The sequence below is a fragment of the Xenopus laevis genome, chromosome 1S (assembly GCF_017654675.1).
Source record: "Xenopus laevis strain J_2021 chromosome 1S, Xenopus_laevis_v10.1, whole genome shotgun sequence".
NCBI lineage: Eukaryota > Metazoa > Chordata > Amphibia > Anura > Pipidae > Xenopus > Xenopus laevis.
In genome coordinates, this window is record NC_054372.1 from 89,702,586 (window position 1) to 89,835,068 (window position 132,483).

General features: G+C 38.7%; 4 protein-coding genes across 10 annotated transcripts; 2 read left to right on the forward strand and 2 right to left on the reverse strand.

Annotated features, from left to right (window-relative positions):
- The first annotated feature begins 878 nt into the window (after positions 1–878).
- On the forward strand, positions 879–43,165 carry gak.S (cyclin G associated kinase S homeolog). Of its 2 annotated transcripts, XM_018243595.2 has the most exons (29): positions 880–1,008; positions 1,139–1,684; positions 3,703–3,764; positions 5,439–5,498; positions 5,788–5,902; positions 7,917–8,059; positions 9,280–9,405; positions 10,856–10,945; positions 12,768–12,903; positions 13,879–13,991; positions 16,026–16,110; positions 16,996–17,119; positions 17,600–17,649; positions 17,732–17,880; positions 19,338–19,460; positions 23,423–23,556; positions 24,303–24,497; positions 25,451–25,568; positions 26,266–26,345; positions 28,204–28,397; positions 28,618–28,755; positions 29,261–29,773; positions 30,440–30,601; positions 31,031–31,168; positions 34,801–34,920; positions 36,172–36,384; positions 38,683–38,831; positions 39,980–40,156; positions 40,832–43,165. In XM_018243595.2, exons 2-29 carry the CDS (start codon positions 1,543–1,545, stop codon positions 40,931–40,933), a joined length of 3,951 nt encoding a protein of 1,316 aa, XP_018099084.1. In that variant the 5' UTR covers positions 880–1,008; positions 1,139–1,542; the 3' UTR covers positions 40,934–43,165. The 2 variants fall into 2 exon arrangements, with proteins under 2 accessions (XP_018099085.1, XP_018099084.1); XM_018243596.2 differs by lacking the exon at positions 30,440–30,601 and having other exon boundaries at positions 879–1,008.
- Positions 43,166–51,376: 8,211 nt separating this feature from the next.
- Positions 51,377–54,063, forward strand: gadd45b.S (growth arrest and DNA damage inducible beta S homeolog). The gene is given in 4 exon segments (NM_001280627.1): positions 51,377–51,420; positions 51,764–51,865; positions 52,052–52,268; positions 53,941–54,063. Coding segments are annotated over 4 exon segments (486 nt in total).
- A 7,487-nt stretch (positions 54,064–61,550) lies between these two features.
- gng7.S (guanine nucleotide binding protein (G protein), gamma 7 S homeolog) lies at positions 61,551–119,514 on the reverse strand. Of its 6 annotated transcripts, none has more exons than XM_041572664.1 (5): positions 91,947–91,972; positions 69,532–69,599; positions 68,354–68,483; positions 64,849–64,969; positions 61,551–64,419 (listed from the first exon to the last, which is right to left on the reverse strand). In XM_041572664.1, the coding sequence occupies exons 4-5, from the start codon at positions 64,927–64,929 to the stop codon at positions 64,294–64,296; spliced, it is 207 nt and encodes a 68-aa protein (XP_041428598.1). In that variant the 5' UTR covers positions 64,930–64,969; positions 68,354–68,483; positions 69,532–69,599; positions 91,947–91,972; the 3' UTR covers positions 61,551–64,293.
- On the reverse strand, positions 109,774–119,526 carry diras1.S (DIRAS family GTP binding RAS like 1 S homeolog). Its single transcript, XM_018243597.2, has 2 exons — positions 119,445–119,526; positions 109,774–110,897 (listed from the first exon to the last, which is right to left on the reverse strand). Exon 2 carries the CDS (start codon positions 110,876–110,878, stop codon positions 110,282–110,284), a length of 597 nt encoding a protein of 198 aa, XP_018099086.1. The 5' UTR covers positions 110,879–110,897; positions 119,445–119,526; the 3' UTR covers positions 109,774–110,281.
- Between the last annotated feature and the right edge of the window lie 12,957 nt (positions 119,527–132,483).

Sequence of the window (132,483 nt, forward strand, 5' to 3'; positions counted from 1 at the left end):
ATTAGATACTATGACAAATTAAAATGCTTGTCATTACATACTTCCTCTTCCTGTCTAACTCTTAAATAAACCTTTACTTAAAAGAATAACATTGCATACAAAAAGAAAAACGGATACACAACACAATGCAGTACTTTTCAGGGGGCCAGAAAAAAATTATGCAAAATCAGGGAAAATGTAAAATCAGGGAAATGTGTTAAAGTAACTTTTTCTTCAAGTACTGAAAGGATATAAGCACAGGAATCCGTTTTGCTTTGAGATACACTATTTACTGTGTTAATAACAATAGCATTGCAGCATTAATGTTACACTAGGGGGACATATGCAAGGCCTCTCTGTCAGTCACATACACAACCTAAAGCAATAAGTGATTGGTGCAGGACTGTATAAGGGGCAGACTAATTGGAATTGACCATTTAAAGGCAGAACCATGGCAAAATATACACCCGGTTGGCATTTTAAAACTCTTTATTTCATAAATAATAACATTGATAGAGGAAAAAAAGCAGTTTTTGGGAACATCAGGACAAAATTTTGATGTAAAATCTGGAAAAACACTTAAAATCAGGTAAATGCACCCACTGAAATGTATTATAAATTGGTGGGACCACAGATAAATAATGTAAAATGCGGGAAAACTTAAAATCAGGATACTTAAAATCGAAGTTTCACTGTATTTACTCTTAGATGTGGGAAAACCCTAGTGGGCAAAAGTATTGCAATTAAGAAAGTCCCACCACAACAGGAAAATGATACATTAGATAAGGAATGCCATGTTTTTGACAGTGCCTTAAAGGAGAAACAACCCCTTAATAAAAAAAATCCTACATAGACCCCCTCCCTCCTCCCCCCCAGCCTTACTGCCCCCCCCCACCAATGCCCATAACTCTGTGCAGTTGTCGCAAAACAGAAAATTGCGACAACTGCACATGCTCTGCTCCACCGCTCTCATTCTGAAGAGAAGATGGCACCCCAGTGAACTCCTCTGGACAGAATCTGCACTGCGGGGTAAGTAAAGAGTTAGGGGCATTTGCCCATGGGGGCAACTAGGCTGAGGGGGAGGAGGGAAGGGGTCTATGTAGGGTTTGTTTGTTTTTTTTTTATTAAGGGTTTGTTTCTCCTTTAACATCTCCCCTAGAGACTGAGCTAAAAATGTTTCCCAGCAGAATAGGAGCACGTGACGCATCTCAGCTCAGGTAACTTTTGGTCCGGCATCCACCACCAGTAGTAGGACGGTGCATATGGTAAGATAGGCACCCAATCAATCTCCGCCTGGTTTAGGAACTATTCATACATTCAGTGGCAGTACACTAGTTCGCCTGCAGGTGTGCTGTAAAGACACCGGAGATTGGTGGGGACGTGAAATCCGAGAGGAATGCAATGGTACGTCACCGGCATATTGACGTCACGTACGCGGAAGACGGAGCAAGGCCGGAAGCCGCGGCAGGGAACGTAGGAGCAAGAGCCGGGTCCTGTCAGCAGCTGTGACAACCAGTTTGCAAACACACCGGAAGGGTACAGGCCCTCCTCTCTCTCCGTGACATGTCACTGCTGCAGTCCGCATTGGATTTTCTAGCAGGTCCGGGGTCTCTCGGTGGTGCAGGACGGGACCAACATGATTTCGTGGGACAGACGGTTGAGATGGGAGATATGAAGATGCGGGTCAAGCGAGTTATCGCTGAGGGTGAGTAAAAAAAGAGAAAATAATAAAGGAATCCGCTCGGCCTAGTTATACACCTGTCTGGGAGCGGTCAGGGGGTCTTCACCGATTCACCCTGGATAAGTGACGCAACCTCCGCCCTTACAGGTGTTTTTGGGAGTTAAAGAACAATAGAGGAAGATGACTGTGGCGCCTTTGCCACCATCTTTTGCGCTCTTGTTTACTCTCTCAGAGGATTTGGAAATAATTATCCTAACGCCTCACAATCTTCTTGTCTCATTTTGGGGCAGAACTAACTATTTACTTTTTATTCAGTCCTGTGGGATTGTAGAATCGTATTTATCAATGACTGAAAAGTCAGAATTCACCATTTGCTAAATACAATCCTAAAAATCCCATAGGACTGAATAGAAACTGAGTGAATTTCTTTTGTGGTGAACTTTTATCTCACATTTTGATCAATCTGCCCCTTCCTGTTGCGTTTTGCAGTTTTAGGGTAAGTCCACACAGGTCATTTTAGGGAGATTTGGTCGCCTGGCGACTAATCGCATCGTTTTTGCGGCGGCCAATCTTCCCAAACGCCTTCCCTGAATCTGCGCCGGCTAAAATGAAAAACCGCCGGCGCTAATCACACGCGGCGAGCGACACGAGGAAACTTCGAGCAACTTCTCAAAATGAACTTGCGCGTGTGATTAGCGCCGTCGGTTTTTTTTGTTTTTTTTTTCATTTTAGCCGGCGCAGATTCAAGGAATGCGTTTGGAGAGATTGGTCGCCGCAAAAACGAGGCGATTAGTCGCCAGGCTACCAAATCTCCCCAAAACACCCTGTGTGGCCTGACCCTTAGTTGTAAGTTTAAACAATAAGATTTATTTATTTTAAGATGTATCCAAAGACAGCCCAACCTCAGTCTTATTATTTCTGCAAGAAAACTCCACGTGTGTAAGTAAATGATCCAAGGAGGAAAAGTTATCTATCTATTAGAGTCTATGGGTGTCATTTTTCACTTGGTAAAAATTTCACTGATCACTAATGAAGACCATTTGAAAATGCTTAGAATTAGCCATTCTATAACATATTAAACTTAATAACTTAAAGGTGAACCACTCCTTTAACAAGGGTCTGATATCAATTTCATATGAAGTTATATTTTAAAAAAAGTTATTTCTTGTTTTTTTCCAGCTGGGTACCTGTAATATAGAATTCAAGTAACTTCTTAGCAAGTGTCTGATATTTTGTCTACCAATTTCATATGAAGTTATAAGTATAAAAAAGTTATTTATTCCTTTAGTGGTTTCCTGCTAACTATACAAATATTAACCTGGCAATGATCTGACCCAGGCTCTAATGTGGGTAGTAATCTTTAAATTAACACTTAGGGGGCCGATTCACTAACTTCAAGTGAAGGATTCGAAGTTAAAACAACTTCGAATTTCGAAGTTTTTGTTGGGCTACTTCGACCATCGAATGGGCTACTTCGACCTTCGACTACGACTATCGAAGGATTCGAAGTAAAAATCATTCGACCATTAGATAGTTGAAGTACTGTCTCTTTAAAAAAAACTTCGACCCCCTAGTTCGCCATCTAAAAGCTACCTAAGTCAATGTTAGCCTATGGGGAAGGTCCCCATAGGCTTGGCTAACTTTTTTTGATCGAAGGATATTCCTTCGATCGTTGGATTTAAATCCTTCGAATCATTCGATTCAAAGGATTTAATCGTTCGATCAAAGGAATTATCCTTCGATCGAACTATCTGCGCTAAATCCTTCGACTTCGATATTCCAAGTCGAAGGATTTTAGTTCCTAGTCGAATATCGAGGGTTAATTAACCCTAGATATTCGACCCTTAGTGAATCGGCCCCCTAGTGTGATATAGCCACTGATATTCTGAAAAAAATTTAAATGGTCTTCAGCCCACAAGGTATACTGTGCAGATATTTTATAAATTTTATCGTAGAAACAGAGTGAGATTCTCATTTACAAATGTTGAAATGGGGGAATCTGCACAGTATTGGTTGTTTAATAATATTCACATTCTTTCTAGGTGGTTTTGCATTTGTGTATGAAGCCCAAGATTTAGGAAGTGGGAAAGACTATGCACTCAAGGTAAATGAATCTGATGTACTCAGCTTCTCGAATCAATGTATGTTGTGTTCTATTTTTTATAAATACGAACTAGCAAAATGGCCTATTTGGACTGCAGTGATGCTGCCACTTTTAGTATTCTAAGTACTTGAATACATTTCAGCAATTTTTATTTAAAAGGCCTAAAATAATGGCATTAGTTATTATAGTTGTAAAGCCTGAATTGTAGTAAAGGGATGGTATCCGTTATCCAGAAACCTGTTTTCCAGAAAGTTCCAAATTAGGAAAAAGGCCATCTCCCATAGACTCCATTCTATATCAATGATCCAATTTTTTTTAAAATGATTTCCTTATTCTCTGTAATAATAAAACAGTAATTTCTACTTGATCCAAGCTAAGATAGTTAATCCTTATTGGAAACAGAGCCAGCCAATTGAGTTTATTTAATGTTTACAATCTGGTAGACTTAAGGTATGAAGATCCAAATTATGGAAAGATGCGTTCTCCAGAAAGCCCCAGGTCCCAAGAGATTTGGAGCAAGGGATTTTCATTAAATGATTTATTTTTATATGAGTGTAACATATTACGTACCATGTGCAGTGCATGTGCTTTTCTTGCTCAAGTACCAGACAGAATCCCAGATACCTAAAGAAGGGCTTTTCAATCATTAATTAATACAGTGTAAATACACTGTATTAATTAATGTCTTTAAGGCCTCAACTGTAGTCGCAGCACTAAAGACATCTCTGCATACTGGAGGGAATCTGCATTTATTTAAAAACAAAAAAACATTTTTATTTAAATTTTATGAATTGGTAGAAAGAGAAGAAGCTACAAGTGGAAATGGCTGTTTGATTTTTATAGCTCCATTGGAGAACTGCTGTGTTTGAAATTGCAATTATGCCTTAATGTGAAAGTTCAGCAGATCAATGCTTCTGAATGTTGTCTCCATAGTTTCTCATCTTTCTTTTGTGTCCAGCAACCCTGTTCAATATCCATTGGCTATAGTTAATTGTAGGAACTTACAGAATGAGGTAAAATAGGAGGTTGTTTAAAAACAGGGTCTGTCAGATCTTAATTTATATATAATACATAAAAGCCATGAATATCTTGTAAATTATAATCTTATAAATGGTGAGTTCTGATGTCATTTCTGTCACATGACTCACTGACGTGGGTATTATAACAAAGTACCCCCAGTTGTAAAATATGAGGATATTAGAAGTTACCTCGGAATTCCATGACCTGTATAAAAACAGTCAGCCTTGTGTTTTTATATGTTCATGAATCTCTTCAGTAACTTATAATATCCTTATATTTTACAAGAGGGGGTACTTTATTCACTATATATACACAACCTACTCTTATTAAAACTGTTATATCTTTCTTATAACCAACTACTTACTTATTGTAGTTATAAAGCCCCATTTTATCATTGTTTGTTTTTGCCCTTAATAGTAGAATGGCTCTTTTCAGCTGACTGAACACATTCAAAACATACTGTAAATTTAGGTAGTATATTTTGAGGTTTTTTTTTTTTACGCTCAACTGATCTGTAACACAAGTAAAAACTTTACAATCGTTTATTTGTTTATCCTGTGTGGTTTTCATGTGTTTTTTTTATTAACAGTTTGTCATTTCACATTTGCTAATTTCATTTACTGCAAGATCTACTATTTAATGTTTTTATTATAGAGATTGCTGTCCAATGAAGAAGAGAAAAACAAGTCCATTATTCAAGAGATCTGTTTCATGGTATCCTTTAAAAACAAAATTTGTACTTTAAAAGCTTTAATTATTTAGTACTTTATTGCAAAAGTGTAAAATAAATGTTTTTTTCTGGTTTGATCATGGTTGCTTTATCCAATGATTGTCATGCAAGTTTCAAGAGGCTGATGATAGATTGGCTTGTACTGTCAGATTACTCTAGGCTACTGTGAGGATATCCTGCAAATGTGCATTGTTTGTGTATTCTGAGGGTGGACTTGAATAAAAATGTAAGCTTAAATGTGTGCACAGTGTTTCCTTGATAAGATATGTGTAGAAAAAACTATCTGGCCATCCCAACATAGTTCAGTTCTGTTCTGCGGCATCAATTGGAAAAGAAGAATCGGACACAGGCCAAGGGGAATTTCTCCTCCTTACAGAACTGTGTAGTGGTAAGAACCACTATTTCTCTTTGTTCCACAGCTCTTACAACGTATATATTTTGACAGCAAATGCAAAGTAGATATTGATCTAAAATGTCTCCCTTTGTTACTAATGTACACTGCATATTAAAGTAGTATAGTTAATTGGATCTTCTGATCCAATGGCAGAAACTGAAAACGCTAAAACATACTTGCACTGTTATAATAGAAAATAATATTATTTCTGGCCAGTCCTACAACAACCTCTGATGGTTATACCCTGAGAAGAAAGCAAGCAGGAATTCAGTATTCAGAATGGTATGGGTCTCACCATTGTTAATTTAGTGGAAAAGATATTTGAAGATTTGTTATGAGAATACATTAGGTGCACAAGATATCCAACACATTCCTAGTAGAGTAATTTAAAAGCAGGAACTGAAAGTAATGCATTTGGGCATATAAGTTGTTAGTGCAATGAAAGATCTTAAAGGATCTGTTGTCTTTGCTGTAGGATCTGGACAAACAGGACATAGCTAAATATGTATCAATGTAATGAAATCTGTAACTTGGATGCTCAGTGCATTCATCCCAGTTGTGCAGTGGACTCTATGCATAATGACTGCAGGCAGACCATAATGACTGCAGGCAGACCTGCAAAGCACTGAAGTGGACCACTGTCCAACAGACACGCAATAAATGCATGCCACAGTCATGTGTTGCCATGCCATTTTGTGTGAATCAAACCAAACTTTTGCCTTTATTTAATCTCTGGATGCTGCCATTAAATGCATCAGTGTCACGTTAAAACACTTGTTGGCATTAAAGGGGTTTTTAACCTTAGAGTTAACATTTAGTATGAAATTGGTTTCCATTGTTTATTATTTGTGTTTTTTGAGTTATTTAGCTTGTTATTCAGCAGCTCTCTAGTTTGCAGTATCAGCAATTTGGTTGCTAAGGTCTGAATTAACCTAGCAACCACTTCTGGATTTGAATAAGAGACTGGAATATGAATAGGAGAGGGCCTGAATAGAACAATGAATAATAAAACAATAACAATACATTTGTAGTCTTATGGAGCATTTGCCTGTAGCTGGGGTCCCCTCTTTTGAAAGCTGGAAAGAGTCAGGAAAAGAAAGCAAATAATTTAAAAATGATAAAATAGAAATAATGAAGACCCATTGAAAAGTTTCTTAGAATTAGCCATTCTATAACATATTAAAAGTTAACTTGAAGGTAAACCACCCCTTTAAGGAAAACTATACCCCGAACAATGTAGGTCTCTATAAAAACATATTGTATATAACCGCTCATTTGTAAAACCCTGCTTTATGTAAATAAACCATTTTCATAATTTTAATAGTATGGGCCATTGGGTAATCCTAAATAGAAAATTGCCATTTTCAGAAATAAAGGCTGCCCCCTGGGATCCAAAGTTTCACAGTGCCACAAACAAAGTAAACATGCTAGGTTACATGAGCCAATTAACAGTTCTGTCTTTTCCTTCCACACTTCTTCCTGTTACAGTTAGAGCTATGGTATTTCTGGAGAGCGTAGAGACCATCACAAAAAGGGTACTCAAGGGACCCTTTCTTGATGTCAGAGATGACCAGGTCGGATACAAGCCTATAAATAGAAGTGCTGGGTGGGTTAGGGTTGGGTGCGGGTCTGGAGCGGACAGGTTGAAATTTTTTTTCGACTTGCACATCAGTAGTGGACAGAAAAATGTTTTAAAAGTGATACTGACACTGTCCTGTTAAAATCTGAAGCATGTTCACCATTGCTTAAAACTGTTCTGGTTGATCTGCACTTGCAAAATAAAATCTAAAATTACTTATACACTGCCTCCCCTTAATAGATATCTTTTACAAACAGAATAACTAACAAATACTCGTCCCCATAAACTGTAACTCTACAAGATGGTTACTAGCTACATTGTAGAGTACCAAGTATACAGAAATGTTAAAAATAGACTTAGTTTTACTAATTTTTTTGTCTGCAAAATACTTTGGTGGTTCTTATTACATTTTAATTTGTTTTGTTTCAGGTCAGCTTGTGGAATTCCTAAATAAGGCTGAATGTAAAGGTCCACTGTCCTGCGACACAGTTCTGAAAATTTTTTACCAAACATGCCGGGCAGTTCAGCATATGCATAACCAAAAACCACCAATAATCCATAGAGACCTCAAGGTAAAAGAATAATTACATTTGTATTTTCTTTTTTGCTGAAATTGTTTACTACAGAGTTATGTGCCCAAGTGCAACCATGTGATCAACCAACAGGCCAGATTGTTTTTAGCACAAAGCTAACCAAAGTATTCAAATTGCTGCCTGAGATGAAATAATGGTTGAATATTAAAGTGATATGGACACCTCCTTTTTCCAGTGCAACCAGCTATCCCCAACCTGCAGGCAGCATTAACTTTGCCACTTCATCCTTTGCATACCGAGTTGTTTAACTGATTACTTTTTAGCTTTGTGCCACTGGAAATCATATACAAAGCTTTATGGGCACAGAATGTGTGTTGTAAAGATGCACTCATATCATTTCCGCCCTGCCGTATATGGGTGCTTTTAATAGAAACATCAGTTTTTCCCTCTCATTCCTGTAACACCTTTCTGAGCTGCATGTCTAATTCATAATTCGCAGGTATTACCAGCATGTGGTTATTTAAATTTCTCCACTTTAGCTACTGTTTACTTTGCAAAAGAAAAGTGCATGCTGCTCCTGTTTGAATGTCTACTTTGTTTAATTCATTCATAACCTTTTACACACTTTCACATAATTTTTTGCAGTTTCAACTTGTTGGTTGAATCAGACATTTTCTTTACAACATTAAAATTTTTGGGGGTTATTCGTCAAAATCTGAATGCTAAAAAGAATCTGGCTTTCTGGAAGAAAGCCCGAAAAAATCAAGCGAGTCAGGGAAAACAATTTAAAAAAAAAATTGTATGATTTGGGTTTTCGCTCGATTTTATCCAATGAAATTTAACTTTTTATTTTAATAATAGATGAAGTCAAATTGTGGATTCTAGTTTGGTCGGACTATTTTTTTATTATATAATCAGAAAAATTCAGATTTTGATAAATAACCCCCGAGGTGGCCATGCTTCTACCCTCCCGTGGAAATTTACACATAGCATAGTAAAGATTTTGTGGAACACCGCACATTAAATATTGCAGCATGTCTATGCAAATAAATATGAATATAATAATGAAAGTACAATTTTAAAATGTGTGGTCTATTACAAAAAGTTATATCTATACATTCTTCCTTTCAAAGAATAATTTCATTGTCGGTATAAAGTTTCCTGTGTATAAACTACTGCTTAATGCACGCATGACAGCTAGTGCTTGAACTGTTTGCTTAACTGTTGCATTGATGATTCTGATTGTATTTTTTCCTTAGGTAGAAAACTTACTTGTTAGTAATCAAGGCACTGTTAAATTATGCGATTTTGGCAGTTCAACTACTATTGCCCATTATCCCGATTATAATTGGACGGCCCAACAGAGAGCAATAGTTGAAGATGAAGTAAGTTTAATTTATTTATTTTGTCGGTTTGTCATGGAGATGTAAATTTTGATTTTGCCACTTAAAGGAAAACTATACCCCCAAATAATTACTTAAGCAGAAATACTTAAAGGGATACTGTCATGGGAAAAATTTTTTTTTTCAAAATGAATCTGTTAATAGTGCTGCTCCAGCAGTATTCTGCACTGAAATCCATTTCTCAAAAGAGCAAACAGATTTTTTTATATTCAATTTTGAAATCTGACATGGGGCTAGACATATTGTCAATTTCCCAGCTGCCCCAAGTCATGTGACTTGTGCTCTGATAAACTTCAATCACTCTTTACTGCTGTACTGCAAGTTGGAGTGATATCACCCCCCTACCTTTTTCCCCCCAGTAGCCAAACAAAAGAACAATGGGAAGGTAACCAGATAACAGCTCCCTAACAAAAGATAACAGCTGCCTGGTAGATCTAAGAACAACACTCAATAGTAAAAACCCATGTCCCACTGAGACACATTCAGTTACATTGAGAAGGAAAAACAGCAGCCTGCCAGAAAGCATTTCTCTCCTGAAGTGCAGGTACACGTCACATGACTTGGGGCAGCTGGGAAATTGACAATGTCTAGCCCCATGTCAGATTTCAAAATTAAATATAAACAAATCTGTTTGCTCTTTTGAGAAATGGATTTCAGTGCAGAATTCTGCTTTAACAGCACTATTAACTGATTCATTTTGAAAAAATTTTTTTCCCATGACAGTATCCCTTTAACTAAAGAAAGAAGTGTGGAAGTCAAGATCCCAGGAGGCGCCCCTTATTTTTTAAAACGGCAATTTTCTATTTAGGATTACCTAATGGCACATACTACTAAAAAAAAAGTATTATTATGAAAATGGGTTATTTACATGAAGCAGGGTTTTACATATGAGCTGTTTTATGCAATATATTTTGAGACCTACACTGTTTGGGGGTATAGTTTTCCTTTAATTTTTTTTTTCTTTCTCCTGTTTATACAAACAGTAACACCAAAAAATATGTTTTAAAGGAATGACAATATACTATACTTTTGCCCAGCATTGGTAAAACGTGTGTGTCTGCTTGAGAAGAATCTCCTTGTATACTACAGAGTTTAACTGTTATCTGCTGTGTATCCTGTGCCTTTTCTCCTTTTTCAGCTTTGAATGGCTGCCCCTGTAGCTACAGAGCAGCTTGTTTATATGACTATAGCTATGTTTCTGAAGCAAATACACCAGTTTTACCAGTGCAGCACAACAATTTTTTGGTGTTCCTTAAATGAGAGGCCTTTGTTGCTGGGGGACATAATTTAATATCCTGAAGACAATGAAATGTTATACTGTTGATTGGACAAGAAAATTATACTGCTATTCAAGTTTGGCTTAGTCTTTAATATGTTTTGTATATTTTTTCATAATGTTTTATCTAAATTTTTGTCTTTTGTTCTTATATAGGTTACAAGAAATACAACTCCAATGTATAGAACCCCAGAAATAATAGACCTATATTCTAACTTTCCCATTGGAGAGAAGCAAGATATATGGGTGAGTAGTGGGTCATTTATTTCTTGTTTTATGATTTCAGAATAGTAGTCTATAAGTTGTAACACTGTACTAGACTGTACTGGCTTTTGCATACTGTCAGATGACCAACATTACAAATTAGGGACAAACTTTATTACACAGCATGTTTCAGATTATCAGATCACTAAAGTTCCTTGTACCTGTAGAGAAAACTAAAGTGTATTAACATTTTTTTACCTCCATATGGGCAGGAGTTTAACCTCCACTGGCTTCATCCCCTTGAACATGTAGTGTTATGTCTGTACTGAAAACATTCTTCCTGAGTTGTTTATGCTTGTCATGGACATTTAAGGGACAAGGAAAGGGTTAATTACATGGAAAGGGTGCTAGTATGTTAGGCACCCACCCAGTGATAATAATGAGAACTAAACCCTAAAAATAAATGGCTAGACATGCTTTATTTTATATACTGCACCAGCCTAAAGGTTCAGAATCTCTGTCTCTATAGTAGTAATGATCCAGGACTTCAAACTTTTCACACGAGTTTCCCATCTTGGATGTAGTTAGGAGTTTCGATGAAATGCACATGCTCAGTGTGCTCTGAGCAGCTGTTGAGAAGTTAAAGCTTAGGGGTGTCACAAATCATTAATTTCTGATGCCAGTTGTGCTAGTTTCTGAGATCCATGTTTCATGTATTATTTACTAATCAAACTCAGCATCATATTGTGACATTCATATATTATATATATATATATATATTTATATATATATATATATATATATATATATATATATATATATATATATATATATATATATATATATATATATATATATAAAAATATGGGGCAACAGGGTCATCTCTGGAGGTACAGAGCTACCCCGCTAAAGAGCTGTGGTTCCCCATGGCTGATAAGAAGCCCAAAACATAATGTTTAATATTTTTCTACCCTACTTCTTTAGTTAAGTTTTATTTTTTCTTTAACTTGAACCCTAGGCCAGTCCTCCTCTTTGCTAAAAATCACTCCATTCCTGGGTACTATTTTGTTAAGTGTTCAGCTGCCATGTTGTCTCTTCTCCCAGAGATCCCCTGCTGCTGCCATGGGCATTGCCACTTATTTCAAGATATTATTGAAGTAAAAGCCATTGTATGACACTGCATTTGTATGCTATGTTATAACTGCCACATATGTAAGTAATCTGAAGTAGTTACTGTGCATGTTAGAAATAAGCAAGAAATACAAAGACATTTCACAAGATGCAGTTTCACTTTCAGAGCACTCTGATTTATACTCTACGATGGCAGTATATATGGCCAGTATTTCACAGGCTTTAAGAGATGCTCTGTAGCTGGGGTCCCCAACCTTTTTAACCTGTGCGCCACATTCAAATGTAAAAAGAGTTGTGAAGCAACACAAGCATGAGCACTCCCTGGGAGTATCACACAAGGGATGTGGGTGGGTATTTGGTAGTCACTATGTGGACTAGCAGCTTTCAGGAGGCTCTGTTTGCCAGTACACCTGTTTTTGCATGCAGCCAAAAGTTGCCTCCAAGTCTGGAATTCAAAAATAAGCAACTGCTTTAAGGCCACTGAGAGCAACATCCAAGGGGTTTGTGAGCAACATGTTGCTTGCAAGCCACTGGTTGGGGGATCACTGCTCAGGAGCATAGTATTTGGAATTGTAATTAAACTTTGTAGTGAATTGTCTCCAGTTATTCTTAAAGCCAACTTCAATTACAGTAAAAAACGAATTCTTAAGTTCCATTCCATTAAATGCATTATTTCAAAAGAAGTTAAGCAAGTACTCTAAAAAAAGGTAAATGTTTTATTTTCTATTTGCAGGCACTTGGCTGTATATTGTACTTACTGTGCTTTAAACAGCATCCCTTTGAAGATGGAGCTAAACTTCGCATAGTGAATGGAAAATTTTCAATTCCACAAAATGATACCAAATACCCTGTGTTTCATGGCCTTATTAGTAAGTTAATGTGTTAATTCTAGTCTGCACTTAACAAGGAACATTTAATTAGTCAAACTGGTTACACGAAGGCCTAAAAGTCTTAAAGGGGAACTCCAGCTTCCAAACCAAAATTTCGTATAGAGGCCCACATAGCACAGAAGCCTCTGATATACCCATCACAGTTACCTGTTTCTTCAAAAAGTATGAATGAATGCCATTTTCTATGCTGAAATCCAGCTGTTTAACAGTTCTTCTCTTTCTGCATCATTTGAAATCCTAGCATGGGAGAAGGGACTAAACACTGATGTTATAAACTGTACAAAAACATCTCCACAGCTTGCAGACGGCATGCAGGAACTACATAACCCATTGCACTGTGATGTTCCTTTCCCTATTGAAATCACGTGTGCAGGGAATTGTGGGGTTTGCAGGATGCAGTCTATAGACAGATGGCTGCTGATACAAAGTAACGGTAGTCAGCCAGCTCAGCAAAGTAGTCAGAAGTAGGGGCTAGGCTTAGGGAACTGTCAGAAACCATTAAAATCATGAAAAGTCTGCATATTTTTTTAAATGATGTATATTGCAAAGTCAGTTAAATTCATGTTTACTTTTTGCAAAAAGCTTGTTATATTTTTGTGGAGTTCCCCTTAAGTAATTATTTCTTCCGATGTTTTAAATAGATATGATTGTAAATATGCGAGTTCTAAATGTTTTCTCCAGTGGTGTAACTATAGGTAAAGCAGATCCTTAGCCTCATGGGTGGCCTACCACACACACAGTTGCTTTAGAATTGCATTTTATTGGGAAATAAACCTTAGAGAAACATATTCTGAGGGTGAAACCTTATTTCATTCAGTCTCAATGGGCAAATTGCTTATGTAGCCCCAAATTAAATTCTGTAAATAAAGGGGCCAAAATGGCAGTCTGTACTTTACAAAAAAAAGTATCTATTAAAGTTTAAATCTTTTTTTCTTTACTATTGTTTGCCCTTAGATTCCATGATAAAGGTCAATCCAGAGGAAAGGCTATCTATTGCAGAAGTTGTTGGTCAGCTGCAAGAAATTGCTGCAGCTAGGAATGTCAACCCTAAATCTCCTATTACTGAGGTAAAACTTTTTATTTGTTTTAAATTCATCCACCCTCTCCGGATGTCGTACCTCAACAACACCTTGAAGGTTATAATATCAATATTTTTCTTTCTCATGCTATTTTTTAATTTTGTTTCATGTGTTTGATTTTGAAATTATTGCTTTATTTGATGTTATTAATTTATCCAAACGTTTGTCCATATTTTTTGATTCTCAAAAATCAATTAGCATTTGTCTTTCCCATCATGGAGTATAAAACCTGTTTGTAGATAGTTGAATCAACTTCAAAAAGACCAATCTAACCTAGGATATCACTTGTAATATATCTTATTGTATAAAAATGATTATGAAATAGCAAGGTGCCCAATATGGATGAACTCCACTTGTTTACCATTAAAGTAAAAATATACCCTTTTTTAACATGAGCTCCTTCAGCTGGGTTTGTAATAAAAAAAATTAAAATTCAGACTTAACTTAATTTCACAGATTGAAAGGAAGCCATTATAGTCTGTCCTTGTGCTCACTGGGACCGCTCCCCCACTCCTTAGGGTCAAAGTGTAATGAAACCCCTCATCTTGTTCCATTGGGAACTTTTGAATTCTGAGACTTGATATTTTTCTGCTTTCCAAAGTTGTGTGAACAATCTTTTGTGAGAAGCAGAGGGATTTCAAGTCCCATTGTTCAAATAAATTATCTAATAGCAACTGTATGTATAACTCTTTAATAAAAATCAAACCGACCCAAAATTTGTAACCTCCACTTGCAAAATGACTGAAGATTTTCATTCATCCAGGTCATGGTATATCTAGTATAGGTAAATCTAACAACAACTGGACTTGCTGAGTAATCAATGAAGACTTTCACTACTCATCCGAGCAGCTTCTTCACATTGGATAATCCTATCACAGTAACTACGTAGAATCAAAACCTCTGTGAATTTCTTCAGATGTCACCTTTTTGAAGAGTTACAATGTGCCATTGTGATTGAATTACTGGAAGAGTTTATATGCCAAAAACTTCCCACACCAGTCATTTGAAATGAAGAAGCTGCTCGGATGAGTAGTGAAACGTCTTCATTGATTACTCAGCAAGTCCAGTTGTTGTTAGATTTACCTATACTAGATACTCCACTTGCGAAAACATGGCGCTTTTCTGTGGAATCATGTTTGTCTGTGTAAAATTTTTTTTTAAAAAAATTAGGTACTTTTTCTGTACTTTGTCTACAACTGAATGAGCTCAAAAAAAATATGAGGTGGTATATTTTAGTTATGTGCTGGTTGACCTGAAACCCATGGTGAACTGATGTTTGGGCTCTGGTTGGAATTAGGGTGACCATTGTGGGTTGGGTGCAGGTCAGACTGGAGAAGTACGCTCTTCTTTTGTTCCCGACCATTCCCTGTATTTTAACCAGAGGTGAGTGAACAGATGCGGGTACAGGTTGGGTGTAGGTCCTACAATGGCAATATTTTGCAGGGTTAGGGCCAGGTGCGGGTTAAAGTTTTTGCGGTTTATGGTCTGTGTGGGTTGACATTTTCCTGACCTGCACATCACTGTTCTATTTCTCCATTTAACTATAAAACTGTGGGATCATGAATTCACTTAGGGCAAATATGTGTTATTAGTAAACCGTTAAAAGTTAAATTACCCACCTTAGCTTGTTTTAGCTAATGTTTGTGCATTTCAAGACATTCAAGGTAATGGTAATTACATGCTGCCTTTGAGTCTTCTAAATGCCACTTTAGTGTAAATATTCCTTCATCTATCATGTGCTGTGATGGAAAAATGTACACTGATTTACTAAAAAGTTGCTGAATATTTATTTACCAATACAAAAAGTAACAAAAAATTACAAATACTTGTCTAAAACAACTGGACATTTCTGACTCATCTTGAAAAGTTTTCAAAAGAACCGAAGAAGCTGCTTGGATGAGTGGTGAAACGGTCTCAAGAAAACTGAAATGTCCAATTACTTGAGATGTAATTCTACTAGATACTTTATATCATGGACACATGCAAATAGTCATAGTTATCATTACAATGTTTTTGTCTTAGCTGTTGGAGCAAAATGGTGGTTATGGGAATACCGTGATACAAAGGTCATCTGCTCCACAAAACTCCAAGCCTCTAGCACCTTCTGGTATGTATTTGATTTTCTAGCAAATGCCTTTTAAACTAACACTGTAACACTAGCAGCAACTACTACTATCATAATAAAATAACATTCAGACACATGAGCCTTTCTTTGCAGGATTAAAACAATTAAAAATAATTTTAAAAAGTGTTTTTCCAACTGTGCCGTTATAAGGAATCACTTTTGCAAATCTGGTGTGACCAAAGTTAACTTGCTCTTTACACATGGAGGTTACAAGAAAAAAAGCACTTCTGACATACTGGACTGCAACACTGAATTTGTTTGATTGGTCAGTAAGAAAAATAGGTGGTACAAAATGTGGGTGTTTTATCCATTTACTGAAAGCAGAAGCTCAATGCTTAATTGGAAGAACATGTCTAACTTCCTGAGTTTCAGCCTTTCATAAATGCACTGATATCCCCATTTTTGTACCTGCTATCTCGTATGCTGGTACACCAGATTTCTCTGGTGTTCCAGTGGGTGCATGTGGCATACTTTATGTGCTCTGTGTAAACAAATCCTTCTCTGTTTCCCATTTAAAGGAACAGTAACACCTACAACTGAAAGTGTATCAAAGTAATTAAAATATAATATAATCTTGCACTGCAAGTTGTGTGTTTGCTTCAGAAAGACTACAATAGTTTGTATAAACAAGCAGCTGCGTAGCGATGGGGGCAGCCATTCAAGCTGGAAAAAGGACACGGGTTACAGATAAAACACCATTGTAAACTGTAAATAATTAAAATATTTTCTTTAATTAAAACAGTGGGCAAAAAGTATGTGTAGCGCAAGTCTTGTTTGTTGAGCTCAAGGTATGATAGATTGTTCTTTCAGTATATAGGGATGTTAGCTTCTTATTTTTATGATGATTTTTTTCTTTTGTTCACTTAGGCCTGACACTTACTGATGACGATCAGACATCTGGGGGTTTCTTTGACATCCTAAAAGGAGGAACTGAACGGTTCTTAAGTAACATTAAGGATACATCTTCAAAAGTTATCCAGTCTGTGACCAAGTAAGAGACATTGTACCATTGTGAATAAAATTGTAATTTTATTTTCTTTCTATTTGATAATTCTTGAAAAGAAAGTTTAGGTTGCAACTATATATATCATATAAACACAGTTGCTCAACTTATTATGGTGCTTAACAGCAAATGGAGAAAAACATAATCTATGTAACATGATATTGCAAGCGGCAAAACAAGATCTTAATCTGTTATCCTCAAGTATTTATCAAAATCAAATAAAAATCAATATCATTTTGCATAATACTTGTCAAAATAAGTATGTCTTATCTACAGCCTATAGTTGTTGATAACCTGCAACTCTCGGTTACAGCGTTGTTAAATCAAAGGGAACTGCTTTATAAATATAAAAATATTAACATTTGCAATCTCCCATAAGGTTTGGGAGTAGAAATTGAAAACGCATACACCTGAAACTGAAATCCGTTGCTTCCTGTTAATATTTACTTATCCTTCCTTAATTTTTAGTTATGCAAAAGGAGATTTGGATTTATCATACATAACATCAAGGATTGCTGGTATGTGTAGTTTTAATTAATCCTTTCAGTTTAAAAATAAGGGTTCATTTTCCTGATCATGTGTTTTATTTTTTTTTACTAGTTATGTCATTTCCAGCAGAAGGAGTGGAATCTGCCATAAAAAATAATATTGAGGATGTGCGACTATTTTTGGACTCAAAACATCCAGGACATTATGCAGTATATAACCTGTGTTTGAGGAAATATAGGCCTTCAAAATTTCATAACAGGGTTAGTGTACTTGCACTGAAAGCCATACTCTTTTGTGTGTCTTTGATAACATGTGTAGGTATATGTGCCATATAGATAAGGTTTGGATTCAGTACCACCACCATTTGTTTATTATTATTTATTTTTTTTATTCAAGTTTTATCTATTAATTTGAAATTCAGCAGACTCTGTGTTCAAGTTGTTTCTTTCACGTTTTTATACAATCACTTCCGAGTTGAAATTTAAAAGAAAATTTGAGTCATTAATATAAAGGATACGTTCATGATTTTTGAATTATTTTTGAATTCGACAAAAATGCGAAAGTTAGGTTTTTGATTAATTGCCCATTATTTACTATCGGCTTCATTTCTCCCTTCATTGATTTGCTTTAACAGATAGCAATTTGGCATAGTATAGCACTTGTGGTCATTAATCTTAGACAAATGTCTGTTCGTTTAAATATAATATCTATGTTTCTATATGTGAAGTGCAGAATTTCAAATTTCTGGATTGTTTACTGTTGATTCTAGGAGGCAGAAGTGTCTTAAAGGAACAGTAACACCAAGATATAAAAGCATTTAAAGTAATTGAACTATAATGCACTTTTGCCCTGCATTGGTATAGTATAAATGTACCCATGGGGGCAGCCATTTAGACTGAAGAAGGAGAAAAGGCACAGATAACAGACATGCTCTGTGATGGAATGCAATGATATTCTGCAGAATGCTCTGTTATCTGCTGCATAACCCGATCTTTGAATGGCTGCCCCCATGGCTACACAGCAGCTTGTTTATATAAACCAGTTTTACCGATGCAGGGCAACAGTACATGATATTACTTTAAAACACTTTCATTTTTTATGTTACCGTTCCATTAAAGTTTCATCCTAGCTATGAGTGTAGTGTCATACTAAAGATTGTTTTCAATCAATGATGATCTTTCACCAATTTGGATTCTTTCATTGTATGTTCAGTGTATAGTCTGAATAATGATAATTGCCAGCCTCATCTAATGGTTTTGAAAATTTAAAACCAGAGTGTTTTTCCATTTTCTGTCTCCACTGTCTCTTTGTATTCGATCCTCAGATGAACAAGATGGCCATGTACACATTTACATGGGACATTCCATGAATCTATATTCAATACATCTGCAAGCTTTCCTGTATTCAATGAAGTACAGATTGGATTCTTTTTTGTGTGCAATACTGTCTTGCTGTCTGCCCTTTTTCTGCACTTTCTGTATCCATCTTGTATATTTGTCTGTTCTTATTCAGAGTAGGGCTATGTTTTGTGTTTAACGATCCTTTGAAAATGGTACATTATTACTGTCTAATTTAAGAATAATGATGAATTAATATTGGTTGTATAGTTATATATGAATAATCAAAAACTAGTTTTATGTCATGCACAGTGAAATGCATTCCTTTTTTTTAATCTGAGAAAGGATGATGTCTATATATTAATAATGTAAATACCTAGGTTTCGGAATGTGGCTGGGCTGGAAGACGTGCTCCAAATCTTATAAATCTTTACAGCATGTGCAAAAATATGCATTTGTGGTTGAAACAAGATCCGAAGAATGTCTGCATTGTCCACTGCATAGTAAGTTAACTTGAAAACCTATTTTATTACACTGTCAATGACTTTGGGCTACAAATAGGCAAATCACTACTGTTATTTATAAATCCACAATAACCCGACTTGCTTAATTTTTCTGGGACTTCTTTAACTTCTCAGATGGTAAATATGCCTCTCTTACTATGTTATATTTTCCTCCTTTTCCTTATATAGACCATAATCTAAGTTTTGTAACTATGTATATATGTTATATATATATCTTAAATTCTCTAATTAATTTACCTAGTTTAGTGGTATGATACACAAGGTATTGTCCGCTATCCAAATTAGAGGTGATCTTATAATGGCTCCTACTGTTTGGTATCCAAGCAATAAACATGCAGGATATACAGACATATACTTTTACTGGCCTTAGGCATCTTTCAGGCCGATACTCTAAGCAATCAAACTGCAGGAAGTGAAGAAAAGCTCTAGCTGTTTTTTACTTCTTCATATGCCACATCTGAAAGATACGGTGATTAAGCAAATAACATTTTCCCACATGTCCAAGCAACAGACTTATATCCGTGGTTTAAAGATGTTGGACGGGATCCGGTCCAGAAGTAGGACTAGGGCTAAGCAGAAAAAGAGAGATTTCTCTTGCCTAGATTGGGGGACACAGGCACCATGGGGATGAAGATCCTGTTGCTTGGAGGATGGACACTAAACGGTTAACAAGCTCCTCCTCCTGCACTGGTTCTCATACCCTGCCTACTTCCTTTACCCTCCGTTTTACTTTAGTGTCCTCAGAAGGAGGACGGATGCTACTGGCTGGGAGCAGTGGTGCCGATTTATTCATGTGCCATGCCAGCAGTGGGGGCCTGAGTTCACTTTCCTGAGCCCCCCACCAGCCGAATAATGTTGTGCCCTGATTGCCTTCCCGCTCCACAGAGGTCTGCAGGCAGAGGCTCCCTCAACACCCTGGGGCTGCTGGTTCCCGCTCTACGGAGGCTGCACCAGCAGCCCAGAACGGGGTACGCACCAAAAATAGGGCAGGAAGGCTGGCACCGAAAGGGGTAAGTGCTTACCATCCCCTTTTCACCTCCTTATACCTTCCCACTTCCACAGACAGTGTAGGCCCCTACCTGCAGGTTACGCGCATTCCCCAGTAGGAGCAGAGTCGGGTAGGATAGCGCTCTTACCTGCTCTGGCTCTAAGCAGCATTAGACACACAGAGCGGACCGTCCTCGTGTCGGCCCTCTTCTTCCCGCGCCTGTTGTTCCGGCCGCCATCTTGGAAGAGGGCGTCGTCTGATGCACTCTCTGCGGCGGCCATTTTCCTTGGGGGCATACTGCGCGATTGCGTTCCCTGCCCTTACCGACACACGCGTCACTTCCGGCCGCCATCTTGGGACACGAGCTGGAACGGCGCACTCGCTCCCTCTACCTTACTGCGGCGGTACTGCAGAGCAACCAGAGTAAGTACTCTCTGTTGTACTTCCCTCGGCAGTCTTAGTTATTACTGACACTAAGCATGTCACTTTCACCCATGCAGTGTAGCTTGTAGTACTGGTAATATACCTGCTCCTAGCTTACCCAGTGCAACCCTACAGCCCGGCTCAGCGATAGCTTCGGCTTCTCAGGCGAGCTTGGATTCTGAATTGGTGCGTGTACTCTCCCTCTCACTGGCTGGACTACAGAACCTAGCCAGGATTCCAGAGACTTTGGACAAGGTTTTGGAACACCTCTCTAATCAGCCACAAAGGATGAGCGCACAGGCAACTGCTTCTAAGCGGTTTCATTCCCCGACACCTGAGTCACCTGAAGAGGAAGAGTCAGGGGAAGAGGGGCAAGTGTTGTCCGGGGAGGAGTCGGGGCGATTTCATTCGCCTGCGTCCAGGGTTTCCCTGCTTAAGTAGTTTGCCATCCAGTTGTCTACTCCAGGTATGTAGACTGCCGATATTGCTGAAAAGAAGTCTTCTGCCCAGTGTAGAATTCTATTCCCACTGCCAGGGCTGCCTGACTGTGTGCCCCCACGGTGATCTATGCAGGCCACCGCTGTGACATTGTCGGACTGTATCCTTACTGTCTTGCCATTTAGGAGTGCCGTCTAATGTCTTGGCGAGTACAGAATCGCTCTTAGCTCTAGGATGTTGATTGGGAGGCTCTTTTCCTCTTGATTCTATCGTCCCTGAATCGAAAGTTGGTCTAGTACTCTGCCCCAACCTCTCTTGCTGGCATCTGTTGTTATTACTGTCCATGAATGGTTTGGTAATGGTCTCCCTGACCTCAACCTGGGTGACTGGAGGCACCAGTCCAGAGAATTCTTGACCTGGGTTGGAATTATGACAAGTCTGTCAAGGTTTTTGCAATCCCTCTTGTCGCAGTATAAGGTGTTGTAGGGATCTGGTGTTTAGCTGACGTATGGAATAGCTGGAAACGCCGGCATCAACGTTCCTGGGGTCTGCATGCCCGTTCGGAGAGGCGCCGAGGAGGCTTCCTTGATGGTTGAAATCCTATTCTGCAAGGTGTCAATCTTGCCCTCTGGAAGAAAGGTTCTTTCCCTTTGAGAGTACAGCCTCAGCCCTAAGTATTCCGTGGTCTGTGATGGGATCAAGCTGGACTTCTTGAAGTTGATCAGCCACCCCAATCCTTTCAGTGTCTGGAATACCTGATCAGTGTGGTCGGTAGCTGACTGAAGGGACTGTGCTTTTACTAGCAGATCGTCTAAATATGGGATGACCTTTAGTCTGAGTAACGATAATGCTGCTGCCATTACCTTGAAGACGTGTGGCGCTGAAGAGAGGCCGAATGGGAGTGCCATAAATTGCCAATGTCTATTGGCTACGCAGATTCTCAGGAATCTGGTGATTTGGATGGATAGGGATGTGAAGATAAACGTCCAATATGGCTATTGCTGTCATGTACTCTTCCTTTTCTAGACGTGAGAACTGACTTTACTATCTTGAAGTGGGATTTTTTGGCTCAATGATTGCGAGCTTTTAGAGCCAATACTGGCCTGTAGGAGCTGTAATTTTTGGGAACAATGAATGAGTTTGAATAGAAACCTCTTCTTTCCTCCTGTTGTGGAACAGGCTGTATGACGCAAGGAATGCAGATTGTTTTGGATTGCACTGTGGAGTCTGAATATGAAAAATCTGTGGGGAGGATCCCTGTGACACTATTTGGAGGACCCACTGGTCCGTTGTCTATTAGTACCACACCTTCTGAAAGGCTCTTAGGCGGCCGCCCACAGACAGCCCTCCAGGGGTGGGCATGCCTTCATGCTGAAGCGTGCTTTTCCTGGGATGGCTTGGTTGATCCCCTTACGGAGGAGCAAGTGGCTCCCTGTTTGTGATGGCACCGTGTTCAAGAGTTCATGGATGACTTGATTCTGTGGCCTCGTCCTCTGTCCCTGACAAAAGTGACGAAAAAAGTGTCTCTGCTTGAGGATAGGTCTCTTGGGTTTGTTCTGCGGGAGCTATGTGCTCTTACCATTCGTGGCCTGGGAGATTACTTTGTCGAGTTCCGTCCCTAAGAGCTGCTTGCCCTGGAAAGGTATGCTTACTAGTGATCTCTAGGAGATGAGGTCCGCCGACCATGTTTTTAGCCATAGAAACCTGCGGGTTGCTATGGATTGTGCTAATGACCTGGCGACCAATTTTGCCACATTCAATGCCGCATCGCAGATAAAGGCCCGTGGCATTGGCAATCTGCGAAAGTAGTCGATCAGTCTAGTGGTCTTCCAAGTTGAGGAAGTCCATTGCTTTGGACACCCATGCAAAAGCGAATATTGGTCTGAAGGCTGTTCTGGAGGCTGTAAAAATTGCCTTGCAGTTGGGGCTGCATGAGTTGCAAAGCGATCAGTGCTTGGGGTAGGGCCATTGCCTTGGGTGGTGACTATTGTGTTTGACTCAGCACTGGTTGGGATGGTCACCTGACATACAATTAAAAAAGCGAATATTGGTTTTGTATCAAAGCATGTTATTTTTTTTATTTTTTTTAAAGGATGGAAGAGCCGCATCAGCAGTTGTGTTGTGTTCCTTTCTTTGTTTCTGCCGTCTGTTTACCACTGCTGAAGCTGCAGTTTATATGTTCAGCATGAAACGCTGCCCTCCTGGTATATGGCCTTCTCACAAAAGGTATCTAAATTTACATTTATTTCACATACAGAGAATATCAAAATGTTATCCTCATTACTTTTTACTAAGTATAAAATATAGTGGAAACTTGCTTTAAACCACTTGTGTTTACACAGTGTTATTGCTCATAATTCACATATCAGTTGTTTGTGAGTTGCTCAACCTTAATTTTTATTCCCTGGCTGCAACCTGTACACCCATACTGTAAGCCATGGAGTTAATTTATTTGTCAGCACAACAAAAGAGAACGATGGACAAGTGTGTGCACCTGTCTCTGCACACTTGATGCTTATATCTGTGTGCAGTGACATTTAATTTCATACATGACACTGCATACTGAAAAGGATAGTTCTTTGCTGTTATGAATGTCTTAGACAGGGGTTCCACACAGAAATGGAGTGCTCAAACCTTGTGCACAATCCTTTTGGATCAGGTGCTCAGCAGTGATTATCCCAACCTGCCTCGGGTCAAGGGAATACTAGGCATTATCCTGTAACTGCAGCACTCTGATGATTATTCCATATTGTAATTTTATTGGCTCATTAGCTTATGTAGACATGGCAACGTTTCGGGCCTCACAGGGCTCATTTTTGTCTACATGAGCTAATGAGTCAAAATTACAATATGGAGTAATCATCAGAGTGCTGCAGTTACTGGATAATGCTTAGACAGTTAGGGGTGCATTAATTTGTGTTGGAAATTACATTGTTATTTAGTCTGTTGTACATGCTTGTTTCTTGCTCCAGGTACATAGAGTACATGTGTGACATGATGGCAGAAGAGCCAATCATTCCTCATAGTAAGCCTATCACTATTAGGGCTATAACCATGACACCAGTACCTCTATTTAGCAAACAACGCAATGGTTGCAAACCCTTTTGTGAAGTTTATGTGGGGGATGAAAGAGTAGCAACAACATCTCAAGAATATGATAAAATGAGGTGAGTACAAAATACAACTTTTTTCTTTACATAACTTCCATGTTGAGTGTTGAAGTTTTATGTAGTTTTTCTGTTTTACATCTGGCTGCTTTAGAATATTTTCCAATGCTACACACATGTTGTGCACTGATTTTTAAACTGCACACAAGAGAACATATTTTCACAAATGAAATTCATAAATTCTCATTCTCCCTGTCAAGGGTAACAGTCATTCTTAAGCCCCATTTTTCTGCAATATATTAAGAAGTGTAAGTGTATTAAGTTGATTAGGACACTGCCTCTATGGATTTATATGCTTCCCTATGTGTTTCTGGGTTTCTTCTGGTTACCCCAGTCTCCCCCACACAACCCAAAATTATACTGATTAGTAAATTAGTTATTTTGTTGTGTGTGGTTTATACATAAAGGTTAATATTAATTAATACTAATACTAGGTTAATACAGGAAAAGCAGTGCTCTTTAAATGAATAAGTATATTGGCAAGGTCTCTCTAAATATATATCGGTTGAAACAGGACATATGTAAAACACTGTTTCATGCAATTTAAGCCTTTTCATGAAAAGTTTATTTTATAGGAGGTGCCAATGGATAATGCAATATTATCTTTTTAGGCATTACTTCAATCCCTAAGGCACTGTGGTCCCACACAACCTGCATGCATGGTTTATCAACTGATGATTGTTCAGAGCTCTGGTTTTTAACTCTGACACTTCTTCCTGTTGAACCAGAGTTATTTCCTGTCCATGATTGAGCATGCAGAGCATTGTAAAATGGTGGCTCAAGATAGATGTAAAAGGGCAATATTTACTGATATGTATATGCCATTTTAAAAAGATTCTAAGATAGTCTCACTTAGTAGGATATAAATTATCTGTTAAGCACAGAACATAAACGTCTCTAAGTTCTAAAGGATTGGTATAAATTAATGTGTTCTTTCTTTATGTTGTTTTCAGAGAATTTAAAAATGAAGATTGCAAAGCTGAAATTCCATTAAACATCACTGTGCAAGGAGATGTCCTGATTATTATCTATCATGCCAGGTCTACACTTGGTGGCAGATTGCAAGCAAAGGTATTTTTGTTTTGATGGTTTCTTTGTTTATTTTATTGTTTCTTCGACTGTTGTTTTTTTCAATGTGTATACTGACATAGATACACTTTACCATAACATTTTAGGCTATGGGCACACAGGCTGAAGGCTCAGCTACATTCAGCCTGCGTTTTTTTGCAGGCTGAGAGAAGCGTAGCTGCTCTCTGCCCCTGCTCCGTTGATTTGAATCCGATGAATCTGCGTGTGTACACACCCAGCAGAGCTGAAGCTGTGGTCAGCCAAAATACGTAAGAGGATGGATCTCTGGGCTGTCCTCAAAATCACTCTGTTGTGTGTGTGCGCAAACAGGCTGATCAGACTCAAATAAATAGAGCAAGAATAGGGAGCAGATCTGCTTCTCTTTTAAAAATGCACAAAAACGCCATTGAAAAAATTGTCTGAATAGCATTGACCTCACCCTTGCTGAGTATATAAACCAGTGGCCTCCATCCAGGGGCTTGCAGGCAACATGTTGCTAACCCAACCCCATGTTATATATATTCCTCTTCTTTTATTCTGTATATTAGGATTTGTTATTGAATGTAATAAAACTTGAACATGCTATTTTTACAGAGGGCACTGACCTCTAAGCTAATTTGGCTTTCGGTTGCTGTGGGTTATGTTTATGCACCCAAAAGCCACACAGACATTTATTTTATATTTTGTTTCATACTTTTAGATGACCTCAATGAAGATGTTCCAGATTCAGTTCCATACAGGGTTTGTGCCACGAAATGCTACAACAGTAAAATTTGCAAAGTATGTGTTCTGTACCTATGTAGATTGACCGCCTGAATACTATATAAAGTGTTTATTTTTCCCTTAACAGGTGTAGGATCCATTATGCAGAATGCTAAGGAACCTGATAAAGGGTTTTTCTGTCATTTGGATCCCCATACTTTAGGTCTACTAAAAACATGTAAACATTAAATAAACCAATAGGATTGTTGTGCCACAGATATGGTTTTATGCATGTTAGTTGCCATCAAGTACATAGCACTGTTTTATTATTACAGAGTGAAAGGAAAAATTAGAATGTTTATTTGCTTAAATTGGATCCAAAGGGAGATGGCCTCTCCATATTTTAAAGCTTTTTTAGTGGGTTTTCAGATAAGAGATCCCAAGCTGGCCATTCCCATACCAGTCATCATACAATATAATTAGTGCTTTTATAAGAGACCTTGATCTTAACTCATATGTATGTACTGTGGATATTGGTCAGATCAGGGTCAGCTGCAACTCCACTTCACTTGTTTATTATTTTAGGATTTGAGTTATATAACTACATTTTGCAGTTTGGAATTAGTGAATTGAATGACCAACAGTAACAGAAAATTAAGTAAATTTGAAATTGTCTTACACTACCACTGTATTAGAAATTACATTTAAGTGGTATTAAAGTTAATTGTATATGTACTTGCTCTTAAAAGATGTTCTTGACTAATTCAATCCACTCGTGACTTTGACTCTAGAAACAATGTTGCAAGCAAGCTGCAAAAAGAGAGACTTAACGCCCGTTACGTTGTACAAACTTAAATAGTTTGGGGAAGAGGATAACTTTAAAATATTATTGTATCATTATTATGAGAGTTAAAGTGGAACTCCGGCTTCCAAACCAAAATTTGATGGAGGCCCACATAACACAGAAACCCCTAATATACCCAGTGTTACCTGTTTTTTTCAAAAAGTATGAATAAATGCCATTTTCTATGCTGAAATTCGGCTGTTTAACAGTTCTTCTCTTTCTGCATCATTTGAAATCCTGGCAGGGAAGGAGGGACTAAACACTGATGTTACAAATTGTAACAACTTCTCCACAGCTTACAGAGAGCATGCAGGAACTACATAACCGACAATGCATTGTACCGTGATGTTCCATTCCTTATTGAAATCATGTGCAGGGAATTGTGGGGTTTGGAGGATGCAGGCTCAGGGCAGATGGCTGCTGATACAAAGTAACAGTAGTCATCCAGCTCAGCAAAGTAGTCCGACAGATCAGCAGGAGAGCAAGGGGCTAGGCTTAGGGAACTGTTCTAAACCATTAAAAAATCATGAAAAGTCTGCATATTTTAATTGACATATATTGCAAAGTTGATTGAATTTATGTTTACTTTTTAAAAAGCTTAGGTTTTATGTTTTTGATGCAGTTCCCGTTTAATTTTATTTATATCCACTTTTGGAGTCCGCTAGTGGTTCTGCGAACCTTGCCTAATACTGTTGGGCTTCTTATAGACTAGATGGTTTGATGTTGACCCTCTTATCGGTTAAATTAATTATGTCAATTTAACTCTACAGTGAAACTTTTTCTTCTTTATTATGTAATGCTCCTTTCTTAGACCTGCATTACTTTTAGACTTGTGCTTGGCAGTAAACTGTACACCAGCCTGTGTGAAGAGTTATCTATTTCCAGCCCACAATGTGCCTGACAGAATCTGAAACCACACAGTTTAATGTGTGACGGTGTTGGACCAAGATGTAAAGCAGGACAGTGGTGCCACAATTTCTCATTGATAGGAATATGCCAGTTTTTTTGAATAACTTAGTTAATCCACCAAGGTTTATTTTTAATTTCCCACTTCTGTAGTTAATAAAATTGCATACTAAAATCTCATTATAGGTATGATCTAGATGCCTGTGACATCCAAGAAAAATATCCTGATCTTTTCCAAGTAAACCTTGAGGTTGAGGTTTCTCCTCGTGATAAACCAGCAGCCAGCAGCCCTCCATGGGAGAACCTGAACACAAAGCGATTAAACCCCAAGATCCTTTTTTCCAGCAGAGAGGAACAACAGGAAATGCTAACCAAATTCGGTAGGAACTTGATTCTGGTAATATTTAGTCTTAGTAAGGCCCTGATATTATATATCTCAGAATAACTATCCAGCTTTCATTTGTTCCTTCTGTTCAAATCTATATTCTTAATTGAAGAGATTCTACATTTACAATTTCCTACCATGGCCATAAGATGTAAATATGTAGATGTTTTACTCTATATTATCATAAAAAAGAATGTTCTATTTGTTTAATATAGGCAAACCTGAACTACCCAGGCAACCAGGATCAACAGCACAATATGAAGGAGACATAAGCATTGGGAAGCCTTCCCCAGACCTGTCAGACTCTGACACGCCCCAGAAAAATAACTTTTTCCAAACACTTGACTGGCAAGGTGCTTTTTATTTTCTTGCTTGCTTTTATTTTATAGCCCACACACACCACAGTGAACACAATTTTGCTTAAATGGAATTGAAAACCATATAATATACAAACATTAGAGGTAGACATCCAACGAGTACAATACAACTGAAGGTAGAGTAAGAAGGCAAAGATAAAGAAAGCTAAATAATGAAATTAAACATAATGACATTAAACATGAGAGGCTTGTAAGTGTTGAAATGGTTTAAGCTATATAGAAGAAATGCTTATATGTGAGGCATCCACAGAAGCTTCTAAAATATATTTAAAAACCTCAGCAACTGTCCAAAAGAGGTTTGCCTTGGAGTTCTCTGAGAAAGGAGAAGTAGATCCTCCACTTTTAGTCTAGAGCAGCGATTCCCAGACAGTGTGGCTATGTGCTTGCAACGCCAGTAGTGACTTGAGAACATGAAAATACATTTACCATGTTTTATTTAAGCAATTCTGGAATTGGCAAATGGTTCTAATTGTCTTTTCAGATCAAACGGGTGTAAGAAATGCTCAAATCGGTAGCCAAGAATATGTGGCTAAAGAAGACAATGAAAATGAATACTTAAGTGACTCAAAAAGTGAGCCATCTGATGAAGAATTTTACACATTTTCTCAAGAAAACCGGGGAGTAAGATGTGAAGAAAATGAGCCTGATGTCAGAACAGATGATTATGTAAACAGAGAGGTTTTGTTTGAGGCCAATAAGGACACTCAATCTACAGAACAGGTACCTCCTGTTGAAGGGGAAGTTGATTTACTTGGACTTAATCCAGCACCAAATCAAGTAGGAACTAATACTGTGGCCTCCGAAATGAAGAATTCCTCTAGTAATGTGGCACTATTAGATGATCTTTTTTCAGATAGCTTGCCAGGCACTGTAAAAACAGACTTTATAGGACAAGACTTGCTAGGAAACAGAGAGGACTTCTTCTTCAGTGGACCTCCTCAAACCTCCGTAGAATCATCAAGCAACTCCTTTGACATTCCACTTTCTTCTTCTGGTATGTATGCTTTTTTTTTTTTATGTATACAAGCAGTTTATTACTTGATACCCTTAACCCCGCAATATTACATGGGCTTGTTTACTCACACCCCGAAGCCGGTTATCTACTATAAGATTTATTTATTATTTTTTACTTCAAGCAGTTAGTAAATAAATCTAATAATAAAAAATTCCCCAGTGCAGGATGGCTAGGGTGACCAAAATGCTTATAGTATCTTTCTGTACCAGTTATCAGAAGACCAAGATAGCGTTCTAGTCATAGCTCGGTTTGGCAGGCCACACCTCCATTTATGAGATATCATAACCCCCTTGGCTTATGTAGCAGTAGCTTTGACATAATCAAAACTACTGATTATGTAAGTATCATTATTGTAAAAAATCAAGTGATATATTTCCATTAGGCAAAATACAAATGGGAAAACAAACATAGGTATAGCCTTGTAAGAGACGGGGTTACTGTTTCTTGATTTCATATGGTCAAATACAAAATGATGTTCTCTGCCATTCTTTCATTTATATTATGTTTCCTTTAGGTAAATATTATAATAATTTGATGACTGAGCTCAAACGTTACGATATTAGGGAGTATATATTTTAGCTGTTCAGTGTTGGCCTCCGTTGAAAAAATTAGAAAGTTGCCACTATTATTTTTTTTTTTAATCAGATCCTTTTGACCCATTTGCAATGTCTATGTCAGAAAATAAATCAAGTGGCCCTGATCTCTTTGAAGGACTCGTTGGGCCAAACTCTGCATCAACTCCAAATGTATATCCTTTAGCACAAAATGCTGCACCTCCTACCTCAAATATTGATTTCCTAAACCTGGGTAAGATTTTTTTACATGTTCTTTGCTCTGTCAGAAAAACTTTTACTGCAAATGCATGAGCAGGTCTTACTGAACATTAGCATGAGTTTGCTAGCTGGAGTCCATCATGCAGGGGAATCATTTGTGGACTGGTAATCCAATAATCTACCTTGCAATGACCAAACATGGAGTAGCTTCAATTTCTCGGTTTGCCCTGTTAAGATCAAAATTTTTTTAAAGAAAAGAGATTTTTTTTGTGGTTAAAAGAATAATGTAGTGCATTGGATTTCTTTAGCAGAAGGAACTTGTTTACCATGCAGTAACTTTTTAATTTGACATGTGAAATGATTGGCTACTACACATGTAATCAAAGTTTCTTAATGTTAACAGTGTTTTTCTTTGCGTGTGCTATTCAGAATATTGCTAAATCTTTAACCATCCTTGTTTTAGATAATCTACCAACACGTCAATCAAAAATTGTTTCCTCTGCAAGCAATCCAGATCTTTTAGGTGGTTGGTCTTCATGGGAAGAAACAACTACGAGTAACAATGTTTTTCTTCCAAAACCTAATAAACCAGCTTTTGAAGGTATGCTTTTGTTTATCTTTCTTTCTTACCCCAGCTATTTATTGTGTATGGTTGATTTCATGTTCAAACTTTTCTTATGTCTGTGGGTGTGCAATAATAAGCCTTTTCTTGTGAAAATTTTTTTAAATATTTTAATTGTTCAGAAACATTTAAATTTTACAAAAGCCAGAAAATGCATACAGGCACCTTTTAATATGTGAGTAGTGTGAAAAAATAGATTTTTGTGCTTACCGTTTAATCCTTTTCTCTTGTCCTACATTGGGGGAAACAGGCACCCATGGGGATGAAGATCCTGTTGCTTGGAGAAAGGACACTAGAAGGTTAAAGTGGCTCCTCCTCTTGCTCTGGGCTTCATCCCCTGTCTACTTCCTCAATCCTCGGTTTTCTGGCTGAAGAAGGATGATTAGCCGTACCTTGTAGCCCAAAGTAATTGGAGAAGGATCTCCTCCCCACAGCAAGCTAAACATGCATGCTTTACACCATTTATGTTAAAACTGCCCTTCTGGTAACGTTGGCTAAGACGTAACTTGTAACTGTACCTAACAGAATTGAACTATAATAGAATTTGTATAGTCTTAGATATAATATAAGGAGGGAAGGCCTGTGTCCCCAAATGTAGGACAAGAGAAAAGGAATTAACGGTAACTACAAAAATCTATTTTTCTCCTGCCTAGATTGGGGGACACAGGCACCATGGGGATGTCCCAAAGCTACCCATGAGGGCGGGACTTAACCTCTAGTGTTCAGTTAACAACCGCCTATAACACCTTCCTCCTGAAGTTCGCTTCGGCTGAGGCATTTGTATGCACCTTATAAAATTTGGAGAAGGTGTGAATGGAGGACCATACTGCAGCCCTACAAACCTGCTCCGCTGAAGCCTTTTGGTAAATCGTCCAAGAAGTGCTGAGTGAGCGAGTGGAATGAGCTCAGACTCCGAATGGTCCTACCTCACACCGCATAGGCCTTCAGGATGGCAGCCTTAATCCATCTTGCAATAGTGGCTTTGGAAGCCCAAAGCCCCTTCCTTGGTCCTTCTGGAATGACAAATAGACTGTCTACTTTCCTAACGCCCTTAGTCGCCTTAGTGTAAGTGTGAAGGGCTCAGACTAAATCTAGGGTGTGTGGTTTCTGTTCCGGTAACGTCTTCGGCTCAGGACAGAATGATGGTACTGTACTATCGTGCCCTGTTTAAGGTGGAATGCCGATATCACCTTTGGAAGAAATTCCAGGGTCGGTCTCAATACTACTTTGTCCCTGTGGAATATCGTGTATGGACGTCAACAGGACAGAGCTGCCAGCTCAGATACTCGTCTAGCTGAAGTGATCACTAGTAGGAATACTGTCTTGATTGTGAGTGTATGCAGTGGAAGTGACTCAAGAGTCTCAAATGGATGTTCCTGCATTACTGAGAGTACTACATTTAGATCCCAAGGAGAGGTAGGATGACTGTACGGGGATGCTAATCGTAATACGCCCTGCAGGAAGGTCTTAACGTTCGGCAGTAAGGCCAGCTGCTTTTGGAAAAGAATGGACAATGCCGATGCCTGGACCTTCAGTGAACTGAGTGCCAGCCCTTTTTTAGGCCCTCCTGAAGAAACTGTAGAAGGTGACTCTATTCCAGACCTGTGGGTCTTGGGTATTGGCCTAGCACCAGGAATGCTCGGTTCCACCATAGCCAGCGCGTCCTCTAAGTTTAGAACCTGTAGGACCACCTGCATGAGGCTTTCCACCTCTCCTCCGGAGAGGATCTGCCCTTCTTCCTCAAAGTCTTCCTCCTGCTGGGCAGGGGACCCTGGTGGGGAGATAGGTGGGCGCTTTGGGGCAGCCTGTTGGGTGCCCATTCTGTGGGGATGTGAGGACAGGTATTCCAGCACTTTGTCAATTGTCTCCGTTATTTTGACTAGGTTTGAAAGACCTGCTAGTGACAAAGAGAGTGCACGCAAAAACTCTGAATCTGAGCCATAGCTGTCACAGAGTTGGCTGGTAGGGCTGAATTAGTTTGGTAAAATGCAGGGGTTGGCGTTGGGGCAGGATTGCAGGAAGCACACAGTTGCTCAGTCGAAGCGCTAGGTAATTTTGCTTAGCAAGAGGCAAAATAGGTTACTCATGGAGTAGCACTTGCTGTTGCCTGCGCCTTGAGAAGGGACTATTCCCTGCCCTGTATCTCATGGTAAGCCTTATTAGCCTTATATGCCCCGGAAGCAGGAAGGTGGAGGCCCAGTAGGTGAGGAACCACTGCCCCCCTTAATGTATCAGCGCTTGTACAGAGTACCTGTGGAAGATATAATATAAGGCAATGAGCTGGAGGAGCTCTGGAACAGTATACACTGGCCCCTATTGTGGTATGGCCCTGATCTATCCCACTGCTCACAGCCACGTAGTGTCCGTCCTCCTCCTGAGGACGCTAAAAGAAAACTGAGGATTGAGGAAGTTAAGGGATCCTGTCATCGGAAAACAAGTTTTTTTCAAAACGCATCAGCTAATAGTGCTACTCCAGCAGAATTCTGCACTGAAATCCATTTCTCAAAAGAGCAAACAGGTTTTTTTATATTCAATTTTGAAATCTGACATGGGGCAAGACATTTTGTCAATTTCCCAGCTGCCCCCAGTCATGTGACTTGTGCCTGCACTTTAGGAGAGAAATGCTTTCTGGCAGGCTGCTGTTTTTCCTTCTCAATGTAACTGAATGTGTCTCAGTGGGACATGGGTTTTTACTATTGAGTGCTGTTCTTAGATCTACCAGGCAGCTGTTATCTTGTGTTAGGGAGCTGCTGTCTGGTTACCTTCCCATTGTTCTTTTGTTTGGCTGCTGGGGGGAAAAAGGGAGGAAGGTGTTATCACTCCAACTTGCAGTATAGCACCAAAGAGTGATTGAAGTTTATCAGAGCACAAGTCACATGACTAGGGGCAGCTGGGAAATTGATAATATGTCTAGCCCCATGTCAGATTTTAAAATTGAATATAAAAAAATCTGTTTGCTCTTTTGAGAAATAGATTTCAGTGCAGAATTCTGCTGGAGCAGCACTATTAACTGATTAATTTTGAAAAAAATAATTTTTCCCATGACAGTATCCCTTTAGCAGGGGATGAAGCCCAGAGCAGGAGGAGGAGCCACTTTATCCTTTAATGTCCTTTCTCCAAGCAACAGGATCTTCATCCCCATGGTGCCCGTGTCCCCCAATCTAAGCAAGAGAAAGCTTCACTGCTAGTTAAGTTCCTACTACTGGCAACAGAGTCATTTTAAACATTGTAACAGCATGTGTTTATACTGTGGGCAGACAATCTAAAGGGTTCAGCTGCTGTCAGCCTGCATATTTTTGCAGGCTGAGAGAAGCAGACTTGCACCATGGTCCTGCAAAAAAAAAATGCAGGCTGCCAGCAGCTGAACCTTTGAGTCTGTGTGCCCACAGCCTTAGGCCAGTTACAACCCTTCTGTTACTTATTCCCACTAAAAAGAGCAGGAAAAACTAGTAATAAGAGGCACACAAATTAGACTGCTGAACTATAGCCCTTGTCATACTTCATCAATCATAGATCAAATTTTGCTTGAGATTTGCTTGGTTTCAGGCATGGTTGTAGTGCATCAAATTCTTAATTTCCCAATTACTAATTCTTCTGTTATGTTTTGTTAGGGCCAGCATTTTCTACTACCAGTCACTTAAGCACATCTTCAAGTTCATCTTCCAGCCAGACAAAGTCTTCAAGTTTTGACCCTTTTGCTGATCTTGATAATCTCAGTTCATCCCTGCAAGGTAAATATGACAAAAAAATTATTCATTTTCGCAAGAAAGGAAAATGCAATTCTAAACAAAGCAACAGTCCAATATACATTTATACATTTAAATGTTTATTTAATTGCAGTTCAATGCAAGGTTTGTTTATCCATTTCTGTTCTCTGGCTCTGACTCTTGAAACAATGTAGCAAGTTGAGGTCTCCTTTAGCGTTTTTAAAGGGGTGTGTCACAATTTAGTAAGTTTTAAAATGGCTAATTATAAGCAAATTTTCAAATGGCCTTCAATTTTTTTTCCGTTTTTGCATTATTTGCCTTCTTCTGGTGCTTTCAAATGGGAGTCACTGACCCCATCCAAAAACAAATGCTCTGTAAGGCTACCAATTTATTGATATTGCTACTTTTTATTTCTCTTTCTAGTCAGACCCTCCCCTATTTATATTCCAGTTAATGTGTGGTTGCTAGTGTAATTTAGGCCCTAGCAACCAGAAATTGCAAATTGGAGAGCTGCTGAATAAAAATAATTAAAAAAAACTACTAATAATAAATAAAAACATATTGCACATTGTCTCAGAATATCTCTCTACAACATACTAAGGGTCAGATTTATCAAAGGTCGAATTTATGTGAATTTTTTTTTCACTAATAAATTTTAATATACTCACAACTCAAATGGGAGGTTAATTAAGAATAAATTTCAATGTCTAATATTCAATCGAATAGGAAGGACCCGATAATTTGATTCGAGTTTTCCCTCCAATAAAAATAGAATGTTTATTAAAATCTTCAAATGGCTCAACGGACCTCTGCCATCGACTTGTACATTAACTTGGCAGGTTTTAGGTGGCAAATATTCAAATTAGGACTGTTTCCATGGTCAAGGTATGATGAAGCTCACATTTGAATTTACACTGAATAGTGTGAATTTTGACACCAAAAGAAATTCAAAATTCTAATTTAAATTTACTATTCGACCCTTAATAAATCCACCCCTAAAAGTTAATTTAAATAATTTAAGGTGAACAACCCCTATTATCCCCTATTAACCCCTATTATTGTGGCTTGCAACATTGTTTCAGGAGTCTGAGCTAGGTGTCCAGGGAGTATAAAGTCAAATAATACTTTTTGAAATCACATTTATCAATTAGTGTAAAACAATTAAAAAATAGTATTTTCTTTCACTATGCCACTTTCTTTCACTAGTACGTTTTCAGTCTATTTTATATGCTTCTCGGCAAAATTCTAATATCATTTTTTTTAATTACTTTTTAGGCATATCGCAATTCCCTTCTCAATCCACTGAAAAATCTGCACAGAAAGTCAATAATTCGTGGCACCCAGTAAAACAACCTGCTAAACCACAGACTAGTGGTAACCCATGGCAGTCACAAGCTAAGCCTGCTACACAGTCAAAGCCTAACTACAATACAAACTTTAGTGTAATTGGAGGAAGAGAAGAAAGAGGTATCAGAGCTCCAGGTTTTGGTAAATATCATTAGCTACAATCTTTTACAAAAGAAAACAACATTGCAGTTTGAGCAGATAAGTGAAAATCTCCCCGATCTTGTAGGCTATAATGAAAAATATAACCTGTTTTTTATAACCGGTTTTATTTTGGGCAACATATAAATATTATACATATATAACATGTATAATAAATAAAATAAGACATGCTTGTTTTACTTTTTACATATTATTATTATTTTTAAATGACAAATGACTCCTTTATTGAAGCTTCTTATAGACTAGATATTGTCCCTGTTTCCCAGTGGGGGTGTTCTTTTAGTCCCTGGCAGACGCACAGTAGGAAGGGAAAAGCCAATCACAGCACTGAAGTCATAAAAGAAAAGAGGCTTCAGTTCCCTATCAGGTCTACCTAGCTGCTGATTGGTTCCTATTCTACAGTGCAATCTGCTAAGTACCACAGGCTCCACTGCACACCCTGGGAATGGAAGCAGCAGGAATTGGAACAGATGGGCGGGATTAGGAAGGTTTCTGCAGAAACACACAATCCTTCAATGTTTAAGAGTATAATACACTGGCACATTCTTGTTTTTCTCACAATATGTCTCCTTTAAACTTCCCACATTTGATTATAATACTATTTGATTATTTAAATAAACATTGTCATGGGATTTTTTCACATTAGTGAAATATTTCATAACTGTATATATTTTAAAAGTTCATTGCATCAGTTGTGTCCGTTAAAGAATACGTAAACCTTTATTTTTTTTCTCTCTCTAAAATTACCCTAATCAGCCCCAAGAATAACACGTTTCTCATTTCTCTGATGAGGCAGCTGAACTGCAGCTCTTTTATCTACTTCCTTGTCCAACATGAAACTCCACCCCTTAGCTTTCTTTCTCTCTCAAAGAGGCCTATTATGCTTGCCTGATTGATTTCCATTGGAGCAGAATCAGGTGTGCCAGGTAGGCACCTCTTTGAGTCGGAGAGAAAAATAGAGGTAAGAGGGTGGAGTTTCATGCTAGACAAAGATGTAGCTAAAAGAGTTGCTTGTAATGAAATAAGACTCAGTAGAGGGAGAAACGTATGTTATTCTGGGGGTGTTTAGAGTAATTTTAAGAGATTTTAAGATAAAAGGCTTACTTATCCTTTGAGCCTCCCATTTCACTCTCGTCATTAAATTTAATCTTCAAGTTAACTTTTAATATGTTATAGAATGGCCAATTCTAATCAATTTTTGGCCTTCATTATTTTTTATGGCTTTTGAATTATTTGTCTTCCTTTTCTGATTCTTTCCAGCTTTTAAATGAACCCCATCTAAAAAAACTAATGCTCTGTACAGCTACAAATGTATTGTTATTGCAACTTTTTATTTTTCATCTTTCTATTCAGGCCCTCTCCTATTCATATTCCAGTCTCTTATTCAAATCAATGTATGGCTGAAAATGCAAACTGCAGACACAAAATAACACAAAAACCACAAATAAAAATGAAAAATAATTGCAAATTCTCTCAAAATATCACTGTCAACATCATACTAAAAGTTAACTTAAAGGTGAACAACACCTTCCAAACAGCCACCCACAAGCATTTCAAGAAGCAATAGTCAATCTTTATTTGTCTTGTGGAAATACGGCTACTAATAGTATTTCTAGAATGGTTTTAAGCCACCATCAGAAATCATGGCGCCTCATACTACTTGGCATGAGATGGGTTATTTTCAGAGTTCCCATTTCTGGACAGTTAATGGATGGACCCTTGCTGCTAATTAGACCTCAGCCTGATCATTCCCATGCATTTCATGGTTCATGAAACTCCCTAGTAAGCACTTGGGCATTTTAATTATAATGTCAGAGACTATAGTATAGGCTTCATAGAATATCTTTGTTTGTGAGGATTTCCAGTTAGAAAGAACTTTTCTTCCTGTAGTCCCAATATACAGAAGGCCATATTGGTAAAGCATTCATTGTTTTTTTTTTTTAAAATGTTATTTAGTTCTTTTCAGCCAGGTACCCTTAGATTATGCCCACTCTTTGGGTAAAAGGGGGGTGCAACCTTTAGGTCACTAAACAGAAACTAATTTAATTTACCTAAAAAATTATACTGTTAAAATTATTGGCATTGGATGCAGGTTAGTGTGCAGAGGAACAGTATATTTGACCTCCCATAGTTACAATGTGTAGATTTAGTTGATCTTTAATGATAAAGTTCTGTGCATATCAGAATCTGTGCCTCCATACACAGCTTTTAGTATTCAGGCATGTCACATGCATCTTGAGCTTGTTTTTCATAATTCTTTTTTCTATCTTATAAATTAAGGACTGAAGCCAAAGGTTTCTAAAAGTGATTTTGGGGATTTGTTATCTAATCATGGATTTTCAGCAAAAACTGATAAGAAAGGGCCAAGAACCATTGCAGAAATGAGAAGACAAGAGCTGACAAAAGACATAGATCCTCTGAAATTAAAGGTAAGGTTGTCATTTTCTACCAAAACTTTTGTTTTTTAATACTGTCTTTGTATATTGTATGATCACTCTAGTATATCTACATGTGTATTTAGTTACATTTGAAAAACATTGTTACCTAAGTAAATCTGCACTGTGAAGAAGGCAAAGAAGAAGGATAAAAGTTTGATATCAACTTGGCACAGGTCTGTATCATTACTGTTGTTATTAACATTTATGCCAACATATTGCACAGCTCTGTAAAATAAATGTGCTCATACAAAGAACATACATAATTACATATAGTATTCACCATACTGGCCCACCTGGAACCTACTTCTGCTTGTTATCAATTTGCAAACAGCGAGTCTTATCATCTTTTCCTTCCTGATTATGATTTAAAAGTACTAAATGATACTTTGCATATCGTTGAGTTATGAATGGCATTTCAGACCTCATGAACAAATTCAGGGTGTTAGCATAAAAGGCACTATGTTTTCCCAAAGCTAGTAACCCATACTACCTGATGATTGGTTGCTAAAGGTTACTAGACCAGTAGCAGAATTTGCACTTTTGATTACAATATCACCAATCCAAAAAGTTGTTCAGCACTTTTAAATAACCGTCAAGAAGACAAAGTGCTGGGAAAATATAATGCATCCTTGCATGCTGTCTTGCAACACATAAAATGATAACGCAGGTATGGGATTTGGAGTTTTCTGGATAAGGGGGTCCCTTCATAATTTGTAACTTTATGTGTAAAAATCATTTCTAATCACTTCATATTCTAAAAGTAATTTAAACTTAATAGGATTGTTTTGCCGCCAATAAGGTTTATCCATATCTTAGTTGGATGAAGTATGAGGTACTGTGTGTTATTACAGAGAAAAAGTAATCTTGTTTTCAAATTTTTAATTATTTAATTAAAATGAGAGATGACCTTCCCTTATTTTGGAGAATTCTGGATAACGGATCGTATACCTATACAATACAAATGGTGTTGAGTTTGTTGTCTAGCTGCTGATACAGAGAAGTAGATTTGTTTTCTCCTGTGATTTAGCTTTTATGTACAATACACCAAAAACATAATGGTTTTCTCTTGCATCATTGGAGTATATTTGACTTTACCTGTTATGTTACAACTTGCAGGATTTTTTTTTGTTGTTATTTAGATTTTAGATTGGATTGAAGGCAAAGAAAGAAATATAAGGGCACTGATATCCACACTTCACACTGTTTTATGGGAAGGAGAAACAAAATGGAAGCCTGTCAACATGGCTGAATTGGTCACTCCTGATCAAGTAAAAAAATATTACCGGAAAGCAGTGCTTGTGGTGCATCCAGACAAGGTAAGAGTTGTGTTTATAGGAGCTGCAAAGATTTTGGCTTTGTTTTTTCTAATGATGTGTGCCAACAAGCCAGTGGTTCTGGATGCATAGTTAGCCACACTTTTGTAACCTTATATATTGTGGTTTGTGTTAAAAGGAGGCAACCAAACCCTGCATTGCATCTACAAATATAAATTCTTCAGGCAGTTAATTCTACAACTATGCTCCAACTGGGGGGGGGGGGGGATCTCTTATTATATCTGTAGCAGAAAGTTCTGCCCATCCAGTGGCACTCAAATGGTGAATCATAATCCACTACAATTTCTTAAGATAGTGAGCAGGTGGTTTTGTACCTGCATGTTGCAGCATATCTTTAAAGTTCCTAAACGGCATAGTACTCAAGACAGCATTCATTATACAATAGTATAGTTCATTTAAGTAGTATACATTATTTATCACATACAGTCTTGGTGCAAAAGTTTTAATCTTGCGCATACTACAACAATCTTTATAGTTTTGGGGGGGGGTCCATTTTTTGTCACATATTTATATTGTTTTCATATGTTTCCCATGGGGAAGTATTAACACAGTAATAATGGAATATTATTTAGTCCAACATATTACAACCTGAATAATCAAATGCTAACGCAGCAGATTTTCAAACTAGTTCCTTTATTTCTTTTTTTTTCTTTTTAGGCTACTGGGCAGCCTTATGAACAATATGCCAAAACGATCTTCATGGAGCTAAATGATGCCTGGTCAGAATTTGAAAATCAAGGATCAAGATCCCTTTATTAGAAGCATAAGATCTACATCTTCTTTGGTGTAACTGGCTGTTAGCCTGTCATCATATGAGCCCACCTCCAATGTTCAATCTGCAAGAAAACAGACCAATTTTGAGAATTCTTTTACTTTAATAGCAACTGACATACATTTACTTTTGTTACTTTTTTTTGATTAGTGCATTCCAGACTTGATGGCATTCTCTACCATGCTAAACTCCCTTTCAGCAAACTACTTAGTGCATGCTACACTCCAGGAGCACTGCTTACAAGCACAAAATAGTTGCAGATTTAGTCTGATAGAGAACAAACTATTGAAATACATAGGTGCAAACTAAAATATTTTGTCCAGACAGAATCTGATCTTCCTTGAAAAGGAATAGATGCTTTGAGGGACATAAACACAAATATGCCAATATAAGACCAGTTATTTTGAAAATAAAAAGCACCCTGTCTACAGTTATATATTCTAACATAAATACAATCTACTGGGCATGTATTCAAAAGCTCCCAAAAGTCACTCTTTTTTTTCTTTACTTTTGTATACAATTTCTCAGTTTGAGAGGAACTTTGAGATGAATACTCACCCTTGATTTGAGCAAATCATTTTCCCCACACCTCCCTAGCAGGCTGGAACCTTTTTTGTGTTCCAAGACCTTATTCAGTTGGTTGTAATGGGATTCTGGGATTTGCAGCCCCAGCCTTCCTTCCTTCCCAGATCTCTCACTGATCTTAACTTGGCAGCTTCATCCAGAGCTGGTTCAAACAATGCTTGTGCAAACCTTTTAATTGTTTTGTACATTTGGTTGATTTATTTCCTTTGGCAAAGCCTTCTACACAGAAATAAAACTGCCGGCTACGGAAGGGTTTAGGAAGCAAGTAGAATAGGATGAGCCTCTGTATAAAGCCATGGCACAGATTTCAAGCTGTTCGTAAGAAATTTAGGAGGGGAGGCAGGTGGAATGGGACAAACACTGCTCTGTCACTGGCTGATGCTGAGGAATGCAAGTCCCATAATTCATTGGGGTCTAGTGGTTTCCTCAGGTAAGAAGACTGAAGAGTCATGCATGCTATGCACAAAAAACTTTTTTTTCAGTCATGGAGGAAGCTTCTACACCAGCTTAACATTAGCTCAGTTGATTGAACTAATATAGTAGTCCTCTTTTAACCTCACATCACAGATAGATTGGAAAATCTCCCCTGCAGCGGGCGAATCTCCCCAAATAGGCAAGTCTTTGGAAAGACAATGCACACCTGTTCAGTGTTCTTCTTTGCACCTAGCAGCTGCCCTCAGTACATGTACCAAAATAGCCATTAATGTACCATTAATGTCTCCTTGCAACATTTTATAAGGCTATGGTTTTCGAGTCGGTTTGCTCTTATTTGAGAAGGTTTTTTAAGAATAAATCTGTTTACAAATTTAACTGTAGAAGATTCCTTATATTATTATGTTGTAATCTATTTTAAACAAATGTGATGTTTTCTGCCTAAAGGCATAGGGACAATTTTTGCTTGCACTCCTGACTTTCAAAAACTACTGCTGTATATTTCTGTATTGTACAAGACACCCCTGAAAGTATGGAAATCAGATTCTTTCTTCCAGTAGCCTACAGTAAGTACATCATTACACGCAATATCATGTTTTAAGTGATGTATGGAAACCCACTTTGGGCATTGTTAGCTGTGAATGGGGCATATATAGATTCTGTTGTTAACCAGCAGCTGCATTTGAAGAGGAGTTTCACCTAAAAATCCACTATTAGTATGTTGCACTATATTAGCAGTTAGTCATTATGTTTGTGTGTGTATATTTAGCTAATAAGTCTCTTTCTAACTTGGAATTTACAGTGCTATAGGGGTTTTTTTTTAGTTACTGACCCAGGGAAAAAGCAATAGTTCTAATACCAGAGTTTTGTTTCCGTGTGTTTCATTCTAGTTGCTTACTCTCAAAGGTTATTGAATATTAGATAAAGAATAGCTAACCATGTACTTACATTCCCACCCCCCAACATATACAAAATGGTACTTTTCAGGTGAACTTTCTCTGTGTTTTAGCAAACTGTATATAACATCTTGTTGCGCTGGCTCAATGCAAAAGCCCCTTGCTTTGTAACTGGTAAAATATCATAATAAGTACTGATTTACTTGATACTTTATTTTCTATAATTGATTGTAGATGTACATTTTTTCAGTTATGTATACAATCATTTTCATTGCATTATGTACATAATTAAACTCTTTTCTTCTATGTCTTGGTTGTGTATTTTTAATTAGGAAAAAGCTTAATATTGTAATGTAAAGATACCTCTCTGTATGTCATTTCAGGATTTTTTTTGGGGGGGGGCATCTTATTCGATGGGGGAGTTCACCTTTAAATAAGCCTTTAGTATGTAGTTCTTAAAGCAGAGGGGATCACTCCAAGATCAGATTGAACTTTAAGTGCCCAAGTGTGAAATGCATTTCAGCCAGTAAATGAACTCAAGTGCCTAGAATGACATTGGCCTAATAACTGGGTTAAAAATCAGAAGTTGGCATTGCCTAGTTATTAATTAAATAAAAATATAGTGTTTGGTGAACAGGCATCCATATATGGATCAAGCTGTGTAATATTTTTATGCAGGATTCACGTAGAAGGGTAAATGATTAGAATGGTACCAAATCAATAAGCTTCATACTAACAAGTCTACTGCTTATTTAATATTTAGAATGAAAACATATTTTTGAATAGAGTTACAGTAGGTACATAAGATTTGCTGTTTGCCTATTTGGACTACACAAAAGCTGTGATGCCATACAAAGCATTTTAAATAGCTAATGAGAGTACTGGTTTCTGTTTAACTGAGTACATTACGAAGAAAGGAATGTAATAAAACAAAGGAAATCTCAACTTATTCATGAATCATAGGTAAAGTTTTCTTTTATATCCAGTGCTATTAACGTCTATTATAAGCATTAGCATCACTGGAATATTATATAGTGGGTACTGAACTTAAAGTGGGAAAATGTAATTTTAGTATATATGGGCAAGTAATGGTTGCTTATCATTGGGCAGGCACACTTATTTCTAGCTATACAGTATATATGCATAGTAGCCTCTGATGGTGATGTCCTTGAAGTGTGTTATTCAAATGCTAGTGCTTGTTTTGAATCTCAGTCTAGACATGGGTGTGAGCAGAAGCTGTTGCTGGGGTGTAAGTAGTAGTATTTCCTGGAGTAGTATTTCTCAGGAGTACTTACATAGTTATTTTGATTCTTCACTTAACTGCCTTTACCCATGTTTAAGACCATAGCTTAAAATGCTTGTTTGGTGTAATGACCGCTTACAGAAAATGTAGAAAAATTGTGTCTTGCTGCACTAAACTCCCTGTAATTGTAAAACACTAAATTGAGAGTGACATTTACATCATTTAGCTCCTTTACAACTACTAGCAAGCATCAATGGGTCAGGATCATTTGTCCTTCTGACACACAGATTAAAATCATGGGCTTATCTACCAATGGCACGTGCTCCTGTACCATTCACTTGGTGCAAACAGTGCTGTACTTAAAGTGGACTTGCCACCCTAATAGATTATAAATCCTTTGCTATCATGTTAATCGAGTAAAACAAACTATTTAAACTATATAAAGTATTTAAATCTTGATTTCTTTTGTCTGGTAACTCATAATCACAGCAGGCAGGCACCATTTTGCGGACACTGATTAAGGCAAGTTTTGGATCACCCAAAATCTTTCATATGTCAAAATGGGTGATTTAGTACCCAAGCCCATGCTACACAATTCTAGACCATGAGGAAAGAGGGTGAATATAAGGAGTGCAGTAATACGTAGGAAGCGCTGAATGAAAAGTGACTGTCCCACCTCTGTGCCTCCCCAGCCCCTTCTGTATTTGGTGTTGCCGAATGCAATCGTTATTACATGTAATGTGAGGCATAACACTTTGTGCTCCATTAGATGTGCAACGAGTTTGAAAGGGAAATTCCAACTTTACTTAACATTTACATTCCTTTGAACCAAGATTCATTTGCTGCATGTTGTTGACAGTAGAGTTAGTATTTTTATTCTAATGCACGTGTACCTGGGTTGCACAAGGCTTCAATTGAAAATATCTTTCCTGATAAAATAAAGATACTGTATTGTGAACTATATATCAACTTTCTTTAGGCATCTGTCCTTTTAGGTAGTTACAGTTGTGTTTAGAATAATAGCAGTGTGTTTAAAATAAATCCTTATAATAGCTTTTATTTTCATCTACACAAATGCATTGGGAACACTGCACATTCTATTCCAAATCAAAACATGAAGAAAAATCAAATTTGTGTTATTCCTTTACAGAAAGTGAAGAAAACAGAGTATTAGGCTGTTCCAAAAAAAAAAGTTGTCTCCATTCTTCTTTATAGACTCATTCACTGTATAAACTGAAAAATGTTTCAAGATTTTGCTTTCCTTTAAATTACTGAACTAATATTTAGTTGTATAACCAGTGTTTCTGAGAACTGCTGCACATCTGTGTTGCATGGAGTCCACCAACTTCTGGCACCTGTTACATTCCATAATTCTTCTGCATTTCTTGGTTTTGCCTCAGAAACAGCATTTTTGATGTCACCCCAAGTTTTCTATTGGATTAAACTCTGTTTACAGGTGCGTTTGGGGTTGTTGTCTTGTTGAAACTCCCTTTTCAAGGGCATTTTGTCTTCAGCATAAGGCAACATGACCTCTTCAAGTATTTTGATGTATTGAAACTAATCCATAATCCCTGGCATGAGATAAATAGGCCCAACACCATAGTATGAGAAACATCCACATATCATGATGCTTGTGCCACAATGTTTCACTGTCTTCACAAGTACTGTGGCTTGAATTCAGTGTTTTGGGGTCTGACAAACTGTCTGTGGCCCCTAGACCCAGAAAAAATATTTGTAGTGTCAGCCCCTAGCATTTCATAATACAGTGATGCCCCATAATTATATGACCTAGTTCCCCAACATTTTAAGTTTCCCCAGTTCTCAGAATCTGTTTTTTTTTTTTATTAGAATGTGGCTCTTCCTCCTTTGGATTTCCAGACGCACCTTTGTTTTGGAATTTAATTAAAGAGTAGTTTGTGTATCCAGGCTCTGCAGATGTTTCTTAAACTGTGAGGTCTGGTATGGTTCAGAGAGACTGGCGAATTGCTAATGCGGTGACACTATTCAAAAAGGGATCCCGTTCTCTGCCTCAAAACTACAGGCTTGTTAGTTTGACATCAGTAGTAGGAAAGCTTTTCGAAGGGGTATTAAGGAAATACTTGGTTGAACACCCTTTGCTGGCAATGACAGCCTGAAGTCATGAACTCATGGACATCACCAGATTCTGGGTTTCCTGCTTTTTAATGCTCTGCAGCGGCTTTCAGTTGCTGTTTGTTTGTGGGCCTTTCTGTCTGAAGTTATGTCTTCAGCAAGTGAAATGCATGCTCAATTGTGTTCAGATTAGGTGACTGACTTGGCTATTCAAGAATATTCCACTTCTTTGCTTTAATAAACTCTAGGGTTGCTTTGGCTTTATGTTTTGGGTCATTGTCCATCTAAATTATGAAATGCCTCCCAATCAATTTGACTGCATTTAGCTGGATTTGAGCAGACAGTGTCTCTGAACACCTCAGAATTCATTTGGCTGCTTTTGTCCTGTGTCACATCATGGATAAACACTAGTGTCCCATTGCCACTCGCAGCCATGCAAGCGCAAGCCATCACACTGCCTCCGCCATGTTTTATAGATGATGTGGTATGCTTTGGATCATGAGCTGTTACACGCCTTCTCCATACTTTTTTCTTGCCATCATTCTGGTAAAGGTTGATCTTGTTTTCATCAGTCCAAAGAATGTTTTTCCAGAACTGTGCTGGCTTTTTTAGATTTTTTTTTTTTTAGCAAAGTCCAATCTAGCCTTTCTATTGTTGATGCTTACGAGTGGCTTGCACCTTGCAGTGCACCCTCTGTATTTACTTTCATGCAGTCTTCCCTTTATGGTAGACTTGGATATCGAAATGCCTACCTCCTGGAGAGTGTTGTTCACTTGTTTGGCTGTTGTGAAGGAGTTTCTCTTCACCATGGAAATGATTTTGTGATCATCTACCACTGTTGTCTTCCATGGACGTCCAGGTCTTTTTGCGTTGCTGAGTTCACCAGTGGAAAAATTTTTAGCACTAATTAAGAAATATTTTAAAGGAAAGGAACGGGGTGAGGGGGCAGATAAGAAAGCAAAGAAAAAGTAAGCAGGCAATACATACACTACGTGTGTGCTCTCACAGAGACATCTGGCCATTTGCCTAGGAAATTGAGGAAAGTGATTGGATAACTTAATTGATATTTATGAGTTAACTAGGGAAGCAGTGCAGGCAAAAGAAGATGGTGTAAAACAGGAGGATAAAGGCAAAAAGGGCAAATCAATCTTCAATTGGTTAAAGGGGTTTTTGTTCTTTTCAAGTGTGTATCTAGAAATGAAACCTGAGCAATGTTTAAATATAATAAAGTACATTGACACCATAATTGACACATATCTATTTTATGTGAATCGCTGGTGAGATGGCACGCGGATCGCTTCGCTTTCCAAAGTCGCCCGATTATGGGTATCTGAAAATAAAGCTTAACCAGGAATTGGAGCCGCTTACAGATGCATCCGGCAGTATTGAGTTTGGAGCTTATTTTGCTGGGATGTGGTGTGCTGGTAGGTGTCTGCAGAACTGGCATGTGCTAGGGTGAACAAAAAAATGTGACATTTCTAGAATTATTCCCTATATTGGTAGCACTTGAGCTATCGGCAGAAGAGTTAGAAAATAAGGCAATAAAGTTCCTATCAGAAAATATGGGAGTAGTTCATGCAGTTAATAACCTGTCATCAGATTCAACCCCTAGTAATTGGCCAGCTAAGGCATCTAATGTTAATTTGCATGAGGTTGAATATCTTGTTTAAAGCTCAACTTGTCTCAGGTGTGGAAAACACCATGGCAGATGCTTTATCTTGGGAAAAGTGAGAGCTTTTCTTTAAAGGAGAAGGAAACCCTGTCGAAAAAAAAAAAAAAAAAAGTACCCCCCACCCCACGTAGACCCCCCCCCCAGGCTAACTGCCCCCCCCCCCCCGAAATGTTTATTTCTTTGGTGGCATAATAAAAGGTGTCCATCTTTGGGGCCTCGGTAAGCTGACTGGGAGATCAGTATATCGGCGCATGTGCAGTTGGAGCAATTTGCCGGTTTGCGACAACTTCGCATGCGCCGAAATAGACGGAGATTACCGATCTCCCAGTCAGCTTAACGAGGACCCGGAAGATGGATGCCGTGAAGTCCACTGCCAGAATCTGCAACGTGGGGTACGGATAAAGTATGGGGCATTTCCCTGGGGGGAAGGAGGGGCGATCCCCTACGTGGGGTGGGGAGTTAGGGTTTTTTTTTCTACAGGGTTTCCTTCTCATTTAAGTTGGCACCCATTGCATCAAAAACAGCTCATGCATGCCCTAACAATTTGTGGCAGTTGGTGACCCTCTCTTAGAAGAACTGTACGGAAAGTCAGAAAAAACTGTTGCCACCTAAAAAAGGTACTTTATAAATAAGGAAAATCATAAGAGGTGGCTAGTACCACATTAGCAGCGATTTCACGTTTTTCCGTAGTAGAGGATAACCCGAATATAACACACAACCACTAATTAGTAAAATAATAAAGGGATGGGCAAGAGTTGAGGGTTCAAATGTGGATAAAAGAGAGCCAATAGTTAAATAGAGAACTAAACCCTAAAAATAAATATGGGTAAAAAAAATTGCCACTAAACTTATTGCACCAGCCTAAAGTTTCAGCTTCTCAATAGCAGCAGTGATCCAGGACTTCAAACTTGTCACAGGGGGTCGCCATCTTGGAAAGTGTCTGCAACACTCACATGCTCAGTGGGCTCTTAGCAGTTGTGGAGAAGCTAAGCTTTGGGGTCATCGCAAATTATCAAGCAGAAAATGAGTCTGGTCTGTTATATAAGTTGATGTTACAAGGCTGATTATTAAAGGACCAGTAACGTCAAAATTTTTTTTTACAAAATTTGTTAGTATACATCGAAATATAAACACCAACACACTTTAAAATTCTAAATTGCAAAGCCTTTATTAAAAAATAACTTACTGAAACTCCACTTCCTGTCCTCTTCAGAAACGGCGACACGGCGACCATCCATCCTGCAGCAGTTGATTTCTTCTCCCTGGCTATCTCTCCTGGCCACCCTATGTCTGCCGTGCTCTGCTCTGCCAGCAAGATTGACAGCCAGCTTCTTCTTCTCCTCCAGTCACTTCTTGATGCAGCCGTACTGGTCCTGGTGGTGATCATCTATGGGGCAGTTGTGGTTGGCACGAAACCCGCGTGCGCTGGCCTTCTCTCTGCACACTCGGTGTGCTGCTGCTGCTGACTGAGCCCTGCTGCCCCTTGTCTCCGCTGAACCCTGTGTGATGGAGGTCCCTGCTGGTGGTCTGCGACGGAGAGCGCTTGTTGTTGCTCCCACTGCCGGGCCTGTCACTCCTCATCGCTGCTCCCATTAATAGTAGCGCCGTGGAGAGCCTGTCCCACAGTGCTGCTGCAGATTCCATTGTCGTACTTCTCCACCGATAACAGCTTCAGTTCAAGCGGCAGCGCCTGGGACAGCGCCACGCTGACAGGCTCTCCTGTCAGATCCATGGCTCTCTCCGCCGCCCCCCACGCGCTGCAGACCCCCTGTCAGCAAGAACTAATGAAAAAATATAATCTGAGCACGTTAATAAATAAAAGCGATGAAGAGTTCTGTATTGTCCTAATGAGAGCCTGTCAGCGTGGCGCTGTCCCAGGCGCTGCCGCTTGAACTGAAGCTGTTATCGGTGGAGAAGTACGGCAATGGAATCTGCAGCAGCACTGCGGGACAGGCTCTCCATGGCGCTACTATCAATGGGAGCAGCGATGAGGAGTGACAGGCCCGGCAGTGGGAGCAACAACAAGCGCTCTCCGTCGCAGACCTCGCAGGGACCTCCATCACACAGGGTTCAGCGGAGACAAGGGGCAGCAGGGCTCAGTCAGCAGCAGCACACCGAGTGTGCAGGGAGAAGGCCAGCGCACGCGGGTTTCGTGACAACCACAACTGCCCCATAGATGATCACCACCAGGACCAGTACTGCTGCATCAAGAAGTGACAGGAGGAGAAGAAGAAGCTGGCTGTCAATCTTGCTGGCAGAGCGCGACAGACATAGGGTGGCCAGGAGAGATAGCCAGGGAGAAGAAATCAACTGCTGCAGGATGGATGGTCGCCGTGTCGCCGTTTCTGAAACGGACAGGAAGTGGAGTTTCAGTAAGTTATTTTTTAATAAAGGCTTTGCAATTTAAAATTTTAAAGTGTGTTGGTGTTTATATTTCGATGTATACTAATGAATTTTGTAAAAAAAAAAATTTGACGTTACTGGTCCTTTAAATTCTGATGCTAGTTGCACTGGTTTCTGTGCTGCCATGTAGTAATTATCTGTATTTATTACTAATCGGCCTTATAATTTGACATTAATATTATATATATATTCAGTATATTGTGCATCGATCCCTAAACTCAGTAAGTGACAGCAGCACAGAGCATGTGCAGTGAATTAGCAGAAAATAAGATGGGGAGCTACTGGGGCATCTTTGGAGGCACAGATCTTTACTGCTAAAGGGCTGTGATTGCATTGGGCTGTTAAAGATGCACAACATTTATAGCCTACTTCTTTTGTTAAGCTTTAGTTCTCCTTTAAATGTAGGTTACAGCTGATATCAGAGTCATTAGAAAAGGTTTGTTTGGACCAATTCGAATATCTACTGTTTAAATCAGCCTTCAGCATTTGGAGGAGCCTTTCGGATAAGTGAGCTGGTGCCCCATCTTAAGGTGGCCATACACGGGCCGATAAAAGCTGCCGACAGACCAAGTCGGCAGCTTATTGGCCCGTGTATGGGGGCCCCCGACGGGCTTCCCCGATCGAGATCTGGCCGAAAGTCGGCCAGATCTCGATCGGATGGGGTTAAAAATCCCGTCGGATCGCTGCCGCATCTGTTCGTTGATGCGGTCCCGCGATCCGACCGCCCGTTTGGCGAACGCTAGGATCCGATCGTTGGGCCCTAGGGCCCACGATCGGATCAGCCCGATATTGCCCACCTCAAGGTGGGCATATCGGAGGGAGATCCGCTCGTTTGGCGACATCGCCAAACGAGCGGATCTATCCGTGTATGGCCACCTTTAGAGAGCAGTAGGAAAGGGTTTAATGTAAAGCCACGCCCCTCAGCCAACAGAAGGAGCTTGACAGGTTTCTAACCCCGCCTCCCTGACAAATATGAGCACAGAGAGGCATGTGAGAGGCAGTGAGAATCCGACAGGCTGTGGGAGCAGCAGAATCTCTGGGAATGCGGATTTACGCTGATTCTGGAAGATTATTTTACTCAGTACACTACAAGAGTTGCTGCAACAGTATGACTTTTGAGGACACCACCGCCTGTGACAATCAAAAGAGAAGGTAAGTGTTGTCATAGTAATATTATACAGAGATATATTCATTGGTGTCCTGCACACTAACAACTTTCTATCACCCATTCCACTCCTCTGATACATGTAGACAGATAGATACAGACAGACTTGCAGTATGACTATAACCTTTATTTACAGCATCTGTTTATACATAACATTGGTCGTTGTCTGTTTGTATAGTTCAGCCTCTATCATAATAGGTCTAACTGAGTGTATTTCTGTTACACACACATAGTCAATTCATCCAGCATTTCATTATGTATATATGCAGTATATATATATTAATGTGGATAGTGAGATCTCACATGTGTCTGTGTTCCCTTTCTATACAGGATGCAGCCAGCGAGCCAGGCTCTGGAGGAGGTATTGGTGGCTGCCCAGAAGCGTGATTCACTGACAGTTGGGGTTTATGAATCTGCAAAGCTGATGAATGTGTAAGTTTTATTGTATTCATTTGCTGATATTCCAGCAGGGTTGGAGGGCCAATGAGTGGGAAGCTAAAATTCAATCATGTGTAATAAACCTAGTGGGGTGATAACATTTTGATCTAAGGGTTTAATAAATGAATCAAAAACCCTAATACTTTTGTTATTCATTTTTCTCATGCATTTTTTAAACAGAGATCCAGACAGGGTGGTTATGTGCCTGCTTGCTGCCGACCCTGAACACGAAGACAACATTGCTTTAAAAATCCACTTCACTTTAATAAAAGCCTTCTGCTGTGACAACGACATTAATATTGTGCAAGTGTCTGGTCTGCAGCGTCTGTCGGAAATTATTGATGGCCGTTCACAAGGAAATCCTGAGCCTAGTGACCTCCACTGCATTCTGGTTTTGGTAAGATTCTTGATATAAACATAAACTTAGGCTGTGACAGATATTTGATAAGTTCATTGGTAATTGCTCCATGAAGTTATCCATATACTGTTAATTATTTAAAGGCAATGTTAACCCAAAAATAAGTGATAATTTTAAGCAAGACTTTTCCTAGAACAAATATAATTCAGTAGTTTTGAATTATTTCTAAATGTATTTTAAAAATGTTAAAAAAAATACCGTCCATCTCTTGCTATTGACTGTAATGATGGTAAAAACACTATGGGGCAAATTCACTAAAGGACGAAGCGCCTAACGCTAGCGTTAATTCGCTAGCGTAGAGCATTTTCGTTAATTTGTTGATTCACTAACGGACACTGGCGTAAATTCGCTAGTGTTACTTCGCCCCCTTACGCCTGGCGAATTTGCGCAACAGACGTAACTACACAAATTCACTGACGCGCGCATTTTTCTGAACGCCTCCTTTTACGCCAGACTGGCGAAATAGAGTAGATAGGGATTGCTTCAAAAAAAGTTACAAAATTTTCTAAGTCCCAAAAAACGCTGGCGTTTTTTCTTTTTTTTATGGGTGATAGGCTGAAAAAGATCGAAATTTTTTTTCTTCCCCCCTACATTTCCTAACTCATGGCACCTTAACTATACAGTGGGCACATGTGTAGGGCAAAATAAAAATTTTATTTGCTGTTTTGACGGTTTCCCAGGCTTGTGTAGTGCTGCTACATATACCTCCATTGTAACTTCAATTTGGCGCCGTATGCAAATTAAGCATCGCTAGCGTAACTTCGCTTTGCTTGGCGAATTAATGCTAGTGCAACTTCGCAACCTTACACTTCCCCTGAGCGCAACTTCGGATTTTAGTGAATTTGCTTAGCGCTGGCGAAAATACGCCTGCCGAAGTGCGGCAAAGCGGACGCTGGCGCAACTACGAATCTTAGTGAATTTGCCCCTATGTGAGGTCATATCTCTACCAAAAAAGTTGCATATGATGATGACAGCATAGCTGTCCGCTTCCTTTGCCTTCAGTAGAGCATACACCATTCCCCCCTTAGCAAAGGCTTGTGCACCCACATCCCGTCTAGGTGGCTTTCCCTTCAACAATAAAGCACAGGTCACTTTAATGGCCTGCATATCAGAGTTTAAACGTGGATAGCCCACCTGTTTTGCCACTACTCCAATTGAAATACAAACTAGTGATGGGCAAATCTCTACTTAAATTCACAAAACATCGAAAAAATGTGCCATATGCAATGAAGTCAATGGGTGACAACTTTTTTTGACACGCAGCATTTTTTTCACCCACTAGAGTCTATGGCAAAAAATGTTGCTCATCACTATTACAAACATCTCTGCTTCTCCTTTGGGTTCCTTGTCAACTTTGTATACATTATAATGTATACATTATAATATACAGTATAATGTATACACTTTGTATACATTAACAGCTGCTAGGGCCCATATCCACGGTATAGTGTTTACAAGTACACTTATATGTAAGAGGGGCTCAGTAATGTGCATGTGAATTATTAAATGGAAGTTAGGTGTTGCAGAATCAAGATAACAGCTACAACCACTGTAGCTGGTGGACTGGAGTCATGAATATGGTGGTAGGGGGGGACATACTGCTGACAAAAGAAATTTTTTTAACATCCATAATCTTGTCTTTTTTTGTTAGGATTCGATCACAGATTCATGGAAGTGCTCAAGCTGGCATCAAATCTCCAATTACTGTTCAGAATACAGGAGCAGGAGTCAGTGGGTGCCCTTAATTTCTTTGACAGAACGGCGATTGGGATAAAAGGTGGACTGGAAAGTTGAATCCATGTTGTCACATCAAACTGTCCAGTTTTAAGGAAATTGGTTGGCTGCTGCATGGATGACTATCACGTTTTACCTATAATGGACTCAATTAGAAAAACGTGGCATTTTTTTATTTGTATGTTCTGGTTAACACAAGTAAAGTTTCTTTGTTTTTGTAAGCCATAATGGAAGAGCAGCTGGTTCTGCAACGTATCTCTATATTAATGGAAATGTTTTCTGGACTACATTTCTTCTGCTGTGCAATTAATAATAAAATGTATTTTATATGGACTGGAGATTAACCGGCTGCTTTGGAAAGGGGACACTCCATGCCTCATTCTAGGACTTCACTTTTCTTCATTGTATTAAAGGTATTTATACAAGTTGTGATTGTAAAGTTGCCTTGAGAAAGATCCCAAAAGGGACCGAAACATCAGGTCAGTTGTACATACACCTTTAATACACAGATTAATGAATATATATTATTTCTATATCCATTGCAAATATATAATATACCTCCTGAATTGAGTTGGCCGTACATGTAAAAATCCAATCCTTGGGGAAGTCATGAAGCAAGCAGATTTTTTACACAGCTACTACCCACATACAGTATGTACTGGGGAAAGTCAGGCTGATCCAATGATTGAGTGATAAAAGAGGCCTATACAGACCCACTGAGAGATGACAATATATTGGCTATTTACAATAAAGCAAAAAAAAAAATAAAATACTCTGTATATACGAGTTTACAAACCTCTATACGAGTTGTGCCTGTATATACAGTATATATATATATATATATATATATATATATATATATATATATATATAGTATAATATGTTTTATAGTGAGGTACAATTCACATACAGTATAATTGACTGGTATTGCAAAACAAAGCCATATTCTTAGTGGATCTGATTCCCCAACCAATACTGACACAGTTACACTAATCGACACAAACCTCCCACTACTCTGTAACACTGAAACTCACTCACACGCATGTATATGAATACTCTTGCATAAACAGGGGCAATATAATGCATGCATTTTGACTTGTTTTATAACAGTGAGTAGATGGGGGGGAGCAGCAGATACGTCAGTGTGGCAGAAGCTGAGTGGGTGGAACAAGCACATCATTGTATGACAGAGGCTTTTAAAGGGAACAAATATAAAACTGCTACTGTTTCACTAAACACCTGATAAATATCCTATGGGCTTTCTCTTTCCTTCCCCTATTATACTAAGGGGTTTACTTAGTAAAATCTGAATGTATCTCATATTTTATTAAAAACAACCACAACCCATGCCCAGTGTTAGCTTATTTATTAATAAAATCACTCAATATAACTCTAATAACTCACGGAAAAACTTGAGCAAAATGTTTTGGCCTTTTTCCCAAATTGCTCAAATTTTTCTGGCTTTTTTCCCAAATCGCCCTGAAGACCACAATAACTTCAATTTGAGATGGGTGCCTCTGCCATTAACTTATACAGGACCTCGACAGGTCTGAGATGGCGGATTTTCGAATTCTTGCTATTTGCAGCATCAGGGTATAATAAATTTTAAAAAAAAATGTGAGTTTGTCTAGTAAAAAAACTCACATTCAAGTTTTTACCATTCAGACTTTAATAAATAACCCCCTAAATAGTAGTATTGACTACGGACATCCCTCCTGCTCTTTATTCAGTCAATAAGCCTCTTTCTAATTATGGATCATTTGATCAAATCAGCCATTCTCAAAAGGCTAGCAACAGACACATTTTAGGTATACTGTTGTATCATCTTAGAACTAAAGCTATAGTTAGCTAAAGTGTATTATTCTACAATCAGTATGGACAATAGATGCACACAACAATTAAGTACTTGGCAGACAAACTGCATATCCAGCTTTACATTCCTGGCATTTCTTATTTTGATGAGCAGATGTATGAAGGAATCTTTTTAATAACATGATAATAATCACAAAGGAATGAAATTGCAGACAGTATAAACCACTCCCAATCAGACTCGAGAAACGTGCAGATACTTGAAAGCTGCACTACCTGTAATTGTGTAGCAAGCACTTGCTTCATTCACCTGTTGTCTTGGCAAAGACATTTATAAATGGAACTTGCCTAGATTTTTATTCTAACAGGTTGCAGATTTATTGAGGGCTGACGTGCCTATTAAATTCAACCTTGATCTCGAGTAGATAAAATGAATTGGCCTTGACTTGTTGAAGAGCCACAAAGACCTGACTTAGAGCAGCAAATCTGTCTGGAGGAATTGGCAAAATCACTCCAGTCCTGTGTGCAAAGCAGGTACAACAAACTGCAGACTTTTTAAGAGTTTTTCAATGCCACATTAAAGAAATTAAATTTTCAGTCTAAGTTGTTATTCAGTAAAATGTGTGAATCAGTCAAAGCATAAATAGATTGTCCACCTTTAAATTAACTTTAGAATGATGTAGAGAGGGAAATTCTTAGACAATTTGCAAATGGTTTTTATTATTTGTTGTTTTTGAGTTATTTGACTTTTTATTCAATGGCTCACCAGTTTGCAATTTCTGCAATCTGGTTGCTAAGATCCAAATTACCCTAGCAACCATGCATTGATTTTAAAAACAGAATGGAATATGGATAAAAAGCAATACTAATACATTTGCAGCCTTACAGAGCATTTGTTTTTTCTTACATGAGGTCAGCGACTCTCATTTGAAAGATGGAAAGAGTCAGAACAAGAAGGCAAATAATTCCAAAACTATGAAAAAAAGAAAACATGAATGCCAATTGAAAAGTTGCTTAGAATGAGCCATTCAATACTAAAACTTACCTTAAAGGTGAACTTCCCCTTTAACATTTGCAAGATACTGTATATGTATTAGGAAATACTACCTGCAGCCCTAGATATTTTGCTTTTCCAAAAAGACACCCAAGTCGCTTATACGGGTATAGTGGGCAATATGCATCCTGTGAAGTATGAAGAGAAGCAGATCCTCTCCTATATGCTTCTGTGTAGCTGCACTGACAGACACAGCATTGGCCTGGAGTGCAGCTACACGGAGTGGGGTTCAGCTAGAAAATGCATTCACGCCTTCCTGTTTTTCGTGCTGATCTCTGCACCTTGTAGCTGCACTCAGGCTGACCTTGTGCCTGTCAGTAGAGCTACACATTTTGTAAAATGTAACTAATGTAAAATAGGCAGAAACACCCCTTAATAGCTATTGTAGTGCTTGGCTTGGTAACTATGTTATTGGAGCACATTTTACTGGACCGCTGGCTGGAGGCTTGTAGCACCCAAATGACAAGTTGTCAGTCGATGTATTGAGCGCAGAAAATGTCTACTTTGAAACACATAGTTAGCCAACTGAACATTAGAACAGCATTATTATATTATACAGTAGAATAATACAAACAATGAAAGCAATAAATTGTACTTCCAGAGACCATAGAGAACAAGTGGCCTTGCTTCTGGGTATATTGGAGTAGTGTATGTAAGTATATTTTATTATATATGCACTAGCATGCTCCATAATTGACTTCTACATTAACAACTTCCTCTTCTGCAAAATAGGAAGTAAAAACGACATATTAAATCTACTGCTTACTTGTGTAATAGTGGAAATTTCAAATATTTTAAAATGAAAAGTTATTATTTTAAGTACGGAGCAGGATACAACAGTTATCAATTACATTAAAGTGCATCATGTATTTGAAAGCGTCAATTTCCAAACTTCAACGATTTGCTTTTTCCCAGAAAACAATGTTTAATATTTTGAACAGGAGAGAAGTTTTGAAAGGAAGTGCCTTCTGGGTTACATTATGGTGCACCAGTATAGCTTTATGGACATAGTATAGGAAATAATTTTGTACAGGTGAATTGTTCCAGGGAAACGAGTACTTACTTGAGATGAAAGCTAACTCAGCAATGGCGTAACTATAGAGTGCCAGCAGGCATGCAAATTTTAAGTAGGTAGAGTGGCTATATTGAAAGCAGACCCCACAATGCAAGGGGGCCAGGCTGCAGGGCCAACTTCCTAAAGGAACTCTATCTATAATAGCAGTCTGACTTCACTAACCTAATCAATCACTGTTTTTGGTAGAAATTATTTTTCTACATGGCAATTAATTTACTAGGAGGTGTATTAGAGTAATAGAAAACCAACAGTCATGACATGCATGCTGCTGATTCTGTGTAATTGAATCATTAATTGAGGCTTTTCCAAATAATAATAGCTTGTTTCAAATAATAGCAGTGTGGAATTCAATTAGTGAGGTCATTCATTCTGTAAAAAAAAACAGGTAACAATAACGGCCCTTATATAACGAGGGAAGGCAGCAAATGTTGTGCACGTGGTTATAGTGCATTTCTCTCTGAAAACATGAGTACAAAAGGGTTGTTCCAGCCATTGTTAAGAAGATAAGCGTACTTTGATTAAAAAGTTGATTGGAGAGCGGAAAACAGAGGGGCAAATTCACTATGCGCCTAACGCTAGCGTCAATTCGCTAGCGTTGGCCATTTCTGTTACTTTGCAAATTCACTAACGGACGCTGGCGTAACTTCGCTAGCGTAACTTGGCACCCTTACGCCTGACGAATTTGCGCAACGGACGAAACTACGCAAATTCTTGAACTCTACCTTTTACGCTAGACTTCCTTCGCCACCTCAGACCAGGCGAAGCGCAATAGAGTAGATAGGGATTTCTTCAAAAAAAGTTAAAATTTTTTCTAAGTCCCAAAAAACACTGGCGTTTTTTCTATATTATGGGTGATAGGCTGAAAAAGATCGAAAATCTTTTTGGGGCTCCCCTCCTTCCCCCCTACATTTCCTAACTCTTGGCAACTTAACTATACAGTGGGCACATGTGCAGGGCAAAATAAAAATTTTATTTGATGTTTTGAAGGTTTCCCAGGCATTTGTAGTGCTGCTACATATTCCTCCATTGAAATCTGAATTTCGCGCCGTATGCAAATTAACCATCGCTAGCGTAACTTCGCTTCGCTTAGCGAATCAAGGCTAGCGCAACTTCGCAACCTTACGCTACCCCGAGCGCAACTTTGGATTTTAGTGAATTTGTGGAGTGCTGGCGAAACTACGCCTGGCGAAGTGCGGCGAAGTTACGCCTGGCGCAACTACGAATCTTAGTGAATTTGCCCCATAGAGCATTAAAGGATAGGCTGCTCAGCTAAAATGTTCGCAAATGCTTTAAAATGGCAACCAAAACCTGAAAGACGTGGAAGAAAACTAGCATTAGAATGCATAGAAGAATCGCCAAAATGCCAAAGACTCAGTCAACGATCAGCTCCAGGAAGATCAAAGAAAATCTAAAAGCTGGCCATAGACGCAAAAATCTGATTGTACGAATCGAGTCTGTGGCCAGCTTAAAGTTACCTGTGAGTACTGTTACAATTAGAAGACGTCTATGTGAAGTCAAGTTATCAGCAAGAAGTCCCCTCAAAGTTCCATTGTTGAAAGTTACAGTTTGCCAAAGAACACATTGACTGGCTTAAAGAGAAATGGCACAACATTTTGTGGACTGATAAAAGTAAGATTGTTCTTTTTGGGTCGAGGGGCTGCAGACAGTTTGTCAGAGGACCCCCAAACACTGAATTCAAGCCACAGTACAGTGTGAAGACAGTGAAGACATGGTGGCACAAGCATCATGATATGGGGATGTTTCTCATACTATGGTGTTGGGCCTATTTATCACATACCAGGGATCATGGATCAGTTTCAATACATCAAATACTTGAAGAGGTCATTTTGCCTTATGCAGAAGAGGAAATGCCCTTGAAATGTTTCAACAGCACAATGTCCGAACACACCAGTTGACAAGCAACATCTTGGTTTCAGACCAACAAGATTGATGCTATGGAGTGACCAGTCCAATCCCTGGACCTTAATCCAATAGAAAAATTGTGGGTGACATAAAAAAATACTATTTCTGAGTCAAAACCAAGAAATTCAGAAGAATTGTGGAATGTAACAGGTGCCAGAAGTTGGTTGACTCCATGGAACACAGATGTGCAGCAGTTCTCAGAAACACTGGTATAACTAAATATTAGTTCAGTGATGCCAAGGGAATCAAAACCTTGAAACATTTTTTAGTTTATACAGTTAGGGGGTTATTTACTAAAGTCAGAATTTTTCTCGTCAGACTTTTAAAGGAAAACCCCCCCCAACCTCAAATTTAGATTAGTAAGCGCAGAGGCTGCTAAAAGTCCGAATCAAAAAGTACTCCATCTCAAATCTGCCAATTTCACGTAAAAGTCAATGACAGTTGTCCCTTTCACAACCGGAAGATATCATAATCTGCACTGGGTTATGTGGTTGTCGGGCAATAATCTGAAAGGAGTTTGGTCGAAATTGTTTTAATAAATAACCCCATGAATGTTTAAATTTGTAAAGAAGAATGCAGATACGACTATTTTTTAGAACAGCCTTATATTTCCCTTTCTTCACTTTCTGCAAAGGATTAACATTTTTCTTCATGTCTTGATTTGGAATAGAATGTGCAGTGTTCCCAATGCATTTGCGTATATGAAAATAAAAGCTATTATAAGGATCTTGAGCTTTATTCAGTTTTTTGAACACACTGCTATTATTCTGCACAACTGTACATACAATGTGTATGACTGCTGGGGCAGAAGCACACACAAGTGAGCAGAGGGATTAAAGGAGAAGGAAAGGTTAAAACTAAGTAAGCCTTATCAGAAAGGTCCATCTAAATATACCAGTAAACCCCCAAAGTAGTGCTACTCTGAGTCCCCTGTCAAAAGAAACACTGCATTTCTTTCCTTCTATTGTGTACACATGGACTTCTGTATCAGACTTCCTGCCTTCAGCTTAAACCTCACTGCCCTGGGCAAGAGCATGCTCAGTTTGCTCCTCTTCCCCACCCCCTCCCTTTTCTACTGTAATCTGAGCCCAGAGCAGGGAGAGACTCAGGCAGGAAGTGATGTCACACCATGTTAATACTGCAGCTCCTATCCTAAACAAACAGAGAGTTTCTAGAGCTTTTTACTCAGGTATGGTAAAACATTCTACAGAATAAATATAGCATTCTAGCTTGCACTATTGCAGCTAATCTATTGGCAATAAAATGCCTCCGTAGCTTTCCTTCTCCTTTAAGGTCAATTCCTGAGCATCAGGCACCTCTGAAGAATTTTTGCAGGGGGGCCCAGGGTGAAGTAGATAAAAAAAAAACACCTTACTAAACCCTTACACAAAACTATTTTAATGTATAAACAAGCTAATATATTAAAAGGGATCTCCACCCTAAAATAAAGAATGAAAGTATGAGCAACTTACCAATATACATTAAAGGGGTTGTTAACCTTTAAACCCTATTTCCAGTTCAGTTGGTTTCAGATTGTTCACCAGAACAAAATTTTACACAATTTATTTGTAAACATTTATTAGAATATATCTTGTAACTTGTTTTTCCTATGATTAAACAAAGTAAACAGATGAGAGCTATATGTAAATGGAGACGACAACCTGGGTAAGTAAAATGGTGAATAGGTTTATTATATTCTTAAGTCAACATTGTAACAGCAATACCACAAAATATTTTATCACTGTGCAAAAAAGTGTTTGGCACACTGAGAAATGCAAAGAATAATAACAATAAAATCCCACAGATAACTCTGTAAGGAACAATATACAAATATCTGACTTAGTGTATTGTACAGAAATTCAGCATGACATGGAGAATACATCAGGAAAATATCACTTATTCTGGGGAAAGCAGCTTGAATGATTTTTTCCTTAAAAACAAAACGAAAAAAAAAAAAATACACAAGTTTGTATAACAAAGACATAATAGAATGCATTGATGGATTTATTATTCAGCAAGCCTATTTGCAGATAAAATCTAGTGATTACCTGGAATACAGCTCATTTTGGAATATATCCCTGTTTTCTGTATAAGGGAACCATTTATTCAAAAACACTTGTGAACTGTAAAGAACATTGTTAAAAAAAATGTGCTGGGTAAGTATGTGCAATGGAGCTCACTTACTGATTTCATGAACTTGCCAGTTTTTGATGAGCTACTAAACCGTAGGCCATTGTGGGATACTGGGGGCAACCTCTGAGAGCTCAATAAAAATCCCTTCATGTTCACACACTAATGGATTAAAGCAAGACACTGGATGTGCCAAGGCTTCCACACAGAACCGCAACATTACAAAGTTACCACCACCAAACAATTTCAATCCAACATATCAAGGGGAACCACTATTGCTGCTAAATGTGCCTAGTCTCTATTTTTAATGTAATATTCCAGTGCTACTGATATCTTACAAGAGGCTGGAAGATATTAAACGGCAAAAGTAAGATAATCAAAGTTTATTGCTTTACACGGGGAGTTAATATTTTAAAATATTTGTTGCAAAGCAATCAAATCTTTCAGATGACTTCCAATGATCATTAAAACACGGTGGGGCAAGAAAACATTTCTTTTTGAAAGCTTTTGCAAAAACAAACATTTTATTCAACTGGGGCTCCATTGCCATTACCATATCATTGGTTTGCAATATACAGACATCTCCATCCCACACAAAGCATAGTAGCTGCTAATTGTAGCAGGTTTGATAAAGAAAATAAAAAGGATCCCCATTCAAAAACTGTTTTTGCATAACAAAGTAAAACTTAATTCTGGATAACTTTTCAAAATACACTAATTAAAAAAAGTGATTGTAATTCCCTATCTGTTCTTTGGTTCAGACTCTTTAAACAATATAGTCAGTCCACACCATCGGTTATTGCTATACTGTTTCAAAAATCAGAGCCACAAGACAAGAGAAAACAGCCAGTCAGATGCTGCTTTCAGTAGCAATTACATACTGTACAACTGCAAAAACACAATGCACAATTGCTTAGAAATACATTTTCTTTTCATTATTTAATTACAGAATTTGGGTGGAGATTTCAGGGGAGTGCCTCATAAGCAAACTAAGCAGCAATGCTACTATATATACTGTGCAAAGTGTCACGTGACACATAATGGCATTATAAACTCAAGATGGAATACCGATTGAGTAAAAGCTCCATGGAACAGGGATTTTGTCCATTATATATAGTTAGCTGCATCTTGGACTAGAAACTATAATCCAAAACAGAAAATAATAAAATAGGTCAACTGACTGGCATTCATCTTCCTTTCTCATTGCTCCAGCCAGATCCCTAGAAATGAACACTCATAACACCAAATGGCAGCAATAGTTTTTTAGTGGAATCCTAACCCCCCCCCCAACCTTTAAATAAAAGAACTACAAACAAAAGTATAATTGCTATTCAGAACAAATTCTGCCTTTCCCACAGACCTCTGCACAATTAAAACACTAGCACCTACAGTGGAATTATCATGTACCATTTAGCGCATTTGTGTATCTAAACATCTAATTAAAGGAACAGGAAATATTCCCATGCATTTCTCACGTTAGGGCCTGGCAAGCCTAGAGTAAAGTACCATATTTATATACAATATGGAGATTTCCCAATACACTCAATATGTCCGATACTGTTAGAAGCGGTACAAGGAAGACTATGTTCCAGACCGTAACACAATTATAAACATCCTGCTGTATGTAGCTACAGCAAATTCTTGGCACACTATGAAAGAAAAGTGTTACAACTACAAAAAGGCTATAATCAGTGATGCTTTAAATGTAAATACATAACGTGATTTCATTAAGAATATAAATCACACTGTCATATAGCAATATACATTGAATTTAAGGTTGCCCCCTTTTTTACATTTCTTCTCTTTTTTTATGCTCCAAGACTTATAGATGAAATGATTACGACAATGTCTGCACATGATTTGGGAGTGTTGAGATTCATGAAAGAACCTTAATTTTGTTGTTGTAATTAAATTAGTACAAAAGACAATTGACCTATATACGGACTGTAAACCCTTGCAGAACATGTTGCTGCCAGCTTTCCTTTGTCACACATACAAGAGATCTTAAAAAAAAAAAAACCATAACAGAAAAGAAACTAACACGATAACACACCAGGTATTTCATTTGCCATCTTAATGACAACACAATGGAACCCTTTCAAAATATTTTAAAAGGTCTGGTCCTTTTATATGCAATTCTTCTTTCTGTTTTGCACTTTGCAAAAACTTTAAGCAATCTGAGTTATCTCCAGGTTACTAATAAACTGGATTTAATCCAAATATATGATCACACATCTATAGCTGGTCTGAGAACCGCAGAGGTGTCCAGAAACTGATATTTATAAAATGGAACATGGCTTTTTATCTTTAAATGGATTCTCTGAAGTTGGCATTCCAACCAGCAGAGGGTCATTTTTGGCATGTTGCTCACAGTAGTTCATAAGGTCTGCGGCAGCTTTGGAGACCTAAAATTAAGCAGAAGAGTACATCAACAATATATATGTGGAAATGACTGTTCCTGAAATCAACTGCAATAATGGAAATCGTTAATTAGGTTTTAACTACTCATATTTATAGAAATGAATTGGCAAAATTCGTAGTTTGTAGTAATCAATCACTGACTGTACTTAAAGACACCTTTAGTGATCAAAACAGAAGGATGAGCTACTGGTACTCGTGTCTACAAAAAATGCTCAGCAGAGTCCAAGTATTACATTATTTAGAGCTCATGCACATTTAACAAAGTGGTTATAAAACAAAACAGTCAAAGACTATTTTTCAATAAAGTGCAGTTAGAACAATATCGATAAACTTCTGCTAAACTGTTGCTTGTCCAGGTACCCATGCCAACCCAATGTAACTACATTTCCCCAAAATTTACTACAATATAGTACCTTAACTCTCTCTATTCCAGCCTCAAGTCTCAGCTGCTGCACCAGCTTCCGAGCCTGTGCTATGTTATTAGAGGTTGACATTATTTGCCATCAGTTCTTAAGCCAAAAATGTGAGAAAATCCTGTAAAAGAAACGATAAATGTAGAACAAAAAGTTTATTTAACAGTTAAAATTTATAGGTCTTTAATACAGGCTTATAAGCAAAGGTTATTGCACGGTTTACTAGAGTAAATTGCCAGTTTCTGCTAATGCAATACTTTTTTTGTCCCTGTATGAAGGGTGCAATATAAAAAGTGGTGAAGTCCAGCCTTTACAAAGCCCTCTCAGTTAAATGGACAAGAAAAGGCAGATTCACTGGGGGGGTTGCCAACATGTTAGGCACCTGTACAGTGGATCCAATCACTACGTTTTTACCCTGGGTCAGTGCTTCTTTTAGGCGCAAACTGCATCAGCCCAGATTGAAAACAAAGAGTGGAATGGAAAGAGTAGAATGGAATTACACTCACGGAGGCGCATTACAGTAAAATCAGGGGGAAAAAGCCAAGGACATATGGGAATACTGTAAAATGGCTGACAGTGCTGAATTGGCCCTAATTGGATTTACTGGACAGCCCCCAACAATTTGGCACACCTCAATGTATCACGATTTTCTTGTAATTTAACACTGACGGGTCATGCTAATTAATGTTTTTCTGCAGGATCTTGGAGAAATTACTTAAGATGACCATACAAGGCAAGATTTGTGCCTTTTGAGAGAGGTCAGCATCAATGTGCCAATGCAGTATTTGTCTGATGGAATTTGCCTGATATCTGGCCAATTTTCGGCCAGTTACACAGGGCCCATACATTGGCTCCTATATAGCCACCTTAAAGGGGAAGGAAAGCTACAGAGGCATTTTATTGCCAATAGATTAGCTGCAATAGTGCAAGATAGAATGTTATATTTATTCTGTAGAATGTTTTTACCATACCGGAGTAAAAAGCTCTAGAAGTTCTCTGTTTGTTTAGGATAGCAGGCGAAGGGAAGGGGAGCAATGAGCATGCAAGGAGGTTTAAGCTGAAGACAGGAAGTCTGATACAGAAGCCCATGTGTACACAATAGAAGGAAAGCAAAGCTGTGTTTCTTTTAAAAGAGGATTCAGAGCAGCACTACTTTGAGGGTTTACTGGTATATTTAGGTGGACCTTTCTGATAAGGCTTACTTAGGTTTAACCTTTCCTTCTCCTTTAATATTATAAATAACCTGAAATATGTAGTCAGTGAAACATTTTAGCTTGTTCACCACACAAACACACTATGGCCCTTAGATGCAGGTCTGGACTGAGATTCAAAATAGGCCCTAGCATTTCAGGTACACAGAGGCCCAAACAGGCCACACAGCAGCTCAAACAGCCCAAGAAATAAGGACTGTCTATGGCAACTTACAGCAGCCCTTCTGCCATTTGCCAGAACCCACAGATTGCCATTCCAGGGCTGCTTAGATGGCATCAGGCCCAGACTGGCAATCTGTGGGTTCTGGCAAATGCCAGAGGGGCTGCTATAAGGTGCCATAGAAAGTCAGTATTTAGTGGGCTGGTGGGGGCTCTTTGGGCCTCTGTGTACCTGAAATGCCAGGGCCTATTTTGATTCTCAGTCCGGACCTGGATGGCATGTACATAATAAACATTTTTAGCATCACATCAATGAAATTAATGTTGGCATAGGTGAATAACAATCCATAAGGCTTCAAAGATACTGTTAACATTACAAACAAAATTGCCTACAGCGACGCGTGGGAAAGGTGTTTATTGTTTTGCCAAACACCGGAGCTGGGAATGGGATGCTGATATTTCCTATGGAATCTAAACCAGATGTGCCACTTCTCCACCTTCCCACAAAGGTCATGTAAATATAGTGTTATAAAATACAGTGACTAGTCAAGACCTGTTCAGGGTGCAGATATATTAATGCCAATGAGTAAACCACCAGGTAGGAAGGCAACTGTTGTCTCTGCTGCCAGTCTCTGCCCTTTCTCTTTCCCATTTTATGACATATAATGTCAGGAAGTAACAAGCTAAATATGCACCGGCATCACATTCCTCACATATCTGGGTGGAACTCGGTTACCAAATAAACAGCCTAATGCCCTGTATTTGCACGTGAAGCTTATAATATAAAGCACGGGATATAATTAGAGCTGAGAAGCTGCCGTCACTGCGCTTAGACACCCACTTAAATACAAATGGGCCACACGTTCACTGATCACACACACCGACTATAAACGCACAACAGACATAGTACCGAAGTGTCACTGTGAATTAAGTGTGGAATCTGCTGCTGTGGGAGGCCGAGGGCAGCAGAGATCCCTTTCTATAATGGTGGAACACCAAGGACGGGTGTCAACGCAATGTTTTAACAAAGCAAATGATACAATTCGAGGAGCTGCTTCTATAAATCGCTGTATGGCCGTATATGAAAGAACATTTGCCAATACACACTAATGCTGCGCTGCCTGGGCCAAAACCTGCGGGACCCAGCTTTACCTGCAGGCCGGGCGAGTTCCGGGTGGAAAAAACCGAGCCACACGTCTGCGTTCGGGTGGGTGGTTGGGCAGAAATCAGGCAAGGCCCCTACCCTTTGGTAACGTCATGTTGCCGCTCCGCCCCTTATGTCAACGTCATTAGGTCAGCTCCTGCCTATAAAGATGGTGGACAATTGCGGAATCACAGGGTGTGGGTTGGGAGGTGGGCGGGTAAAGGTTGTTGATCCGTGTAAATATCCCCGTTTCAAAAGAATTAGGTTCGTTCGGTAACTTGCTTCCTATTTTCTTCAACTAGACCAGTGTTGTCCGGCCAGAATAGTCACTATTCCACGTGAATTTAATAAAATCATGTTACATGAAAAAGTCATGGCACCACTACGGGGTTGGACAGGGAAACATTTGATACAAAGTCTCTTGCAGGGCCACAGATGTTCCTGAGTTACTACAGAACAATTCTGCTTTCGAATATGAATTTACAGTTTTGTGTAAAAAGAACCAAAATAAGTTCTGAATAGTGTGCCTAACCAAGGACAGGAATGACTATGCTAGGAATTCTATACATAGTAATGGAGCTTCAACCCCCTCCCTTTTTTTCTGGAGTGACCAGATTTTCAGCTTTGTTTCCCAGGTCAGGTCTCCTGCCTCAGGCAGCAGTGAGCAGACAATTACCAGGGACAACAAAAAGCCGCCCCCTGTAACTTTAAGAGGCAAATTTTCATTTTTGTTAAACTGGAAATGTGGTTCTGCTAGTGTCAATAGAGCTACAGCCTTCATTGCACTAGTGATGCAGTCCCCCTTTGACCCACTCTGACGCACAGGAGGGGGGCTGCATTGGGGGCAGCAGTCCCAGGATCACCCGTCACTCTTCTACATTCTGACGACTTTTGATTGATTTCCAATATTTTTGAATTAGACTGAAGTTGACAGCTCTGTAGTAACATAGTAAGTTTGAAAAAAAGACAGGTTCATCAAGCTTAAACTTACCTAACTGTTAATTGATCCAGAGGAATGCAAAAAACTCCATCTAAAGCCTTTTTAATTTGCCTCATTGGGTGAAATCATTTGTTCCTGACTCCAAGATGGCAATTGGACCACAATCCCTGGATCAACTTGTCTTTAACGGCATATAAAGTCAAAAAAATAAAATCAAATTTTTACTTTCTTTAAAGGGGTGGTTCACCTTTATGTTAACTTTTAGTATGTTATAGAATGGTCACTGACCCCCATCTAAAACAAATACTCTGTAAGGCTAGAAATGTATTACTATTGCTACTTTTTATTACTCCTATTTTTATTCAGACCACCCCTATTTATATTCAGTCAAAGTTATTCAAATCGATACATGGCTGCTCGGGTAATTTGAACCCTATCTGAAACTGAGGCTGATTTTGCAGAAAGTGTTCTGCAGCAGGTTGGAGGCTTTAAAAATTTGGAGGGGGGGAATTTTTTATACCTTTTTTAAGCCCATCCATGGGCCATACCCTTGAAGCTGCAGCTCTAGTTAAGGGTCCTTGCATGCAACCTGATCTACATACCGATACTAATTTCTGTAATTTCTGCATTGTTGTCACTGTGATGTTTTGTTAACAAAACGACTGCAGTCATATAAACTATGCGTGTCAAGGTGTTTCCTAAGCTTGCTCAATTTTATTTACATTCCTGAATGAATCTGTAATCTTGATTTTCTACACGTTGTACAAAGTTTAAAAATATGTTTGGGGCTCAATAAAAATATGGATATACATTATAAACATGCTAAAGATGTTAACCTAAATATTCTAGGCCTGCCACCACAGGGGTTACATTTGTATCACAGTTGCCTAGTTAAAATGTGCACAGCATTCTATATTAACTTGTATTTGAATCTGGATTTGTACATTCCTTTACAGTACACTCAACTGCATTATCAAGATGTACTCAAATAAAATTCAGTTAAACAACTAGAATCTTCATAAATATATCACTGCAGCATAGAGAAAATATGCTTATGTCATGGATGTTAACTAATATCTATGAATCAGTTATTCAAATAGCCAAGACCAAATGATCCTTTTAATTATAATTGCTTAAAACTAGCGCCCACAAGATATCTAAAAATAGATTCTATCAGGCCCAGTAAAGTATATAGGTCATCTGGAAATAAACTGAGACAAAAGACTGACCTTTTGAGATCAAGGCATTACAGTTTGTTTGTCTGCTGATAGTTCTTTCGCACTTGCTCACGTTAAAGCTATAAAACAGAAAATAGATTCAAAAGTCTGTGATTTCCCGTACTGAAAAGGCTGTTTTTATGACATCACTGTCACATGAGTTTGTGCACAAGAAGAGAATCCCCCCACTGTGTCAGAGAAAAGGAGAAAATAGAGAAAGCATTGTGAAGTTGTTCCCTACTGGGCAAGTGTGACGATGACTAGAGACTTGGAACTAAAATTTGCAAAGCACTATTAAAAGTGCCAATCAAAAAAACCCTTTTGCTTTAAATTAAAATGCCATTGAGGTGATAGTTTCTATGATTACATTTAGGGGGTTATTTATTAGTGTTTGAAATAGAATTTTTGCCACAATTTGAAATGTCTTGCACAAAAACCTCACAAATTTGAATTATAAGTTAAAAATGTGAATGTTATTTGTTTTTATTAAGCACAGAAAACTAAACTCAAAAACACAAATGTAAAAATTTGGCATCTTAAAGCTTGTAAATTCATGTAGAAGTCAATGGGAGTTGTCCTAGGCAAAATTCAAGATTTTCGAGTTTTTCAAGGTTTTTTGCGCTTCTAAACTCACAAACTGTAATTTTTCAAGTGAATATATTCAATAAAGTTTTTATATTCTGATTTTCTAATATGTTAGCAGAGCCCAAAACTTTGTTATTAAAATAGTTATGGTGCAATAACTACTGAGAAACAATTAAATCATTGTCAAGTAGTACATAATATAATTCTATGGCAAATTCAGAATGAAATATATAATACCTGTGGCAAACTGTTACAGTGAAATATCTGTATTTTTAAGGTAAGTATAATGATAACAGATGTTTCAAGAAAGACCAAATGATTAAGTGGAAAGAATGAATGAGCACTGTGCCAGTGCACAATAAAACCAGCCACTCTGGAAAGCACAAATTATGTGACTTTTCAAGCAATGTCACAAGAGAGACAACAGAAAGAAAACCTACAACGCATAGCTTATATGAATGATAAAAGAATAAGGTACATTCTCCACACCCAGATACTTAAAGGAGAACGAAAGCTTAACAGAAAAAATGTAGGACAGAAATATTATACATTATACAACCACAGCCCTTTAGCAGTAAAGATCTGGGCCTCCAAAGATGCCCCAGTAGCTCCCCATTTTCTTTTCTGCTGATTCACTGCAAATGCTCTGTGCTGCTGTCAGTTGTTAAACTTGGGGACTGATGCACAAGATACTGAGCCCAGCTCAATTTGGATCAGAATTTAATAAGCAGCCTTGTAGCATTGGTTTATATGACAGGCAAATCTCATTTTATGCTTGATGGTTTGAGACAAAACCCTAAGCGTAATTTCTCAACGGCTGCTCAGAGCATGTGCATGTCACAGACACTCCTTACAAAATCCAAGATGGGAAACTCCTGGGACAACTTAGAGGTAAGCCAATTGGTAATCGTATCTCACTGCTCAATAGTAGTGGTAGTAGGAGTTGCACGATGGTTTCTGCTAGGTAGTTCAGTATTCAAAATATGACACTTATAGAGATACTCATTTTCAGGGTATAGTTCTCATTTAAAAGTAATTATAAATGAATATCTTCAATCACTACAGCTGGTTCTATTTTGGCCCATCAACTTCAGTCAAAATGGAAATGAATGCTAGTTAACCAATAACCCAATATTATCGATTTATAAAGATAAAGGCCAAATGATCCAGCATGGCCAAACTGCCCAAGAGTATAACTTAACAATCATTGATATCTTGGAACCAGGCCCCGATATAGGCAGTAATGCTTAGAAGACTGTACTTTTATTTAAGAGAACAAATCAAAATTTAAAAACAACAACAATTTTTAGAGAAAAAATATATGTACAGAATATAAGTAAATGCTTTTGATTGATAATTGATGGTGAGTAAAATATTTGATCCTGTAATCATGAAAAAAAAAGGGAAAGCAATTCTCTTCTAATATGTATGCAGGGTGCCATCAAGAGAGAACAATGCTTTAAAGGAATTGTTCAGTGTAAAAATAAAAACTGGGTAAATAGATAGGCTGTGCAAAATAAATAATGTTTCTAATATAGTTAGTTAGCCAAAAATGTAATGTCTAAAGGCTGGAGTGATTTGATGTATAACATGTCAGTCAGAACTCTACTTCCTGCTTTTCAACTCTTGGTTTACACTGACTGGTTATCCTGGCTACCAGGCAGTAACCAATCAGAGACTTGAGGGGGGGCCACGTGGGTCATATCTGTTGCTTTTGAATCTGAGCTGAATGCTGAGGATCAAATACAAACTCACAGAACAGAAATGTACCATGTGGCCCCCCTTCAAGTCGCTGACTAACTCAGAGTTATAGAGCTGAAAAGCAGGAAGTTGGATTCTGGCTGTTTTATTAGACATCTGTCTGAACTATTCCTTTAATAATAAAGGACAGGGATACTGCCCATGACATACCCTGAGATGGAAAAGCTTGATAACTGGAGCATGGTTGAGGAGGATTGGGTAGTTGCAGTGTTCACAAAGTGCATATTTTCATGTAAGGCCTATTTTGCTTGTATGTAAGTCTCAAAATTATGCAATATTACTGGAAAAAGCTAATTTCCAATGTTTTATTTAAAGTGATTCCAATTTGTCTCAATGAAAGTTTATTTTTAGAGCATTTGTCTCAAATCACCCAATGTGCCATTGCTCTAATGGGAAAACCAGGTTAGTAGGTTAGATAAATGAACACTGGTAAAACTGCACTGGTAAAAACTGATGTGTTTGCTTTAGAAATCCCACTATAGTTCATATTAACAAACTGCTGTGTAGCAATGACAGAAATTGAAAAAAGGTTATATGGTACATGTGTGGATGAGTGCATAACCGATAACACCATTATGTTCTACAGAGCTTATCTGCTATCTGCTGTATAACCTGAGCCTTTGAATGGCTGCCCCCATGGCTACACAGCAGCATATTTATATAAATATTAATGTTTCTGAAGCAAACATAGCAAGTTTACCAGTGCAGGGTAATACTGCATTATATTTTTATTACTTTAAAACAATTTCTTTTTTTGATGTTACTGTTGTATAGCTCTCCAATCACAAAAAGATAATGGAGTTAAAAGTTGTCACCTGCATTGTTTGCTTGCAAATGCAAGCAATAATGGAGGAAGTTTATTGCATATAGTAGGATTTATAATGTATTTGTTATTACAGAGACCTGGTAAGAAATCAGATTTGGAAAAGATAGATATCACTGGAATATGCTACAAATTCCTGGTAAAACATCAAAAAATACATTTTTACAACTAGGTCTGGTTGTACCCACTAAAATAAATGAAGCAGGAGGGTATGGGACCCTTGATATTGGTGTCAGTAACCTGGTTGATAGGAACAGGCAAATGGCTTCTTTCCTTTTGTTTACACAAATGAGGAACCATTAAATGAATTATAGAAAATAAATAGACCCAATTTAATAAGTTATAAGAATAGGGTATCACTGACCAAAGAAGAAGTTGAGAGAAACAAATGAACATGGTCTGGAAACATACAACCCATTTTGACTTCATCTTCCATGATTCTTGATTATCTGGTATGGTTCCAAGAAAATTGCTAATGTGGTGCCATTATTTAAAAAAAAATCTGTTCTCAGCCAGCCTGATAACTATGGGTATATTAATTTGCAAGCCACTACATTTTAAAAGCAAACTGTTGCCAAGTGGATATATAGTAGCAGCAGTAAAATCCACAGGGTGTTCTCACTGCCTAGATAAGCCTCCATATTTCTACCTAGTCATTGTATAACTAAATAGCTTACTACCTAACTAAGGAATTGTTCAGTATTAATTAAAAACTGAGTAAATAGATAGGCTGTGCAAAATAAAAAAATGTATTTCTAATTTTTTTCTAATATAGTCAGTTAGGCAAAAATGTAATGTATAAAGGCTGAAGTGACTGGATGTGTAACATAATAGCCAGAACACTACTTCCTGCTTTTCAGCTCTCTTGGTTTCCACTGACTGTTTACCCTGGTGACCAAGCAGTAACCAATCAGTGACTTGAGGGCAGGCCCGGACTGGCAATCTGTGGGTTCTGGCAAATGCCAGAGGGGCTGCTATAAGATGCATAGAAAGTCACTATTGTGGGCTGCTGGGGGCTGTTTGGGCCTCTGTGTACTTGGAATGCCAGGGCCTATTTTGAATCCCAGTCCTGCTTGAGTGGGGGGGGGCCACATGGGTCATTACTGTTACTTTTGAATCTGAGCTGAATGCTGAGGATCAATTGCAAACTCACTGAACAGTTATGTACCATGTGGCCCCCCCTTCAAGTCGCTGACTAACTCAGAGTTAGAGAGCTGAAAAGTTGGGTTCTGGCTAATATATTAGACATCCAGTCACTCCAGCCTTTATACATTACATTTTTGGCTAACTAACTATATTAGAATTTTTTTATTTTGCACAGCCTACTGTATCTGAACGCTGAACTGTTACTTTAATATACTGCTAAGTACCATACAGTAAACAATGCTGTAAGACCACCCACATATAAAATTGTTAGTGCTGCAGAAGTGCCATCTCCAGGAGCTGATGTCCAGGGAATGATACTTTATTTTGCAGAAAATTGCTGTATTTTTGGAGATAAAGCAGACTTTACTGAGCACTGGAAGTTATTATTCTCTATGCGAGTAACCTGACTTCCATTGCTCAGTCAGGGCTCAGTTTTTGTCCTGCTCTAGTTCTGAAAATACAGTGATTTTGAATGCAAAGAACATTTTGTTCTGGCTACATAACAGAGCTGCTTTTATTATGTTGTAAAGAGAAAACACGGGCCAGATACGAGCCAGATACTTTTCCCCTTGGAATGGTACAAAGAACCTTAAATAAAGAACATGGTGTATACTCTTACTTGAATCACATGGACCTTATGATAATATATTCAGATTAGGAATGTGTTTTATTATAGTATTACTTATTTGCCTCTGAATCTAGAGTACATGAACAAGGAGTCACCCTGTCTGAAAGTAATTTTAACACGTGCCAATAGACAGAGCTTTGCAGGTCACATAACTTAGGAATGCTAAATATCCTTACTGAAATATGTCACCAGATGTTTATTAATAGGAACAAAGCTGAATGTTGTGTGACACTCATTCATAGCAACAAGTGTAGGAAATTGCATATTAAAATATTATTATTGCTCTGTATTTTTAAGGGCCATTTCAAAAGAGGATAGTTTATAAAAAAATTGCTTTCTGCTTGTTGCTGACATGTAATTCTCAAGCCCAACATGTCATTACCCAGAACAGCAAATGGTGTGCTGCCAAAGAACAATCTGGAAATGTGCTTGAAATCTGCAGGTAGAAATGTAATTAACAGCACTTCTAAAAATAGCCAGCCAATGCAGCATACAAAATGCACAGTTTTTCCAGTCTTGTGTCACAGTTTTCACAGCACATTCATCCAGACACATTAGTAAAAAGTTATGCTATTAAAAAAAACGTCAAATAAGTATACAGTATTTAGGGATATGGGTTACAAAAAATCTAGGTCTAGGTGTACAAATAAGCTTACAGTACACAATACAATGTGCAAAAGAATTAAGCAGCACAGCATGCCAATCTTAATGCTTCAAACACAGTTGTTCTAACGTGCCTGTCCAAAATGCGGCCCGGTGGCCAATTGCAACCCGTTTTTAAAATTAATAATAATGAGGCCCCCCAGCACAGTGCGATCAGGAATCCCATAGCAGTAATATTAAGGCACATTAGTGAAATGATCTGTCACTTGGTCTATACTGCTACCTGTGTACTGAAGGTGTTAGCAATTGACACTTACTGGCACGTAGAGACGCGATGTTTTCGCATACTTCTTTAGGGCTGAAGGTGTCAATAGACGTACTGACGTGCAAGTAAACTGAAGTGTGTCGTCACTACGTGCCAGTACGTGTCTATTGCTAACACCTTCAGCACACAGGCAGTAGTATAGACCAAGTGGCAGATCATTTCACTAATGTGCCCAAATATTACTGCTACGATTACTCGATTCCTGTAATTTAATGTTAATGGTTCAAAGAATGTCAGGCTGAATGGTCGGCCCCCACACATTTTCACCTCACCAAATCTGGCCCTCGTTGCAAAAAGTTTGGGCACCCCTGTTCTAACTGATTTAAGGCAATAGACCACCAAGTAAGAAATCAGCACTAACATGCACAGTATTCTAATGCTTTATACGTATATATATATATATATATATAAACCAATATATTTTACAGTTCTCTAAACTCAAGTGGAGTTTACAATATAAGGTCCGCATCACATTCACACACATTAGGGCCAGTTTTATCAGGAACCAATTAACCTGCTTGTATGTTTGTGGTGTGTGGGAGGAAACGCACACAAGCACATTAAGAACATACAAACTGCTTGCATTCAGTGCCTTATTTAATACAAATGAATACTGAAAATATTATGGTAGGTTCTCAGAAGTTTTACAAGTTTAGTTATTAATAGGCATCATACTGGATTTGATGTGTTTAACCATATGTTTTTGATACATATTTTGTTTTCTTGATTCCTATCACTCTTCTACACTGTAATATCCCCAAATTGTCTTACACATGTTTAACACAATACTTACTGATTTACATATACACACACATCCCCTTTACACATGTTTATATACAAGCTATGCAGAAATAAACCATAATACTGACATCTAGTGGTCATATCTTAAATGTACACAGTAATGCATGTACTGTTAAATGCTCAGGGTCTACTATATCTTTGAAAATGTCACAAATTAATGCATTTCTAATTGATAAATACATTTCTAATTATTCAAGTCTTGGTACTCATTTATCAACACTGAACAAATAAATTTGCACATGGGCAGTAACTCATAGCATCCAATCAGTGATTATTATTTTTTTAACCAGCTGTTGGTAGAACAATAAAAGCAAACATTTAATTAGTTGCTATGGGTTACTGAACAGGACCAAAGTTGCCCAATGTTGATAAATGAGCCCCAGTTGTCAAAGTTTTCAAAAATAAATATTTTCTTGTACACTTTTAAGGTTAGATCTTTCACTGCATTAATACCAACCTAAATCCACAATATTACATAATAACATTTCATAATATTACACTGTAACCCCAAAGTCTAGGTTTCTTCTCAAGTCCTCATAGCTACAAAGGGTTGGAAAAAAGACCAAAGTCCATCAAGTTCAACCCCTACAAATAAAAGCCAGTGTCCATACATACAGTACACACACACACACTCACACCGACCCTCCATACACTCACATAAACTATATATACAAGTCTATACTACTTGTAGATATTAGTATCACAATAGCCTTTGATATTATGTCTGTCCAAGAAAACATCCAAGCCATTAACAGAATCAGCGATCACAACAACATCCAGCAGTGCATTCCACAACCTCACTGTGAAGAATCCCCTACGCTGCTTCAAATTAAAGTTCTGTTCCTCTAGTCTAAATGGATGGCCTCTAGTGTGGTTACTTTGCTGAAAAAAGGGGATTCTATTTTAATAGTGACACCACAATTCACCAATCTCTAAGCACCATGACAAACATCAAACAATCATGGAAATCTGTCTGGTGACAACAAAGCTAATATCTTTTTGTGTGGGGTTTGCCTTGACGTGGTATGGTGGCTTTATGATCGTAACTTTGTAACAAAAAAAACCTGTTTTTTTAAATACATGCACTTGCATATATACTGAATTACTTAGACAGTGGACCAGGGAATGTGCATTGATTAATTGGCCAAGTCAGTAGCACTTCCATTGTACTTAAACATATTATAATTTAGACTTAGGATGCACCCACAACTTTCTTTTTTTGTAAGATCTTTTAGTACCAACAGGAAAAAGCTATCATGCCTTGGACCTTTATTTACTCTGATGTGATCTAAGAAGGGGTAAAGTATCAACTGCAGGGCCTACTGGAGATTCTAGCTACTAGGCTGGCTAAAGTTATTACTTGAGGAAGGGCAGTTGTTTGTCTGGAAACATCTGAACATGACTCAAGTGTCTGGAGCACTACAATAAATTTGGGAACACCCCACATTTGATCAAGGTATTGGTTTTTCATTTTTTTGCAATAAAGATATTACTGCCATAATCCACCCCGACCACTACTCCAGAACAGTAGTGTCTATTGATTCAGCAAAGGCATTTGATTCCATTGAGTGGCAATACCTTTGGGCAGTTATGAGTAAATTCGGGTTTGGCCCTAACTTCACTAAGTGGATCCAGTTACTATACAAGGCCCCCACTGCCCAAATCAGAGTGAATAACATTAATTCTAAGTCCTTCTCCTTGTCCCGGGGCACAAGACAGGTATGCCCCCTCTCGCACCCTCCTATTTGCCATAGCAATAGAGCCATTAGCTCTTAAGATTCGTCAGTCAGCAGAAATACAGGGACTACACTTGGGGGCTTTAGAGGACAAATTGGCTTTATATGCTGACGATCTGCTCCTGTTTCTAGCAGACTGACCATTCTTTAGACCATACCCTTCAGATGCTAGACGAATTCCGAGACTTTTCCGGGCTAGCTATAAATAAAGGGAAATAAGTAATTATGCCAATAGATCATCTCCCAAATCAGGCGGACACAATCAAAGGTCTGAAATGTACCCCACAATTTAAATACCAAGGTATTACTATTACCAAAGATACAGCTTCATATACAACTAACAATCTAGAACCAATCCTTGCTCATCTCAAAAAAGCTTTGTTAACATGGGCCAAGTTACCGATGATGCTATGGGGAAGGGTTAATATTTATAAAATGATTTACTTACCGAAACTGCTACAAAGTGCTGCTGAACTCACCATCTCAGATCTCGCCCCTTTTCTTCAAGAAGGTTACTTCACTACTTATTCCATTTTTATGGGCTAACAAACCACCCAGAATGTCCTGGATTGCCTTAACTGCTCCCATTGACAGGGGGGGATTGGGGCTCCCGCATCTGTTCCTTTATTATATAGCAGGCCAACTTTATCATATTCATTCCTGGTTTCATCCTGAAACAGCATATTGTTGGGCACGCTACTAGGCTCATTAGATGAGCTCCGTAACGTCCCCTACAGGCATCTACGGGACTATGGCCCATTTACCAACTACAGTCAATACCCCACATCATGCATGGAAATTGGCATGTAAAATCTTGCACAGGTCTATGCCCGTTAAGTCCCCCCATCTGCCTCTTTGGAGGAATACCTACCTTTCCCAGCTCCAGGAGTTGCAAGATTTCCATTACTGGCCCCAGCTACGTGTCAGATTCCTTAATGACCTTCTAGTTGACTCTAAGTTTCCTACTATTTGACGTTATATTGGAGGTTAATCAATTCATAAGCAAACTTACACTAATGCTTCACTACAATATTGGTCATACTAATGAGGTTTCCCCCTCTGATGAGGACTTAGATAGAGATGATTCTGACATTTCACATATATCATATGATACTGAGAATGGGGATAATCTTTTGGCTCATGATGCTTTGGACACCCCATATAGAGGTAATCAGTTTAATACTTTTTCCTTTGAAGAATTATGTACTGTTAACACCATGCAAGATCTTTTGCTTGAATCGTATAGGGGTGACCACCCAAATCATACTGTGACACATACCCAACTGGGTGAGAGGTCTACCTTCTACCCTGTACAAAGTAGAGGAATACAGTATATATTGATATGTTTCAAAAACTAGTCACTAATGATTTGGCTAAACATACTAGGTCCTATAACAGGGGTCACCATAATTTAAGTAAGAGTGAATTCAATGCTATTACTAGTCTTCAATCTAACAAATCGATCATCATTAAGAACGCGGATAAAGGGAGTTCGGTGGTTGTATTTGAAACAGTATTATAAATCTGAGGCCCTCAGACAATTACGAGACTCAGATACTTATCAGGTTCTGGACTTTGATCCAACTAGGAGGTTTCAGGACATAATGTTGAATTTATTAAATTGGGCTAAGTTTGAATCCATTTTGACTGATCGAGAATTTGAATATATTTACTGTAAAAATCCATGTATTACAATTTTTCATTGGTTACCTAAAGTTCACAAAAGCCTTGTTAATGTTCACCCAATAGTTTCTGGAATTGGGTCCCTGAATGAACATTTATCCGAATATGTTGATGAATTGTTATTACCTATTGTTCTAGAGCTTCCTAGTTACCTCAGAGACAGCACTGACTGTATAAACAAGATTCAGACCATTCCATGGAAATCTTCTTACGTCTGGGCATCTCTAGATGTGAGTTCTCTATATTCTTCCATTCAACATGACCGAGGGACCCTAGCCATCAAATTTTGGTTACAACATTCCAACTTATATCCTGTTATCCAAAACGAATTTATTTTACAGGCACTTGAGTTTTTGTTAAACACAAATTATTTCCAGAAACTACACACTCCACCACCAGAGGAACGGTTCCACTTCCTACAAATACAACATTACATGAAAGCTATGTACAGTGGAACGGATACTCCTCTTTCATCATACCTAGAAATGATATGCACTACCTACACATATTCTAAAGGGGTATTATCTCGCTTATACCAAATACTGAAACTGGCCAATACCCCACCACAACTACCATACGCTCGAGCCTGGGAGGGAGACCTGGGCAGACCCCTGGAGGAGCAAGAATGGCTTAAAATATAGGACTCGGTAACCCACAGTTCAATCAACACCTCCCTATTGAGTATAAGGTTATACTATGTTGGTACTTAGTCCCAACCAGACTACACAAGATTACTATGCATTGGGGGTCAATTACGAGCATTGACCTCCAATGCTTCAGAAAATGTAGAGGGGAGGGCACGTTATACGATATATGGTGGCAATGCCCTAAGGTACAAAGATTTTGGACAAGGGTATCTGAAACTATATATTCTGTTACTGGGATTAACCTCAGTAAATTACCAGATCAAGCTCTACTGGGGAACAAAATATCGACTGTAAACAAAAGCTTAAGAACCCCGATTACCCATATCTTCACAGCGGCTAAACTTAAGATGGCCATAGACGCAAAGATCCGATCGTACGAATCATGGTACGATCAGACTTTCCCATCTCCCGACCTGCCACTAACCATTTCGATCAAATAAAAGTACAAAAGAACAGATCAGCCAATGTTCTGCCCCTGACAGCAATCCAGCCCTCTGAAAGTCGTACGATCGGCAATACACGCAGAGATATTATCGGCAGCCGACAGAAATCTTTTAGCCTGTCCGATCCCGGCCGGACAAAATATGTCATCAGATCTTTGAGTCTATGGCCAGCTTAACATGGAAGTCCCCATTATTGCCCATACAATGACTTAAAAACAAATTGAACTGGATCTTGGTCAATGAGAAATTAACTAGCATATTGAATGATAAACAAAGACAGTTCGAAAAAAATATGGGACCCATGGGTAAAATATAATACCCCGGATGGCACAACTCAGACTCTCCTCCCTATGTAAATAAATAAATATGGGAGGTTCCAAAAGGCTACATAAAAATCATCGGAAGAACAAGAATTACTGGTACAGACAGGTACTCTTTCCTGTCCCCCCCTCAGGTTAAGGAAACCCTGTGACCCAGAGTGCAATAAAAGGAGGCACCACACTGAATGTTTGTTATGTTTGTTAGAATGATTAAGATCCGAGTTTGAAATGTTTCCTTCAATTTAGATTTTCTGATATAATGGAGCAAAAATTGGACAACTGGGAAAATCCCAGTCATTCTCCTTTTCAATTACCACAAAATGCTCCTTTCAACTCTTTTTTGGGACATTTTTGTTACTTTCGGCCCATGCGCAGTGGTTCGGGATCAGAAATTTAGTCCAACTGTGCATGCGCCGAAACTTCCGTCAAGACACGAAGATTACCAGAGAAGAAGAATATTGCTGCCATGAACTCCGAGGCCAGAATCTGCATGGAGGGGTGAGTAAAAAATTAGGGGCATTTGCATGGGGGGGGGCAGGTAGGCTGGGGAGGAGGAGAGAGGGGGTCTACCTGGGGGAGGGGGGAGGTTTTTTTTTCATTAAAGGTTGAATTCTCCTTTAAGTCATCTGTCACTTAGATGCCCAGATAGCAAATTTGTCCAGATTCCCCTGCAAGGACCATCCTGGGTTAATTCCCCAGAATGAATATTTAACCAACAGATAGTTCATATCATATTAAGTGGCATATTAAAGAATCTTACTGTTATATATATATATATATATATATATATATATATATATATATATATATATATATATATATATATATATATTAGTAAATATTGCCCTTTAACATATTTTCCCTTGAGCCACCATTTCATGATGGTCTGTGTGCTGCCTCAGAGATCACCTGACCAGAAGTAATGTAACTCTAGCTGTAATAGGAAGAATCGCGGGAGAAAAAGACAGAACTTGATCCATTAATTGACTAGGATTACCCAGTGGTACATACTACTAAAAAAGTATAATTTTATGAAGATGATTTATTTAAATAAAGGTCTCACATATACTCTGTTTTATGCAATATATACTTACATTGTTTTGGGGTATAAGAAGAATAAAGAGTCCACTTTTTTCACTGGTCTAATGTTCTCTGTGTTTTTGTTCTGGTTGTTACTGGTGTTTGCAAAGTAGACAAAATGGCATAAGCTTGCAGCATTCAAAGAAAAGGCAGAGACTATTCTGCTGCCAAATCTAAGCACACCATGCATTCATAGCTCATGTGTCTCAGGCACCCCAGCCCCACTTGCATGCATTTATATCATTATAACCTTGAACATGTTCATACTTTGGACTGCTTATCAGCTCTTCAAGCAACATCTTGTTGTTGCTAGGAGAATTTGATAAATATTTACTGGAGTTTTTGCAGGAAATAGGTCAATGAGAACACTGTCAGAGTCTGATCCAGTGTCAGGTGGATTCCCATGGGATGATCCATTTAATTGACAGATGATTTAGTGGGTCCTGCAAAGTACTCCGTTTATGATCCCTCGTTGCTAACAGCAGCATATGTTGCCAATATTTCCTTACCTATTACAAGGCTATAAATAATAATGTCCTCCAGTTACAAAAAGATTTTGACAAAAGAATCTTTGTGGGATAAGACTTTATTTGTATAGGAATAACCTGCAATATTAAGACAAAGCTATTCCAAAGCTATGCCAAAAACAAAAAGGGTTGGTGCACAGTTAATATACAATACAGCATTGCAGTAGAATATATACTTACAATTATTACAAAATCCCCACCCTGCAGACAAAAGGAATAAGTGTTTGCTATACAACACATAGTTTGGTATCCTATACATAAAGGCATTAACTGTTCAGAAGATCAATGGAATTCATATTTTAAAGATGAAGTTGTCCTAAAGTCCCTAGTAAAAGTACCCCCCAGCAAATTACCCTAAAGTGAAATAGTACAACATATTCAAATATTGTCTCACAATAAACTCATGATGTGAATACAATTCATAATGAATTCAGTTAGAATTCAGCTAGACATCTTAGTTTTGGCATATTTGCTTTACCACCAACTTTAACCACAAGAGGGAGCTAATAGCAACCTGAAATTATAGATTCTAAATGCTATTGGGAAAGCTCCTGCATCTAGACAATAGAGAACATGCACCGCAGAGTTAATTTTTTTTTCCATACCTTTTTTAATGCAGTCCTGGAACATAATATTACATGTCAGCAACCAAAAGGCTCTAGCTGCTGCCAGAAGCAGTGTCCCATGATGCACAACCATATTTTACTACACGTGCAAATTTGGGTCACATACTTATCTTCTGAATGCTCCACTTTGTGAAATGCACATGCACAGATACCAAGTTTGCACGTGCAAGATATGGCATACACAGCTGGGTCTCAGTGGCTGGCAATGCCTCCAGGCAAAAGCCTGCCTGCTCATGCCGCTGTCAGTATTGTTTATCCACCAAGAGAGTGGGCTGTGTCAACCTACAGCTCCAGTGGGGGAAACACTCTGGTGGAAACAAAGATCTATGGGGTTTTTTTGGGCTGCGTTAACTCGTAGCTCCAGTGAGGGAAACATTTCTCTATTTAGTTTTTTTGTGAGTGAAAACAGATAAGAACACACAGAGGCTAATATATCATGAAAGCAATGTTAATTAAGGGTGCCAGTGATACTGTCGTTACTGTGAAGCAATTTTCATTCTAATTTAATGTAAGTTGTTTTTGAAAACAACACTTTTCTGTTTACAGAAAAACAGTAAGAGAAAGAAAAAGATCATTGGGGCTTGTTTACAAATGCAAGATACAGTGCAAAATTGGTTGGTGGCATTGTGGCCAATAAATGCTACACATAATGCATGTGTGCCAATTTGCTAATTTTTGTACAAGTGCTGTTTAGTAGTTCCTAGTACCTTGGTGCATCTACCACAAGCAGAAGCTCATGCTGGCACAATGAAACACTTTAACCATTAATCAGGCACTAAACATCTCTTTGCATGTTACAAAGAGACTATAAGCATATTTGGTTTGAATTATTCTATCTACTTGTGGTGCCCCTTCTTTTTGAGGCATAAGTAGAAGTTGCTTCTGCAACCAGGGTGTCACGGCCAGTACCCGATACCAGAACAAATGCCAAGCACCCTGGTCTCGGCTCGGCTTCACCAGTAGTGTGACCACCGTTGGGCTTCAGGAGGAGCCCTCAGCTTACTTGGGTGCCACCAGGACTTAACGAGGGTTGTAAGGCGAGATGTTCTGGCTGGCGTAGGGGCACGGCTGTTAGCAGAGTCTTTTGGGCCGAAGGTCACGGTACAAATGGAGCAGGCAAGAGAATCGTCAGACAGGCTGGGTCGAGGCAGGCAGATATCAAGAATCGTCAGGCAGGCAAGGGTCAAACCGGGGTTAAGCAGGAAGAGTTGTCGTAGGCAGGCGAGGGTCAGGATACAGAATGCAGAATAGTCAGGAACAGGCTGGGTCAAACACGGGTAATCAAACAGACTAGATTCAGAACAGATCAAACGCACAAGGCTCAGGAACCACAAGAAACAAGTTCTATCACAGGCATCAGTCAGAATGGGCCTTTTATAGGGCAAGAATTCCACGCCCCAGAACGTGCGTTTTCGCGCCAGAACGCGCTGGCACAATCACGCCAGCGCCTTTAAGCGGGCGCCCTAATGGCGCTGGAAGGAGGAAGAAGGAGCGTGGCGGCCGTCCACGCCGCCGCACCGCTAGACCACCAGGTACTTTTATTACATTACCCCCCCCACTGGACCCCCAGGGTTCCCAGGAAATTTTTGATGGAATTTCTTTCTGTTGATCAGCCTTGATGTCATCGACTGAGACCCAGGAGTTCTCCTCAGAGCCATAGCCCTTCCACTTAATAAGATACTGGAGCTTACCCTGTACCAGACGAGAATCGAGGAACTCCTGGATCTCAAATTCAGGCTGACCTTTGACTAATACAGGGGGAGGAGCAGGAATATGGCGGACTTGAGTGGCTGGTTTTAGAAGAGAAACATGAAAAGAATTAGATATTTTAAACTCTGCAGGTAATTGGAGACGAACAGAGGAAGAATTGATTATCTCAGTTATTGGGTATGGACCAATGAACCTGGGACCCAGTTTGAGAGAGGGTACCTTCAACCTAATATTTTTGCTAGATAGCCAAACAGAATCTCCCACCTTGTATTGAGGAGCCTCTCTACGAGATCTATCTGCAGCTTTCTTTTGAGCAGAGGAAGCTGCAGAAAGAGAATGATGAACTTGGGACCAAACTTTAGAAACATGATTGACAGAGGAATTAGCAGAGGGTACAGAGGAATCTAAACCAGAAAAAGAAAATGCCTTTGGATGTAGCCCATTCACAATAAAGAAAGGAGACTCCCCAGAAGAGGAGTGAGTGGCATTATTGTAGGCAAACTCTGCCCAGGGCAACAATTCAGCCCAAGAGGACTGGTTATCAGATACATAACACCTGAGATATTGCTCAAGGGATTGATTCACTCTTTCAGTTTGTCCATTGGTTTGGGAATGGTAAGCAGTTGAGAAGGATAAATCAATGCCAATTAAAGAGCAGAAAGCTCTCCAACTTCGAGACAAACTGAACACCTCTGTCAGACACAATGTTAACAGGAAAGCCATGTAACCTGAAAATATGAGAGATAAAGAGATCGGCTAAGGTTTTGGCAGAAGGGAGGTGTGGAAGGGAAACAAAATGGCTCATTTTACTAAACCTATCCACCACCACCCAAATTACAGTTTTACCCTGAGAGGGAGGCAGATCTACAATGAAATCCATCGAAAGATGGGACCATGGCCTCTCAGGGATTGGTAACGGATTTAACAGACCTTGTGACAATTGACGAGAGGATTTAGATCTTTGACAAATCGGATACGAAAACCTTAGTATCCTGTTTAAAAGAAGGCCACCACACGACGGGCTAACCATGAAATAGTTTTGGCAATGCCAGGATGCCCAGCCATTTTGGAGTTATGAACCTCTTCAAGAACTTGTTCCCTCAGCTCCTCAGGCACAAACATTCTCCCAGCGGGAGTGTCTGCAGGAGCAGAAGATTGGACAGGGGACAACAAGGTGGAGAGGTCAGAACCCAATGCGGCTACAATCAACTCTCTAGGAATGATGGGGATGCACTCACTAGAGTCAGAGGAGGTAGATTCAAAACTCCTAGAGAGCGCATCAGCTTTGGTGTTTTTAGATCCAGGCCTGTATGTTAAAGAAAAGTTAAACCTGGTGAAGAACAATGCCCATCTAGCCTGCCTAGGGTTTAGCCGTGTGGCCGATTCTATGTAAAGCAGGTTTTTATGGTCTGTATATACTGTTACCATATGTTTAGCACCTTCAAGTAGATGCCGCCATTCCTCAAAGGCCCACTTGATAGCCAACAATTCCCTGTTCCCAATATCATAGTTTGCCTCTGCAGGCGAAAACTTCCTAGAGAAAAAGGCGCAGGGATGTAACTTGTTGGTTATCGGGTGCCTTTGGGAAAGGACTGCCCCAGCACCCACTTCAGAGGCATCTACCTCCACAATAAATGGTAAGGCAGTATCTGGATGCTGCAAAATAGGGGCAGAACTGAACTCTTTTTTGAGGCGTTCGAAAGCTTGAACTGCTTCTGGGGGCCAAATACTAGGGTCAGCACCCTTTTTGGTCAAGTTGGTGATTGGAGCAACTACCAGGGAAAAATTCTTGATGAATTGGCGGTAATAATTTGCAAAACCGAGGAATCTTTGGGTTGCTCGTAAAGAAAGGTGTTGGGTCCATTCCAGGACAGCTCTCACCTTCCCTGGATCCATCTCAAGACCCCTGTTAGAAATATTAAACCCCAAAAACTGAACAGAGGTCACCTCAAAAGTACACTTCTTAAGTTTTGCATACAGATTATTTTCTCTAAGTCTACGCAAGACCTCACAGACATGATTCCGGTGTTCACCCAGATTAGAAGAGAAAATAAGAATGTCATCAAGATAGACCACTACGAATATCCCAAGCAGGTCCCGAACGATGTCATTGACAAATTCCTGGAACACTGCAGGGGCGTTACAAAGACCGAATGGCATCACCAAATATTCGTAGTGGCCATCCCTGGTGTTGAACGCTGTTTTCCACTCATCCCCTTCCCTGATACGAATAAGGTTATAAGCCCCCCTAAGATCAAGTTTAGTATAAATCTTAGCATACTTGATCTGATCAAACAACTCAGAGATCAAGGGAAGAGGATAGCGATTCTTAATGGTGATCTTATTGAGACCCCTATAATCAATACAGGGACGAAGACCCCCATATTTTTTCCCCACAAAGAAAAACCCAGCCCCAGCAGGGGAACAGGAAGGCCGAATGAAGCCTCTTTCCAGGTTTTCCCGAATATATTCTTTCATAGCCTGGGCTTCTGGCAATGAAAGAGGGTAGGTTCTCCCACGAGGGGGTGTAGACCCTGGGGTTAGATCAATTGGGCAATCGTATGGCCGATGTGGGGGTAAGGTTTCAGCAGCCTTTTTAGAAAAAACATCCTCAAATTCAGCATAAGCTGCAGGTAACCCTTCTAGAGAGGTAGTAGCTACTACCTGAGGAAAACAGACCCCCTCACACCCTGAACCCCATTGAACTACCCTCTTAGAAACCCAATCAATTAGAGGGTTATTTCTCTGGAGCCAGGGTAACCCCAAGATGAGAGGAGAAGTAGCACCTTCAATGAGGTATAATGCTATCTCCTCACCATGCAGATGATTAGCAGTCATAGAAAGAAAAATAGTTTTCTTAGAAACTATACCCGACCCTAAGGGTCTTTTGTCCACCGCCCAAATTTTCAGTGGGGAACTTAGAGGAACCAATGGAATGTTATGTTTGGCTGCAAATGCAGCGTCCAAAAAGTTCCCCTCTGCCCCAGAATCCACAAAAGCGGACACCCTGACAGAGCCCGTAGGCCAGGTTAGTTTGACTGGTAACAACACCTTAGAGGCAGATTGGGGAGAGGAAATTCCTGCACCCAAATGGAGCTCCCATCTCCATTTAGGCTTCGGAGTTTCCCGGCCTCTTAGAGCATTGGTTTAGAAAATGTCCCTTTTCACCACAATGCATGCAAAGACCCAAGTAACGCCTGCGTGCCTTCTCCTCAGGAGATAGATGGGATATGCCTAATTGCATAGGCTCCTCCTGAGGCAAAGGCACAGAGGGGTTAGAAGATTTTACATTGGTTACCACATTAGATCTTAGATTAGTAACCCCAGAGAAGTTTGTACTCCTCTCACCCCTTCTCTCCCTTTGCCTTCTATCTACCTGGATGGCGAGGGACATGAGATCATCCAGGTTAGAAGGTAAGGGATAATTAACCAGACTATCCTTTAAAGAATCTGATAACCCCAAACGGAATTGACTCCGTAGAGCCAAATCGTTCCACCCAGTTTCTACTGCCCACCGGCGGAATTCTGTGCAGTACACCTCCGCATCCCTTTTCCCTTGGCGCAATTTATGAATCGCAGAATCGGCAGAAGATGCACGATCCGGGTCATCGTAAAGAATTGCCATGTTGTTAAAGAAAGTATCAAGGGAATAACGAGCAGGGTCAGAGGAAGGCAGCCTTACGGCCCAAATTTGGGGGTCAATCGAAAGCAGGGTCATAACGAATCTTACTTTCTCCTCACCTGATTGGAAAGAGTGAGGAAAGAAACTAAGGTACAACTTGCATGCCTCTTTAAAAGACGAAAAACTTGGTGCAATACTCACTGAACTTTTCAGGGAACACAATTTTAGGCTCATGGTGTTTGGTTGAACCCACAGGAGGAGGAAGAGGAGCAGAAACAGGAACAGATTGCTGCTGGGAAGCTTGCGTAGTCTCCAGCTGTCGGGTTAGGTTGTGGAAACCCTGCAGGAGATAATTTTGCTTCTGTTCATGGTCCTCCAAGCGCTGTAACAGGGTGGTAAGAAGAGCTTCGGTGGAAGTTGGAGGAGCAGCAGCTTCATCGTGACTTTCGTCCTCCATGGCCCGTGATAATGTCACGGCCGGCACCCGATACCAGAACAAATGCCAAGCACCCTGGTCTCGGCTCGGCTTCACCAGTAGTGTGACCACCGTTGGGCTTCGGGAGGAGCCCATAGCTTACTTGGGTGCCACCTGGACTTAACGAGGGGTGCAAGGCGAGATGTTCTGGCTGGCGTAGGGGCACGGCTGTTAGCAGAGTCTTTTGGGCCGAAGGTCACGGTACAAATGGAGCAGGCAAGAGAATCGTCAGACAGGCTGGGTCGAGGCAGGCAGATATCAAGAATCGTCAGGCAGGCAAGGGTCAAACCGGGTTGTCAATCAAGGGGTTAAGCTGGAAGAGTTGTCGTAGGCAGGCGAGGGCCAGGATACAGAATGCAGAATAGTCAGGAACAGGCTGGGTCAAACACGGGTAATCAAACAGACTAGATTCAGAACAGATCAAACGCACAAGGCTCAGGAACCACAAGAAACAAGTTCTATCACGGGCATCAGTCAACAGTCAGAATGGGCCTTTTATAGGGCAAGAATTCCACGCCCCAGAACGTGCGTTTTTGCACCAGAACGCGCTGGCGCAATCACGCCAGCGCCTTTAAGAGGCGCGCAGGTGCGCCGCGCGTGCCCTAATGGCGCTGGGAGGAGGAAGAAGGAGCGCGGCGGCCGTCCACGCCGCCGCACCGCTAGAACACCAGGTACTTTTATTACACAGGGACTCCAACACTTATTCATTACACAAATGATCACTAAAACCTTCTCTCTTTTATCTGTTTAAGTTATTATAATTTTTTCATTTGTTAATATACTGTATGTAGTGTCTACTTTTGGTTTAAATATAGCCAGATGTTCCCCATCAATACTTGTTCAAGTTGCTCCAGAATGGCCAATGACTGTAACTCATGAAAAACATCACTAGATGATAAACTCTCTCTGTTGGATAACACGTGATCGCTTAAAGGGATACTGTTTTTTCAAAATGAATCAGTTAAAAGTGCTGCTCCAGCAGAATTCTGCACTGAAATCCATTTCTCAAAAGAGCAAACAGATTTTCTTATATTCAATTTTGAAATCTGACATGGGGCTAGACATATTGTCAATTTCCCAGCTGCCCCAAGTCATGTGACTTGTGCTCTGATAAGCTTCAGTCACTCTTTACTGCTGTTCTGCAAGTTGGAGTGATATCATCCCCCTCCCTTTTCCCCCCCAGCAGCCAAACAAAAGAACAATGGGAATGTAACAAGATAGCAGCTCCCTAACACAAGATAACAGCTGCCTGGTAGATCTAAGAACAACACTCAATAGTAAAAACCTATGTCTCACTGAGACACATTCAGTTACATTGAGAAGGAAAAACAGCAGCCTGCCAGAAAGCATTTCTCTCCTAAAGTGCAGGCACAAGTCACATGACCAGGGGCAGCTGGGAAATTGACAAAATATCTAGCCCCATGTCAGATTTCAAAATTGAATATAAAAAAATCTGTTTGCTCTTTTGAGAAATGGATTTCAGCGCAGAATTCTGCTGGAGTAGCACTATTAACTGATGCGTTTTGAAAAAAACATGTTTTCCAATGAGATGATCCCTTTAAGGTATTTTACTACTTATAAAGACAATGGCACACAGTACGATTTGTTGCCCACATGTAAATTTATTATACTACACTACTGGCACTTACCATCCTTTGTCTTACCCTCCCACCCATCGTGTGCTTCAGTTATACAGTATCTTTGACCAATGTGGAGTGAATTTTTGGGATTCTTATTAAAAGGTGTGTGCGGAGAACATTTGGCATTGATAATGAGCTCTAGACACATAACACTATCTCCATTAGCTATTCTGGTGGAAAGGGTTTTGATGGTAACACATACTGGTGGTAAGGAAATATTTTCATGGAAGAGGCAAAACAATTTCTTGGTGCAAACACACTCATACTAGGAATGCACTGTATTTCAGCCAAATACTGAATCCTTCACTAATGATTTGGCTGAATCCAAAACCTAATTTAAACATGCAAATTTTTTTTAATAAAAAAATTATTGAATGAAAGAGAATTATAGGGATGCATTCAATCCAGGATTCGGTTCAGGATTCTGCCAAGATTTGTCTTTTTTCAGCAGAATTTCGACCCAATCCAAGTGCCCTAGCTCAAATCAGCCTACCACGGGCAGTAGCAAACAAACGTCAGATTTTGGCGAAGAACCATGCATTTTGAGCTGAAATCCGCCAAAGTCTGTTTGCACTGCTTCTGATTCAGCAGTTCTGCATGCGGAAGAGAGAGGAGGCTACAGTAGTGCTGAAATCTGTGTGGCCTGGTTAATCCCAGAGAGCATATGCCAAAAGGACTCCAAAGCCTCAAACGCAGGAAGGTATTCCTAAAAGGGGTGCTTCACCTTAAATCTTAGTATGTTATAGAATGGCTAATTTTAAGCAACTTTTCAACTGGCCTTCATTTTTTCTTATAATAATTTTTGAATAATTTGCCTTATTCCTCTGACACTTTTCAGCTTTTAAATGGGAGTCACTGAACCCATCAAAAAAAACAAATGCTCCATAAGGCTACAGATTTATCGTTATTGCTACTTTGTATTACTCATCTTTCTATTCAGACCATCTCCTATTCAGTATACAAAATCTAGGGGTTGTGGAAGCACTCTTAAGGCTAAATCAAAGTATGTTTAAGTATAAGGGAAGTGCTACTTACAATGCACTTCCCTGGGCCCCTGTCTCATAAGCAATTCAGTATAAATGCAAGTGCATGTGTTTACAAAACAGGGGTTTTTAGTTACAAAGTTATGATCATAAAGTTGAAAAGCCACCATACCACGTCAAGGTAAACCCCATATGGCGGTCCCTAACTTATTTAGCTCAGGTCATAGTATAAAAAGACTTAGTTCTCTGCATAATAGCATTACCTGTATTCACTGTGTGTTGAACATTGGTTTCAGTCAGAAAGCTAAATCCTCCCCCGCCCATAAGGGCTTTTAAGAGAGAGAGATTGCCCAAACCAACGCCCATATTTAAAAGCATAGGACCACCATTAGTAAAAGGGGGTGGGTATGGGGTGCTATTAAAAACCACGGGAAGCTAAGCCACAGCTTCAAGGCTAATATAATATACAAAATCTAGGGGTTGTGGAAGCACTCTTAAGGCTAAATCAAAGTATGTTTAAGTATAAGGGAAGTGCTTATACTTAAACATACTTTGATTTAGCCTTAAGAGTGCTTCCACAACCCCTAGATTTTGTACATCTCCTATTCAGTCTTCTGTTAAAATCTTTGCATGGTTGCTAGGGTGATTTGGAACCTAGCAACCAGATAGCTGAGCTTGCAAACAGGAGAGCTGCTGAATAAACAGCTAAATAATTCTAAAACCACATATAATAAAAAATAAAAACCAACAACCCCTTCAGGGTTAACAGAATAACAGAACAAAACCTAATTTTCAGCTCTCTTGGTTTCCACTTCCACTTCAGCACTTCAACTTCGCCTGCTTTCGTGACTTTGGGTCTTTTCACAGCTTCAGGACTTCAATTTCGGCTGTTTTCGGGTCTTTTCGCTGCTTCAGGACTTAGGCTATTTTTGTGACTTCGGGTCTTTTCGCCGCTTCGGGAGTTTGGCTATTTTCGTTGCTTTGGGTCCTTCGGATGTTCTAGGCACTTCCGCATTTTGGCTGTTGGGGATGGCAGCACGCATGGCTTTGGCGCTCTCAAGGGGGGACGGCTCTTTTCAAAACTGTAGCACTGCCGGGCCCCCCTTCATGCCCGGGCCCGGGACAATTGTCACTCCAAGACATCCAGTCACTCCAGCCTTTATACATTACATTTTTGGCTAACAAACTATATTAGAAACATTTTTTATTTTGCACATGCAATCTATTTACCTGTTTTTATTTGTACACTGAACTGTTCCTTTAAATGTAAGATCTACCCACACATTCACATTATGATGTGCTCAAGTATATAAAAACCATGTATCTGTAAGAAACAAGATGCAGATGTTTTATTAAGGGCCAACATAAAAACCTTACCCATTTCTGCACAGATTCAGGATTACTTTTGCACACATTACTGTGTGTAATGAGCTGTAAGCTGGCTATTAATTAGTACTCTCATTTTCTGCTCAGCGAGAAACCTTTCCCATTTCTCAGTTTCTATCATAAGTGACAGGCACTCAAAATGCCAAGCTAATGCATTATAAACCTGTTATTGTAATGCCTGCACACCTAATTACAAGCACTCATCGTGGAAAATCACAAATTTGACATTGCAAACTCTTTGTTAATTCCCTTTTTTGGCTAAGGGCTCTTACACACGGGCGTTCCGACCTGTGCTCCCCTGCGTTCCGTTTTTTGGCGTTCAGCCGCAGGGGAGCGCAGGAATAGACGCAAGTCATTATTTGAAATGGGGCTGTACTCACTCAGGCGCGTGTAGGCGCCGAACGCAGGTTCAGACGCAACATGCTGCATTTTTCCTGCGTTCGGCGCCTACACGCGCCTGAGTGAGTACAGCCCCATTTCAAATAATGACTTGCGTCTATTCCTGCGCTCCCCTGCGGCTGAACGCCAAAAAACGGAACGCAGGGGAGCGCAGGTCGGAACGCCCGTGTGTAAGAGCCCTAACAGTTAGATCTGCAGCGTTGGTACCACTGACTGTCATCAACACATTTGTGGTGATGGTGTTATTGGCTGCTATACATAAATTTGTGGTAATAGTGTCATAGGCTGCCTTTGACAAATTGCTGGTGTTGGTGGCACTGGCTGCCATTGATGCATTTGTGGTGTTGGTGGAACAGGCTGCTGTGGACATATTTGTGGGGGTACAGGCCATTACAGACAAGTTTGTAGTGCTTTTGGCACTGGCTACCATGGACACATTTTTCTGGTGGTGGTTCTGCCATGGGCAAATTTCTGTTGTTGGTGGCATTGACTGCTATGGACAGATTTTATGTGTTGGTGGCACACTTGTTCTATAATTCTTTAATTTACATCAATGTAAAAGCAGGTTTTATAGCTTCTGGTAGATATTGTACAGTTATTGCTGATATTCCAGGCAAGCTGAATATATATTTAATTTGACATATTTATTTCCAGGATAATACCTTTTGCTTCCAGCTGTTAATCCAGCAGATGAGCCTAACACATGTTACAAGAAACTTCTAGGTCAGGGCATTATTCCTTTGCTTGAACACATGTGTTGTGGAAGAATTCCTCTTTTATGTGCCTCAAGCTAAACTACAAGGAAAAAAAGCAGGTCAAGCATGCCTGAGTATTGTGCATTATTTCTTTACAGGAAGAATGAGGGATTACTGGAATAATGTGTAAAGTTCAGTAAAGGAATTTATATTTTCACAAATTAGATTATTCCTGTACACAAACAAAGACAACAGTAAAGAAAAGTCAGCGATTTTAACATAGAACTGGGCGAGACAAGCATACTCAAATAAGCTGCTTACATTGTAATGTTCCAGCTATTTTCTTTTTAACACCATTTAGCTATTCCTATTATAAGTGGAGCCTGAACAAGCAAAAGGATGAGTTGGTTTCCATAGAAACCAGCAAATGACGCACCTTGCTCTCTGGGCCTAACAGGGGAGTGAACAGTCTCCTATCTGTGAATCAGAAAATCTTTGACACAGAGAGATTGCCTGGTCTGTGCTCTCTGAAAGAGCCAAGAACACATGCTTCACAGGAAAGATCTGGATTTAGTACTTTTTTATAATCAAATACTATTAGCAAAACAAATGCTTTTCCTTGCTATGCTGTCAAGCGTTAACAGGTTCTCCTTCCTTCTCCTACAAAAACTGCTGATGCAGGTTTTATGTTTGGAGGATTGCTTGCTAATATGTCTATCACTCCATCCTGCTTGTCTATCCTTTGCCCTATTTTTATTGTTTCTCATTTAATAGTTTTCACAGTGCAACTGTTTCAATACATAATTCAGATATTGTGCTGCTATTGCAGTGTGGTGCAGGTAGCAGCACACTGTTCAGGAGGATAAATTGGCTAAAAGATTGGAGCGAATATTTGAGAAGGCCAGGAGTCTTCTGTATTAACTCAAGAGCTAAAATGCAGTTACTCACAATCGGCCAGGAATTAGTTAATCCGTGTGCTTCAGAATAACAGGTACATGTATATTTCACACACCCAAACACACATGTATTTAGGCCACAATAGATAAAAAGAATATATTTTATGCTCAGTAATGCTTAATAAAAAAGTGGGTACAAAATTCTTATCCTCTCTTCATGAGAGAAAAAGAAAAAATAAATTGGGGGGGGGGTGGCACAGTTTGAAGCTAGGATGTCAGACTAACTGCCCAGCAGAAGGGGAAGTAGGGGATTAAGGGCAGAAACACACGCTGCAATTCGGGGAGATTGGTCGCCCGGCGACAAATCTCCTCTTCTTCGGGTCGACTAATCTCCCCGAACTGCCTCCCCTGCCCGGCTAGAATGAAAATCGATGGCGGGATGGCACTCAGAACGCTTTGTTTTCTGAAGTCACATGAAGTTGAATTTCAGGCGACTTGGGAAAACGAAGAGCTCCGAGTGAAATTCCGCCGGTAATTTTCAATCTAGCCGGTGGGGAGGCAGTCTCCCCGAATCGCAGCGTGTGTATCTGCCCTTAAGAGGCAAGTGAGTGACAGCACATGGTTTGACTTTAAAAATAATTATTACACACTTTGGACAAAATATGTAAGCTCACATGCCACGTTAAGGCCCCTCATTATTAGTGATGGGCTAATCTGTTCGGATTCACTTTGTTAAAAATTTTGCGAAATGCATTAAAGTCAATGGGCGTCCGAATAATGTAACGCGCAACAATTTTTATGCGTGCACCGATTTGGACGCATGAACATTTTTTCATTGCAGCGAATTTTTCTCTAGTGAATTTTTGCTGCAGTTTCACGAAAAACATTCACAGTGAAACGCTATAATACACTGCAAATCCATGCCTGGCAAATAAATTCACTACTCATTATACGAGTGTACAAATATTGGCTTCTTATCGTTTCTAGCAGCTGGTCAATGCCACAGTGTGAGTTAGACCAAGCACTGGCAATTTTTTTCTGTGTTTTGTGTTCAAATAGTAGCCTAATATTGCCTATAGCTGCCATCCAGTCTATGTGTATGTGTATGTCAATGGTTAGGGGCTTAAAAGCTCCCTGCTTTTTCACTATTGCTCCTGAGTTAAGGGTAATTGCACATTGGTTTATCTATTCATTCACACTGTTTGCTGGGGGACTTGATTTTAAATGCACTACAAACTTAGAATGCTAATAGATAGTGTAGAAAGGTAATTATTTACAGGTGTATGTTAATTGGCTCTGGCTTAAAAGCTCCCTGCTTTCTTTCTAGAGCTCCTGAGTGAAGGGTAAGTGCACAGTGGTCTTACTACTCAGTCACACTATTGATGGACTTGATTTGCAATTTGCAATGCACTACAAACTTAGAATGCTAATGGATAGTGTAGGACTCACGTACAATAAAGGGCCTTGGGCTCGTGAGCTTACACATTTTGGCCAACGTGTGGTACAAACACCTAGTTTTGTAATAATTATTTTTAAAGGCAAATTGTGCGCTGGCAATCTTTTCTTTTTTCATATTCTTCTTTTTTTGCACAAATAGAGGCTTTTATCATTTGTAGCATTTGCAGCTGGTCAACTCCAGATTGTGGGGAAGACCAAACACTGGCACAAGGGTCATGACTTATCTTAACAGCACAACTCCTTGCTGCCTGTGAAATGGAAGGTAATCAGATAGCTCCAGAACTGATTTACAAAAATAGATAAATTGCATTTAGTCTTTAACTAAAAGTTAAAAAATTCAAGCAAACATGTGATTGTTATTGGCAAATGCACATGTACAATTTAGTATCTATGCTTCTGAATTTGCCCTACCAAACACTAACATTTACTGTACCTTGCTTCTAACAACTACATCAAATGCCTGGGCTGAATTGGTTTGATAAGTAATATGGGGAAACAGGCCACCCTCCTTCCATTTGTCCCAGATCCAGACACCCTAAATACATTCAGACAATTCTACACTGACTTTCATTTCTCATGTGTTGAGTGAATAACACAAAAGTTGAGCTTCATGGTCTTGTAGATGATAGTAGGGACTATTTATCCTTCGCTTTTTCATAGTTTTTGATTATTATAGGCTGATATTTTTCATGTTCGGCATACATTATATGTTGGGCATTACATTATATAACTTTTTAATTCACTTTGTGGTATAGTGGTAGGTTATTTATTTATTTATTTTCTGTCTGTGTTTATATTAAAAGTTTTCTATATATGGTATTGCTAAAACGGATACTCTATAAAAATGTATATTCGGAAAGACTCAAATTGTGTATTACTCAGTAAGGGAACTGTTTTGTTGGTACATTTCCATTAACTGAACTAGCAATGTTTTCTTGCTGTACTTTGCTTTTTTATGAGACATTTTCTGCACAACTTTTCTGCACCTATACTGTTGTCAACTCCACAATTGGATCAAGTGTAACATAGCGCATATAATATGACTTCTTGCTTCACTGGAGGATATCCCTTCAGTAAACCTAGCAAGACAGAGAGCTATGCTCTGGTTCCAGTAACAGAAAAGTGTAATTATGTTTCGATATCTTCTGCGTAGGTCCTAAGCAAAAGACTGCAAAGTCACATCATGAGAAACTGTTTACTGTCTTTAAACAAGTGTGTTTATATACAGTTCCAAGAAAAACAAACCTGTGAACTATTAAATGGTAATATCTAGACTGGAAAAAATGAAATGTACCCTTGTATTTAGTAACTGGTTTGCACAGTAAATTTTGAAAATCCCAACTTATAGCTTTGGCACAAACACTTCATATTGTATAAGAATTATTTATAAAGACTATAGAGACTGAACTAGTTTGCTGCCAAAAAATCTCCTTCTCTTTGTGTGTGTAAATAATGGCTTTGTTTCTATAGCTGGCCCACTTCAGAATTTTTCTTAGAGTGAGAGCTGGCATATGGGTGTCACTATCAGCTGGTCAGCACTACACTGTGGCTTCAGGTGACTTATCAAGATGTCAAGTTGTCCAATTCCTGAGGAAGCACAGCAAACCCGAACCATTATATTTCCTCCCAGTGTCTGACTGGCCCACCAGGATACCAGGAAAATTCCCGGTGGGCCTAGGTGTCTCTCTTGATTCTAACCATTTGGCTTATTTCATGGTCATTCCCTATTTCATTATGTGGAAAAAGTCTTAACAATGGAAGAATAAAGTATAGTATGTAGATATAAAAGACTAGGCAAATAAATAGGTTGAGTTAGGAAAGGAGGAATAATAGTTTGGAAAGTCTGCCAATGGTCTAAAGGGGGCCGTAGACGCACCAATAATATTGATCGGACCGGCCAGAAATTTTTGTTCGGGCGCCTAAGAGGGCACCTGAACATCGGCCATTGTTAGTGCTGAATCGTCAGATACAGGTAGAATGCTATTGTTTATACCTGTATATGTGACGATTCAGCTCTACACATGTGTATTGAAATGAACGATCTTTCCTGGAAAGATCTTTTACAGGAAAGATCATAATTGTTGTGTCTACGGCCACCTTGAGGTTTTCTGGTGGGCCCCTGATACCCCAGTCCGACACTATTTCCTCCACACTGCTTCATGGTTAGGATGTGGTTTTGGTACTGGTGTGCACTTCTTTTATTTCCTCCAAAGTGTTTTGTGTTGTTGCAAAAGAGTTCAGTGTTTGTATCATCCCTTCTGTTCTTCAACAGAACATTGAAGAATATTGGGATGCCTTCCTTTAAGGTATCCTTCCATTAACCCTGTTAGTGTCATATAGTGTATTAATTTATAGGAGACACTTGAAAAGAGACTTTGGCAAATTCAGTTGCAATTTGCAGGTTATTAGCCATTACCCTAGGTGCTATTTTTTACCTCCTTCAGCACTGCTGCTGCACTCTTGCTTTATAGCGTGTCTACTGCTTTGTAGGGTGTACTACCATCCCTGACAGTAATGATAAGCTTTTCCAGCTTTTTGCGTCTTTACAAATCTTCTTGGTTCCTTTGATATTTCTTTTAATCAGGGTGCAATACACATGAGCATTTCTTCCTTTTTTCTTTTCTGCCTGTAACTAAAATTTATGGGGCATATTTATCAAGCATAGAAATTCGATCATCGAATTTGAGTACTTCAATAGTCTAAGTATTTTTTCCAGCAAAAACGGCCGTATTCGATCGAAGTAAAATCGTACGATCGAATAATTTAATCTTTCGAATCGAACGATTTTTCAAAAAAAAACTTTGACTTCTCAAAACTTGCCCAAAAGCCTCAGATAGGTTCTAGGAGGTCCCCCATAGGCTAAACAGCAATTCGGCAGGTTTAAGGTGGCGAAGTGTAGAAGTCGAAGTTTTTTAAAGAGACAGTACCTCGATTTTCGAGTGGTCGAATATTCAAAGGTTTTTCAATTCGAATCGAAGTCGAATTTGGCCTATTCGATGGTCGAGGTACCCAAAAATTACTTTGAAATTTGAAGTTTTTTACTTCGAAAATTCACTTTGACTCTTGATAAATCTGCCCCTAAGTGTATTTTTATAGGGCAGCATTTTATATGGCACCCCAAGCCAAACCTCCAATCTCATTTTATCTAACTAATTTTGGAGTCATTGACTTAGTGGTGTACATACTTCTACTAACCCAGTGTTTAAACAATTTGTTCCATATTGAAAAAGTAAAACGATTTGTGTTAAGCATATTATCTATTAATGTGATTTCAAATATTTTAAGAGAGATTCATATAGAAATCTAGGTTATACCAGTGGCTTCACAATTTTTTTGCACCTTTTTATACTTTATGCTTAGATGCGTCTATGTACATTATTTTATTTATTTGTTAGGTTTATTTATTTAGTGGTGCAGCAGCAGTTAGGTCATAAGAATACATATACAGTACTCCATCTTTGGAGTGCTTAGCACTATGAGTCACACCTATTGGGTGTCAATAAAGACAAGGTGACATATATTTCTGTCAGTGATCACAGGGTGCACTCACAGGACACGGTGTGCCCACAAAGCTATAAACAATGTTCCACCAATCTATTCAATACCCCGTTCCTGTTTATGATTCCCACTAACACATGGCAAGGGTAGAGATAGATATCAGAAAATAAGCATTCTCCCTAAATCTTACCCTAACTGTCCATCAGACTGCTCTTCTTCCAGTTCTTTGTGATGCCAAACTCAAGGTTTGGAAACCTTTGATCTAGCCATGTACTTTAGTTCATTTATTTATAAAACAGTCAGTATTATAAAAACTGCAAAACATGTTTATGTTTGCTTAAAGGTAAATGAATGGAAGGCAATAGGTAAAGAATTTATAGTTTACCTTTGGAAACTTTTGGAATCAAAAAGAAAAGTACAAGGGCAGGGGCTCCACAGCTACATTCTTTATAATTGCTCTTTTTTTACTTTACTAAAAGACTGTATTTAGCATAGGCACATTCTATGATGAGAGGAAGAAACAAATGATCTTTTTTCATATGATTTATTTTGTTACAAGATTGATAACACACATTCTTTCTGGGACTCAAGAGTAGATTATTTTAGGAAGACTATGTCTAGAATAAGTGTTGCAATGCACTTTTCTAAAAGGATCTTGCTGTTAGCATGCTGGTTTTTGGATACAGAGAATAATAAACAAACAGGTTAACATATTCACTTTGTTTTAAATGTAATTATTCATATTGTAATGCAATGACCAGTGACTTCACATTCAGTCTTAATAAGAGAAATGTTTTATTCTGTTGTTAATGTAATCTGTAATCAATTTCCTTGATGCCTCCATTTAATTGTATTAATTGGATTTAATTCTTAGGATGACGTTACTGGTATTGTGAAGTATAAAGGATCAGCTTGTCAACTCAAAGTTGCCAACATTCACATTCAGGTACAGATTTTTGTATCAAGGGTAAGCAGTAGGCAAAGGGGACAGGGATGGACATTATAGTTTGTCCCCCACTGTCTCGTCATACAGCTGACAGACAAGGAGAAAATGTTGGCAGTACACATAGGGGACCTGTTATCCAGAATGCATGAGACCTTGGGTTTTCTGGGTTGTGTATGAAATTTGGATCTTCATGCCTTAAGGCTACTAGAAAATCATGTAAACATTAAATAACCCCAATAGGCTGGTTTTACTTCCACTACAGCTTAATTATATTGTTTGGTTCAAGTACAAGGTACTGTTTTATTATTATAGAGAAAAAGAAAATCATTTTTCAAAATGTGGATTATTTGGATAATTTGGAACTTTCTGGATAATGGATTTCTGGATAACGGTTCCAATACCTGTAATTATTCAATCAGAATACAGCATTTACTGGTCATCTGTTACAAGCAAAGATCTGATTAGCTTTTGTGGGTTACTTAGCCTGGTACACACATTACAACATTACAACTTTTACTACTTACTACTCTAAAAAATAATAAGTTTATATATGGAGTCAACTACTATATCATATTCCATATGGTTATATTTTCTAGGAAACATTATTGCTGATTCCTTAAAGAGGAAGTTTCCTTAGAATTAATTTTTGATATTTTTTTTAGACTTAGAAAATCTAGGATAATTCTCAGTTTAATACAATTATTTTATTTGTGATTTTGTTCATCAGCTCTTACATTCACATTTGACTTAATATCTACTTTCTAGGTCCTTGCAACAAGAAAGCAATTTGGCTGACTGACTAGAAAAGCAATACAATATGGCCTTAATTGGCATATAAGTAATAAACGAAAACACTTTTTGATAATACTTAAATTGTGAAAAATGCAAAATGTAACACATTGCCATGCCATGTTTCTTATCTTTCCCAGATGTCCTAGCACATGCTTAGATTTGCATATGCGCAATAGATCGAATTCCTAAAATTTCACTTTACTACAAGAATGCGTATCCAAGTGTACCAACAAACCACTGGAAAATGTAAGAAACTTGGCAGTATGGTGCTGCATTATGTTTCTCCCCCAATGCATTTTCTTCCTAAAAGATGCATCTGCCTTAGAAAAAAACATTTTGAATTTTAAATTGATTCATTTCATTTGGCGTGTCCAGTATACTGACACCCCAAGTGAATTAGTCTTTCCTTAAATAAGATTAAAGTGTAAAGATGAGTTAGAACAATTAAGAGAGACATGAATGTGTTCTTGGTAGGGATGCACTGAATCCACTATTTTGCGATTCAGCCAGTTCCCGAATCCTGTGTGAAAGATTTTATATATATGTAAATATATAATATGTAATATAATATGTATTCATATATATGTGTATGTTTATATGTGTGCGTGTATATACAGTTTTGTCAGTGGTACTAGGAGATACACTGAAGTTATTTTCTTCCAAACCAAATTAACTGTATCTGTGTAATGCAAAAAAAAAAAAAATATTCTGTTCAGTGACCTCAGCATCCAGACAGAGCTATATATAGACTGGTATAGGCAATATAGAAAAAGTATATTTTAAAAAATGAAGGCCATTTGTAAAGTGTCATAGCTATTATCTACAAGACATACAAATTAATTATAGGCAAACTTCCCCTTTGTTTCTCTTTTCTTTTTTTTTTTGCAGTACATAAATGCCATTTAAATCAACCAGACAGAAATATTTTGTATTTCTCAAAATGGTTAATAATCTAGGTAACATTTAGGTAATAGTATATAATATCAGCACAAATAAAGACCACTCTCTGATATCACTTAATGGACACTGAAAACAATATAATATTTTCAGCAACAATTAAAAAAAAATGTGGTAAATTCCAATATAGGTGCAAATTATAGAACTGTCAGTCCATTCAAATACATATTGGCTATATGTTTGCAGTCAGTTTACTGTAAGTTAATTAAACATTATATTAATATTTCATATGTATTATAATATATTTTTAAGCAGGGGCATTACATTTTGTGTCCTTGCGCTCAAGAGAAAGTACCAGCTGGATGGAATGTTCAAAACTCTACAATATTAAGGGGCCCATTTACTTAGCTCGAGTGAAGGAATAGAAGAAAAAAAACTTCGAATTTTGATTGGTCGAATTTGGCTACTTCGACCATCGAATGGGCTACTTCGACCTTCGACTACGACTTTGAACGATTCGAACTAAAAAATTGTTCGACTATTCGACCATTCGATAGTTGAAGTACTGTCTCTTTAAAAAATACTTTGACCCCCTAGTTGGCCACCTAAAACCTACCGAGGCCAATGTTAGCCTATGGGGAAGGTCCCCACAGGCTTCCTAACAATTTTCTGATCGAAGGAAAATCCTTCAATCGATGGATTAAAATCCTTTGATTTTTCCTTCGTTTTTTCCTTCGATCGTAGGAATTGCGGTAAATCCTTCGCCTTCAATATTCGAAGTCGAAGGATTTACATTCGACCCTATGTAAATTTGCCCCTAAATGTTGTTGAAAAATGAGTCAATGGGATTCAGAATCTGCCTTCCCTTAAAGGATACCTAAAGCTTAACAAAGAACTAGGATAGAAATGCTGCACATCAAGTTGTAGGTTCTATATCATCCCAAGGCAACAACAGCCCTTTAGCTGTTCAGATCTCTTCCTATGAATGCCCCAGTAGTTCCCCATTTTCTTTTCTGCTGATTCATAGCACATTTTCAGTTATCTGAGCTTACTACTGTATTTACATAATATACATTAAATACAACAATACAAGGCCGATTAGTAATCATAAACTTAATCATAAGCTTCTTAAGAGCTGCTCAGCGCACAGTGAAGATGTGCAGTGTCACTGACACTCCTAAGAAAGTCCAAGATGGTGATCTCCTGTGACATCTATAAAGGCTTAGATCAATACTGCTATAGAGATGCTGAACATTTAGGCTGGTGCAGTAAGTTCAGTATATAAAATTTCAAACCATATTCATTTTTAGGCTTTAGTTCTCCTATAAGAACATGAAAACTTGTTGCACACAGTGGGGAGCTGGTTGCTTCCCCATGTGTATAAGGTAAAAATCTACTCATGGCATCAATAATTCCAGTATAATAGAGCTCAACAAAATCACCTCATCATAATTTTATTTATCATACTTAATTAGCCATTTAAACAGAGACATTGTGCTCAGAGATACATTATAGTTACATTATATATATAACTTGATAATTATGCATGTTGGGTAGTAGGGAACAGCATTCTTAGTAACACTGTGACCTATAATGTAAATAATTATTTCCTTGTTGATATACAGTTTACTAATAATCTGTAAGTATAGGTAAACTGCTATGCAATAATAATAACTTTTAAAAATATAATGAAGCTATCTCGCTGGCGTCACATAAAAAGATTGCTTGATATACATTCCATGGCAGTGCATGACCGTATGTTAGGACTATGAGAAATCGAGATAGGGTATAGGTGAGTAAGTTGACAAAGAGGACTATAACTTATGAAATGTAATTGCTAGTCTATGGTAGATGTTACGTGTCTTAACTTAAAGGGGTGGTTCACCTTTCAGTTAACTTTTAATATGTTATACTAGGATAGACAATTCTAATCAACTTTTCAAATGGTCTTTATTTTTTTATAGTTTTTTTTAAAGTTTATTTGCCTTTTTCTTCTGTCTCTTTCCGGCTTTCATAGGGGGTCACTGTTCCCATCTAAAAACAAATGTTCTGTAAGCTTACAAAATTATAGTACAGTCTCTTATTCAAATCCATGCGTGGTTGCTAGGGGAATTTGAACCCCTTTAAATTGGTAAAATAATATATCTAAATTTGCTACCAGAGGTGGAATGAGGTATGTAACTGGTATTGCCCTGATCTTGCTTAGCCAGTGAAAACATACATGTACTGGATGCCTGTTGCCAACAACTCTACTACTGTAAAACAAAAATGTTATTCTGGGGAGGTTATCTGTGCACTGGTATTTTATTATCCACTTCTCAAGGACCAAACATGGAAAAGTTGGAGTATAAGATGGAGTATTGGAGTATCAACCAATCAGTATCCCTAATTTACCCAGTTTCACTCAAGAAATAAACATAGATTTTAAATATTTTTTGTCACTTGCTGTATAGGAATGTCAATAGACTCCAAGAAGCTTTCTTGATAAAATCTGGTGCAGAAATGTTTCACAGCACTCAACAGATATATAAAATGTAATTTCAAATTACTGTGAAATCCTTCATATTCACAATCACTAACTGAAATAGCTTCATATCATTTTGAGGTAAAATGTTAATGGGTAGTTCATCTTTTAGTTAACTTGTAGTTCTAGTATGGTATAAAATTGCCATTTTCTTGGTAACTTTTCGACTAGTGTTCAATTGTTATTTTAATTATTAATCATATTAATTATATAAACTTTTTAATTTTTGTATTCTTAACATTTATTTACCTTGCATCTTTGACTCCAGTTTTCCAGTACTGACTGCAGCTGATTACAATAAAAATTTTAGTTTTAATACCTGCCCTTCTATGTAGGCCCTTCTCTTCTCACCTTTAAGTATTTTATTGAAACCACTGACTGGTTGCTGGGGTAAATTAATTGAATGCAATTTCAAATTGGAGACCTGCTGAACATAAAATCATCCAGAAACTACAAAGAATACAAAATGAAGACCAAATGCAATTGCCTCAGAATATCAATCTACATCATATCAGTTAACTTTAAGTTGAACTACCCCTTTAGTTTGTATTGGCTATGTATGGTATAGCACTTTAAGCCAATGAATAAAGTATAAGTTAGGGGAAATCCGTCCACATGCAGAACAAGTTAATGCACATTTGGGATTTATGAGGTTCAAAAATAATTGCCGTTTTATTTTTAAATAACACGTCTAATTTTTCACTTGTACTAGTGGAAAATGGCAAAATGATCTCTACTTTAGATATGTAAAAATGGCCAAGCAACTTCCAACCACACGTCTCTATATTGTTTTATAATAAAAAATAATTTGGCCATATTTGTCTACACATAAAAATCCATTCTGAAAACACTATCCAGAGTCTAAGATAACAATGAGATGTGCTAATATGATCATTCTACCAACTCTTCTCTATTTTTGAAGCAAAATATATTTTTATTTGTTTTAGATAATTATGATCCACAATATATCAGGAAATGTAGATCTTTGTGAACACATAAAGCATGCCCACTACAATTTTTTTAGTTCTCAAAGAATCAGTTAATTAGTCGTTCTATTTGGAGACATTGTGTACATACTGTAACTGCTAATGTGTCAGTTACTCATCCCATAAAATAATTACTACAGTTTGGAAAAAAAAATTGCCACTGGATTACATTCTTATGGATTGTCATTTGATTTGAGGTCAGAATCTCTCCATTATAACACATATGGTTTATAAAGTGCTCATCTCTACTGCCCAGTGGAATGTAAATAAAATGTTCTACTTACTGGAATGTAATAGACTATTCTGTGCCTTTTGGATAATACATAAGACCTTTTACATGTTCAATAACTTTCTCTCCCCTCCAGTATTAAAGAACTAAGACACTCACTTCCATACCCTGTTCTTATAGTTATTGTGAAAATATCAAATTAGTTGATTTCTGTCTTCTGTGGTGAGTGTCTTATTCTCTTTGCAACTGATTACAGCAGCAACTACATTTTTAAAAATTCCCTTTATTTTTCTTCTACAGTATCCCACTACAGACCTGATTCCTAATGCATTACTAGAAATGGGATTGTTGCACGTCATTTCCAGTGGGACTCCATAAAAAGTAGAGCTGCTGTAATAAAATAACAAGCTCCATTGGTAAGTAAATTACAATTCTCTCTACAATTATAAACAGCGTTTTCAAAAGACTGCTCAGTTATCAAGAATAAAACTAATATGTAAAGCCAATTTTTGACTGGAACCTGTGCATTCTAATCTATAGTGCAGTATCTGGCAAATTAAATTCAGGTATTGTACATAATCCAACTACTACCACTGCAGCACACTTATGAGATATTTGGGAGAAGCCCATGGTTTCAGGGTTACAGCATTTAGTTTAGGAGAAATAAACACAGTGGAATCCTGGGTACTTTTCAAAGGCAGTACCACATTTTTATTGCATCAGCACCAAATAACTCAATCTTTATCATCTTGCAATCACGTTATAAACATGGTGTATCATATATATATATATATATATATATATATATATATATATATATATATATATATATATATATATATATATATATATCTCATGCTTAGCCTTATCCTTTGCTCCTCCATGCATAATGTGTCTATTTTGTATTCCTCATAAGTGCTTTAACAAATCCAAATGTACTGAAGATAAAAGTTCATACTTTGGTCATAGTAATATTGATAATGTTATGTATGCTATATAATTGGTGCTCATATTTTTAAATCTGTATCATCAGGATTTTATATAATGCATCATAGTGGTTACATATTCTGTGTGTATAGTCATGATAGCACCTTCTTGATATCACTTACCATGGTATTATTTCATTAATATGAGATATGACAAAGGTTTGTAACAATATCCTTCATGTCTATCAAATGAAATTAAGACCCACTCCCCACTAGTCCATAGTCTTTGTAGTCTCATGTTCCATATAGATGTTTACATTTCCATTTCACCTCCATTCCAGCAGATTGTATGCTTGGTTACAGTTCTTGTCAATCTATGCCATTGTTTTCTCCACAAGTATAGTTACTTGAACCATTCTTTCCCCGATTCCACATGTATTGTATACTTGTCGATGAAACATGACTTCTTTACTTGAGTTTCAGCAAAGTGATATGTTCTGTACCATTTGTAAGTTAATTCATATTAAACAGCTCATGGTGATTTATTAGAAGCTGCCTATACATTTTAAACAGTTATTCTAATCCTGTATACATTATACATGCAGCATGTCATACCTAATCAGTGATGCTTTAATATTTACTTATTTTATCATAGAATACTTGATTTTTACTATTAACTGTTTCTTTCACTTATTTTTGTCTGTATACTTTAGCCGACCCTCTAGACTGGAAACCTACCCAAAGTCATTATAACATAAGGGTTGTCACAGCTAACCTACACTTTACCTCCATCATTTATAATGGATTGCCAATTAGAAGTTGCAACAATTTTCATCAAAATTATATCTTTTTTTTTACCCTCAATGCTAAAAATGTTAATTTGTGAATTATTGGCTCTTGCTGTTCATATTAAACTAATTTGTGCTCATTTTCTGGTAAAAAATACTGAATTACTCTACTTCAGGGGAAATGCTATAATTTGCCAAATGTTATTCTAGCACTTCCTCAGATCGCTGCTGTAAAATGTATATTGTTTATCCAGAACATTTTGGAATGCTAGGTTTTCCATATCTGTAGGCCACTTTATACATTTGTCACACATTTGGACATGATATTATTCAAGCCTATAGAACACAAAAAAGAAATTTGTACTTTTTTAAACCATCAAAAACATTGTAAAGTGTAGTCTTTAATATGTTGGTCTCTTTGTTGCTGATGGAGTTCCACATTTTTTGTGACTACAGTTTGTGCTATTCACTATATTCCAATAAATATATATATATACATTGTGCTTGTGAACACACTTACATGGGCCTGAGTTATTATAGGTTTTGTACTTCTATGCATTATAGAAAAAATAAATTAAACAGCATTTTTAGCCTTTTTTTGTATTACAACCTGTTTCTTACATTGTTATTTTCAAACTTGGGCCTTTTCAATGTGTTACATTCAGCATGTAACTACTATTATCTATATTATGAAAGGTAACACAAACATGTCAGTTCAACAAATGTGAAGATCACAATACAGTTCTGTTATAAAAGAATTTCCCTAGTTTTTCTCCTAACCAGCAGAATTAATACCATTTTCAAGTCAGTATATAATCAAGCCCACGTTTAAAGGTTATTTTAACATCTTTTAGGGTTGCTATGAGTAATGCTATATAAGTACACATCATGATAAAACTGATTTTTCTGGGAAGGAGAATACCATTTTAGTTTCTGCAGGATCTGGAGCAAGCTGATCTTTCAGGCATCTGAAGTTCATTTTCACTCATCATAGAAAATGAATCCATTAGGGAACAATTATGAGGTCTTGGCACTCTCTGGGCCTTTTTCTCCTGCAGTATTATGCAGAATGCTTAATGGTATTCCTTTATTAGAACTGATTATATTGAACAGATATATCTGTTGACTGAATTGTCTTCTCATTACAAATACACCAATGTCACAAAGATACTGCATTTTTCTGTTAATAAAAAAATACTTTTTTCTATAACGTCACACAAAATACATACTGAATAACAGTGACCATTTCATGGCATTTTCCTCATAGATTTCGAGAAGTGAAAATCTGTGATAAATTCATTTTTGAATGGTTTGTATATTTGGCAATATAACCTGTATAAAATAATAAGTGCCACCTCCTGGTTTCTTGTTTTATAATTAGAAGCTATTGAAATGCAGGTTAAAATTTGGCATACTTACAGAAGGCAAACCTAGGTAAGGAGTTAAAACTAACTCATAAGAAGACTTGTTGCATCCATGTAATTGTAACTATTGTAAGTTTCATATGTGGGTTCTTCCTATGCAGACTTCTGGCCATGTCCACATGCCACTTGTTATCATATCTTCAGTTAGTTTGCTTCAGATGTCTAGATACTCAAATATTTGATGTCTAGAAAACCACCATGCATGCTTATAACTTCATTCATCTTGCTTTTTGTAACACTCCTTTCAATATTCCAGCTAGCTCCTTTATTAAAGTCCTTCTGAGTATTGCAAGGCAGGAACTATCTTCATTGATGTCCTTTCCTTGCAGGGGTTTGTGATCCCAAAATAACATCTTCATATCTTTCCGATATTCCTTTTAAGTACCACATATTAACATAAACTTAAAGGAACAAAAATTCCACTTATCTATTTGATTATTTTTAGTTTTCGGGCCAGTTCCAGACCATTAATTTTTCATAAAGTCAACCTTGAATGAAGGCGAACAGATATTGAAAAATATATAATTACGATATATTCTGGATGACAGGTTTGTTTACTGTTCATAAACAAAATAAGAATGACAAAAAGGATACAAAGCAAACCATAAAGTGCTGCACAATGAACGTGCAAGGCAATGCCTATGCGCTCACAGTGATAGAATGCAGCGAGTAACATGGAATCTTCAATTTATTTATAAAGAAAAAATCCTTTCTGTGGTCGAGCATGAAATGGGTAAATCAGGACTTATTTTCACTACATGATGCTGCATTTCCCCTTGATTTTTTCTGCTCTCTTCTGCTTGCTGGACCTTTTGCCATCAATGTTTAAGCTCATGTTTCTCCGTTTCTCCAAGTTTAATAGCTCTTGGAAAAGTTCCTTCACATTGTAGTTCATCTTGGCTGATGTTTCCATAAAGGCACATTTCCATTCTTTGGCCAGAGCCTCAACTTCCTTTGTGTCCACTTCCCTCTGTGTTTCGTCACATTTATTTCCAACCAGCATTACAGGAATGTTCTCTATGCTACCCTTGATCTGCAATATTTGCTGATACATTGGCTTGAGTTCCTCTATGGATTGCTTGCTTGTAACAGAGAACACCAGAATAAAAGCATGACCCTTAGAAATTGAGAGCCGTTGCATTGCTGGAAACTGGTGGCTTCCAGTTGTGTCTGTGATCTGCAAAGTGCAGACACTTTTGTCACAACTGATAACCTGGCGATATGTGTCCTCAATTGTGGGAATGTATGTGTCCCGAAACGTTCCTTTAACAAAGCGTAGGACTAGAGAACTCTTTCCAACACCTCCTGCTCCAAAAACAACTACCCGATAGTCATTACTTTGCTCTGGCATTTTAACAGCTTGTAAAGTCCTAAACCAAAAAGCAAAACAATAAATTAGCGCATATAAACATGAATATATATTTAAAAAATCATAGTAAAAAGTAGAAGTTTAACATTACAAAACATATAAAACAGCCAGATATCTAGAAATGATTGGCTAACACTATCACTGCAATAATAAGGCTAAGATCTCCATTTTTCGTCTTTATGTTTTCCTCCTTTTCTATCATATTGTTCTCTTCAGTTGTTTTCCCTCTACATTACTCCTTGTTAAATCTGGAAAATCAATAAATAAACATAGAGCATTCAGCCTTAGCATGTTAATCAGTTGAAAACACCTCCTCTGATTACCAACATTAGATATATCAGTGTAAGAGAATTCATTAGTATTCAACCTCAAACTGAGTTCTGTTAAGACAAGCTACAGTGTTTCAGACCCCAACAGCCACAACAAAAAATCATGATTCATATGTCACAGTTGTTGATACCAATGACAGATACAGTACCAGACCAATACCCCCCAAAAAAGTCAATATACAGAGCTACAAAGACCTGAGAACCTTTACACTTCTCAATTTGTCATGGCCATTATTTATTATAGGGGTTTGTTCCTCATTTATATATTACTGCCATTTTAGCTTGGATTTTTTTTTTATATTTTCATTTGCATGTTAATCTCACATAAATATATATCATCCTTTTGATGACCATAATGAAACTAAAAATAGCAGGTATGTTTTGTTTATTTAAACAACTGTAAAATGTCAATGAAAGTCATTTCAAACATAAATTACCACTCAACACTAGTATATAACGGTTTAGTGCCTTTACTAGACCCCAATATGATATTAAGCTTGGGCAACTGAAAGGTGTATGAACATGTGGTAGCACCTCCAAGTATGTACGTATCGTATCATGATTTATTGTATTTCATTTAATGTTCCTTAAAGATGATAACTATTTCTCTGGGGTCCCAGAACAAATTACTTGCCTGAGACTACTTAATTCTTGATTTTGCAAATTGCAGCTCTTTGACTACTGCCGCTGTATGCAAACATGTCGTACTGTGCTAAGTTCTTCAGTTCCATTGTACTGATTAGTGCACAAATAATACAATAACTCCATTGTGTGACAATATTTGCTGCATTCTGAACAGATTGGAAAGAGAGAACAAGGGCCAAATGGCAAGATTGTTGTGTGCAACCCTGGTGTGTTTTAGTAAGAATGTATATTTTGTACAATGTCATGCCATCCCCTGTGATCCGCATTTGATTTGTGCGTATTTCATCATGCAGCAGTATAAAGATTCAAAACATTTTACACTATGCAAAAAATATCTGGGAATGGAATGAATGTAAAGTTAGATGAATACAACAATTATGCTGTGACATTGTCAATGTACTAAAACAATTGAACAAACATGGCAATTAGACTAGTCCCTGGATCAACTTGTACAATGAGCTATCTTCCATAACCCTGTATTCCCACCCTTGCTGAAAAGCAATTCAAACCCTTCTTAAAGGAACAGTTACATGGATTTTTTTTTTTTATAAAAAATTTGTTTGCCCTTAACGAAAAAAACCACCAGCACACATTTAACTTTACATTCACAAAGACTTTATTAAGAAATATCTTACCTATACTCCGCTTATGCTCCTCTTCTGAAAAGGCGACGATCCATCGGGCGGCGCTCGATTTCTCCTCCCTGCCTTCAATAGGAGATAGCCAGGGAGGAGAAATCGATAAGACATTTCTTAATAAAGTCTTTGCGAATGTAAAGTTAAATGTGTGCTGGTGTTTTTTTTTCGTTAAGGGCAAACTAATTCTTTATAAAAAAAATTCATGTTACTGTTCCTTTAAAGCTATCTAATGTATTGGCCAGTACGACTAGTTCAGAGTACTGCATATGAAGAATCTTATATTGTGATACTATATTTATCAAAATCTGAAATGTTCTCACTATTTTTTGAAAACCACTCCGACCAAATACACACTGACTTTTTCCCCCTATTTATCAATTTTCACGAATATTTCTTGTGCGGGAAATGACTTGATAAAATCATGAAAAAAATCCAAATTGTACGTTTTTTTTCAATTTGTTGCGAAAACCGTGACTTTTTCAGATTTGACGCCCAAAACCACAAACGCTTTGGATTATTGAACGAAACCCAGCACAGATCAGGATATCTTCAAAATGTCAACGGAACATCTGCCATAGACTTCTACATGAACTTGGCAGGTCTAAATTGGAGTACTTTTTTATTCAGATTTTTAATAATTGTTTAATAAACCAAAAATCTCGAAAAATCTGTGTTTTTCTTCCTACGAAAATGTGGTGGTGGTCCCCTTTAATAGTCCAACCAGAAAAAAATGGACTTTAAAAAATAACCCCCATAGAGTTGCTGATAGCAGGGATCGTTCAACTACAACAGCTTCAGATATCGAATTAGTATCATGCAGATGCCATTCCAGTATCCCAGACAGCAGAATACTCTTGATTCCCCTATTTTGTCACATTCTCTTTATTCCCCTCTCTGCTCGTATAATCTTCTACTTCTTTCCCTTTGTTTTCCTTTTTACATTCTCCATGTTTTGGCTGCTTGTTAACCCTTTAAGTACAAAGCAATGTAAATTGTATGATATCTAACACTACTTTCTGGAAAGGTCTTTGCTCTATACTGCATATTTATTCACCTGGTGCTGACTGATGACCTACACATCAGACAGAGAGAGTGGCTTGAGACGTCACTTTACCAAGTGACAGATATGTCCACCAAGGGCTTAAAGGCAGGGGTCCCCCACCTTTGTTTATTTGTGAGCCACATTCAAATGTAAAAAGAGTTGGGGAGCATCATAAGGTGTCAAATATGGGCTGTAACTGGCTATTTTGTAGCCCCTATGTTTGGCAGTACACCTGGTTTTTATGCAACCAAAATTTGCCTCCAAGCCAGGAATTCAAAAATACGCACCTGCTTTGAGGCCTCTGAGAGCAACATCCAAGGGGTTGGGGTGCAACATGTTGCTCACGAGCCATTGGTTGGGGAGCACTGGCTTAAAGAAGTAATTATTTTTTACATTAGTTTACATTGTAAATATTTTGTGAATGCTGCACCTACAGTATTTATTATGAAATACAAATGTACTGTTAAAAGTACAGCTTCTCTGATACTGTTCAGTTACAGCCCTATGTAAAAAAATTGTTGTTGACCTAATCTGGTGAAGATGTACCACAATTACAATTCTAAAAACAGCTTCTCAAAAGTTGATGGTAAGACATGCAGGTCTGGACTGGCAGCCTGTGGCTCTTTGCAAATGTCAGAGTAGCTGATATAAGTTAGTTAGTGTATTACTTACTGGGAAATATTCTGCATAATTTATGCATATTATGTAGTGCTTTGTAAAAGTCCACAATTAATATAAAGTAAAGCATGATTTATCAGTTTAAAAAAGGTTTGCTTATTGAGTTTTTTACATTCTCCATGTTTTGGCTGCTTGTTAACCCTTTAAGTACAAAGAAATGTAAATTGTATGATATCTAACACTACTTTCTGGAAAGGTCTTTGCTCTATACTGCATATTTATTCACCTGGTACAAGTACATAACTTGTATATTTGGGATTTGTGCAGTAATGATTTTGCAAAACGAATAAGTGATGTGATTATTTACACATACATCAGAAAATCGTTTGGAGAAATCACAGATCCCCTTGATTAAACAGTTATGAAATTTAGCTATTTTCATTAAAAGATGATACAACCAATTGTATATGATATGCTCATAATGACCACTGCTGCCTTCTTGCATCTTTTTAATGTTAATTTATGTTATTTTACTGTTCTATGTTGTATTTTTGTAGCCCATGACCTGAGGGTAGGGTTTGATGCTATTTTTATCCTTGATGTCACATGGTTTTGATATATATGAGAACATGCGCTGTGATGCATGAAGTAGAAATTATTAGAAACCAACTAAAATGAGCCCATTCCCTACTCCTAACTACCATAAATAAATGTTTTTAATACCTGACTTAATACCTATATATTAGTACCTATATTCTTGTACTATTCTATACTTTACTGACAACACATATATATATATAGACAAATACAAGAGTCCTCTGCACTCAACCCATTATCAATATATTTAAGACAGAGACATTTTGTGCATACTGCTACTGAAAAATGTCTTACCCTTTAAACAACACAGGGATTGTTTGTCCATATATTGCAATATATTTAAGCTGGCCAACTACGTCACAGTCATCCCATATCCGGCCAGTCCTATGCTCAATTTTCATCTGTTTCATTAAGAATTCTATTACTTCACCCACCCACCCCAGCTATAGTCAGGTGATCCCACTGGTGTCTAATAAAAGGGCAGCCAAGTTTGGGAGTTTTACTTCGAAAGCAGCTCGTAAGTTGCAGGTAAAACTTAGTCCCTTTGTAAAATGTATAATGAAGCAATAGAATTCTTTTAAATGAATCAGATGAAAAATGAACATAGGACTGGCCAGATATGGGATTTGAATGGACTTTTTTTCAGTGGGGTGTTTTGTCTTGCATTAACCTTTTTCACTGTAAGGCTACAGCATTAGAAGAAAATGATACAAAGCCAAAGCACAAGAGCTCTAGTATTACAGGTATTGAATCCCTTATCCGGAAACCCGTTATCTAGACAGCTCGGCATTACAGAAAGGCAGTCTCCCATAGACTCCATTATAATCAGTTGATCCAAATTTTTAAAAATGATTTTCTTTTTCTCTGTAATAAATAAACAGTACCTTGTACTTGATCTCAACTAAGATATAATTAATACTTATTGGAAGCAAAACCATCTTAATGGGATTATTTAATGTTTTCAGGATTTTCTAGTAGACTTAGGGGCACATTTACTTAGCTCGAGTGAAGGATTAGAATGAAAAATACTTTGAATTTCGAAGTTTTTTTTTTGGCTACTTCGACCATTGAATTGGCTACTTTGACCTTCGACTATGACTTCGAATCGAACTATTCGAAATAAAAATCGTTCGACTATTCAACCATTCGATAGTCGAAGTTTTAAAAAAACTTTGACTACCTACTTCGCCACCTAAAACCTACCGAGCACCAATGTTAGCCTATGGGAACCTTCCCCATAAGCTTTCTAAGCTTTTTTTTGATCGGAGGAAAACCCTTTGATCGATGGATTAAAATCCTTCGTTAGAATCGATTTTTCCTTTGTTCGTTCAATCGAAGCATTTGCAGTAAATTCTTTGACTTTGATATTCGAAGTCGAAGGATTTTACTTCGAGGGTCGAATATCGAGGGTTAATTAACCCTCGATATTCGACCAATAGTAAATGTGCCCCTTAGAGAATGAAGATCCAAATTCCAGAAAGATCCATTATCTGAAAAACTCCTGGTCTCGAGCATTCTGGTCCCATACCTGTACTCATATGTAGTAGGAATAGTAGCAAGTGTTCCATTTTCCAAGCTGCAAGTTCTGCACCATCCATAATCACCTGCCAAGCAGAGAAGAGCTGGGCCAATGTGAACGCAAGTTTTTTGTTAACAAAGGAAATCTGTGAGACTGCAGTGCAGCAAGCCAATGAACCAACACCTTATTAAATTAAGATATAATTGGATGTAAATGGGATTGCTGCTTCCTAGTGTGCATTAAAATATTAAACCTGTAATAAAATACACTGTACAGTTTGATAAGAAAAGAGTCAGAAATTAAAAGGGAAATAGTTTGAGATCGAATAATATAGTTACAATATATTTAGATGTGTGGGTTTCTCCTGTAGGTAAACTGAAGCAACTAAATGGATGAACCAGGAAAATCTAATTCACAAATACCATATTGAATTGCATTTTTTACATATAGTTTTTATCATTTGACACTGAGAAAAAAGACCAAGTGCTAGGAGTTTCAATACAAAGTTGGCATGAGGTTCCTTGCCTCAAAAAGCTTACAGTTTATTAAATATCTGGCATGTAGCCCTCCTGCTCAGTAATCTGTTCCACTCAGTGTCCCTCAGCTGTGCTCTTTGTTGAGCTGAAATGGGTACATTTAAGAAACCAGCCCCCAAGCACTGCAGTGTTAAATGCAAGAGAAAAACTAAGAACATCTGCACCAAAGCCTGCTCAGATTTAATAAGCATTCCAGCACAGGATTGCCTGGAATACTAAATAAAAAAGTATCACTTGCAGCAGTATCGCTTTCACTTAATAAGGGCTCTGGGCCAATGATTGGACATTAATGTATGTGCTCATGTGTATCTAAAAGGCCCCAGTACAGGCATGGGCGCCCATATGGAGACAAAACCAACCCACACTCAACATTTTTATTTTGTATTTCTATATTATACCTTACATTTGACACAAAAATAGCAGTGCAAAAATACTGCATTGGGGTGCAAGCAGAGGAACAAGACTGCTGTTGCTCTGTTCGGTATAAGGAAATAATAATATATAATATAATAATATATAACACTAGCATGTATGTTCTAAATGTTTTCTTTTCAGAAATAAGTAATGCCTGGGTACCTTTTGACTTGGCTACGTTTAACTAAAGCTGACCACGGCACTGCAAAGGCTTTTTAATATGAAATCCAGTGTCTTGTTCACAGTTCCAAATGTTCTTTGTGAGGCAAATCTAACTAGCAGCCCTTCAGCTAAGGATGATGGGAGCTGTAATTGTGACATGGAAGGTCAGCATCCACCCTACCATTAATGTAAGTTTCTGGAAATCTGATGAGGCCTACAATGCTTCGAAAATATATAATAGTAAATGCAGGTGAACCTATTATAATATAACATTATGGCCATGCATAGCTCCTTTTTTGTCCTGCTCTCGCTTTACTCCACCCCCTCTTGATTATTGAGAATGTGGATTTTCCTTCCACTGCAATGAGAAACAAAAGGGAGAGGCGGAGAGAAGCCCTTACACAGCCCATTCTGGTGCCAGTATTCTCACTGCGGTTACAGCTCTCTTATTCCCCTATTCAGCATCACCCAAATCCCTAAACATGGACACATATTCCATTTGCAGTGGTTGGAGAAATGGATTGACTTGTACCCTCATTATATCTAAGGAAATATATATATATATATTTATTTATATATATATATATATATATATATATATATATATATATAAAATAAAGCAAAATAATTAGTTTTTCTTGATCTTTTATGTATGCTATAGGGCTCCAGCATCCTTGTCACCTGACTTTTTCAACAATATTGGCAACCATGTTTATAACAAAGCCTATGGAATGAAAACGTTTGTCACATATCATTACCTTTCTGATAGATTTCTGGCTCTTTATAGGAGATTCATAGTGTCTCTTATTTCTTAACCCAACATAATAAAGCTATTTCCACCTATCATGCACATCAACTTGACCCATGAGAGTAATATGTCATGACTAATAGCAATTCCCTATCCGCCCAGCCAGGATTTGTGACTTCTCCCAGAGTAAATAAGATGAACAGGAGGGTACTAAACATGTAATATTCATAAGATGATAGAGAAGATTCCTCATTGAAATTCTTAGGCAAATTATCTTACAATTAGCAGAATTACATATCCTTGAGGGTGATTTTAATACTTTTTTGAAAGCAAGGTTAATGGAGCTGCTGTCCAGTTTCCACAGAAGTACCAATAACTGACCTCTGCTCTCCTTATCACTCTTTAGCCCTCCTGCTGGTAGTAATAAGGTTAAATAGTAGTTCCCCAATAAAATGAATGTACTACCTGGTCAAAATATCACATTCTCAGATACGGTCAGCATTCTTAACTTCCCACTGGCTCAAGGTTAGCTATCTGCACAGTGGTCATCGGATAGCTCATATCCTTTAAGCACATATCCAACCCTAGTGATCATACAGGTCAGGTATACTGCCGTTCATGTCAATGCTGTGTTCAAGAACACAGGCAAATTAATTATTTAAAACCTACTTGGGAGGTTAGAAAACAAACATATTTACTCTACATTAACCAGAATTGCAGTGATTATGAGTTTTTAAATACCAGAGATTAATAGCCTGCATACATTTTCACAGTTAATGACATACACACCAACGGTCACACATTAAGGCATCCATAGCTTTTTTTTTTTATTTTTTTTTTTTTTTTTTAGATCTATCTACATACACAAATTTATTCATATAAAATTCAGTATATGCAAAGAAGGGTGTTTTTAGGTTTATCTGTGCATAATTTTATATAAATATCTATCATCTATCTATCTATCTATCTATCTATCTATCTATCTATCGATCATCTATCTATATTAATATTGTAAGGATGCAGCAGTATATATAGCTAGCCCTAAGCTGCACATACATGTACATTCGTACATCAGCTCTCCCCATAGCAAAGTGCTTGTGTAACTAAAATGCATGGTTGCTGCTATATTGTTCTGCTGTGAGTGCTGCTGCTGCTCAACATGACTCCCTCCCTCTGCTCTCCTCATTAAAATGCTGACTCTTTTTGCTGCAGGATTTTTACTGTCGCCTTTCAAAGGGATGCCATCACTGTCCGAAATAACATTAATAAGTGCAATCAATTATATCAGCTTCTCGCTCACCTTCTCGCTTGCTCTCTCTTGCGTCTCCTTCTTGCGATTTTACAGCATTGTTTGCACTGCAGCTGCCTGGGGATTCTCTGCAGTCTGGATCTTTCTCTCTGTCTCTTTTCTCCTCAGTAAAACCCCAGGATTCTCAGATCTTCTCCAGACACCTCCAGCTCAGCTTTGATTCCGATCTCTCGTGTAAAGCTCAAAACGCAGCAGTTTCTCCTGCTCTCCTCTCATCCCTCTCCCCTCGGTTTTGCTCCCAGTGATTAATCACTCAGGGACATGCTGTCATTTGTCCCTGATCAGAAGCTCTTTGGGTGACTCCTCGGGATTGTTCAGGAACCCGTGGGCTGCACAGAGGTGTCAGAGGGAGGGAGATACAGAGATGCTGCTGCTGCCTTGCTTTTTACTGCATGTACTCAGAGGAGGAACTTGGCACAACATTTATCCTGGTAGTCCTTGGCCAGCCCTGATTTCTCTCATTTAGATAAAGCGGCTGGGATTCACTCAAATGCTAAATAAATCTCTCTCACTCCAGAATGCACTACTGGGGTTACCATCAACTTGCACGTACACATGATGAAGCTAAATCTCCCAAACAATTACTGCACCCCAAAGTTGAGGAATAGGACATTTTTCATAAACATATGGTTAAAGTTTAATACCTATTGTCCATTGTGCCCCTTATAACACTTGCCCACCCCTTCCCCCTAGAATTTCCAGGGCTTTCTTCCTTAATAGTTACATCCCTTTGAGAATACAAAAATGACCAGTACTAGTTTTATATGGTTTGGTTCAGTTATTATGTATTTTATGATACTGCATTATAATGAACAATGTGATACCACAGGGGTACATATATTCATGGAAAAGGTACCAGCAGGGAGCTGTGTGTAACTAACTATGTTCAATCAATGCCCTGAGCTTGTTTAGAAAAGACTTCCCCTAACACACTTCTGAATGTGTGCTTTTTCTCTGTGTTTTGTGGCACACGTTTGAGACCAGTTTATGGTCATATGAGTGTATGAGTGACCCTAACATTTGTCATCTACAGCAAGTTATTTATTATCAAGCTGTAACATAACTAATGGCATATTTTGCAATGCATTCCCTCCCATTTGCAAAGTTGACTTCTGGGTCTCCTATAATGCAGTCTCCCCCTGCCCCCCTTCGTATTTGTAGACAGAAATCATCTAATGGAGCTGAAAATTGTAGTACAAGAAGGTTGCTGAACTGCACAAGTAAGACTTTTTTACATGAGTGACAGTATAAACTAGTGTTTTTAAAGTCAAACCAAGTGCTCACAATCTTTTTGAGTAATATTAGCTTTTTATTGTTTCTTTCTGTGTTTTGTTTTTATTTTTTGGTTTAGACCATGAGCTGGTGGTTTCTTTCAGTGTTTCATATAAAAACTGTAGCCAAATATTGCCAAATACTGTTTCTAGCTGCCACTTTTAGAACAGAGAACTACTTACAGGTATATGTAAATTGGCTGCCCGTTCTCTCACTAGAGTTCCTGAGTTAAGGGTAAGTGCAACATGGCCTTACTACTCCATCACACTGTTTACTGGGGGCATGCAGGGACACCATCAGAAATCAAGGCCCTGTACGACAACATTTTCTGTGCCCCACCCAACCCCCACTATAGATCCCGCCCACCCCACACTACAGTAAAAAGGATATACAGATATCAGCGCCCGCCACTCCAGTTAAAAATACATTGGTGTCAGGGCTCCCCTACAAATAAATAAAAAAATTTGGTGGCCAAGCCACCCCCACAAAAAAAGCTATTGGTGGCTAGGCCCCCCCCACAAGTTATTAAAAGCCAGGGTCAGACTGGGCCGGCGAGGTACCAGGTAAAAACCTGGTGGACCCCAGCACATCTTGGGTCCAGCTGACCCAGACCTGCACTCTCCTTTGGCCAGCATTGCCCCCTGATTGTGCCCCCAGCCCTTATTGTGGCCACAACTGCCACAGGAGCCAGAGGGGGAGTCGTGGCTGGGGTGGGGGCCTCTAGGGGGGTGGCAACAGGTAGGGGCCAGAGGAGGAGGTGCAGGGGGGGACCTCCAGTCTGGAGCTGTAAAAAGCCATTGGTGGCCAGCCCCCCACCACAAAAAAAATTAAGAAAAAACATTGGCAGCCAGGATGCCCAATAAAAGTAAAAAAAAATGGTGGCCAAGGGATTAAAAACACACAAAAAAACCATTTGTGTTGAGTGGAATTTAGCTTTAGAGGCCTTCTTCATTCTCATTTTCTTCGACTCCTTTTGGCGACTTCTATTATTTGGATCCATTCTGAGGCTTCTGTCTCCATGCATCGGCGGGTTTAGCTCTTTTCAATGGCTTTGGTACTACTTTGGGGACGAAAGAGGAGCCTGGCTAATCCAGGAAATGCAGCACGGCCGGATCACCCTTATGGATTAAAAACCACCAGGCCAGGTACAGCTAGGTAAAACATGTCACGTCAAATTTGCAACTAAGACAAAGTGGTAAATGGAAATAAAAAAATCCAAAATACCTCCCTTTTTGCTAGAAGGCCTGCCAAATCACCTCCTCTAACTACTAGCCTCACTCTTTCAATCCCTTGTACAAAATATAATCGTACAAAAGAGAATATATCTTTTTTTCTCCGTGCAAGGGATTGAAAGAGTGACGCTAGGAGTTAGCGGAGGTGATTTGGCAGGCCTTATAGCAAAAAGGGAGGTATTTTAGATTTTTTATTTACATACTTACCACTTGGTCTTAATTTCAAATTTGACGTGACATGTTTTACTTTACTTATAGCGGGATAATATAAGGTACAGTTTTTTAACTATATGCTCCTTAAAACTATAAGCAATAGGTCTACACACAAAGAAAAAGAATACGAGTAGATTTAACTATTTTCGAGCAATACTAGTGGAGCATTTACCCTGATTTATACCTCTATATTATGGTACTGATGTTTTAATCAGGGCACATTTATACACTTTTCTGAGAATTTTTATGCTGATTATAGGCATACTGGAAAAAAAACCTTAACTATGTATATGTATAGTGCTGCTCTGACATCTGAGTGTTATGTGACAATTTGTGATTGGTTTTAAAATGTAAAGGGAGGGATCTCTTTGGGTTTAAATATTGTTGTCAAATTGAGTATCATTAATGCCTATGATTAAGAACCAGAGGGTATGAAACGAGTAAGACAGAATACCAGTTGGTCTGTATGCCTATTCTTTTAACTGAATGTTAAATAAATATTAGCTTTTTAACTTTAATATTGAGTTTTGGTGTATGGGAGCTATATCCCAGGAACATTCAACAGGCCTTCTAAATTGCATCATTTACTTGCTTTTCTCTTTTTGGAGTCAGATATTTATTGACAGTTAGATCCAATATATCTTATAGGGGGGCTCATTTTGCCTAGATTTGGCAGGATTTGTGCAAAAGGCAATTATTTTGTTAGATTTTGTTTGTACTGGAATCAGTTATTTGAGTGAGCTCTAATACATCTGCTAGTAAAGGGAGCCCCCCTGTAAGATACATAGGATCAAACTGTCAAGGAATATCTGACACCCGATTGCTGCAAGAAGACAGAATGAAAGGAAACAGATGCTGAGAGAGGGAAAGTGAAGATAAACTTGATTATTTCAGAAACCATGCAGAATATTTAACTATATTAAAATGTTCATTTTCACGATAGTTCCCCCTTTTTTTTTTTTTTACGATAGTTCCCCTTTAACGATTTTTCCGCCTGCATTCAGGTAGAATAATGAAAGGAATTATTTGATTGGGTGTCATTGCCCCGTGTTAATAAAGGAGTTAAACTGCCTGCATTTTATGTGTTGTAAAAGCCCCTGGCAGTAAGTTAACCCTAGAAAACTCAATTGTGCTCCACTAGAAAAACTGAATTTCTTGTTAAAAAACAGAACTTCAGCTCTTAAAGCTACCAGGAGTGCCTTTTTGTCCCCCCCCCCCTCCCTGGTAACCTGCTGGGAAAATTTCTCAACTCGCCTCATTGGCGCAGCACCCCTGGGACCATTTATGTTCAATATGTTTATGAATGATTTGGAAGAGAAGTTTGGAATGTACAATTTAACCAATCCCATTAAATGATAAATGTAATTGGTTATTCATAGGATTTAACATGGATTAATGGAGATAAAGTGGGCTATACATGGCAAGATTTTACACCTCCAAAGTACATTCACTATTTTACAATCTCTTATTGGGCATGACATCTTAAATACAAGCCGTATGACAGAAAATCCTTCACTGCAGGAATGGCAGCCAACAAAAATAGTTACATTCATGTATGTATTAAGTTTTCTTTTTCCATGATTTTTATCTGCATTCACAGCAAACCACAATTTATCACATAAGAACGATACAAATATGCATGGTCTAACAGTAAACTGAATAGAGTTGGTTGATGAAAAATTGCAAATTTCATTAGATAATCAGAATTCATAATAAAAGCAGAAATAGAAAATAATATGTAATAATGTAAAATGTCTAAAACAAAAATAAATAAAATAAGAACAATAAAAAGCTCTGCCATGACTGGCATCAGATTTTTGAAGTGGATATCTATAAAGATTTAAACAAAACCTTGCTGCAACAGCAGCAGAACGTAGTGACTGGTCACTTGCTATAATAGCCACTGATATAGCCACTGATATAGCCACTGGCATAACTAGAAGATTTTAGGAAGGGCCCTGCGCTCGCCGCAACCCAGTTTGGGTTTTCCCATCCACTTATCAACAAACATATTCACCAGGCATCAAACCCCTATTCTTATCTGAGGAATTTGCAACACTAGGCTATACACCATTTAACAATGGTGATTTATTTGTTTATAATACACAAGAATCTTGAATATTTTGTATTTTATATCTTTATAATACACAAGAGACATGAATTTCCTGTAAATTATATCTTTTTAAACAGAGCTTTCATTGCAGTCCTTAGCAATGTCATCATCACTAATTATATGAGGACACTAGATGTCACTTTGGAGTTTCATGACCTGTTTAAAAGCACTCTCCTTCTGTCTCGTGCTTTTATATGGCCTTGGTGACTAAGAATATCCCTATATTTTACAATAGAGGGTACATTATTGACTATATGAATGGTGCTTAGTGATGTTATCAGTTATAAGCAGTGCTTGTGTATAAGAAAAAATGTACCCCCTGTTATGGAACACCTTTGTGTAATATCCTTTTATTTTACAAAAGGTCATATCAATAAATTACATCCTTATAATTGATGCTCAGTGATGTAATTTGTCTCACATTACTCACTGAAATGTATGTTATAAAAAAAATAATACCCCCTCTATAGTAAAATGTATTAGAAGTCACCCCATCGGTTCCATGATCTGTACATAATTACAGATAGGGTCATGGAACTCCTCGTGACTTATAGTATCCTTATATTTCTTACAATTGTGGGTACAGTATTTCCTATATCTCAATCACTGAGCGGTTGCTATGGGTAACTGAACAAGTCCTGAGTTCATAAATGACATAAAGTATCAGTTTAAGCCTGTAAACCATCAATCATTTGACAACCCTAACTGCACCCTATTTGTCCAGTTTATTCTTCAGTGGCAGATTTCATTAAAGGAATGGTAACACCATGTTGTAGTAGAATTAAATGATCTTTTGCCTTAATGGACAATCGATCCGGAAACCTTGATGTATCGTGTGGTGATGTTGCGCAATCCCCCGGAAATAACGTCACAGCAGTCGTTCTTAGCTGGGGTCCAGTATTCTGCCTCTCTCTACAATGGCCAGTGGTTTATTATACACCAAGACAAAAGGTGGTCTTACAATATATCCAATCAATGAGCATTTTATGCTATGAATCAATTGGTGGAACCAGCACACAGACACATGTCCGTAGAAGAGGGGGGGGGGGAAAGGTAGACTGCCCTAGGCAAACAAAAGACACCAGGACAAAAGGCACTTCCCCCGGTAATATACATATACACAGACACAGTGATCTTAGCATGGCTTGTACTGATCTTGTAAAAGTACACCTTTGTTCAGTGGCCCGTATTCCTCAATCCCAACCGGCGCCACACCCGGCATGCTGCAGTCATGCCTGATGAACACAAATCGTATGGGAATCGGAATGATCGGGCGACTTGCAAAGGTCGGTCGTTAAGACGCTTATCCCGCATTGGTGGCGACCATATGGCGAAATATGAAAAATTTCCACGTCAGTCCCTCCTTTTTCGCCATATGTCGTCACAGCAACTGCTTCCTAACGCTACAATCACTCCAACCAAAGCTTCTAAAGGGTACAGAAAGAAAAGGGAACATGCTACACTACAAATGCACTAACAAGAAGAACCGGCCTAATATTCTTGATCTTCTTTATATCTTGATCATGAGGTCCAGACTGGCCTTCAGGGAGGTGATGTGATCATACAAGGTTTCTGGTTATATCTTCTTTGAGAAGAACAGCCCAAAAAAGTCTCCAAGAAGGGAAGAAGTCGATTTTTTTAGGGACAGTCCATAGTTTGTGTTAAAAAAAATGGTGGTGGTTCTTCCTGTGCTGATCTTCCTGAGGTAAAGGGTTCCGGATGCTTCAGGCGATGGCTCTTTATGGAATCATCACATGGTCCTCTGCACGGCTCTTTGCAACTTGGTTCACCAAACAACAGGTCATTCTCGCCGTCACATAGAGGAGGAAAAGAAAGCAGAGCAGCATCAGGACATACACTCCAACTTCTTTAAGCCATGATCCAATAGAAAACAACATATCACCGAAGCCCCCTAAACCTTTAAAGGGGTTCCAACCCTCCTCTGCAATAGCGCGTGCTTGTCCCTGTAACTCTTTCACCTTGTCAAGATGGGCCTGAACCTTGTCCCCAGTATCTTCCACCCAGGTACAGCAATCCTCCCTGATAAACTCACAGAAACCCCCCTTTGATGCTAAAAGATAGTCGAGAGCCATTTTCTCCTGAAGCATAAGGGTCTTCAGCTGTCGTTGTTCAGAAGAAATTTCTCTCATCGCTTCGACTGTCTCATTAAACATCTCGTCCATTATGATGGAAAAATTATTTAGCCGCTTCATAAGTTCTATACCCCATCCGGTCCATGCCGGAAACCATGCCCATGCACGGTCCCCTGCGGAGAATAGCTCTCTCCTGGTCCTTCTTCCCACACTTACCCTCCTCTGCACCATCAGGTCCTTGTGACCGTCTGCAATGTAGGAGGCAGGGACTAACCTGACTAAGGAGCATCACCCTCTAGTATTCGGGGGAACGACTCTATAGGCAGCCTGGCTGCACAAAAAGTAATAGGGCCCTGTTAATGAGACACAAAGGTCATTGGGGTTACGGTTACGGGCATTGCGCAACAACTGGATGGATAATGGGATTGCTGCACCCTCCTGAATGTCACACCCTCCCCCCCAGCAGACATAATCATGTCTGGTGGTTAGGTTGTATTGTCAGGGATTCTATGGTCGATCTGGATGGTTATCCCAGATGGGCATTCGGCCCTCCCCAGGGACTTGGCTCCAAAACCAGAGCTGATAATAAAACAAATCCCGGACTGGCCTAATTGACCGGATACCAACACGGGTCTGCTACGTCTAGTACAAGCCTCGGGGCTGACATCAAGACCATAGGTGACATTACCATCTAAGAATGTCTGATTAAATTCTATGGACAGATGGCGTTCCGCTGATCTACCTGAAGGACTAAACTTTCTCATGCCCACCCTGATGTCATAAAGGGCATGTACTGCCGCCATCGCCGGGATGCTCTGGCTCGGAGGGGGTTTGGAGCACACCCAGCAGTTGGACCTATTTGCTGTCTTTGCTAATTGTAAATGCATCTTGAACAGTAAATTCGGATGTGACTCCTCATAACAGTATCCAAAATACATTAAACAACAAGTGTATATAGAAACAATGCACCTGATCATTGCACTTGATAGTCCAGCAGCTTCTTGCAGTGGCTGGCGTGGATCCGCCCGTCCCGTTCCTCGACCTTAAGGGAGGTGGATGTTGTACTGCTTCTGTCTCAGGTTCCATGAGTTCAAGACAGTTGTGATTGTCTGTTGGTTCTGTCATGGTTGGGTTAGAGTCAGTTACAATCCCTTCGTCCCCCCCTCTTCTTCCGAGTCAGAATGGGTCGGGAGAAGAGATGCGGGATTGAGGATTGTACATCTTCTCAGTGTGAGGTTAGTAGGGGTAAGGAGAGTCACTTCAGATTTGGCCAGACGTGCTGCTGAAAGATGTTTGGTCTGGACCTGGTTGAGAATCTCTTGGACAGAGTGTGGGATGAGAAAGGTTAGAGGGGAATCTAAAACTATGTCACCAACTTTCTGTAATAACACAGAAAGTATAGAGAGGACCCATTCTGAATGAAATATTAGGGATCCAATCTCTGCTGTAATTGATCAGATCTAGAAGGGCTCTCAACTGTCGGGCATTACGAGGTCGGGTGAAGTCTTTGAGAGTCTGTATCTGTTGTGTTGTCAGGTGTTGGGTCCCTTTTGAGATACAGAGGCCTAGAAAAATAACCTTCTCCTTACAAAACTGCAATTTTTCCTTGCTAGCCTTATTCCCAGTGGATGCCAGATGGTTCAGTAGCGAGATAGTGTGTCTATAGCATGAATCCTTGTCCAGGCAACAAACTAATAGATCATCCACATATTGTAACAGTGCGACCTCCGGATCCTCTGGCACCCACTGGTCTAATACCACCTTTAGCTTGCAACTATATTCCGATGGGCTAGTCATGGACCCCTGTGGTAACCGGGTCCATGTCAGCTGTCTACCCTGGAACGAAAAAGCAAAGATGTATTGACACTGTGGATCTAGTGGAACAGAAAAGAAGGCATTAGACAAGTTGATAACACTAAAGTACGAAGCTTTAGGAGGAATGGACGCAAGTAATGTGTGAGGATTAGGCACTAACGAGGCATCACTGACTATGATTTTGTTATCATGGACCAGTCGGTAAGTGACTTCCTGACCCTTGGCTGATTTTTTTGCCACTGGAAATAAAGGTGTATTACAGGGTGATTGTGTTGGGGTTAAGACCTCGATTTGGAGATATCTATCAATCTGGATCTTGAGACTGTCCATCTGCGCTATACTCAGAGGATACTGTGGCAATTTTGGTAGCACGCAACCGGGGGCAATCCGTATAGTGGCTGGAGGTACTGGCAGCAAGCTGACATCATATTTGTCAACCGCCCAAACCTTAGGGTCTATCTCAGCTAGTACATCCAGGGACAAATGTGTACCAGGTTCTCCAGTATACGGGACTGCCACCACTGCACACAGCAACTCGTCTGTGAGTGCACTAGTTACCACAACACCCTCTGGGGTATAAGTGATGTTGGCCTGAATCTCCGACAGAATGTCTGCTCCCAATAGGTTGATAGGGACATTATCTGAAACTAATAGAGATCTGACTGCTTCGGTGTGTTGACCTAACCTGCAGTACAATGGTTTTGTCTCCCTAAGAGTCACTGTATGACCTGTAAGCCCAATGGTGGGGGTTGTGTTGCCAGAGAGTGGAATCCTGCCTTTTATATCTTGTGTTTTTAGAACAGTCCTGGCTGCGCCGGTGTCGATGAGGCAGAACAGAGGATATGGCAATTCCTCAAGAAATAGATTGAAATGGGCCGACACCGGTTTGCCTTTCCCCTAGTGGGCGAAGCTATGGGACTGTGTAGCAGCTCCGAAGGTTTTAACTGTTTCAGGGTCTGGTATGAAATGGTAGGTTCCCGGGGGGCCCTCCGTACTACGGTAAGATTTCCCCGGGTTTGGGTTATGTGCATGAGGCCGGTCAGGAACAACTTTATAAGGACTAGGAGAATTTTGTTCTTTCTTGTCCTCATTTTCTGGACAGTGGCGCGCTAAATGTCCTTTTGATAGCAATTAAAACAAGTTATATTAGTACGTTTGGTGAGTTTCTTTTTCCTAGTATAGGGAAGGTGGTCCTGGGCTATTAGCTCAAGAGCTGCCATGATTTTGGCCGACTTGGCCTCTTTCCTGGCATGCAGGTCCAGTTCTATGGCCTGGATTGTTGCCATAAGGGAGTGGAAACTCATAGAATGGGCCTCTGGTCGTGCAACCATTAGCCTATCTCTTAGCTTAGGCACCAATCCAGCCAGAAATTTAGCCTTTAACATTAGATGGATGGGCGATACTGACTGGGTGTTCTCTGGGGCATCTGGACCTGGCTCAAACCCTGCATCTGTTACCCCTTGTTTTAACCTCTGCCAATAGACCGAGGCGTCCTCATCTGGGCCCTGGATCGCTGTCATAAACTGGAATGGGGACACAACACTATACATAGTGGGCATTTTGTCTGTCAGTTGCTTACAGAATTCCTTGCCCCCCCCCCCCCGTAGCGCCTGTAATCCCCCTCAGGGCCCTGTTGGAAGTCATCCCTTTCCAAGACCTCTATGCATTCTAATTTGGATTTGTCTATTATAGAGATACCTCTGGCTTCACATAAGTTCCCAGATCCAGACCTCAAACGTCCCCTCCTTAGGGATGGACCATTCTAAACCTGAAGACCATTTGTGCCAATCTTTGAGGGGCTTAACAGTCCCTCCTCCATATGTGGATTTCATGTGCTGCTGAGCCGTCCTGAACTCAGAAGTGGTACCCTTCTGTTCCCTAGATTTCCCTACACCAATACTCGAGTCTCGAGCTTTTTCCAAGTAGATGCGTCCACCTACAGTGTCTACGTCCACCGCGCAGACTGCCGTCGATCCTTACCTGTTCGTCCTCTGAGTAGCTCTAGGGCTTCAAATACGAACCACGGACATTATCCACCGTAGCCCACTCAGAGAGAAGGATCAGCGGCCGAGGGATCCGGACAGGTACGAACCACGGACACCTTCCTTATCCCTCGTGCTAAATTGGCTCAAAACAGCACCCTGACTGCAGGATAAGAGTTCCCAATGCCTGGAGTGTTGACAGCAAGTGAGAGGGAGCGACAGGAAGTGAGAACAAGGGAGATATAGTTGAACCTTCCTAGGGATTCCGGTACGAACCACGGACACCTGGTCACCCCAGTCAGGCCAATAGGTTTTGAGAGAAAGTGTCTAGAAAAACAGATAGAAACAGAGAAACCCCTCCCCAGTTCACCTCCCCAAGTTCCGTCCCCCAAGCTTCCGGTACGAACCGCGGACACCTGGTCACTCAGTGACGGAAAGTCAAGAAAGCGAACAAGAAAGGGAACAGTCCTCAATAATTTCCCCACAAACTCCACCCCCGGGCTTTGGTATGAACCACGGACACCTTCCACCCTTAAGATGGACCTCGAGGGGAAGAGAAAAGAGAACAAAGCTCACGCGACAATTGATGAAACCGAGTAGGCTTGGCCCACTTTTTCTCCTCACAAAAAGCTAACCAGTTCACTGTTTTTTCACCCTATACAGTCCGACTTCGCAGCACAGCCCTTATGGTCGTAACTAACAGGAATTTCCTTCCCAACAGCAACTTTCATAAGCAGACAGCAGCTATCTTACACTACCAGACTTCCAATGACAGAAAAGATGTCTTCCAACCAAACCTACAGAGAATGTGTTGGTTTGAGAATAGATTAAGACAGAAAAGAGGGCTAGCCAAAAGCAAGGCAAAGAGTTAGTGTGGTAGTTATAGACAGAGAGAGAGAGAGGGTAAGCAAAAGTGTTTTAAAAGAGAGAAATGGAGAAAAGTGAGAGAGATGGGGATAATAAAGGACGGAAGGAAGGATAAAGAGAGGAAAATAAAGAGAGAAAGAGCAGGAAAACAAGGAGTATAAAAAGAGAAACAGCTAGTTAACAAATAGCCTTATGTTGTAAACCATGCAACACTCTTCCTTCACTCACACAAAAGGACAATTACAACACCATGTGATGGTCTCTTCCTTAGGAAAACCCCCTATCCTGGAGGAAGTAGGAGTCAATAGACTGCAGGGAACAGCAGAGAGGTATAACAAAAATGTAAAAAATGTTCCAAAAAGTTCAAAGAGAACTTTGCTGTTATGAAATGTAAAGATGAAAATCTATTATATACAATAGAACAACTGTTAGGGTTATATGCAGGGGATGTGCCTCCCACCAATAGCCCAATATACCTTTTCAAAAACTAAGACAACATGGCCGCTGGCACATGTGCTTAAAGACAAAGACAAAATGGCCATTGGCACATGTGCTATTTCAAAATGGCGTAGGCTCCCCCTGTTCAGCGCTCAGCAAGGGCTAGAAACTTGGTTTGTAATTCAGATTGGTCGGATTGTTACCCAACCTCCAATATTGAAACTTGTAATAATAAAAGCAATACAATCCTCCCAAACAAAAGATTTTCTCAAGGATGAAACCTATAGAGTCGCAATTTTAAAACAAACACCACTTAGTAGACAGACAGAAAACAAACACAAATGAAAAAAACAATGATTCTAAATCCCCTCTAGATACTGTTGGCCATATCTGCCTGCTACAAGATTATCCTTCAACCACCCGGCATACACAGAAACTCCCTCCACTGGTCTGAATCACTCACAGATCCTCCAGCAGGGGCAATAACAGTCCCTTATGGTTAAAAAATAAACGAATAAAACCCCACAGCAGTTATGCAGATATGCCCCAACCAGTACCTGGGCAGTTAATACTGAAAAACACCACACATACACCCAAAAGGTTCTTTTGGTAGATTTTTACCTGATTCCAGCAGCCTAGAGACCACAAATCAATTTGCAGACAGCAAAAACTTTCTCAAATATGAGAGTATCAAAACAAAAATGTCTTCCCTCAATGCCGGCCTTTTTGCTGCCCGAAATAAAATATGGCCCCTTTTAATTCTGCTGAAATTAAGGGAAAAAACAGGAAATTGTTTATACATACCGTAATTTCTGTTTCCTGGTCACTTCCATAACAGCATTCACCAATGGGTTAATTCCCCTGCTGGCCAGCGGACAGGACCTCCCACCAATAGTTCAAAGTTCTCCTTCCTCCCTTACCCTCTTGTCTTAGTATAAAGCTGTCCCCATACAGGGTGGGAAACTCCCCGGTGAATGCTGTCATGGAAGTGACCAGGAAACAGAA

Bases quoted from the DNA above. Each gene is read 5' to 3' on its own strand.
- gak.S (XM_018243595.2), top strand. From the start codon at position 1,543: ATGTCACTGCTGCAGTCCGCATTGGATTTTCTAGCAGGTCCGGGGTCT. The intron at 23,557-24,302 runs GTATCTAAATTT...TTCTTGCTCCAG, and splicing joins ATATGGCCTTCTCACAAAAG to GTACATAGAGTACATGTGTG. The intron at 28,398-28,617 runs GTAGGAACTTGA...TGTTTAATATAG, and splicing joins GGAAATGCTAACCAAATTCG to GCAAACCTGAACTACCCAGG.
- gng7.S (XM_041572667.1), bottom strand. From the start codon at position 64,929: ATGTCAACCTCTAATAACATAGCACAGGCTCGGAAGCTGGTGCAGCAG. The intron at 64,420-64,848 runs GTACTATATTGT...GCTTAATTTTAG, and splicing joins CTGGAATAGAGAGAGTTAAG to GTCTCCAAAGCTGCCGCAGA.
- diras1.S (XM_018243597.2), bottom strand. From the start codon at position 110,878: ATGCCAGAGCAAAGTAATGACTATCGGGTAGTTGTTTTTGGAGCAGGA.